The 136698-nt window shown below is 46.5% G+C and overlaps 1 protein-coding gene across 1 annotated transcript; it reads left to right on the top strand.

Moving 5' to 3' along the window:
* Positions 1-16341: 16341 nt before the first annotated feature.
* Positions 16342-92366, top strand: CHSY1 (chondroitin sulfate synthase 1). The gene is made up of 3 exons (XM_014341600.4): positions 16342-16696; positions 32441-32936; positions 89024-92366. Exons 1-3 carry the CDS (start codon positions 16377-16379, stop codon positions 90614-90616), a joined length of 2409 nt encoding a protein of 802 aa, XP_014197086.3. The 5' UTR covers positions 16342-16376; the 3' UTR covers positions 90617-92366.
* The last annotated feature ends 44332 nt before the right edge of the window (positions 92367-136698 follow it).

Below are 136698 nucleotides of genomic sequence, written 5' to 3'. Positions count from 1 at the left end.
ATGCAAGAGAAGTGAGCTTGCCAGGGTGACCTCTGATTTGGAAGATGGTCAGCTCAGTGTTTCCAGCATCTGGACTGCTCTGAACATAATGACTTCAAACAACCATTTATCCCTAAGATTCTGCTGGGCTGGCTCTGCACTCATGCTTGTGGTCAGCTGGCGGCTGGCAGGGCCCAGTGGCCTCCCCCACATCTGCCCGCTGGCTGGCGCTAAGCTGGGCCCAGTGGCCTCCCCCACATCTGCCCGCTGGCTGGCGCTAAGCTGGGTGACAGGCGACTGGCCCATGTGTTTCTGCATCTGCGGCTAACCCGGATTTGTTCATTTCCAAGAACTGTGCGCCCAAGTTTTTCAAGCTGCTGCTTGCTCCACACTTTGCTACCTTCCCACGGGTCAAGGCAATTCATGAGGCCAGTCCCAATGCAAAGGCTGGAGGAAGGCACAGCCTCTCGGTGGGAGGAGCTGTCGAGTCACATTGCAAAGGCGTAGATGCAGGGAGGGGAAGAAACTGGCCATTTGCAGTAGAAGGGAGTCTTCCGGGTCACACAGCCTTAGTATACATCTTTGCGTCTGTGAAACTTCTCCCCATCTGGATCAAGACTGCCCCAACTTGATCTTTGAGGATCATCCCCAAAATTTATAAGCAAGAGAATTACCCGGCAAATGTGAAGACTTCTGCTCTGACCAATACACTCCACCTGAATCCCAGAAGAGCCTAGGACATGGCCTGTATCAGCCGGAAATGGCATCTCAAATTGGCTGGCTGAGGAGCGTTCAGTAAACGAGCTGTTTGCCAGGGTGCAGACAGGGTTAGGCATGATACAATCCGGGCGGCTAGCAACATCGGGGAACCTTTAATGCCCCCAAACCTGAGAGCAGTTACCAGGACCTGGGGGGAGGGCCGCCCGACAGAGACCAGCCTTCAATAGAGACGCCAGCTCTCAGTGACCCAGCGAGAAGGACCACGATAAATGACCTTAGTCTCCTCCCACCCACCAGTCTTTCTGCCTGTGCCTCCCATTGGCTGAGCCCAGCTGAAGGCGTGAGCCTCTGGGGATGGCATTAATATCTCTTTTTGTTTCTTTTTTTGTTTTTTTTTTTTTTTTTTGAGATGGAGTCTCACTCTGTGACCCAGGCTGAGTGCAGTGGCGCGGTCTCGGCTCACTGCAACCTCCGCCTCCTGGGTTCAAGCCACCCTCCTGCCTCAGCCTCTTGAGTACCTGGGATTACAGGCACACACCACCACGCCCGGCTAATTTTTGTATTTTTAGTAGAGACAGGGTTTCACCTTCTTGGCCAGGGCGGTCTCAAACTTCTGACCTCAGTGATCCTCCCGCCTCGGCCTCCCAAAGTGCTGGGATTACAGGCATGAGCCACTGCACCCGGCTTTAATATCTGCTAAGCTCATTAACCGATGCCTGCACTCAAGGTGACTGTTAGGGGTTGAGTTGTGTCCCCCAAAATGTGCTGAGGTCCTGCCCCCAGTACCTGTGAATATGCCCTTATTTGGAAATAGAATCTCAGCAGATGTAACCCAGTTAAGATGAGATCTGCGGAGAGGGTGGGCCCTGAGCCAATGTGATTACTGTATCATTGGCTAGGGCTGCCGTAACAAAATGCCACAGACTGGGTGTCTTCAACCACAGACGTTTATTCCCTCACAGTTCTGGAGGCTGGAAGTTGGAGGAGATGCTGCAGGACTCTCCTCCAAGGCCTCAATTCTTGGCTTGCAGATGGCCACCCTCCTGCTGCCTGGTCACAGGCTCTTTTCTTTGTCACAGTTACCCCTCCTGCCTCTCTGTGTCCTAATCTCTTCTTACAAGTACATCAGTCATACCAGACTAGGGCCCACTCTGATGGCCTCTTCTTAATTACTTCTTTAAAGACTGTCACCAAATATAGTCACATTCTGGAGTACTGAGGGTTAAGGCTCCAACATACGAATTTTAGGGGGGACAATTCAGCTCATAACAATTGGTGTCCTTATAAAAGAAGAGAAGAGGCCGGGCATGGTGGCTCAAGCCTGTCATCCCAGCACTTTGGGAGGCCGATGTGGGCAGATCACTTGAAGTCAGGAGTTCAAGACCAGCCTGGCCAACATGGCGAGACCCCATCTCTACTAAAAATACAAAAATTAGACATGGTGGCGTGCACCTGTAATCCCAGCCTCCCCACTGGGAAGCTGAGGCAGGAGAATCGCTTGAACCCAGGAGGCAGAGGTTGCAGTGAGCCGAGATCCCACCACTGCACTCTGTTCAGCCTGGGTGACAAAACGAGACTCTAAATAAATAAATCAAAGAGACACAGACACTGAAAGAAGGTGACCACGTGAAGCCCACGGCAGAGACTGGAGTGACGCAGCCACAGCCGCAAGCCAAGGAAAGCCTGGAGCCCCCAGAAGCTGAAAGAGGCAAGGAAGGATTCTCCTGTCAAGGCCAGGAGGGAGCATGGCCCTGCTGACACCTTAAGTTTGGCCTCAGAAACTGTAAGAGAAGCAATGCCTGTAGTAATAAGCCACCCAGTTTGTGGTCATTTGTTCTAGCAGCCACAGGAAATGAAAACAGTGGCCTTTGGCAAGCACAGTTCAACTCTCGGAATTTCCCTCGCATGTGACGAGATATGGTCCCAAGGCTCAGGGCACACGCAAGTTGCATGGATGTACCACGCGTAGCTTGCTCAGCACCCCTCCCCAACAATGCTCCCCAGAGATGGTCCAGAGGACATTCCTTCATCAGAGCATAAAGCAAGTGCTGGTGGGAGAACCAGGACTCCTGAGCAGCATGCGAGGAAGGCCGGCTGGAGGGCAGTGGGATTGCGCCGTGCTGGATGAGGTCTGCTTGCCCCTCCACATCTACTCTCCACCCGGTTCCTGCCCCAGGAGGCTGACCTGTATGCATGCAGGGAGCCCTTCTATGCAGTCCGTTCAGGCCCTCTCCTGGGGTGCTGTCCCTAGGCCACCGTGACTGCAGGCACAGGTAACTTTCTCAATGGATACGAACACCACCCCAGGTGCTCCGGCCAGCACAGTAAACCCTGAATTCCTTTTCCTGAAGTTGGACTCCAGCAAGCCTTAGGATCCATTCTCCTCCTCCTGACACCCTTAGGATCCATTCTCCTCCTCCTGACACCCTTGGAGTCCGTGGCCGTGATTCTTCCCAGACTCCTGCCACAGGGATGGATGAAGTCATACTACATTTTCAGTGATAGCTGTGTACAGTGAGCCTTGTACTTTTTGATCTGGGATTTTCTGGAATCAGACTCTTTCCATTGCCTGGAGGTTGTGAGGGGCGATGAGAGTGAAGCCTGCAGGATCAGCAGCAGCTGGAGAGACAACTGTCCCAGTACCTTAAGTGAAAGCTGTTTCTGCAGGAGGAAGCAGGCAGGGGGCTGAGATGAAGGGATTGGGAGGCTCAGCGTTCTCAATTCTCAGCCTCCTCTGTGTCGACCCATATTTCAGGGTCCCGCTCCTTTCCCATCAGTGCCCTTAGCATTAAGGACCTGACAGGGGTCAGCATTTCATTGGCAATGCTGCTCTGCAGACCTTAAAGCCAGGCCTGGGCTGGGCTTCAGCCATTTCTCTCCTACAACTACAGGGGATGGGGGAGTTCCAGCAGGGCTAGAACTCACTGCATTCACTTCCTGTGGCTGCTGGAACAAATGACCACAGACTGGGCGGCTTCTAACTACAGGCATTGCTTCTCCCACAGTTTCTGAGGCCAAACTTAAGGTGTCGGCAGGGCCATGCTCCCTCCTGGCCTCGACGGGAGGATCCTTCATTGCCTCTTTCAACTTCTGGTGGCCCCAGGCTTTCCTTGTCTTGTGGCTGCATCACTCTTCTCTGCCATGGGCTTCACGTGATCACCTTTCAGTGTCTGTGTCTCTTCTCTTATTTTCTATTTATTTATTTACTTATTTGAGACAGAGTTTCGCTCTGTCACCCAGGCCAGAGTGCAGTGGTGGGTTCTCAGCTCACTACAACCTCTGTCTCCTGGGTACAAGCGATTCTCCTGCCTCAGCCTCCCAGTTGGGAGGCTGGGACTATAGGCACAGGCCACCACGTCCGGCTGATTTTTGTATTTTTAGTAGAGACAGGGTCTCACCACGTTGGCTCGGCTGGTCTTGAACTCCCGACCTCAATTTTCATCTGTGTTCTGCATTGGATCCTAAGTAACTTTAACTTGTCCTTTTCCCTGTACACACTCAAGGCCCATCCAAAGCAGCCAGGTGACCCCACCTTCTTCATAGTCATCCTCGTTGCCATTGTGCCTGCTTCACAGCCATTTGGCCTCCACTGCCTCGCTCTGCTCTCGTCCACTTTGCTCGGCCATGGCCATGGGTACTTTGAATGCCCATGATGCTCCTGCCTGCCATTGAGTAAGTATCAGAGTGCTGTTGCTCATTCCTTAAATAGCTGAGCGATCCTCTCCCCAGTCCCATTTTGAGAGTATGTCTCCCAAGACCACATTGTTAGTCATTAGGAAAATGCAAATTAAAAACCACAATGAGATACCACTACACACTTATTGGAAAGGCTAGGCTGGGCGCAGTGGTGGCTCACGCCTGTAATCCCAGCACTTTGGGATGCTGAGGTTGGCGGATCACTTGAGGTCAGGAGTTTGAGACCAGCCTGTTCAACATGGCAAAACCCCATCTCTACTAAAAAGAAAAAAAAAAATTAGCTGGGTGTGGTGGTGCCCACCTGTAATCCACTTGGGAGGCTGAGGCATGAGAATCGCTTGAACCAGAGAGGTGGAGGTTGCAGTGAGCTGAGATCATGCCACTGACTCCAGCCTGAATGACACAGTGACACTCTGCCAAAAAAAAAAGAGCTAAAATTAGAAAGACTATTCCAAATGTTAATGAGGATGTGGATGAACTGGAACACACACACTCCTGGTAGCAACAGAAAATGGAAAACAGTTTGGCAGTACCATAAAAAGTGACATTACACCTACCATATGATCCAGCCATTCCATCCATAAATACCTAAGGGAAATAAAAGCATCTGTCCACACCAAGACTTGCACAGGAATGTTCCCAGCTACTTTACATGTAGTAGCCCAAATTGAAATCAATGCAAATGCTCATCAACAGGTGAATGGATGGCTAAATCGTGGTATGTTCATAGAAAGGAACGCTATTCAGCAACCAAATGGAATGAACTATTGATGCATGCCACGTGGATGGATTTCAAAATAGTTACGCCATGTGAAAGAAGCCAGGCCAAAACAACAACAAAAAACCACTACGTACCATATGATTCCATTTCTACAAAAATCTAGAAAACGCTCATTAATCTATAGTGATGGAGCAGATCAGTGGTTGCCCGAGGTGGAGGTGGGGAACAGGGAGGGAAGGAGGAAAAGGTGGTTCAAGAAAACTTTCCAGGGTAATAGACAAGTCTGCTGTCCTGGTGGTGATGGTGTCTGTGATACTGTGAAACATATATTTGGTTTTCAACTCTGTTTGCTGGGATACAACTCCTAAAATCCTCAGACTCTTCAAGTGATGTCCTCTCCTATGCTAATGAGTTGACTGGTGGCTGGTAGCTCCCTAGGTAGCTTCGGGATGGGGCTGGTACCGGAAAGACCAAGGCAGGATTAGAGGGTTGGGACTTTCAGCCCCATTCCCCAACCTCAGGGAGGGGAGAGGGGCTGAAGGTTGAGTTGATCACCAATGGCCGGTGATGTAGTCAATCATACCTAGGTAATGAAGCTCCCATAAAAACCCAAGAGGACTGGATGTGGGGAGAGTTCAGACAGCTGAACATTTGGAGGCTTACAAGGAACTGAACAACACCTCATCCGTGTGCCAGGAGGGTAGTGCATCCCAACTCCACCAGGACAGAGGCTCCTGTCCTCAGGACCCTTCCAGACCTCTCCCTGTGTCTCTCTTTATCTGGCTGTTTATCTGTGTCCTTCAAAATATCCTTTGTAATGAACTGGTAAACATAAACGTTTCCCTGAGTACTGTGAGCCCCTCTAGCAAATTCACTGAACCAAAGAGGGGTTGTGGGAACCCCAGTTCATAGTCACAAGGTCCAAAGGCCCAGACTTATACGCGCCTGAGTGTGGACAGGAGCCATCTTGGGCACTGAGCCCTCAACCTGTATCCGACGCTGTCTCCAGGTAGATGGTGTCAGAATTGAATTGGAGGACACCTAGCTGATGTTGGCTGCAGAATTGATTGGTTGCTTCCTGGTGGGGAAAACACAACCCCCAACACGTTTGATCACAGAAGCCTTCTGTGTTGATTGTTATGGTGTGAAAGCAGAGGAAAAACACAGATGAGTTGGTTTTTTCACACATGGTGTCACAGGTGTATATGTCAACACTTAAATTGTACATTTTACACATGTGCAGTTTATCGTATATCAATTATACGTCAATAAAACTGTTTTTTTAAAATCCTTGGCCAGGCACAGTGGCTCATGCCTGTAATCCCAAAACTTTGGGAGGCCGAGGTGGGTGGATCACCTGAGGTCAGGAGTTCGAGACCAGCCTGGCCAACATGGCAAAACCCCATTTCTACTAAAGGTACAAAAATTAGCTGGGCATGGTGGCGGGTGCCTGTAGTCCCAGCTACTCAGGAGGCTGAAACAGGAGAATCCCTTGAACCCTGGAGGAGGAGGTTGCAGTGAGCCAAGATCACACCATTGCACTCCAGCCTGGGTGACAGAGGGAGACTCCATCTCAAAAAAACAAACAAACAAAAAAATCCTCTCTGTTCAAATAAGTGGCAAAGTTTCTGTACCCTCGTGACACAGGTAGTTCTGGTTCAGGGTCAGAGCTCCCTGTGGGATCTTGGAGTCTCTGTGAGCTTTGCTTCTTTGACATCATAAAAGTTGACCAAAAGTGAAGCAGAGGTGGTTTGGCCTGGAATATGTTTCAGGCAAGCATCATGGGCAGTTCCAGTGCCCTAGCTGAAGTGACACAGCTTCTCACCCTTGTTTCTGATGTTTGCTGTCTCATAGGTGAAGCAATTGGCCTCACTACTGCTAAATACTTTAAAATTACGTATACTTTTCAGTGGCATAAATGTTCATTTCTGAGTTAACAAATGCTAAGTGGCATACATGTTTTTTTAACCAAGTAAAACATTGACTCAAAAATTTCCCATCTCTACATTTTGCCGAGTGTGGTGGCTTACGCCTGTAATCTCAGCACTTTGGAAGGCTGAGGCGGGTCTATCACGAGGTCAGGAGTTCAAGACCAGCCTGGCCAATATGGTGAAACCCCATCTCTACTAAAAATACAAAAATTAGCTAGGCGTGGTGGCGTGTGCCCGTAGTCCCAGCTGCTCAGGCGGCTGAGGCAGAAGAATCGCTTGAACCCAGGAGGCAGAGGTTGCAGTGAGCTGAGATGGCGTCACTGCACTCAGGCCTGGGTGACAGAGCGAGACTCCATCTCAAAACAAAAACAAAGCCCCAAGTAATCCAATTAAAAAATGGACAAAAGATCTGAATAGACACTTCTCAAAAGAGGACATACAAATGGCCAACAGGTATTTGAAAAAATACTCAACATCACTCATCATCAGAGAATTGCAAAGCAAAAGCACAATGAGATATCACTTCAACTTCACCCCAGTTAACATGGCTTTTATCAAAAAGACAAAAAATAACAGATGCTGGCAAGGAGGCAGAGAAAAGAGAACTCGTACACTGTTGTATAAATCAGTACAGCTATTATGGAGAACAGTACGGAGGTTCCTTTAAAAACTACAAGTAGAACTACCCTATGATCCAGCAGTCCCACTGCTAGGTATATACCCAAAAGAAAGGAAATCAATATATCGAAGATATGTCTTCAATATCCCACACTTATTGAAGCATTATTCACAACAGCTAAGATATGGAATCAAAAGTGTCCATCCATGAAGCTGGGAGCAGTGGCTCACGCCTGTAATCCCAGCAGTTTGGGAGGCCAAGGTGGGCGGATCACTTGAGGTCAGGAGTTTGAAACCAGCCTGGCCAACATGGTGAAACCCAGTCTCTACTAAAAACACAAAAATTAGCCAGGTGTAGTGGTGGGTGCCTGTAATCCCAGCTACTCAGGAGGCTGAGGCACGAGAATCACTTGAACCTGGGAGACAGAGGTTGCAGTGAGCCGAAATTGTGCCACTGCACTCCAGCCTGGGTGACAGAGTGAGACTCTGTCTCTCCCCCAAAAAAAAAGAAAAAGAAAAAAAGTGCCCATCAATGGATGAATGGATTTTAAAATGTGGTACATATTCACAATGGAATATTACACAGCCATAAAAAGAATAAAATCTTGTCATTTGCAATAACATAAATGGAACTACTAAGGACATGTTAAGTGAAATAAGCCAGGCACAGAAAGACAAATATTGCACTCATATGTGAGACCATTTTTCTCATGGAGATAGAGAATAGAACGGTGATTACCAGGGATTATAAAGAGGGAATGATTAATGGGCACAAAAGTAGAGATAGATTAGAAGGAATATGATCTAGTGTTCAGTAGCACAATAGGGTGATTTAGTTAATAATTTATTGTGTATTTCAAAGTAACTAGAAGAGTAGAATTGGAATGTTCCTAACACAAAGAAATGATACGTTTGAAGTGACCAGTTACCCTGATTTGATCATTACACATTGTAGGTTTGTATCAAATTATCACATGTACCCATAAATATATATGACTATTACATATCCACAAAAATTTTCAAAATACAGAAAAAAAAGTTCGCAGTTTTAGGAGAATTGCAAAGAAAACAGAAGTCTCAAAGAGGTCAGCAGCCCCTCATGGGGAGGAAGAGGGGCTGACTCCCTTTGCATTGGTGTTGGGGGGCTAATGAAAGCCCAGTGATGTAAACAACCTCTCTGACCTTTAACCCTGGCCCTTCCTCCCACTGCCCCAGATTCTATGCCCACCAGCCCCCAAGGGACAAGATTTGCCAGGCTGAGGGAAGGCACATGACCTTTTGTGCATTGTGAGCATGTTTGATGCTGTTGGAGGCAGTGTGCCCAAGAGCACCCCGGACAACTCCGGATTTTGTACAGCCACATAGTGCTTATTTGGCTCAGACTTCGGCAGCAAGGGCCTGCGGACAAGCTGTCCTGGGTGACCTCCTCTGCAGCTTGAGATACCCATGCAGATGCAGGAAGACAAAAGCTTCTCAGCTAGCATCTACAGCCATGCGCAATAACTTACACTGGCTGACAGTTTGCATCTGTTGGGAGATAACTGACCCATTTCTCACATGAAAGCAGAGACTGTGGCTCTCAAACCACTCTGGGTATCAGAATCATCTTGGGTGCTTGCTAAACCTACCTACTTCCCTCAGAGTTTAGGGGGAGTTTCCAGCCGGCAGCTTTTAATTCAACTTCTCTCATGTTACAGTGTCACCAGCTGGAGAACCACAAATCCAGAACCAGGGTGTCACCTTGGAAAATGCTGGAATAGGCGATAATTAGAAGTAGGTTATTATTAACCATAAAGTAAAATGTCTGACCATTGTTCTTTAAGTCCAAGATTAAAGAAATCCTCACTTCGCAGGAATTAGCTGTGTACCACAAGAGGGTGCCATTGTCGCAAAGTTGCGGCACTGCCCTTCCAGCCCTTTGTTATATTCAATACGCTATCCAAGGAAATTTTGAAAAATTATTTTTCTATGTTAAAAGGCTAAAAAAAGACATGACACAAGGCTCTAATATTATGGAAGGTCCGAGAATAAAGTACAAGGAGGAACACATAGAAAACAAGGGAAATAAGGCTGGGTGCCGTGGCTCAGGAACCTGTAATCCCAACACTCCAGGAGGCCAAGGCCGGAAGATCACTTGACCAGCCTGGGAAACAGAGCGAGACCCCATCTCGAAAAAAAAAAAAAAAAAAGTTAGGCCTGTAGTCCTAGCTACCTGGGAGGCTGAGGTGAGAGGATGGCTTGAGCCTGGGAGGTCAAGGTTGCCCTGAGCCAGGATGACTCCATTGCACTCCAGCCTGGGTGACAGAGTGAGACCCTGTCTTTAAAAAAAAATCATGGCCGGGCGCAGTGGCTCACACCTGTAATCCCAGCACTTTGGGAGGCCAAGGCAGGTGGATCACCTCAGGTCAGGAGTTCAAGACCAGCCTGGCCAACATGGTGAAAACCCGTCTCTACTAAAAATACAAAATTAGGCGGGCGTGGTGGCAGGCACCTATAATCCCAGCTACTTGGGAGGCTGAAGCAGGAGAATCACTTGAACCCAGGAGGCGGAGGTTACAGTGAGCCAAGATCACGCCTTTGCACTCCAGCCTGGGCAACAAGAACAAAACTTCGTCTAAAAACCACAAAAAGGGCCAGGCACGGTGGCTCCCGCCTGTGATCCCAGCACTTTGGGAGGCCAACATGGGCAGATCATGAGGTCAAGAGATTGAGGCCATTCTGGCCAATATGGTGAAACCCTGTCTCTACTAAAAATACAAAAATTAGCTGGGCGTGGTGGTGCACATCTGTGGTCCCAGCTACTGGGGAGGCTGAGGCAGGAGACTCGCTTGAACTGGGAAGCGGAGGTTGCAGTGAGCTGAGATCGCGCCACTGCACGCCAGTCTGGAGACAGAGCGAGACTCTGTCTCAAAGAAAAAAGAATGTGTGATATATACATAAATATATATATATATCACATATACTATATATATATATAAATTATATATATATATATATACACACATCGGTGATATCAATGATATTTATCAGTGCCCAATTGGGAAATCTTGCGCACACACTTCAACTGCCCTCATTTTCTCCACCCCCGATTAGGCCATCACTTTTATTTCTTGTGCATCCCTCTAGTGTTTTGTTATAAAAACACTAGCAAACTTCTTATTCTTTCTGCTTTCTGTTTTGTGCCATTTCAGTAGAGAGAGCGCCTCCTTGCTGTGGTTTACAGCTGCACAATAGTTCATTCTCTGACGGGTGCGCCCTTGTGTATTTATCCATTCCCCTATACATGAACACTGGGGTCTCATCTTTTACTATCAGAAACAGTGTCGCAGAGAATAACCTCGTTCAAGTGTCATTTTGTACTGGTATGGCTGGAGGACAAATCTCAGAAGCAGGACTGTGGGGTCGAAAGCAAATGCACTCGTAATGTGTAATGTTGACAGTGAGCCACGATCACTCCACCGCACTCCAGCCTGGGTGACAGAATGAGACCCTGTCTTTAAAAAAATGGAAATAAAAATTCACACTTACATTCAGACAAAACCGCCCTCCCAGTGGGTTTGTATGACTTTGCTCTCCCGCAAGCATGTTGGGAAAGCCTCTATTTCCACAGACTCCTCCGAGTGAATATACATACGGTGATTATTTTGAATTCCTAGAGAGGCCTTAATTGCCAAGTTTGGATAACAACATTTATCACCCATGAAGTGTGCATTAAGAGTATTTATGACCCCAGCATGGGCTTGATAGCATAACAGGGTGTGAGAAGGATCAATGACCTGGGGCCATTTAGCCATGAGTATTATGGTGACAGTGTTTTCTCTTGCATTGTACTTTCAGCTGTTTGTAGATCCCTATTTCTGCTGCCTCAATTTGTAGCTTAAACCATCTTCTGCAGCGTGAATGTTTTTCCCAGTTTTACGCTTCATTAGGCCTCCGGTGGGAATCGAATCTGAGCTGCACATCTGGCCCCAGCTGCGCTGAGCCCTCAGGTGGCCATGCTGCTGCCCAGCTGTCCAGTGCCTGGGTTCCTACAGGGAGTTCCCTCCTGTGGATAGGAGCTTTGTCTTTGTGCAAACTTCCCAGCTGTGGAAACTCTGGCACGGCTTTAAGGATCAATGCATTTCTTGGCAAGGGATGGGAAAGGCAAACTCCTCTCCACAAGGATTAAGTCTTACACCAGAAGCCAACTGTCCTCAGCCTCTGCAGTGAGGTTGTCTCCTAAAGAACATTCAGGCTGGTTCCCAGTAGTGCCTGTGCTGGCGGCACCCAACGTTTTCTAGTTAGGAAGATCACATCCCATCTGGCTGGTCCACATGGTTGTACTGAACTTAAATCTCTTTTGTGTCTCTATCATACACATGAAAGCTCACACACACACACACACACATTGTGTGAGAAGCACTCACACTGACTCAGCGTCTGATGGAAACAGTGTACACAGCTGATAAGCACTGAAGGACTTTGCAGAACACCCAGGGCTGGATAGGCCAGTGTGTGAAACCAGAACGGGAGCCCTGCTCACTTGCCCTTTCCTGCATCTGACTGGAAATGCTACAAACAGAAGGAAATATTGAGCGAAATTAACAACCTCATGAGGATCTTGCTTGTAAGTTTAATAGCAGCATTCATAATGAAGCAGCGTTTTATTGGGTTAACAGAGGTTAAGTGGCAATATTAGTAAAGTGGTCATTATAGATTTTCTTCTTTGCAGGCAGTGAACAGAACCTTCTGAAAGGATGGATGATTATAACTCCTCAGCATTCACTGTTTCTTAAAACAGGCCTTTCTGAAAGTTTTTTTTCTTTAATAAAAATTACCACTTTTTCCAAGGACCCCTGTTTGAGGCGTGAGTGGAGAGGCTTCATCTTTAAAGAAGCTCTTACAGGGAACTCTGTCGGTCGTTTGAGGCTTGCTGCCAACAAACAATTGAGGTATTTACCAAGGGTTTCCAAGAAATTGCTGCAAATTATATGAAATGTTATACTGGTAACAGACGTTCAATGTATTAGCAACAGAAAAAAAATGTGAAGTGTGTGGGAACAAAGTTGCCATCTGTGAGAAAATGCTCAGTAAGGTAGGTGGCGAGGAACTTTAATAATGTGTCATAAAGAGTCACACTCATGAACACAGAAGGGAAGTTAAGTGATCTGGGATTTTTGAACACATTTCTGAATACTGGTCTGGAATCACTATGGAGGACCGTTTAACGTGATCCAGCAGAAAGACTCATTTGGAGACAGAGCCAGACTCCCGGAGCCCCTCCAGGTGGAACTCACTCCACACAGAGCTCGGACTCGGTCCCACACTCCTGATCCCTGATCCATCACAGCCCACCTCTTGGGCCACTCCTGTGCCACTGGGACTTTCATGGAATAACTACAGTTAAGGGCTTCCTTACAAGTGTTCCTGGTAACAGTTAATACCTCCCCTTCTTTTATGATGAGAAAAATGGTCAATGATTCCCTCAACAGAGAAGGCCGGTAGCACAGTGAAATCAAGAAGCCCGGAACATGAAAAGTCTTTCCTCAGCTCCCTGCAGTGAAATCCCTATAAATGCGAATCACCCTGCCTTCTCCTTACCTTTAAAAATTACTTAGGGTGAGGGGGCTTTAGGATGAGGACAGCCTTGGCCCCCAGGGGGCTGTGGGGAAGGACGCATGTGTGTGCACTGGGGGCAGATGTTCCAGACCCTCGTTGTCCTCCCTGGCTCCTTGCTGGTATTGACTAGTGGGGCTGGGCGTGGGACAGGCCTTCATACTGGGGGTACCAGTCCTGTCCAGCTGTTTGGGCCTCTGGCTGTCACTGAAGTTCTTGATTCCAGGTATTTGCTACTGGCTGTGAAATCCCCACTTAGGATAGCCTTGTCTCCTGAGCCAGGCCCCTTACTGGGACACTTTTGGATTCTTCCCCAGGAGAACTGCCTCAGCTCAACAATCCAGCTGCTCCTTCCAGATGTGCTAGAGCTTGCCCTCCTGCTCCTAGGCTGCATGCCGGAATTATAGGACCTCAGTTTCTCTCTTCTCCTTCCAACCCTCTCTTGGCCTGGCATATCCCTCTTCTCCCAGAGGGACTTCCCGTATGTCTTACTCTCCTTCTCCAGGGAATTGTAAGCCCTCAGGCTCAGCCTTTACAAAGAAAAGGGTATCCTTTCCACATTACGAAAGACCCCCATTAAGCCTGCAGGTGAGACAGGTGAGACTGTTAACCTAGGAACTGAGGGACAACTAGGAACCAGGATATTGAGGAGGACAAAATATTTGGCATCCTCAGAATATTATTCCCATCACATATTTATATACTTTTTTTTTGTTTTTTTCTTGAGACGGAGTTTCGCTGTTGTCGCCCAGGCTGCAGTGCAATGGCACGATCTCGGCTCACAGCAACCTCCGCCTCCCGGGTTCAAGCGATTCTCCTGCCTCAGCCTCCCGAGTAGCTGGGATTACAGGCATGCACCACCACCCCCGGCTAATTTTGTATTTTTAATAGAGTCGGGGTTTCTCCATGTTGGTCAGGTTGGTCTCGAACTCCTGACCTCAGGCGATCCGCCCGCCTCAGCCTCCCAGAGTGCTGGGTTTACAGGCGTGCGCCACCGCGCCCGGCCAGCTTTTCACTGGACACTAGTTTCCAACAAAACTAGGTAAGTCTAAAGCAGGTTAGAAAATATTGAAATCGTTGAATATGCCACAAAATTGAACATCTGAATCTGGCCAGATTCGTGCTTCACGTAAATCACTGTGAATGATGGGGCTGCTGAATTTGGGGGATCTGGTGACTCCTCGGCATTTGTGGTTTATGGTCTTACTGGAAACCTTTTTCGATGGTTTTCGAGCCTGTAATTCATGGTTGTATGTTCTGTATTTTTCCCAAGAGCACTGCTGGAATCCTGTATTCACTGCATAATGAGTATTTTATTTTTAGATGTGGATCACCCCTTAGGGAGGGACTCTGTGGGAAGGTAGGTAATGAACTATTTTTAATATAAATCACAAGTGTCAAAGAAAGTGGTAATATCCAAAGAATAAACAAGAGTGACCACCATTCAGGTGCCGAGAAGGTATCTGAAGCTCCCACAGGCATTTTAAACTGTGTGATAGTATTTCAACCATTTGGTCAACAATGAAGAAAGATCCAAGGATTGCCCCAGGCATGTGTTTATTTGATTCAATGCAGGTAACTTCTCAGGCCCAGGGAAACACTTTGCCCTTCAAAAGTTTCATTAGAAAACCCCAATATACTGGTGACTAAGTAACAAGACTGAAACTCTACACAAACTTTCGCTGTATGGAGACCTCCGCTTTTGCTGCCTTAGCTGAAGTATTGTAGAGGAAATGTATAAAACTTAAAATCCAGAGTAGAGGATCCGGGACCCAAAATCCGTCTTTAGAAATCCACGGCACTTTCACAGACGGACTATATTAAAATACTGAGAAAGTCCCAGGCTGGGGGTACTAGCCGGCTCTCTGCCCACACAGTATGTAAATGAAAGTAGGGTTTACCATCCAGGGCATTAACATCATTTTCCTTGTCTTCAAGATCCATTAAATGCTAGTACTGTATGAGGAGCGTGGACCTTAAATATTAAAGATGGCTTTTTCTTCTTCTTCTTCTTATTTAGCGTAGAAACTAGCAACAGGGAACAAGGTAACTGAATTCACGGTCCACTCGCAGGCGCGCACGTCCCCAGGGCTCCGGGACGGCTGTTCCCTGCGTGCGGCCGCGGGACTGCGGACAAAGCTGCAGTGTGGTCGGGAGCGCGGGGCCGGGAGCGGGAGGCCGGCCCGGCGGCAGGAAGGGCGTGGCCGTGGGGTGCAGCGAGGACGGCCTGTGCGGGAGGAACGTGCGCAGCGTGGAGTCTGGGGGCCGAGAAGCCCCCACTGCAAGGCTGGCTCCTGAGATTCGCGCCCGGGCGCCGCGGTGCAGGAACCGGCCGCCCTCGCGGGGACGCCCTTGCGCCGGGTGCCAGGTGCGGATAACGGGCAGCTCCGGCCCCGCGGGCGCCGGGCGGGAGCCCACGCCCCCTCCGCCCTCCAGCTCCAGTCGCAGGCCGCGCGGGCGGGGCGGGGCGCCCGAGAGGGCTTTTTTTTTTTTTTTTTGGGTCAAACTTTGGCCACGTGAACCGCCCCTCATTCACTTTTGCGCCAATCGCGCGGCGCGGACGGATCCCGAGAGGGGCCACGGCTCGCCGCCGGCGGGGCCACTTCATAACGCGCTGTGCGTGACGTGAAGGGCTCCTGTTGCAATGGCGAGCTAAGCCGGAGGATGTGCAGCTGCGGCGGCGGCGCCGGCTACGAAGAGGACGGGGACAGGCGCCGTGCGAACCGAGCCCAGCCAGCCGGAGGACGCGGGCAGGGCGGGACGGGAGCCCGGACTCGTCTGCCGCCGCCGTCGCCGTCGTGCCGGCCCCGCGTCCCCGCGCGCGAGCGGGAGGAGCCGCCGCCACCTCGCGCCCGAGCCGCCGCTAGCGCGCGCCGGGCATGGTCCCCTCTTAAAGGCGCAGGCCGCGGCGGCGGGGGCGGGCGTGCGGAACAAAGCGCCGGCGCGGGGCCTGCGGGCGGCTCGGGGGCCGCGATGGGCGCGGCGGGCCCGCGGCGGCGGCGGCGCTGCCCGGGCCGGGCCTCGCGGCGCTAGGGCGGGCTGGCCTCCGCGGGCGGGGGCAGCGGGCTGAGGGCGCGCGGAGCCTGCGGCGGCCCGGCGGGCGGAGCGGCGCGGGCATGGCCGCGCGCGGCCGGCGCGCCTGGCTCAGCGTGCTGCTCGGGCTCGTCCTGGGCTTCGTGCTGGCCTCGCGGCTCGTCCTGCCCCGTGCTTCCGAGCTGAAGCGAGCGGGCCCACGGCGCCGCGCCAGCCCCGAGGGCTGCCGGTCCGGGCAGGCGGCGGCTTCCCAGGCCGGCGGGGCGCGCGGCGATGCGCGCGGGGCGCAGCTCTGGCCGCCCGGCTCGGACCCAGATGGCGGCCCGCGCGACAGGAACTTTCTCTTCGTGGGAGTCATGACCGCCCAGAAATACCTGCAGACCCGCGCCGTGGCCGCCTACAGGTGAGCGCCTGCTCCCCGGGCACCGCCTCCTGCGTCCGGCATCCCGGCGGCTGGCATCCCGGCGGCTGGCATCCCGGGTGCTCTCCTGGCTCTCGCCTCCGCCCGCTTCCTAGGCCCTTCTTGGGCTTCCGGTGGGATCGGGTTGCCTCTCGGGAGACGCCGGGCCGAGGGAGAAAAGATCAGAGGCGGGATGGTGAGCGCAGCGCTCAAGAACATGGCCTTTGGGGTCAAATGGACTAGTGTGGCCTCGCTGGGTGTGCCTCTCACCCTGATGAAGGCATTTTAGCCTTTACAAATCGAAGCTTCTCGTTAAAAGGGCCCGACAGATCGGGTCTCCCTCATAATGTTGGAAAACTCATAGCACAGTACCTGATAGTGGAGGCAGTTGGGGCTGATATTGGATTCCCTAAAATGTGCACCTTTGTCCTTGCAAAGCTAGAGCCCGTGTACATTAATCTAGTTCTAGAACCTTTCCACATCATACTCTCACATTTCGCAGTTGGCGGCACTCCTATAAATGAAAGAGAATGCCCGCAGCACATTGGACCACACCAGTCTGTTGAGTAAAGAGAGAGAGAACCTTGGGGAAAAGCAGTTCTTGGCCCTTGGTAGATTCAGTGGAAAACTGCATTCTGGTGTTAATTAGTTCAGCTTGGTGGTGTATGCATGTTATCCAGTAACTGGGCTCTAGTTGGCCAAATGAGTCATAAAAGCAGCTGGAATTGTGTTCAGGTTTAACAAAGGGATTAGCCAATGTAGTCTTTAGAAGGGAGATGATTTTGGAATGGCTGGCATGGTTAGAATCAGATTTGTATTGGAGTGAATTTGAAGTTGGAGAGGGTTGTAGACTCGATAAAGGGATTTGATGGAAACCCTATAACCCTATATGTGTGAAGTATAGAGACACTTACTGTATGGATAAAGTTTGGGTCTTATCCAGCCACAGAGCAAACCAATGTGGGGAATGGTTTTAGAGCATCAGTGGTCTGGGAATGAAATTTCAGAGCAGCCAGTGCTGAGCCAGGCTAAGCTGGTTGCTGTTTGTTCTTATAACCAATACCTTCACACTTCAGTTTTTAAATGCAGTCTTGGTCAGATTTTTCAGGCACTAGATGTTGTGAGGGGAAAAGCATATATGGTCCTTTAGTGTCCTTTAGTAAAGGACTGAGAAAGAAGGTGAAAGTGGTCTTCAGTGACTGCCCCTTGAATGGCTTGATCCCCGTTCCTGCACATTTCCATTAGGGTCCTGCTTAAGTCCAGAACCCACATTCCGCCAGGAAGGGTCCTGAGTGGCTTGAAAAGCTTAGAATGCAGGTACTGTAAATACAGACTAATGCAGGCCGGGCGCCGTGGCTCACGCCTGTAATCCTAGCACTTTGGGAGGCCGAGGCGGGCGGATCGCCTGAGGTCAGGAGTTCGACACCAGCCTGACCAATATGGTGAAACCCCGTCTCTACTCAAGAGTACAAAAATTAGCCGGGTGTGGTGGCGTGCACCTGTAGTCCCAGCCACTCAGGAGGCTGAGGCAGGAGAATCGCTTGAACCCAGGAGGCGGAGGTTGCAATGAGCCAAGATCATGCCACTGCACTCCAGCCTGGGCTACAGAGTGAGACTCCATCTCAAAAAAAAAAAAAAAAAAAAAAAATCTATCTATCTATCGATCGATAGATAGAGATACATAGACTAATGCAGTGATTTGGGAACCAGCCTATCAGGATCTCTCCCAGATCTACCTTGCATTACCTGAGGTTTTATGGGATTTTTTTTTTTTTGACCAGAGAAACAGCCACATCAGAAATCGAGGATGAGCCATATAGATTATTTACAGCATGGTTTTGAAAGTAAATCCGCATGACTAGTGTGGTGATAGACCATGTGAAATCACAGTTTTGGGGACAGTTACCAAACCAGTTAGTACAAACAGTAAATTAGGTAACTCCCTTATTTCCCCCATGCCCCCTGAACCAAATGCATTTTCATGGTTACGGTATCAATATATTCAAATCAGTGGGGGGCCTAATGCACCAGCAATACTCAGAAAATGTAATGCAGGCCGGGCACGGTGGCTCACGCCTGTAATCTCAGCACTTTGGGAGGCTGAGGCGGGCGGATCATGAGGTCAGGAGATCAAGACCATCCTGGCTAACACGGTGAAACCCCATCTCTACGGAAAATGCAAACAAAAAAAAAAATTAGCCGGGCTTGGTGGCAGGTGCCTGTAGTCCCAGCTACTCGGGAGGCTGAGGCAGGAGAATGGCGTAAACCCAGGAGGCAGAGGTTGCTGTGATCCGAGATTGCGTCACTGCACTCCATCCTGGGGGGCAGAGCAAGACTCCGTCTCAAAAAAAAGAAAATAAGTAAAAGAAAATGTAATGCAAACTAGAACTACTGTTTCACACTTGGAGATGGTTTTCCAAACTCGAGCTTAACGCTCTTACTTTTGGCCTCCTTTCCACATCTCTTCCCTCATCTTTTTCTGGATGTAAGATTTAATCTCATTGTTTATTTATTATTTTTTTTTCAGGTGGTTAGGGGAAAGCAGAAACACAGTTTGCCCCCAGGCCGGGTTCTCCCTTTCTTTTGACACCTCTGCCTTTCTGAGAAAGGAAAACGCCTACCAGGAGATAGTGTCCAGCTAATGTCACTCCAGCTTTCTCACAGAAGTTTCCTTTTATCTCTCAGATCTTAAGAAGTCAGAGTGCGTGGAGCCTGGAGGTGGACCTGCCCTGCCAGTTAGGGTTCTTTACCTCTTGCCTGCCAACCCTGTGTTTAGACTGACTGCAGGAGTTGGCACAAGACGATTTTAGCCTTAAGGCTAAAAGTTAAGGAACTTTTGGGGAGGGCCTCAATTGGGATGGAGGTTATAGGGTATAACATATGATTACAGTTTTACTCTGCTTTGCAGCCCAGACTGAAAGTCCACACTGAGCTCTTAAATTGGAAATTCCATGCACAGTTCAGTATAAAAGTAAGCTTGACTCTTCTAGCACAAGGTAGAACTCTAGTTTGGAAATCGATGTGCTGAGCTTTACATTTCTCCTGAAAGGTAAATTCATTCTTCATCTTATCGAAAACTGTAGTTTTGTTTTTTAAAAAAAACAAAAAAACAACTGTTGTTTGGCTTATAGATGAAGGAGATGCCAGCACTTTCAGTAAGATGATACTTTGGTGTAGAATACTGAAAATGTCAGAATTTAGGTGTAGGGACTAGTACCTAGCAACCTCTTCATTCCAACAACTCTGAGATCCAGAAAGGGGCTAAAAAAGCTTTTGAAAATCCAAGGAGATATGCCTGTCCACACTAAAGGCACAGCACTTTGATGATAGAACATCTCCATCATTATACATTTTTACTTTCTAGACCTGCCATCTGCTTGAGGGGTGGATGGGGGCCACCAAGATATAGCAGGGCAGTGACAGCTGATAGCAGACAAGAAACAGATTTTTCAAAGCAGGTGAGACGAAACTCAAAATGTAGCAGGTGAGAGACCAGCCAGGGCTGAGCTTTGGAGGCCCTGAGTGACACAGTAGCTGTGGAGTTAATAGGAGTGATCCTGATTCGTTACTTAGGATCCATTTCTTTGTAAAGCACATGCATGCATGGCCCCTCTGGCCCCCGACCCTGAGTCCTGGGGGACACTGCAATACACGGCTTGCTGTCATGTTCTTTAGTCAGAGGGACGACACTAAAAAGAGGGTTTCTGCTAGTGATGGATGCTGTAGAGAAAATAGAACAGGGTTGGGGCAGGGCAAGTGTGTCCTCTCTGTGTTAGGTGATTAGGGAAGAGTTTGGAGAGAGTGTCATTTGGGCTGAGATTTGATCATGAAGAGCCAGTTGTGTGAGTATCATTGATGAGCATGAGGGCCAAGGAAGCACCGGGAAGTCCCAAGGCAGGGACTGGCTTGGAAAGGAACACCAAGAAGGCCAGTAAAAGAAAGAAAGCCAAGAAGGCCAGTAAAAGAAGAGCCCCAAGAAGGGGCTCGCTAGTGTCCAGTCTTGTAAAGTTTCATCCTGAGTGAATTAGAAAGCCACTGGAGGGTTTATGCAGGGAAAGGAGGTGGGTAGCTGGGGTTCTGTAAATTAACACATAAAATAATTTATTTTGACTCATCTGCAAGTGTGTGTTCTAGGTAATTTCGCTTTAAAATGGTACTGTGATTCCTCTGAAGTCATTTATTATGCAAATTAAGGACAGCTTGTCAGAACCTCTGGGTTTCTTGTGTCTTGCATTACTAGCTGCAATTCGTATTTTTCCCATATTTAAACATTTTCTTCTTAGTTATGTTCTGTGATATATGGAAGGGAAATGTTCATGTAGTTCAGTCTATGTCTTTCCCTTTCTGATTTTAGTTTCCTCTACCCCAGGTTCACAGTTACTGTCCTGGAGAGATTTTTAAAGGTAACGTTTCCTTCCTAATTCTAGAAAGGGCAGAAATCATCTCAACTTTATTTTTTCCCCAAATAGTATGTGGTCGCAGCACCACGTACCGTTGACTAAGTTCTCATTTCCCTACCAGTTTGAAATGCCATCTTTGTCATGCTCAGAATTCTTGGGTATGTTTCTGGACTTCATGTTTTGTTCCGTTGATCTTTCTGTCTGTTCTTGTGCCAGTACCACCCATTGAAATTATTGGAGGTTGAATAATATTTTCATATCCGGTGGACAAGTTCCCCTTTGTTATTCATCTGCTTCAAACATTTCTTGGCTACACTTACCTTTTCTTGCTGAGAGAGTTTTTATGCTATTTAGATTTTTTTAATCAACGTTTTGATTTAAAAGAAAAAGCCACACATATTTTGCTTATTCGTCCATTTTTATGCCCAGAACCTTGAGCTAATCCAACACCTTTTGTTTGTTTTGGTTCTTACCCTCTCTGGGCTGAAGATGGGGAATAGTTTTGTTCTTTTTTTATGTTGTCAGAAGAAAGAGGTGGATGGTTTCCCTTCTTTGCACCAAGATTGAACAAGGGCACCATTACAGATTAGCATCAGTGTGTAGGGGACTGTGGGAAGAAAGTTTGAGAAGCATTACCTTGAGATGTAGGAATCTTATTTCAAGATACTGTTATCAGTGAATGATCTCTTCCTAATGCTTTAAGTGAAGACGGACTGTTCCTCTACCAACCTTAATGAGATCCTCCTATCTTATACATCTGAATTCATTTCCTTCTTTCTTGAGCTAAGTAAACCATGTTTATCTTGAAACGGTTCAGAGCAGTCCTCACTTTCTTAGATAGAATTCAACTTGGCAAACATTTATACAGAAGGCTTTTCCATGTAAAATCCAAATAATCAACCTGTAAGTGAACTTTTGGAGCACCAAGCCATTTCAGATCGTGAACTTCCTGTAGGAGACTAGGGAACCATGTGGCTCTGAAAATGAGTGTAGTTTTTTATGTCAGGTTCAAGATCTTGATGCGCTCAAACAATATTCCAGGGATTTCCAGGGATGGCTGTGGCTGTCAATAGCGGATTGTGCGTGACTGTTTCCATTGCACCGGCAGCTTCACGTTCCCCTGTCTGTTAACTAAGCTGCTCTTTATTAACAGTAGATTCCAAATACAGGGCCCTAGTCTCTGCAGAGTTCATCGTGTCAGAAGGAAACGAGCGAGGGTATTGGTTGATGAGGGCTGTCAGGGTGCATGAACTAATCACTGTGGGGGAACAGAAGAAAGAGGCTTACACCCAGTGGGTGATGGATCAAGAAATGTCTCACCCACACTCCCACCCTTTTTTTACCCACTAGCTGAGTCTTGGAAGATGAAGAGGCATTTTTGAGGCAGAGACAACTTACAGGTTTCCTACAACATGAAATGGCAGGAGTTAGTGAAGGAGCGATGGGAAAGGCCAGCTCTTTGGGGCTAGGTGTAGGCTGTGGGTGGTAGAGTGGTGGGCAGGGACATGGAGGGAAGGTCTGCGTGCCAGGCTTTGTGTGGTTGCTGTCCAGAGCTATTGGTGACATTTCGGCAGGACAGTAGCCTGATGGGATGTGTGTTTTGGAAGATCAGCCCAGCGGTGTTGCTGCTGCAGAGGGTGGCTAGAGTTGGTCAAGTACCGGTACCTGTTGAGGGACGCTTGGGTAGCATTTATCAAGAAGTCTAAAATGCAGCTCTCTTGAGGTCTAGCAATTCCTCTAGAATTTTTTCCAAAGGAATTTTAAAGGTGTGCTTAAATGTGTACATATGAAGTGGAAATTTCAGGTATTTTAGGTGTCCTGCTTTAGGAGATAAGGACCAAAATTGACTTAACTGATTCATCCATACTGTGGTCTGCATCTCTAACAAGTAAAAATGGTGTGGCTGAAATACTTTTATTGACATGAGGAGAGGTTCAGAATATACTTAAGTGAAAGTAAACTGTAAAACAGTATGGCCAGTACAAAGCCCTCTGTGCTTAAAGTAAAACAGGAGTGTATGTTTGTGTAGCATAGAAAAGGAAACATCAAAGGATGTACTCACTGTGACGCCAAGTGATCTTTTACATTCTTCTTAGCTCTTTTCTATATATTCTGGTTTTTCTACAGTAAGCAGTTATTTTGTAATAAAGCTACAGTAAAACCACAAAAAGATGTCAGCTCTGAGAGAAACTGCGTTCCATTTTGAGCACGTTAGGCTGCTGGCGTGGAGGTCCACTAGGCACGGAGCTGCAGCCCGTTCTCGTTTCAGTCAGTTACCAGTAATTCTGTCCTGAAGTGACAGAACTAGCTTAGCACACATTTACTTGGTTCGTGTCACGACTGTTTTCCTCAGTTACTGTAACTTCACGCTTCCAGGTGACATTGGGGAGGATCTGGTGGCAGCATTTTCAGTGCAGGGGCCTCAGCTTTTGTATCTTAATGTAAATACTCAGTGCTTCCACCTGTTGTTGAGGCCTTTTTGGCTTCTGGTTCCGGATGGCACTGGGTGAACAAGAAAACCTAGCTACAGTTTACAAGCATAAAAGCTGTCCATCTTCTCACCTGAATTCAGTGTCATCTCTGAAGCATTTATAGCTGCAGCATTTATTCTGTAGACAAATACATTTTCTGGATGATTACAAATAAGGTCCAGTCTGCTCTGATATGGTGTCAAGTTGATGCCTCTAAACCAAAAGCCTGAGGATTATTGACTGTAGGTGTTGAGGCCATTGAAATTGTGGTTTTCTAGGTGGACCATAGGCGCAAAGGCTGTTACACGTTGCTCGGCGTGTTTCTGATGGCAGTGTCTGCAGGTAATTGGGCACAATTTAGAGGCGCACACGGATCCAGACACAGAATGTGGCCTCAGAAGCTAACACTGGAATCAAGTTGTCTGGCCTTCAGTTAAATCCAGCCCAAGCACTGCAAAGTTGTCCTTGACCGGCAGGTTTTGTCCAGGTTTTCAAGTCGCCAAGCCATGCACGCTGGGAGTGGGTCTGAAAGTGGTTGAAGTGTGTGTAAGGCTGGTCTCCTTATCCACGATGACTGTTTGTCCAGCCTTAGCAGCGTCCGTGAGACTGGAAAAGTGATGTGGGTGATCACCTGGGAGGCGCGTGTGTGGGATGGAGAGCCAGTGTGGAGGCTGTGGGGCCAGGGTGGCTGGTGACGGTGGTTAGGTGGGCTTTATACAGGACGGTGCCTCAGTTCAGGGAGACGGTGATTTGCAAAGTGGTCGGCCAGAACAAGTTCAGGCTGGTTTAATTGTTGGCATTAAACGATACTGATTTTTGGTTCATGTGGATCATTAAGTATTAGTCACATATTTATACTTCTAAGGGTACAGCAGCGATATGCAAATTATAAAAGGAGCTCTCCAACACTTTCAAGCTTTGGAAATGTCTCGTGAGATCAGAATTCATCTTCTGTCATTTACACTCCAAATTTTAATTCTGATGTTTCAAAAGTGGCCTATTTGTGGTCTCTGTTCCCATTGTTTGCCGTGAACCTGGGCTCAAAGGGCGGGCTCCTCGTAGCTCTTAATACCTTGGAATGCCGTCTGGGCTTGTGCCCAGGCCATTGTTGAAGTGGGAAGCCGTAATCCACCCTGCCAACAGCTTAATTAAGAAAAAAAAGGGCTCTTTACTGCTTGCTTTCCCCTCAAGTCTATTTTTTAGGATGGACAGTAAGGAGTATAATTTGGTTTTTCTTTTAAAATAATTTTCCCACCATTCACAGCCTCTGTTACATTTTCCCACCTCCTTTCAAAAAGGGTTTGAGATTGGACAGGTCATAAGGACGTGCACGATGAGACAGTTAAAGGTTTTGAAAGAGGAAACCACATACCCGGAAACCACATGCACAGAAGTGGGAAACTGCAGCTGAATGCATTTGCTGCAGAGCTTTTGGGACCAAGGCAGAAGATGGAAATGAGGGATTGAACAGTGTTTGCAACATCCTGCCGGAGGGGATTCCTTCCGGCCGAGGAGAGGCCCGTGGCATCACTTGGTGGCCTTGAGAGACCTCTGCCTTTTCTGAAGGCTGTGGCTCTGACTGGCAGCATAGAGTGGTGCCCTCCGTGTACTTTTTTGAAGGATGAACTTGGACTGCTGCTCCATCACCCTGTGCTTCCTGTAAGGATACCTCCATCATTGACCTCGGGAGAAGTTTCCCTCAGGCCTTAGTATCTGAAAGAGTTTTTACACTTAACCCTGAACAGTAGGACACAGTCTCGTGACTTCTCATGGCGCCTGCTGAAAAGTTTGTAGCTGAATTTGGGCCCACCACTAGCACATCCGTAGGTCACGTGATGGCAGGTAGGTCTCAGCACAAGAGCACTTTGCAGTTGAAGTGGTGGCTCCTGAGAGTGCTCTCACTGAGTCAGGGTTTGCCCTGGGCAGGGCAGCCCCCACCAGGATTTGCCTTTCATTCCTTGCGTAAGGGTTTCCTACTCTTCCTTTTCTTTGGTCTCATTTTCTTGCTGATTTTTCTCATCCTGTATGCATTTTGGTTAAGTTGTCTTAAATCCCTTCTGTAACAGGGGAGAATGTAAATACAGCTGGCCCTGCTATCTGCTACATCTGTGGATTCCACCATCCATGGATTGAAAATATTTGGGGGGAAAAACAATAGAAAATAACAATAATAAAAACAATACAAGTAAATACAATATAGTATAACGACTAGTTACATAGCATTTACATTGTATTAGGTATTATAAGTAATCTAGAGACGATTTAAAGTATACAGGAGGGTATGTGAAGGTTTAAGCAAATACTGCACCATTTTATATCAGGGACTAAAGCGTCTGTGGATTTTGGGGTCCTGGGATCATTCCGTCTTGGATGATAAGGAACAGCTGTATATACCCTTAATTCCTATTGTCCATCAGTTCTACAAAGAGAAAAACCCATATCCTCCCTTCTTTAACTTCCAAGATGATTTTATCATGAGTCCTTTCAAACTGACTGCCGTGTAGCCATCAGACAGCACATGTAATAGTGATTTCGGGGAACTCACAGAAAATCTCCCCACCTTTTTAATGGTAACTAGTAGAATAACTATTAAAGCTTAAAAATCACAATCGAAACGACTCAATCTTACTCCATTTTTCTTTCAGTTTTTCTTGTTGGATAAAAAAATTTTATTACAAAAGTAAAAATTCTCTGTTGTTACATGTTTTGATTTCTTTGGTTGCTTGTTAGCCTCAAAGCTTTTGCCCAGTTAAAACTTTTTTTCCAGCTCTAAATATACCTGTTGCAGAAAACTTAGAAAATTTAGAAAACACAAAGAAGACTATTGGCCGGGCGCGATGGCTTCCGCCGGTAATCCCAGCCCTTTGGGAGGCCGAGGTGGGCGGATCACAAGGTCAGGAGTTCGAGACCAGCCTGACCAACATGGTGAAACCCTGTCTCAACTATAAGTACAAAAATTAGCTGGACGTGGTGGCAGGTGCCTGTAATCCCAGCTACTCGGAAGGCTGAGGCAGGAGAATCGTTTGAACCCGGGAGACGGAGGTTGCAGTGAAATCACGCTGTTGCACTCCAGCCTGGGCGATAGGGCCAGACTCCGTCTCAGAAAACAAAAAAAAAAGACTATTAAATCCTTTCTGGTTTTCCCATCCAAAAATAACCACGGTGAATACTTTGGGGGTGGAGTTGTACGTTATTTTATTTTTGTATATGTACTTTTGTTCCCTTGGTAAGCCACATCACAAGTATATACTGTTGCCTGCTTTTTAAGCTTACCCGTATATTATGAATATTTACCGAGGACAAGAGTCATGCTATTGATGCAGTTTTGTACAGAAGTGTATTTTATGTAGTTTTTCTTAACACTGAATGGAAGTGGAGACTATGATATTAACCCATTTATGCCTAGAGTTCCATTATTGGAACGCTAAGCTTGTGGGAGTTATTTATATCCCGCTCAAGGTTATCACCAAAGTCTGATTTTTTTTCCACACAAAAAAATCGCAACCTCTGACATAAATGGGTTAAGTCCTAACCAGCAAAGGCATTCCTTAGCTAAGCTAATACTGGTCCAGCTGAATTACTTAACTGTGATTTAACTCAGTGTAGGAATAGCGTTTGGAAACCTAGAGTGATGGAGGATTCACTTGGCACTCTCAGGTTTCAGCTGTCTTATCTGGGCTTGAGCAAGAGTTGGATATCAGTTCATTGAAAATGAGCTTTTTCTGGCAAGGCCTCTGCAAACGTTTTGTCATTTCAATTAAGTGAGAGTTCTTTGCTCCCGGTAACAAATGTGTTGATGGCAAAGCTGACGTTTGCTTATGAAAATGAAGGAACTGGACTTGTTGATATTGCAGAAGAGGGGACAGCTTGCTTCTTTGGGGGCATTCCCTTCAATTATTTGAAATTATTAATGCATCCCCTCCTCCTTCTCAGGATGGTGGTGAATCACGATTTATGTTCCAGAACTCGTTCACTTTGTGGAGCTCTTCAAGTTAAAGGACCCTAATTGAAAAGATTATAATTTCTTAAGATTGGAGGGTTTACAAAGACTTGACATTGAGAGATTTCCCTCAAACCAACCACCAGTCATTTAGAACAGAAAAGGACAACATGAGGTTTTTCCCTGAGTTACCTAAAAAGGAACGGATAATAATTGGGTGGAGTTACCGTAAAACTGTAGGGTTGAGGTTAGACTGTTTTTAAAATTAATTGGTTTCTCTTCTTGGGCAAATTACACCATTTCAAGTCATAGTTGAGGCATTAATTGCGTACGTGCTGGTTGTACTGCTGGGGCCTCTTTCACTGTATTCTTCCTGGTGGGGCACACGGGAAGCAGGGCCAAACTAAAATGAAGTTTCATCCTCAGTCTAATAGGGAAGTTTCTCGTGTTCTACAGCAAAAATACTTGTGGAATTTAAAGTTAGACCTCTTTCCTGTAACATTGTCTGAAGTTGATAGTAAAAGAGGATTTCAATACATAGCTTGAGGCTCAGGTTTTTAGCCAGAAATGTAAGAAGCATTTTCCACATTTCCTTTGCTCCGTGTGCTCCTGAGACTGACGAGTCCATGTGGAGCCCACACTTTCCTGTCTTCTTTACTTTTTCTTTCACTACCTTATTTGATTTGCAAACTCTTGTCTTCCTTAATAATAATCATACTTACATAGTGCCAGGCAGGCTTCTAAGCTGTTTACAGAGAACTCATTTAACCCTCACAACAACCCCCGTTTACAGATAAGGAAACTGAGGCACAGAGTAACTTGTCCAAAGTGGAGCTGGGGTTCTCGCCCCCATGGCCTGATTCCAGAGCCAGCTCTTGACCGTGATGCTGTAGATTGCCTCCTTAGTTGGTTGTTCTTTGAAGGCAGGAATTGTCTCACCCACCCCATCTCCCAAATAACATTATAGTGTTTTAGTATTTTCATGGCTTCCTAGGTTGAAAATTTCTCAAAGATACAAGATAGAAATGATTTCTGACCTTTTGCAAACACATGCGGCACCATTAAGTCACTTACTGTACACGAGTGGGCAGTATTCAGTGCACACATTTAGTGACCTCTATTATGTGCCAAGCACTGAAATTAGTTACATTTTCAAAGAATTGTTGCGACTGCCAAGTGAAAAACATTTCTCTATAAAGAGAGCATTATCAGGGGCTCCTCGACTTGAATGGGGGGTCATTGCACTATAATTTTGTCCTTACTAACTTCCCAAGGCTGGAGGAGTTCTGAGAAGTTATCTCCCCTCCATATGTCACCGCATCAGAAGACTGTGTATAGCTTGTCACACATTCACACATTGTCGCATTTGCGAAAGGACTTGTCCCTTTGTAGGTGGGATTGGTTTTTCTTTAAATTAATTGCCACATTTCTACGTTTATTCTACATCCTTTTTCTTCAGGACCATATCCTTTGTGAAAATGAAGTGCAGTACCTAGAACAGTATCTGTTAATAACCGTGGAATGAATGTCTGGGCTGAATTTGTTTTTTGTTGTTATTCTTGTTCTTTGTTAATGAGTTATTTAAGTGGCGTAAGAATACGGGTCCATTTTAAATCCATAGGCACTAAGGGAAAACATTAACAACACCATCTTATATCCATTCTGTGATTTTGACATCTCAGAAATTAGGATGCATGTTATAGTTACCTGCGTCATGGGATTGTGATTGGCAGTATTTTTTAAATTTGTTGATAGATAAAACAATGGTGCATCTTCCAGTTAACATCCTAAATTTGATGAAAAAATGTATATATTTAATCCTTGCACTTTTTGAGAGGCGTGTTGGCAGAAAGTTGAATTCCATTGAATTTTGCCCCTATTTGAAAGAGATACATTCAAAGTTGTTTTGTATTCCTCATATTTGGGTTTGGAAGAGAAATAAAAGCCAGTCATTTGTTTTCCAAGTACTTCACTGTAAGTTCTTTTTAAAATTACAAAAGTAAATATTTAGAATCTCAGTTTTGCAAGATGAAAAAAGTTCTGGAAATGGATGGTGCCGATGGTTTCACAACACTGAATGCTGCTGAACTTTACATTTAGAAATGGTTAAGATGATAAGTTTTATGTTATGTATATTTTATCACAATTTTTTATAAAAAAAATGATACTTATGCAGTTGTCCTTCAATATAGAGATGCATAGAATAAAAAGTGAAAGTCACCTTTGTCCACACACATTCCAGCTCCTCCCAATTTTCCTCCTTGTGTACCTTTTCCGCAGAGATTTGGTGTGTATCTTTTCAGATATTTCTCTCCTAAGACTTTCCCTTAAAGATGTGTGGGGGTTTCATTGATCCTTCAAGTAATTTTTCACTATAATAAATACACTTGTAACAGGTAAAATAAAAAATATTTGAAAGAACATCATTTGATAACTGCTTTTCTGATTTTAGGATTAAATTTACTATTTTATTTATTCTGCACAATACATTTTTCTTGGAAGTAGTCTGTATGAATGAATTATTGTAGCCAAACAACTTTAGATCTGAATACAGAACGTGAAGAAAGTAGGAGGGGAAGTGCGATATGATAGCCTTCAATTAGCTGCTCAGCAGAAGCAGCCTTTACGTGGTTTCCTCGCAGTTGACCACCCATCTTCCCTCCGTTGATGGGCAGCTGTTGTCTCTTAAGCCCTTTACGTGGTTTCCCCTCAGTTGACCACTCATCTTCCCTCTGTCGACGGGCAACCGTTGTCTCTTAAACCCTTTACGTGGTTTCCCCGCAGTTGACCACTCATCTTCCCTCTGTCGACGGGCAACCCTTGTCTCTTAAACCCTTTACGTGGTTTCCCCACAGTTGACCACTCATCTTCCCTCTGTTGATGGGCAACCCTTGTCTCTTAAACCCTTTACGTGGTTTCCCCGCAGTTGACCACTCATCTTCCCTCTGTCGACGGGCAACCCTTGTCTCTTAAACCCTTTACGTGGTTTCCTCACAGTTGACCACTCATCTTCCCTCTGTTGATGGGCAACCGTTGTCTCTTAAACCCGGGTCTGGGCTGCTGCAGTAGTTTACTCAGTGGTCTTCCTGTGTGCACTCTGGCTTCCTTCGGCCCTCTTCTCCATTCCTAGGGAGTTCAAAATGTGTGGGCCTTAATCTTGTCTTCTGCCACATTCCCTCTAGAGGCTTCCTGTGGCTCTTGCAACATAGAGGCCTGCATCTCTAGTGTACTCTGCCAGGCCTTGCACATTTGCCTCTGGGTTTTTTTTTTTTTTTTTTTTTTTTTTTTGAGATGGAGTCTTGCTCTTTTGTCCAGGCTGGAGTGCAGTGGTGCGATCTCGGCTCATTGCAACCTCTGCCTCCCGGGTTCAAGCAATTCTTCTGCCTCAGCCTCCTGAGTAGCTGGGATTACAGGCACACGCCACCATGCCTGGCTAAATTTTGTATTTGTTTTTTTAGTAGAGATGGGGTTTCACCATGTTGGCCAGGCTGGTCTTGAACTCCTGACCTTGTGATCTGCCTGCCTCAGCCTCCTAAAGTGCTGGGATTATAGGCATGAGCCACTGCGCCCGGCCACATTTGCCTCTATATTAGTCTGTTCTCACACTGCTGATAAAGACATACCAAAATAGGTAATTTATAAAGAAACAGAGGGGTTTTAAAAATTATTTTATTTATTTATTTATTTTGAGACAGAGTCTTTGCTCTGTCTCCCAGGCTGGAGTGCAGTGGCACGATCTCGGCTCGCTGCAAGCTTCGCTTTCCGGGTTCATGCCATTCTCCCGCCTCAGCCTCGCGAGTAGCTGGGACTACAGGCGCCTGCCAGCACGCCCGGCTAATTTTGTTTTTGTATTTTTAGTAGAGATGGGGTTTCACCGTGTTAGACAGGATGGTCTCGATCTCCTGACCTCATGATCCGCCCGCCTCGGCCTCCCAAAGTGCAGGGATTACAGGCTTGAGCCACCATGCCCGGCCCAGAAACAGAGGTTTAATGGACTTACAGTTCCACATAGCTGGGGAGGCCTCACAATCATGGCGGAAAGTGAAAGGCACGTCTTACTTGGTGGCAGACAAGAGAGAATGAGAGCCAAGCAAAAAGGGAAACCCCTTGTAAAACTATGAGATCTCATGAGACTCACTCCTGACCATGAGAGCAGTGTGGGGGAAGCTGCCCCTGTGATCCACTTAACTTCCCCTGGGTCCCTCCCACAACATGTGGGAACTGTGGGAGCTATCATTCAAGATGAGATTTGGGTGGGGACACAGCCAAACTGTATCAGCCTTCTTCCTCGCCTCATGACAGCGCTCTCGTGCCCTGCATTCCTTGATGTTTACCCTGTTTCAGGGGAAGGCTCCCTGTTCTGTTGGTCCAGCTCATGTCCTGTGCTCTGCCCTTTGGGAGTACTTCTCTTAGTTCATAATAATATATACATTAGTCGCATTATTCTGGTAAGTGTCTGTCTCTCCTGATGTCCTCTCTATGAGTTGGGGATCACGTTTTTGTCCACCACTGCATCCCTTCAGCTTAGCACATACTTGGCACTTGGTTCAAAGAAAATTTTTTGAGTGAACCATTTGATTTTGTTTTTTGTTTTATAGAGCTGAGAAGTTTTTAGGTAGGGAGTTGATAGTATCACAAAATTAATCTGTATACCCAGACCTTGGTTCCCTGGCAGTTTGGTTTTCAGCCAAAACTAAAACTTAGTTATCCCAGAACAGTTTTAACACTTCTTCATTTTTTGTTGGGGTTCTTTTGAAAATTAATTTAGACTTTGCAATATGCGGTAACCTGGGCTTTCATTAAGAGGAACCAAGCAGGCCAAGTAGCTTTTTATCATTCCCTTGAACACGGCGATACAAGATGAGCAGATAACGTGAATTCCTGAAAATCAGCTTGGAATAAACTGTTCTCTAACTGATATTTATTTTAATTCCAGAACATGGTCCAAGACAATTCCTGGGAAAGTTCAGTTCTTCTCAAGTGAGGGTTCTGACACATCTGTACCAATTCCAGTAGTGCCACTACGGGGTGTGGACGACTCCTACCCGCCCCAGAAGAAGTCCTTCATGATGCTCAAGTACATGCACGACCACTACTTGGACAAGTATGAATGGTTTATGAGAGCAGATGATGACGTGTACATCAAAGGAGACCGTCTGGAGAACTTCCTGAGGAGTTTGAACAGCAGCGAGCCCCTCTTTCTTGGGCAGACAGGCCTGGGCACCACGGAAGAAATGGGAAAACTGGCCCTCGAGCCTGGTGAGAACTTCTGCATGGGGGGGCCTGGCGTGATCATGAGCCGGGAGGTGCTTCGGAGAATGGTGCCGCACATTGGCAAGTGTCTCCGGGAGATGTACACCACCCATGAGGACGTGGAGGTGGGAAGATGTGTCCGGAGGTTTGCAGGGGTGCAGTGTGTCTGGTCTTATGAGGTAAGAACAGAATTCTTTACCATGGGAAAAACTTAATTTTGTCAATTTTGTCATTAGTTCTGAGCGTATCATAGGAAACTAGAGATGATATCGTCTTTGAGGGTTAAAGTTGGTATTATTCTACATTTTTAGCCTTAGATTAAAAAAAAAATTCAGTTCCCCTTTATTACCTTTTCTTGGCTTTGAGCGCATATCTTCTGTACTTTTTCTCCCCCCAGAGAGAGTCTTGCTCTGTCTCCCAGGCTGGAGTGCAGTGGCGCGATCTCCGCTCACTTTAACCTCCGCCTCCTGGGTTCAAGCAATTCTCCTGCCTCAGCCTCCCGAGTAGCTAGGATTACAGGCAGGCGCCACCACGCTAGGCTAATTTCTGTATTCTTAGTAGAGACGAGGTTTCACCATGCTGGCCAGGCTGGTCTCGAACTCTTGACCTTGTGATCTGCCTGCCTCAGCCTCCCAAAGTGCTGGGATTACAGGCGTGAGCCACTGTGCCCGGCTCTTCCATACATTTGTCCTAATACTTAGTTAATAAATAATGGCATTTGGGGCCTAAAGAAAAGATAATGGGTTGCTGATGGTCACGGTGATATTTTCTTGATTATCTAGAAAATCATCTTGTCTGACTTCTGCTGATTCCACAGATGTAATTGCAAGAATGTAGGATATCTCCCTATTTGTTTTCGCAAAGGCCTGGCTCTTCTCATCTGGTCATAATGACCTACACAGATTAGAAACTTAACATGTTTTGAATTTATAAAAGGAATCATGGTGTAAAAAAGCCAATAGCATTTGACTTCGCATTTGTTGTGTACCTTGACTGTTCAGATAGTTACTTTAATCTGTGAGTGTATAATATAGTTGTTGCTTTCAGAATAGTTGTCGTGCAACTCCTGAGTTACCGTGACACATAAATGAAATTTGCCGAAGGAAGTCCGCTTGTGAATGTTTTCTCTGTAGCAGTTCTAGAGAAGATGGACTGGCTTTGGACTTTCCTCTGTTGTTGCTGCACCCTTTGCCTGCAGATTGCACAATCTGATACCAGTTAATGGCGAAAAAAATTATTTAGGTTCTATTGTCTTTAGGTTGATAAACTCCTGGCAGTTGTGAGGAGCAGAGGTAATTGCTAGATCTTTTGCCCAAGAAAAAGAATACACTTTCTAATATGAACTGTTAACTTTTTTCTGAACTAATGTTCTAAAGCACGTACTTGAGTGAAAGAGCAGTATTCTTGCCTGTACTTGTCCACCCCTAGACTTGCTTTTAAATGTCTGCTAATCACTCTTACTTTTTTTGTTGTTTGAACTTTAGGGAAGTGGACATTTTCAAGCATACAGGGAGTGGCCATGTAATTTTTAATTACAAAGTCACAAAGATACATTTTAAGTCCTAAATGTGATCTTGAGTGAACTCTTCAATCCCCGTGTGCCTTACACTATCCCCCCAACCCCAGCACATAGGGGACAGCTCACTGGGCCTACGGGATCTCTCTGTTGTCATGGATTTTTGCAGCGAGGAAAGCTGTTTGAGGGTTTCACGGTGTTTTAAGCAGGATACAGCTGGCAATATTTCTGCATTTTTCCTAATTAAGTAGTTATAACCTTGACACATTTCATTATGGTTAAAATATGTAACACATTGTGTATTTTGGAACACTTTCCCCTGACCATCATCTCCGAGAAGCCAACCTTCTTGCTCGAATCATAGAAGACAGACATTCTTTTGGGAGAGAATTTTTTAAAGTATGTCTTAGTTAGGTCGTGCTGTTATATACTGCTGGACAGACACCAACAGAGCCAGTCTCTTGAGTTTGATCAAGAACTTGGGTTTAGCGTTAGTGCCAAGATGTAGTTAGAAAGTGTCATCCTGGGGCTGCAGGGTGGGAGGCCATTTTGGAGATGATTTTCCTCTGACGTGAGGTAATCACAAAAGGTTTCTGATGGCCTGCGAAGGGGTGCATGGAATGATCCTGTCTGGACACTTGGAGCCCCCTCTTAGGCTTGGTGCATCCTGTCAGTGGCCTCATCAGCTGAAGGGACCTGGTTGGTGAGGAGGCCTCCTCTCCGTGTGGTTCCCTGTCTCCCTGCCTTGGGAGGTGGGTCAGGGACAGCAGCAGCAAGGCTCTCCTTGGGAGTGTGGTTATTGGGCCTGCTGCCGCTCTGCATTTCTTTAAATGCCCTGTGGTGTCAGAGCTTTGACTGACTGCTGCAGGCTTCTCCTGGGCTTGTGCCACAGGGCCCTCCCACCTGCAGTGCCCAGAGCTCTCTTTTTCTCTCCTGTGAGCTGCCTTGCCTGTTCATAGTCTTGGCCCATATTTCTGCTGAAATGTTGTCTTACGGTTTTGTTGAAGTGCTTTATTCTGGATAGAGTATCTTTTCTCAGACTGTGACTTAACTTTTCACCTTAATTGTGGGATTTTTATTGTACACAAATTGTGAACCTAAGTGCAGTCTAATGCATCATTCTTTTCCGTTACGGTTTGTGCTTTTGTGTTTAAGAAATTCTTCCCTTCCTTAGGTCACGAGTATTTTTTCTCCTGTATGTTTTCTTACATGTTTGAAGTGTTCCCTTTCACGTGTAGTTCTTCATTATAATGTTAAGAATTCATCTGTTGGAACACTTGCCATCTTATTAGACCTTTGATTTCTGTTTTTTCTTTTTCTTTTTATAAAGCTTTAAGTGCTTCTAACCTAAGTTGTTATTAGGTTTATCATTGTGTTCACCACTCAGGTAAGATTAATCCTTCGTGTGGATGAGGAACTTTTTATTAAACTTCCTGTAAATCTAGTTTCCCTCAATAATTATGGGAAATTATTGAGGTGGAGTCTTATGTTAAAGACAATTACGTTAAGCTTTGGGACTTGGAAGGTACTTATTTTGCCCTATTATAAGCCTAGCCAGAAGGTATAGTGTTTTTTGGGGGGAGTAGAAATAATACCTTGGGATAACACTTAGGTAATTAAAATGACTTGTGAGGAACAACTGTCAAAATCAAAGTCTAGATTCATTTCTAAACTTGTTTTGATAATTACTGGTGGTTATTAATAAATAGCCTTGAGAACTTTGTTTGGAAATGATGTTAAACTCACAGAGAAGTCAGAGGATAGTGAGAGTGTAGGCCTGGAGGCTGGGGAAGAGCTGGGAGGAGCTCAGCTCCTGGTTCCCTTTGCCACATGGTGTCAGCAATATTGATTCAACTCAGGTGAGGTGTTTTTGAGAATTATTATTGAAAATTTTGAAATAGGAATTCATTTTATCAAGGCAAATACATGAAAAGCTATACTACTCTTAGGGAACAAAAAGAAAATTGACTTAAGTAACCTATTCATTTTGTCTTTGACTTTTGCTTCGACGTGTACTGTACGTATGGGAAAGTGCATAGGTCGTAAGCGTCGAGCCCAGTGGATTTTCACAGACTGCACGCAGGCAACCAATAGATCTTTCTTCTATTATTTTCTCATACTTGACTAGGGGTGAAGCTGTAGACAGTAATGATTATTAATGAAATTTGGAGATAGGCAAAGGTGGATTTGACAGCTCTAAAATATTAATTGTTTTTAATAGCCGGTACTGTCGCGTGGCTCAAAATTCAGAAGTGCAAAGGGCTTATAGGAATACGCCTTCCTTCCTCTGCCTCTGGCCCCTGGGCTTCCGCTGTGGATTAGCCATCATGGTTATCAGATCATATACAAACAATTAAGTTTCTACTTCTCTCCCCGTTTACATGAATGGTAGCGTAGTACCTACCAACTATGTCTTGGAAGATTTCCCATTTGGTAAATAAAAGAACTTCGTCTTTTTGATGGACATTTGGGCTATTTCCAGTTCTTTCAGCAGTGTTTCTAGGCGGTCATTTAGCCCAAGGCTCCCCAATCTTTTTCACATCTTGACATTGACTCAGTTCACTCACGCTGAGGAGCCTGCCTCCAAGGGCTGCTGTTACCCCAATCCCTAGCTCCTGTCCCCTCCACCACCCCTACAGCCCCATACCACTCTAGGCCTGGAAGGATTGTTATCTGGGCACACATGGAACTTGTTCATGTTACACCCGCACACCAAAATATACCAGTTATGAAGCTCTGAGTTAGCCAGTAAGTACTTGTTAAGGGTTCATTAATGAGCCCAGAACTGCCCTCTGAATTGGTAGGGAAATTGCAAAAGATTGAAACATGAATGGCCACCTTTTTCTCCCTCAAGGACTTCAGAGTAGTTGAGGAGACAAAGACCATATGTTCATGAACCAGTTGAAAAGAAATTAAAAATATGAAACCTGTGATACTGATTTTAAATATAAAACAGTACAGGGAAGGCTGAAATGGATAATGTTCTTTTTATGGGGAGGGATATATCAAGGGAAATTGGAGTTTGCAGCAAAATGTGTAAAAAGATAAAATCTTCCTTGTTAGTCTGTCTTATAAAGGAATGTTGAACATCCATATACCAGAAGCCTGTGGTATTTTTCCCTTTAATAATAGAAGAAATAATGTTTCTTTTTTAAAAAAAATTCACACATTATAATTGTACATATTTATGGAGTATGGTTTAATGTATTCATGTGTATGTTGTATAAGGATCAAATCAGGAAGGTTGACATGTCCATCACCTCATGAGAGGTTTTTGAATGTTCTCTCCACAAAAAAATAATTTTTCTTGACTTTGGGTTGTCACAGAGATGATTTGTGTTCCAGTAGTTCCTTCCTCACTCATTTAGGCTGCCCATTAAACTCGCAGGCCTGAGAACCAGGCAGACCCGCAGTGGCTAGATGTCCCAAAGAGTGAGCACTAATGCTGCATGTTCTATCCATTATCAAAAGTAGGGTATTAGGGCCGGGCGTGGCGGCTCAGCACTTTGGGAGGCCAGGGTGGGTGGATCACCTGAGGTCAGGAGTTCAAGACCAGCCTGGCCAACATGGTGAAACCTCGTCTCTACTAAAAATACAAAAATTAGCCGGGCATGGTGGCGGGCGCCTGTAGTCCGAGTTACTCTGGAGGCTGAGGCAGGAGAATCACTTGAACCTGGGGAGCAGAGGTTGAAGTGAGCCGAGATCACGCCACTTCACTCCAGCCTGGGCAAAGAGCAAAACTCCGTCTCAAAAAAAAAAAAGGTGGGATATTGAAGTCTCTAATATCATCATTATTATTTTTGAGGCAGAGTCTCGCTCTGTCACCCAGGCTGGAGTGCAGTGGCATGACCTCAGCTCACTGCAACCTCTGCCTCCTCGGTTCAAGCGATTCTCGGGCCTCAGTCTCCTGAGTACCTGGGATTACAGGAGTGTGCCACCATGCCCAGCTAAATTTTGTATTTTTATTAGGGATGGGGTTTCACCATGTTGACCAGGCTGGTCTTGAACTCCTGGCCTCAAGTGTTCTGCCTGCTTCAGCCTCCCAAAATGCTGGGATCACAAATGTGAGCCACTGTACCTAGTCAGAAGTCTCTAATGTTATTGTTGAATTCTCTATTTCTTCCTTCAGTTCTGTCAGGTTTTTCTCCTTTTATTTCAGGGCTGTGTTTTGGGATGTATATATGTTTATATTTGTTATACCTGTTTGATGGATAGACACTTTTATCATTATAAAATTCCTTCTTTGTTTCTAGTAACAATTTTTTTCTGAAGTCTGTTTTGTCTGATATTAGTATAATGACTCCAGCTCTCTTGGTTACCATTTGCATGGTATATCTTTTTTCATCCTTTTACTTTCAACTTGTTTGTGTCTTTGAATGTAAAGTGTGTCTCTCATGAAGACAGCATATAGTTGGATCATTTAAAAAATGCATTCTGCCAATATTGCCTCATAATTGGAGTATTTAATTAATTTGCATTTAATATAATTACTGATAGAGGAGGACTTATGTCTGCCATTTTGCTGTTTTCTGTATGTCATATCTTTGTTTTTCTGTTACTCCAGTACTACCTTTTTTATTACCTAGTGTACCATTGTAATTCCCTTGTCATTTCTTTTACTGTATTTTTTAGTAGTCGCCTTGGGGATGAACATCTTACCTGATAATTTAGTTCCGATTAATACCAACTTAATAACAGTAGTAAACACAAGATTTGCTCATGTGTAGCTGTGTTGTCTCCTCTCTTTGTGCTGTTGTTGTCAAATAAATTATATCTTTATACATTGTATGCCAGTCAACAGAGATTTATAATAATTGCTTTATGTACTTATCTTTTAAATCAGATCAGAGAAAAAAGGAATTACAAATAAAAAATACATTTATACCCTTTTTTACCTATGTAGTTACCCTTATGGGGCTTCTTATTCATGCCTATTTGAGTTACTGTATAATGTTCTTTCATTTCAGCTTGAAAGACTTCCTTTAATATTTTTCATAGAGCAAGTTTGCTAGAGATGAATTCCTTTTGTTTCTCTTGGAATGTCCTAATTTCTCCTTCACTTTTTTCCTAATTTCTCCTTCACTTTTGAAGGACATCTTTCTTGGATATAGAATTCTTAGTTGCCAATCTTTTTTTCTTTTATCACTTTGAATGGATGCTTTCTGGCCTTCATGGTTTCTGATAAGAAATCAGTTGTTAATCTTATTGAGGATCCTTTGTATGTCATGAGTTGCTTTTCTTGCTACTCTTAAGATTCTCTTTGGCTTTCAACAGTTTGATTAGGATGTGTCTAGGTGATCCCTTTGAGTTTATCATACTTGGAGTTTGTTGTGTCTCTTGGTTATGTGGCTTGTTTTTCATCAAATTTGGAGATTTTTCACTTATTATTTCTTGAGTATTTCTGCCCCTTTCTCTCTGTTTCTGTTTTCCTTTGGAATGCCCGTCATGCTGTGTTCTACTCATTTTTACTCCTGTTTTCTTTCTCTTTCTCACACTAGATAATTGCAATGGCCTATTTTCAGTTTCATGGATTCTTTCCTCTGCCTGTTCAAATCTGTTGTGATATTTTCATTTCAGATATTGTACTTTTCAACTCCATAATTTCTGTTTGGCTCATTAAAAATACAAATAATTTCTGTCTCCGTATTGGCTGCTTTTTCCGCCTTTGTATGGGCCATACTTTCTTGTTTCTTTGATACCTCATAATTTTTTTTTTTTTTGGAAACTAGACATTTACTTACTATTATTTAAATGTGACAACTATTGAAATCACATTCTACCCCTTCAGGGATATTATTGCTGGGTTTTGTTGTTTGTTTAGTGTCTTTTCAGAACCAGTTCCGTACAGTGTATTTTTTTTTTATGTGGCCACGGAAGTCTCTACATGATTTGCTTAGTGCTTAGCTAATGACTGGACAGAGATTTCCTTAGATGCCTGGAACTAAAAAGTTTCTGGCTCTTTGCTGAGGGTCTTTGTATACCTGTTGGTGCTTGCCCTGAACACTCAGCAGGCATTTGACAACCCTGCCTTAAACGTTACTTAACTACTTAACTTGCTTGTACAGAGAGCTTAGGGCCTTCTTGGGTCTTTGCTGAACCTGCACACACTCCCACACATGCATGTGGCCTTGTAGATTCCCAGGAGTAATATACTGAAGCTTTTTCAAAACCCCATATCGCATCTTATTCCCTGCTTTTCTTTTTAAGCTTTTTATTTAGCCTGTTTTTTGTTTGTTTGTTCCCCCCATACACTGCGTGTATGGTTAGCCATCCCCTTGGGCAGTGCTGCATTCAACAATTGCCTGTGATTGTTTTTGACCAGCCCCCTTTCCCCTTCCAAGAAGCTGTTTGCAATAGGAAAATTCTGAGTCAGGTCAAATAAAGACAACATTGCAAGGTCTTCCAGGGAACCACCAGATAGGTCAGATAATGACAGTTCTTTGGGAATGGGGCTTTGAAGGAGCTCCAGCCCCTCTTTGACCCCTCTAGTGGCTTCCAAGCTGCTGGTTTTTGCTGTGATTGTAGACTGTTGTTTTTCAAGGCTAGGGTAGAAAACAGACTGGAAATAGGGCAAATTAAAATGCCACCAAGCTTACTGTTACCAAAATTTTTGTCTTTTTCTTGCATAAATACTGTCTGGAGTACTGCAAATCTTTAATATCCAGAGTCCTGGAAAGGTTGCCTCTGCCCATTTTTGTCAGTGTTCGCTTTACTTTCAGGGCAGACAGAATTTTTGGAGGTCTTCACTCTGCCATTTTCACTGATGTCACCTAAAAGCATCTGTTATGGGGACTTAGCTCCACAGCTTAAATTTTGCTTTTTATAATTAGATGAATTATGCTGAGTGTCGCCTTATACTTTGTTTAAGAAGTCAGGGTATTGTGCTCTAAAAATTAGAAAGACTTCCAACCAGTTAGTTACAATCTTCACATACATTCATTTCAAAAATAAATTTTGGACGTCTGTAGCAAGACACTGTGCTAGCTGGGGACACAACAGTGCAGAAAGCCAAGACCATGGTCTCATATGCTGGTGGAGCGAGGTGGGCTGCAGTGAGAGACAGTACAGAGGAGTATGTGTGGTATGTTTAGGACATAGCACAGTGGCCAGCATGAGTGGAGTGACGAGGCAGAGTGGGGCGAAGGGTAAGGCCAGATGGCATCAGAGTTGAGGGGAGGCAGGGAATGCTGAGGACATTGGTTCGGGCACAAATAGGCCTGACTTGAATCATGGCGCTTCATTCAGCTTTGTTCTTCACTAGCTGTGTGGTCTTGGGCAGCGAGTTACCTGACTCCCCTGAACCTTAATTTCCTTAAAGATGGGGTGAGGGTAAAAATTGTCTACGTTATAGGGTGGTTCCAAGGATAAATTGAGTTGATGCATGTTACCTATTACCATAGCTCATGTTTGGGACAGGTGAGTGCTTGCTTGTGAAATGTGAGGGCTACCGGAAACTATCCTCAAGTATCTGAAAAGCAAAGCCCTTCGGAACTCATTCCCTGAGACCACCACATAGATTTTGATCTATGTAAACAAATACTTGAATATGCTTTGTAGTAACGTTGTAGTCTTGGAATCTCATGTTTTTGTTTTTACAATTTAGGGAAGACTATTTTGACAGAACCAATCATAGTTTACCTAAAATGGATGTGTTAGTTGCTTTGGATCTGTGATTATTTTGTTGGCAAAACAAACCTTCTCCAGGTACATGAACATCTCTGAAATGGTTCCACCGTTGGGTATATCAGAGTCCTGTGATTGTGAGAGCCTGTTAGCACGTTCTCAGGAGGTGGGATCGACATATCATTTTCTTTATCTTAAGACATAGCACAGTGGCATTTCCTGTATACATTTGAAGAGATTGAGATCACAGCTGTTATCACCTCAATTCCCATAATAGAACTGGCGTGTTAGTCCGTTCCCACACGGCTATAAGGAAATACCTGAGACTGGGTAATGTATAAAGAAAAGAGGTTTAATTGGCTGGTGGTTCAGTAAGCTGTACAGGAAGCATAGCACAGGCATGTGCTTGGCTTCTGGGAGGCTTCAGGGAGCTTTTACTCATGGTGGAAGGCAAAGGGGGAGTAGACATCTCACATGGCACAAGTGGGAGCAAGGGGAGAGGGGTGGTACACATGTTTAAACAACCAGATCTTGAACTAACTCACTGTTAGGAGGACAGCACCACAGATAAACCATTCATGAGGGATCCACCCCCATGATCCAGTTCCTCCCACCAGGACCCACCTCCAACACTGGAGATTACATTTCAACATGAGATATGGGTGGGGACAAGTATCCAAACTATATCAACGGTAATCTGCCTTTTAAAACGTATATCAATATTCAGAGCATTTTGAAATTAGAATAAAACAAGGCTCGGTAGTGGCTCACGCCTGTAATCGCAGCACCAAGGTGGGAGAATAACTTGAGCCCAGGAGTTCAAGACCAGCCTCGGCAACATAGTAAGACCCTGTATCTGCCAAAAAAAAAAAAATTAGCTAGGTATTTTGTTGCACGCCTGTGGTCCTAGCTACTTCGGAGGTGAGGTGGGAAGATGGCTTGAGCCTGGAAGGTTGAGGCTGCAGGGAGCTGTGACTGTGCCACTGCACACCAAGGCAGAATACTGTAAGCTATATGGGAAAGCACAGGGTGGGTGCCTGGATCAATTAGAGCAGGCAGGATGAGTTGGGGAGGGGTGGGAGGCACTCTCGTTGCCTGGGCCACGCCCTTCTGTAAAGGTGACTGGGTTTCTGGACTGTTCCAACCAATCACTAAGGCATCCTTTCACATTTTTAAGAGGTCTTAAGATGGCATCAGCGAAGCTTTTGAGTCTTTAGTTCTAACATTTAATCATCTTTATTGAACTAATAAGACTCTGGTGTTTGAAAAGGAACAGGGGAGGGAACAGAGGTGCAGCTGGATCTGGTGGTGGCAGTGTTGTCTGGGATAGGAACATCGGAGGTGAAGTGTAAGGTTTAGAAGTGTAAGTCAGCGTGTGTGTGGACGTGAAGGATTAGCATTGCCTGCGGGTCTCAGACCAGGTGGGAGTTTCTTAGAGGCAGACCGTCTGCGAGAGACTCCCTTGAGGCGCTTGCTGATGGGCACATTTCTAGGCCCCAGACTTGGCAGGTGGAGTCCAGTGATCTGCGCTGTTGACAGGCTTCTCCGGTGAATCTTATGCTTGCTAGTGTTTAAGAACCGTCATTGCCATTTATACTCTTAAAACATTTCTTATGATTTAGTGATGTTATGGATGTGTGGGAACTGAAGTTATGTTTTTGTTAATTGACATCATCCCATTTAGCCCTGGGTCTTTCTAGTAAGTAACTTTTATAAAGTCAGGTTAGTGGGAGGCCAGACTTGGCACACAAATGCCCCCAGTCATATGTTTGATAGGTTAATGCTTTATATATATGTATTCTTTTCCTTCCTTCTCTCCTCTGAGCCATGTTACTGGCAATGAGTTGTATAACCAGATGCAGTAATGTGTCACTTAATGACAGGGATGCATTCTGAGAAGTATATCCTCAGGTGATTTTGTTGTATAAACATCATAGAGAGCACTTACACAAGCCTAGATGGTACAGCCTCCAACACACCTAGGCTGTATGGTGTAGCCTGCGGCTCCTAGGCTACAAACCTGTACAGCATGTTACTGTGCTGAATACTGTAGGCAACTGTAAGACAACGGTAAGTGTTTGTATTTCTAAACATATCACAACATATGAAAGGTACAGTGAAAATAAGGTATTACAATCTTACGGGACCACAGTCTAAGGGGTCAGTTGTTGACTGAGACATCGTTACAGGGGCCAGGACTGTAAAAGTGAGCAGATGATAAGCACTAAATCCTGAGTCCCAATGTGGAAGTCCTCTGTGGTAGACGAGGCCTGAGTCCCAGTGTGGAAGTCCTCTGTAGTAGACGAGGCCTGAGTCCCAGTGTGGAAGTCCTCTGTAGTAGACGAGGCCTGAGTCCCCGTGTGGAAGTCCTCTGTGGTAGATGAGGCCTGAGTCCCAGTGTGGAAGTCCTCTGTGGTAGATGAGGCCTGAGTCCCCGTGTGGAAGTCCTCTGTGGTAGACGAGGCCTGAGTCCCCGTGTGGAAGTCCTCTGTGGTAGACGAGGCCTGAGTCCCCGTGTGGAAGTCCTCTGTGGTAGACGAGGCCTGAGTCCCCGTGTGGAAGTCCTCTGTAGTAGATGAGGTGATGAAAACAAAGGACTTTTGGCGGGGGGTTAAACTGACAAACACCTTAAAGCTAACACTGTAAGATATTTTAAAACATATTTTGTTTCTGTAATTGATGATATCACACATGTTCATGTGGTCTGGTTATAAGCCTTCTTAAGCCTCAGCTTTTGTTGGTTGCCATGAACTGTAACTCCGGAGTTATTTATCAAACAAATTATAGTTTAAACAAAGTAGTTGGCCGGGCATGGTGGCTCATGTCATCCTAGCACTTTGGGAGGCCGAGGTGGGTGGATCACCTGAGATCAGGAGTTCGAGACCAGCCTGGCTAACATGGCAAAACCCTGTCTCTACTAAAAATACAAAAAATTAGCCGGGTGTGGTGGTGGGCGCCTGTAATCCCAGCTGCTCGGGAGGCTGAGGCAGGAAAATCACGTGAACCTTGGGGGGCAGAGGTTGAAGTGAGCCCAGATCGCGCCACTGCACTACAGCCTGGGCAAAGAGCAAAACTCTGTCTCAAATAAAGTAGTTAACAAAGTATTTGTTAGTCACTGTGGTGGTTTTAATGCTCATTTTAAAGTCTTTGATAATCTTCCTCCTGGAAGTGGAGCTTAATTTCCCTCCTCTTGACTGTGGAGGGACAGGGTGACTCGAGGCTCCTGAATGGAGTGGAGAATGGGAATCTGGTGGACACCACCTTGACATCGCAGGAGTGGGTCACATTTGTATCAGGTACCCCCCACCATGATGGCATGAGAAAGACACATCACCTCTGCATAGTCTTCCCCAAATCCACAACCCCAGTTTAATCAGGAGGAAACTTCAGACAAAACCAAGGGGTGGGATTTTCCGCAAGATACTTGACCCGTGTTCTTCAAAAGTGTCAGGGTCACGAAAAGCAAGGAAAGACAGGGAAACTGTCACAGGTTAGAGGTGACCAAGGAGGTGGGATTACTAAATGTACTGTGGGGCCCTAGATTGGAAGAGAAAAAGGACATTAGTGGGAAAACTGGTGAAATCTGAATAAAGTCTACACTTTAGGTAATAGTGTATACTTGTATCAGTTTCTTAGTTTTGCTCTGTGTAGCATAGTTAAGTGAGATGTTAACATCAGAAGAAGCGGGGTGAAGCTGTGGGAACTGTCTCTGCCATCTTTACAATTCTTTAAATCTAAAATCGTCTTGAAGTACAAAGTGGCTAGAACCAAGAGATAATTGGACACAAAAGTGATGTCGCTGTCTCTGCCTCTGTATCCTGATGGCTTCTCCATGCCAAGGGGAAACTAGGCAAAGCAATAGAAGACTAGATCCTCTGTGACTCTAAGTGGATATTGTGCAGGATGTGATTTTTAGCTTATTGACTTCTAAGAACTCTCAGACAGAAAGGTCTTTGTGTGTGAGGGCTGTAGACTTCTAACCCTTACAAAGAGCTTATCAGTTGAGCAAGCTTATAATGTGCTGTGTTATTACTGTAAAAAATTTGTAATGGTACCATTACAGCAAAATGTTTCCCTGGCTAAAAAGATCTTTCAGCGTTCACTCAGCAATTTAACGCTCGGGCTTGCTGACATCATCTTGGTTAACCCTGTAGTGCTTGGCTTCTGTGTTTTCTCTCATTGAACTCTGGCAGGGATTTAAAAAAAAAAAAAAGTACAAAGCTATTTTCTTGGATGTCTAGCAATTATTTCCACAGCCTTTTCTTAAGAAACAAACAAAAAAAAAAACCCCTGTGACAGAAAAATACTATAGGTGCTAGTTTTTCTTTCACATAGTTAACATGTCTGTGCCGTCTCCTGGAACAGGTACACTGGTTTTAAAGACAAAACTTTTATTTAAAATGATGTGGTTTATTTAAGGCAGAAAGTTGAGTATGGTTTCATTTATTTTTACCACCTGAGGAATGCCTGTTTGCTTTTTAGGTGCTTATATATTGATTCTGTAATAATTTAGAATTCTGGTTACTTTATTAGGGTAAAGTGAGCATGGATATTGAATATCCCAGATAATACAAACTTAATTTTTAAAACTTTATTTATATATAGAGAGAGAGAGGGAGAGAGAGAGACAGAGAGACACTCTCAACCTGTCACCCAAACTAGTGTGCAGTGGGGCAAGCTTGGCTCCTCCCGGGTTCAAGAGATTCTTGTGCCTCAGCGTCCTGAGTAGCTGGAATTACAGGCGCACCCCAGCACACCTGGCTAATTGTTGTTGTTGTTGTTGTTGTTTTTAGTAGAGAGGATTTTGCCACGTTGGCCAGGCTGTTCTTGAACTCCTGATCTCAAGTGATCCGCCCACCTCGGCCTCCCAGAGTGTTGGGATTACAGGCGTGAGCCACCGCACCTGGCCTGTTAATATATATTTTTAAAAATTTGTCTGCGTACCTGCGTGTGACAGGCCCTACTATAGGCATAGGGGCTGCCACAGTGAACACAGCAAAGCTCCTATTCTCTCAATGCGTTTGTTTCTCTATGGGGATGTCCGAAAATAAGGAGACAAATAAAGAAATAATGGCAGGTGGCACTGAGTCTGAAGCAATACAGGCATGATAAGGCGGCCGACTGATGGAGGGACGGGGCTGCTCGCAGGTGGCACTGAGTCTGAAGCAATACAAGCATGATAAGGCGGTCGACTGATGGAGGGACGGGGCTGCTCGTCCAGCTGAGAGAGTGAGAGGCAAACCATGGTCATATCTGGGAAAGGACCTTTTGAGCAGTTCAAACAGAGGGAATGGGCGTGCGGAGGCCCTGAGGCAGTGAACATGTCCATGACTAAGAAAACACGGAAGCTGAGTTAGAGCACGTGAGTGAGAGGGGCAGCGTCCTGTGAGGCCTGTCCCCTTCTGTGATAAGAACATTGAGGGCTACAGTCAGTGAGCTGAGAGGGCCCTGAGAGTTGGGGCAGACGAGCCTCCATTTCCAGAGGGTCCCTCTGCTCTGCTCATGGAGAGGCAGCTGCAGAGTTGGAGCAGGGAGGTTGGTTGGCAGGGATGCTGATACATCTGCGAAGAGGGGAGGGAAAGTGACTGGGACCAGGTGACTGGTGAGAAGTGGTTGGATGGTGGATAAATGGATAAATTTTGCAGGTAGACTTGATAGGATGTGGGGAGAGAGAGAGGTTGCCTGAGCAGTTGAATTCCCAGGGAACTCACAGGGATAGGGTTCCTGGTAAAGGGGAAGACTGGGGAAGTTCAGGCTTGATATACAAATACCATCTGCAGCATATTGATGGTATTTAAGTACGCGGGCAGTTAGGGAGATAGAGGCAGGTTCTGAGGGCTGAGCCTTGAGGTTGAGGCTCCAGTGGGTTAGAGGTCAGAGGTGAGGGAGCACCAGCTGAGGAGACTGAGCAGGGGAGGCCAATGAAATAGGAGGAAACTTTGATTTACGTTTGCTTAGTTTGCACTTGGAATGCTTGAACACTCACCGTTTGGGTACTTATTACATTAATAGTTGACTTGGATGGCAGGTATTTGGGAGATTCTTATCAAAAGTGAATATTATGTTTAAAAAGAGAATCCTAGGCTGGGCACAGTGGCTCATGCTTATAATCCCAGCACTTTGGGAGGCCGAGGCGGGCGGATCCCCTGAGGTCAGGAGTTGAAGACCAGCCTGGCCAACATGGAGAAACCCCCTCACAAAATTAGCCGGGCGTGGTGGCACATGCCTGTAATCCCAGCTACTTGGGAGGCTGAGGCAGGATAATTGCTTGAACTTGGGAGGTGGAGGTTGCTGTGAGCCAAGATCACGCCATTGCACTCCAGCCTGGGCAAAACAAGAGCGAAACTCCATCTCAAGAAAAGCAAGAATCCTCTGGTATGGGTGGACAAGGATGGGGTATGTGCTGGCATAACAATGGGAAACTTTTTTCTCTGCTGATGACTGGTGTACGAGACAGTACTTGAAAAAAATCAACCTCAGTGGCAGCCTGAGAACCAGTGGACCACAGATGGTTGGTGGTCAGTACCTGGGCAGAGCTGAGTGGTGTTTGTTTGGAGAAGTAAGCTGTGGAGTGTGGGCCCTGTGTTACAGAGGTTTTATTTACCATGAAATTTGACGTTTGCTTGTGTTGATTTAAAAATGTATGATTTGTTTATTTTTAAAAAGATAATCCACCCCTCCCTACGTGGAACTGGATGCATCCTCGTGAAGCTGCTTTATACCTTTACCAGCTGCATAGAAATCTACCAGGGCCTCAGCCTTTGTTGTGTAGTCTGCAGTCCATCAACTTTAAGAGACTGAATGCTGTTGATCACTTGGTGATCTAAGCCTTTCGTAATACTTAAGATTTCTAACTGACACTTAACTTGGCAGAAATCACTATTAATTTCAGGAGGCAGTTATAATTGAACATTGATTCAGTTAAGCCTTTGTAATAAATAGATTTTTTTGGGGGTGGATGAGGTTTAAGGTTATCTTATTCTTTTGGTATAGAGAGAAACCCCATTTAAACTGCACTCTTCTAAGCCTCTGCTTCCGTTCTTCCCTAAAACAGGATTATTTAACCTTGTCCGAGGTTGTACTGCTTGTAGAGAGATAGATTCAGAGTTTTAATCCAGGCAGGCCGACTGCGGAGCCTGCAGTTTGAACTCTAATGATCACATTTTCTTTTTCTGTATGATACTGCACTATACCTTTTTTTTGTAAATACCGCCAGTATTTGTTTGAAAAGAACCAATAAAGTTGAAATGTTGAGAATTTGTGACAAAGGGAAGATTTTCATGGTTCTTAACATTTCTTCATTTGGTGGGATACTTTTAGTATACTCATATGTTTAACAGTCTATTCAAGTGACAGCTGTTGGGCCTCATAGAGGGGTTTGTTTTTGAGGCAGGGTCTTGCTTTGTCACCCTGGCTGGCATGACTGTAGCTCAGTGCAGCCTCAAACTCTTGGGCTCAGACAGTCTCCCACCTCAGCCTTCTGTTGGCATGAGCCACCACGCCCAGCCTGTTTTAACATAAGTTTAACTTGAGGAGAGTTTTATTTATGCACTGCTGGAGTGCAGTGGTGCGATCTCAGCTCACTGCAACCTCCGCCTCCCAGGTTCAAGCGATTCTCCTGCATTCAAGTGATTCCCCACCTCAGCCTCCCTGGTAGCTGGGATACAGGCACACACCACCACAGCAGGTTAATTTTTTGTATTTTTAGTAGAGACGGGGTTTCACCATGTTGACCAGGCTGTTCTCAAACTCCTGACCTCAGGAGATCCACCTGCCTCAGCCTCCCAAAGGGCTGGGATTAACAGGCATGAGCCACTGTGCCCAGCTGGAGAGTTTTAGATTTACAGAAAAATTATAAAGATAAAAATCTATACTTTATTTAAATGTCCTTAGCTTTGACCTGCTGTCTTTTTTCTATTGTCATATCTCCAGGCTTCTCCAGTCTGTGCCAGTGTCTTAGGCATTCCTTGTTTTTGATGATCTTGACAGTTTTGAGGAGTGCTAGTCAGGTATTTTGTAAAATTTTCCTCTATTCGGATTTGTCTGATGTTTTTCTCACAATTAGATTGGCGTTACGGATTTCTGAGGGGAAGACTGTAGAGATAAAATGCTATTTCCATCACGTCATATCAAGGGTACATACTGTCAGCATGATTTATCATTGTTGATGTTGACCTTGATCACCTGGCTGAAGGGAGTGTTTGTCAGGTTTCTTCACTGCAGAGTTACCCTTTCCCCTCCTTTACATACTGTGCTGTTCAGGAGAAGGTCACTAATATGCAGCTCACACTTACGGGTGGGGAGTTATACTCTCCTTCCTTGAGGTTGGAATACCTATGTGATTTCTTCTGTTCAGGAGGGAAATTTGTCTGTTCTTCCTCATTTATTTGTTCAGTTGTATATTTATGTCAATATGGTCCCTTGCGTATTTATATTTTGGATTATATACGCTTTTATTTTGTTGCTAAACTTGTTCCACCTTTGTCCACTGGGTGCTCTTTCAGTTGCTCGGTCCTCCCTCCCTCCATCCCTTCCTTCTGCACTCCTGCACCTCTTTGCTTTCTGGCACTAGAAGTTGCTCCAGGCTCATCTTGTGTATTTCCTGCCGAAGGCCTAGAATCAGCCATTTCTTCAAGGAATCGAGGCTCTTCTCTTGGAGAATGGTATTAGAAAGCAAGATTTGGATGCTAGGTATGCTTGTTGCTATTGGGGTGTCACTTGCTTGGCCCCCTCAGATGACAGAACATGGAAATACCTATGTGTATGCTAACCCATGTGTATACACATATTTATAAATATTTCTGTATGTGACAATCTGTATTTATATTAAGCTAAGCATGAATTGATAGTGATGTCTCCAGCTCTAATTATTACCATGTGGATCGTTCTAGCCTCCTTCTTTGCTAAACTGTAACCTCCCAAACAGTGAGAAACCTGGCTTTTACCACCCACCATCCATTTACTTAATTCTGTAATTTCAGTGTACAAGCATAGTGGTTTCAGAATTAACACATATCTCTTTGGGAAACAACTTTAGCAAATAGAGTACAGTGCTTATGTACATTTTCTTTTGCCTTTAGTCTTACAGTCTTCACTCATTTTCACAGTTACTTAGGTCAGCACCTTCTGCCCTGCCCACTTCAGTGAGATTGTCTCATACATTTGTAATGCAGTTAGATTGTTTTGTCACACTCTGCATTCCATCCTGGGACCCCTGCTCCTGACCTCCTAAATGATTTCGTAAAAATTTATATACATCCAGGTTAGCTCTTTGTGCTGTAAAGTTCATGGGTTTTGACAAATGCAGTGTTATGTGTCCACCATTACAGTATCATGCAGAATGGTTTCACTACCCTAAAAATCCTTGTGTTTCACCTATTCAGTGCTTCTCCTTCCTTCGCAACTGCTAGGTCCTTGGCACCACTGATCTTTTTACTGTCTCCATAGTTTTGCTTTTTCCAGGATGTGATATAATTGGAATCATCCCATACATAGCTTTTTCAGACTGGATTGTTTCACCTAGGAGTCTGCATCTAGGATTCATCCATGCCTCTGTGTGGCTTGATAGCTCACTTCTCTTTTAATCACTGAATATTATTCCATCGTACGGATGTACCATATCTGTTCACCCACTGAAAGACATTTGGTTTTCGGCGATTAGGAATAAAGCTGCTATAAACATTTGTGTGCATGTTTTTGTGGGGACATACATTTTTAAATCAGTTGGGTAAATATCTAGGTGTATGACTGCTGGATTGTATATAAGACTATGTTTAGCTTTGTAAGAAACTGCCAAACTTTCTTCCAGAGTGTCTGTAGCATTTTGCATTCCCAGCTGCAATGAACGAGAGCTCCTTCTGCTTTGCATCCTCTCCAGGACTGGGTGTTATCAGTGTTTTGGATTTTAACCATTCTAATAGTTATATAGCGATGTCTCATTTTTGTTTTAGGAAGAGGTTTTTAATGCCTTCTTGATGGCTTAGTCCAGGCTGAGGTGCTTTTATTTGGTACTGTGTTTCTAGCTGTTTACAATTTGGGCAAGTTGCTCTTTCCATTTTTGTATTTTAATAATATGAAAGTTAGGCATGTTTACGCCTGACTATAATGAGCATATGGAAAATTGTTGAAGTGATCTTCTCTGAGGTTGGGTTTGATTTTTTTAATGTTCTTTTTATGATTGTTCATGTGCCTCAGGCATCTAGAATATTAATAATATGGATTACTTAACCTTAATGGTAATGGCAAAAGTTTTTAAGACAAGTCTGAACAACTTACAGAAGATTATCACATTCCATGTTTCCTACCTAGATGAATATTAACAAGCTGAAAAAGATCTTGAAGAGATGTACATGAATTGTTCATTCATTTGTTGATGAATTCATATCTGATGCTTTGAGACAGAGTCTCGATTTGTTGCCCAGGCTGGAGTGCAGCGGTGCAGTCTCAGCTCACTGCAGCCTCCACCTCCCAGGTTCAAGCGATTCTCCTACCTTGGCCTCCTGGGTAGCCGGGACTACAGGCATGCACTACCACGCCTGGCTAATTTTTGTATTTTCAGTAGAGACGGAGTTTTGCCATGTTGGCCAGGCTGGTCTTGAACTCCTGACCTCAGGTGATCCACCCACATTGGCCTCCTCAGATGCTGGGATTACAGGCGTGAGCCACCACGCGTGGCCTATATTTAAAAATTATAGAAGATTCTATACCATAGCAACTCTGTGAAGGTCTTACTCAGTAGCTGTTAAACTTTGTATCCTACCCCTTCATCTTTTTATGGCCTTGAAAACTTAAGTTTGCTGTATCTGATGATGTAGGCTCATGCTGATAGTATACCCTGGAGAACCTTTTAAGATTTTAAGCTCTGTAACTTACAGTCTTTATCTAGTATTCTCAGATCTTTACACATTGTGTTAGTTCTCACATTGCTATAAAGAAATGCCCGAGACAGGGCAGTTTATAAAGAAAAGGTTTAATTGGCTCATGGTTCTGCAGGCATTACAGGAAGTGTGATCCTGGCATCTGCTTGGCTTCTGGTGAAGACTCAGGAAACTTACAATCATGGTGGAAGGCAAAGTGGGGGCGAGGTGTCTCACATAGTGGGAGCAGAAGCAAGAGAAAGCGAAGGGAGGAGGTGCCGCACACTTTTAAAAAACTAGATCTTGCGAGAACTCACTGTCACGAGAACAGCACCAAGGGGAGGGTGCTAAACCTTATGCATGAGAAATCCACCTCCATGATCCAGCCACCTCCCACCAGGTCCCCCCTCCAACATAGGGACTGCAATTCGACATGAGATTTTATGGAAACACAGATCCAAGCCGTATCACTCAGCATTCATATACCAAAGTATATAAGCATCTGTTACAGTTATTGAGGATATACACAAGTGAAAATTCAGTTACTATTTTAAGATGGCAGATGCAGACACAACTTGTGCGGTGACGTTGATGCAGATCTTACTTTAGTTCATGTCTTCCTAAAAAAAGGACATAAGGTGCTTTTATGATATAAACTGTGGTGAAATGGGTATCCTTGCATCTTACACAGGCCCTGGTAAGTAGGTGTTCAGGGTACGTGAGGGACAGGGTCAGTGGGTGGCGAGATGTGCTGCACCCAGTAATGTGAAGCTGCTGTGTCCACCAAATGCAAGATGAGGCTGGGTTTGGCAAATAGGGGCCGTAAGTTCTGCACACACAGACAGCAGACACACATACACGCCCTGATGTCTGTACACAGCACAGAAACAGTTTGTGCAATGGGGACTCTGCACAAGGCCAGATGCCATTTCACAGGCTTTTGCCCCACCAGCCCCGCAGGTGATGGATCCAGGTCACTTGGGACTGGCCCAGGTTTAACCAATTTTCCATACCTAGGCTATCTGTTTAAGGTTGAAGGAGCAAGTTTTCATTGGAGGGAAAATGAGACAGTGGCTAGTCTGCCACATTCTTGTATTTTTGTTTTAACCGCATTAGGAAAAGTAAAAGCCTCGTGATTTTTCGGGTACGACTGAGTAAGACTTAAACGCCGAGTCTAGGAAGTTACACACAGTAGGAACTATGTAAATATGTAATGTGGGAGTTTACTTTTCTTCGTACCTGTATCTTCTGTTTCATCTTGCTTCAGGTGTGATTAATCACAAAGACATATTTTGTGCTGCTGTGCTGCTGTAGTGTTTTGGAATAGTTTGAGTGACTTCAGCGTAATTTATGCCATCCTACTTGCTTGTTCATTTGGGTCTCTATGTCAGCTATTGTGTGGAATACACTTGATAAACAGGATTTATCTGATTTCAGCAGTATTTTGTCAGGTAGCACATTTCCTTATTTTAAATTTGAGAATAATCATAGAGTATTCAGTCTGTTTACTTTTAGTGTAATAACCGACACTTGGGTTTCATTGTACCGTACTTATTGTTTGTTTTCCACTGGTCAGCCTCTTCTAATTTTTTTTTCCAGTTTCGATGCTTTTTGTTTTTTCCTTCCTCTACCATTTGTCTAATGGTAAGCTCTAGAGATGACCTCACGCAGTTTTGACTTTTTAAAGACTATAAACTAGTATCACTTCCCAGAAAAAAATGCAAGGATTTTACAACACTGTAGCTCAATGAAGTCCTCCCTCCTTTTAGGATATAGTTGTCAAGTGTGTGTGTTTCCTACAAGACATCATTGTTACTGTTCCATACAGTTGATTTTTATTTAGATTTATATTCATGGTTGCCCTTCCTCTTACTCTGTTTTCCTTACTACACCTCTGTTCTTCCATCTGGATTTCTTCCTCTTTTCGGAAGAATTAACTCTTTCAGATTTCCTTTAATATAGATTTTCTATTGATAATTTCTTCATTTTTGTCAAGTATTAATTTCACCTTCCTATTTTTTATTCAATATTTATGAAAAAATTTTAAATTGAAAGTGTTTTCAGTCAGTATTTATATACTTACCACCTGGATTCTACCAGTAATACTTTATTATACTTGCTTTATTACATATCTGTCCAACCATCTTATATTTTGATGCATTTCAGAGTTAATTGGTACACTTTCCTTCAAGTGTTTTCTACATGTTTATTATTACCTAGAGTTGCATATTGACTTACAGTTTGCTATTCTTTTAGATCATGTTTATATTCAACAAAATGCACAAATCTTAAGCTTGCATTCACCTAGCTTTGATAAGTGCATACACATGTAGTAACCCAGACTCCTTGTAAGATGTATATTACATTTACCTCAGAAAGTTCCTCCTGTCCTTCCCAATGAATTTCCCAGCTCAAGGCAACCACTGTTGTGATTTTCTTCTACCAAAGATTGATTCTGTCCTCTAACTTAATTTAAATGGAATCATACTTGTGGGCTCTTTTGTATAAGGCTTCTCTCACTTGAGCATGTTTCTGAGGCTCATCCATACAGTCGTGTGTATCAGTTGCTCATTCCTTTTTATTGCTTAGTAAACTTCACCTGGAGTATTTCTAGTTTTTTTACTATTATGAACAAAGTTGCTTTGACTATTCTTGAACAAGATTTTGTTTGTGGACATTTTTAAATATTTTTTTGAATAAATACCTAGGAGTGGAATTGCTCGGTCAGAGGATAGGTATATACTTAATTTCATAAGAAACTGCCATGTGTTTTTTCCCCAAAGTAGCTGTATCTTATTAACTCCCAACAGCACCGTATGAGAGTTCTGGTTATTTCATGTCCTCATCATTGTTTGGCATTCTCAGTCTTTTATGGTTTTAGACATTCTGATGGGTGTGTAGTGCATTTACCTCATTGTGATTTCAGTTTGCGTTTTCCCTATGACTAGTGATATTGAGTGCCTTTCCATGTGCTTATTGATCATGTGCCTGTCTTTTGTGCAGTGTCTGTTCACACCTTTTGTCCATGACTTTTGCCTACCCCAAGTCTTGAAGTTGTTCTCCTATCTTTAAGCCACCTACTTTTTTTTTTTTTTGGATGATATATTTTCTAGGTATAGAATTCCAGATTGGCAGGGTTTTTTTGTTTGTTTGTTCGTCTTACTATTCTTGAGCGCTTGGAAGATATCATTCCATTGCCTTCTGATTTCAGTTATTTTCTGATGAAATCACCTCTCAAGTCGTATTGTTTTTTCTTTGAAGGTATTTTATCTTTTCTCTGTATTTAGGATTATTTCTCCCTTGATAGTCAAATAATAGAAAATTTTTTTCTCTTTGATTTTGAGTAGTCCTATTATGATGTGCCCAGTTATACTGTCTTTGTATTTATTCAGCTGTGATTCACTGAACTTCTTAAATCTGTGGGTTTACATCTTTCATCAGTATTAGAAATTTCTCAGCCATTATTTTTATAAATATTGCTTCTGTCCCATTTTTGCATCTGTTTCTGGGTCTCTAGTTACATATATATTACACATTTTCACTGAGTCCTATACGTGTTTTATGTTATTTTCAGTATTCTTTTTCACTCTAAAATCTCTGGATTTTTTCCGTCTGACACACCTTTCATTATACTAATATCTCTTCAGTTGTATCTAATCTGCCATCACACCTATTGTGTTTTGTTTGTTTTTTGAGACTGAGTCTCGCTCTTTCGCACAGGCTGGAGTGCAGTGGTGCAATCTCAGCTCACTGCAACCTCCATCTCCCGGGTTCAAGTGATTTTTCTGCCTCAGCCTCCCAGGTAGCTGGGATTACAGGTGCCTGCCACCACGCCCGGCTAATTTTTGTATTTTTAGTAGAGACAGGGCTTTATCATGTTGGCCAGGCTGGTCATGAACTCCTGACCTCAGGTGATCCACCCTCCTCGGCCTCCCCAAGTGCTGGGATTACAGGCCTGAGCCGCTGCGCCCAGCCTAAACCTATTGCATTTTAACTTTTAGCTGTGTATTTTAATTTTAGATATTTCATTTGATATTTTTAATAGTTTAATGTTGTCTGCTAAACTTCTACATCTTATCATCTGTTTCCTGGACATATTAATCACATTATTTCAAAGCCCCTATCTGACAAGTATAGGTTTCTCTTGTCTGTTTTTCTTGGTTTTCAGTCACTTGGTCTTAAACAGCTGGCATGTTTAGTAGCTTTTGACTGAATCACAAACATTGTATTTTAAAAAAACTGGAATGTCTTTGGATATGATTACTGTCCTCCAGTGAGGATATAATTTTGCTTCTGGCAGACAGTTAAGGTTGGACCACGTAACCTTAATCCAATCAGATATTGAGCTGAGTTTTGAATCAGCTGCTTCATTTTTCTAAGACTTGGTCTATTTCTGGCCCACCCCTGCTCTTAAGATGCAGTTCTCCTTTTCTCCCTCCACTTTCCTCCATTTTGCAGTCTTCTTGATTATGATTTCTTTAAAATCACAACTTAGATTCTAGTTTTCTTTGACTAAAAAAAACTATTTGTAATTTTAAAACTCAAGAAAATAGGATTTGAGATTCAAAGCATTACTTTTCCAGTATCCATCTAGGTATCTCTGTATCTCTTCTAGATGTTATTTAAATGGGGATTAGTTTTTCTATTAAATGTAGTGTTTTTGCAATGACAGGAAGATAAAGTCTTAAGAGGTTTATGTTTAAGGTGTGATGGTGCCTTCAGCCTCTTTTTCTGCTAAGCACTTTTGCTTTGCACGTTATGCAAAATTGTGGCTATAATAGGCCTTACTAACTCCCTGTGGCCAAGTATTTTTAAAACCTGACAATAAAAGGTACTGGCTAATCTGTTTAGTGAGTGGTTGTAATCAAATCATATTCCAAGGTTACAGATCTTGTTTTCGAACTTTGTTTTTTTCTTTTCCGTGCTTTTTCCTAGAAACATTCAGAAAGTTTTACCAAGTTTAATCAGTAGGCAGGAAGAGAAATAAATGGACTAAGAGTTGAAGACAAGTGCTTTACGAAACTTACTCAGTATCTTAACGACACTAACTGGTAGTAACCTCAAAGAGTCTTCATTACAAAATTTAAGGCACTTGTATACTTTGTGTGTTGAACTTGCCGTTTCAGTTGTCATTCAGTACAGATCAGTCACGTGCCAGTAGATTTCTTTTTAGCTTATAGTGTTGTCCTCACATCTTCCACACTAAGAAACTGAAGAATGCCACTGTGTATCTTCTAAGAAAATACCTGTCTATTGGAACAGTTTCTGATTCACTATTTATAACCTGCCCTGAGAATTTAACATAGAAAATATAGAAAGATTCATTTTTACTGCCCTTTCTCCTCCTTTGTTGACTTCATGCAAACATTTCTTATTGTTGCATAGCAACTGATCCTGCTATTTGTTATTTTTGTTTAGCAGGTTTTTTTCCCATGGAATATTGAATTCATATCACAATTTCCAGTCTCTTAAGCTCAGTGATAAAGGTTTTTACTTAACCCTTTTTCCTTAAAACAAAAAGCTTCATGGCATACAGGTATATATCGCTTTATTCTTCTTACGTAAGTCTATGTATAAGTTGAAGTTTTATTAAAACGGGTGGCATTTTACAAGCACTGGCATTATGTCCTTAGTCACTTTCAGTCTGAAACAGGTCTCCATTCTTTTCTTGATTTTTATGACCTTGACACTTCTGGAGCTTACAGACCAGTGGAATGTTTATCAGTTTGCATTTATTTTCTCATGATTAGGTTCAAGTATGCAGATACTACAGAAGCGTTGCTGTGTTCTCTTTGTATCCTAACAGTTTGTGATTTTGGTTTGCTCTGTTATTGGTAGTATTAACTTTGATCATTTAACTAAGGTGGAGTGATTAGGAAAACCTGGCCAGGTTTCTCCACTGTAAAGTTACCCTCTGTCTTTTTATATTTAGTGAGTGTCATTGTGGAGAGACTGTAAATATCCTGTTCCTCATCAAACTCCCACCCAATAGTTTTAGCATTAATTGATGTTTCTTGGCAGAATAAATGAATAGTGTGATGGTTGCTAAATGGTGATTTTCTAATCCAGTTATTCCTTCTACTTTTATTAGTTGAAAGTAAGGAAAAGCTTGTTCCTTTTCCCATTTATTTATGTGTGTGCTTGTATGAGTATACACTCTTGTATTCCTATTTTATTTAATGAGTTATAATCTCTTACCATTATTATACATTTCCATGTTTACATCACCTTAGACGTGTCCAGTGGCTGCTGTTTGTTGCAGGCTTCTGTATCTCTTTTTTTTTTTTTTTTTTTTTTTTTTGAGATGGAGCCTTGCTCTGTCACCCAGGCTGGAGTGCAGTGGCACGATCTCGGTTCACTGCAACCTCCGCCTCCTGGGTTCAAGCAATTCTCATGCCTCCACCTCCCGAGTAGCTGGGATTACAGGCGCCCGCCACCATACCTGGCTAATTTTTGTATTTTTAGTAGAGACGGGGTTTCACCATGTTGGCCAGGCTGGTCTCGAACTCCTGACCTCAAATGATCCACCCACCTTGGGTTCCCAAAGTGCTAGGATTCCAGGCATGAGGCACCACGACTGGCCTTCTGTATCTTTTTGATATGCCCCTATAACTGTTTGAGCAATTTCTTTCTGGCATACTAAGATGTTTCAGGCTGTTGTTTTTTCCCTGCCCTAGCCTTGCAGTCTGCCATCTTTCGAAGAGTCTCTGGTTCTTTTTAGTGGAAAACATTTAGAAGCCAAGATCTAGACTGTGGGTGTGCTCGTTGCTGTGGGTGTTGGCTGGCCCACTCCTGAGCAGTGGGCTGACCAAGGGAAAATGTGCATGTGTGTCTGTGTGTCCTTGGGTTCCCCCTGATACTCCAAATCCCATTTCAACACCAAAGGGTTCTTCCTCTTCTCTCCCTTTCTGTATTTGTAATTGCTTTATTTGACAGTTGAGAAATCTAGCTGCCCATTGGCCTCAGCCACATTTACTTACTGCATCAGTTTCCGCTGTAAGTGAGCAATCCTCTGTTGCAATGCCTCCTTCCCAGTGCCTTCCCTATGTGACTCAACTCAAGGCTTGGCAGCCTACCTGACGCCCCAAGGCTGGGCCACTGTGCCAGCCCACCCTCACCCCATCTGGGGACCCTATCTTGCTTGACCCCACTAGTGGCTTTTTACTTCAGGACAACGGGTGGGGCAGGGGCAAGAAACCTAACTCCATCTTGAAATAAGCTTTTCAATTTTAGTTACTAGATTCCAGGTACTACCTGTGTCACATGGCAACGCAGCCCTCATTTTCAGAGGATTTTAAAAACCTGTTGGTAAATTTAGCAAGACTGAATATTTGCTTGGATAGTATATTCTTGTAGATCTATTTTCTTTGAGTGTTTATTTGTGCCAAATATTCAACTTTTTTTTTCTAGTAGATTGGGTCTTATCTTAATTATTTCTGTATTCCATTTAGAGGTTAACATATGAGGCACTTGAGTGTTGGATAAATTAACAGATACAGAGCATATGAGAGAGGCGCCTGGAAATTTAAGAAAAATATCCTGTTAACATTGAAGTGAAATATTATATAACGTACTAGAAGGTATTGTTGTTCACAGATAGCCAGCATCATGAGTTGGTTCTAAAAATTGGAATGAACAGTTTTTAAAATACTGTTGTTAGTTGGCAAAGTGAAGACTTGGTGACGCTGATTCTTCCCATTCTGAAGGGTTATGTGGGCGTAACTCTTTCCTTTGCTTTCAGCCAAAGACTTTTTATTTCCAAAAATGAGGTATAGAAGAAAAGACTTTTATTCCCATTTTGGATAGTGAGTGGCTTATTTTTCTTTTGACTGCAAATGATGTGTTAATATAAAAAACATTTGTCAAGAGCAGACCCTTTCTGAGAAATATATTAGACAATATTTGTTTCAGTTATCTTAGTAGGATTTTTCCCCTTTTAGGTTTTGTTTGTTTCCTTTTGGCTTTGTTTTGTTTGGTCTTGTTTCTTTTAAATTAAACTAATTTTGGAATGTGCTGACACGCGAGAGTGGTACTGGGTAGCCAGTGGAAATGTGTGGCATACGTTCCTAGAACATTAATTTTACCTGAGATCTGGGAGAGAGACTTTTTTTATGAGATAAACATGGGTGTCCTAGAGTGTCATGCAAATTAGTGTGAATTTTTATGATTAAAAATGAGAAAAGAAATTTGGTATTTTTTGGAGGACTATTTTAGGCTGTGCCCCAAAACCCTGGGAATATTTGTTCACTCTCTCTGCCATTATGGCTGCTTCTGTGTAGGGAAAATAAAATGACAAACCTACGTGTTTTCTCACAGATGATAAATGTATTTCTTCTTCTCTGCAGCCTATTAATTAATATCTAACACTGCTGTCTCTTCTAGCTTCCACAGTTTACTTTCTTTTGGTGCATAATTTAATGAGTGTTCGTTTATTTTCTGAAGTGTTATTTGTATAAAGTGAGCCCACATAAAAGCTTCTTTCCAAAGTGTTTTCATGGGAAACGGATCTTGGTGGTGATCTGTCACTTAGCACGCCACCGCCTTCAGAGCCCCAGCTGATGACTAACCCCACGGTGGGAGCTGCTACCCCTGCCTGTGGGTAGTGTGCCATGTCCTCCCTCACTGCGACCTCCACCCCTGCCTCTGACTCAGTGGTTCTCTTCAGTGGATCATATGAGTCTTTAGAAACAAATACCCGGTCGTTGATTCTCCTGCCGACTCGAGACCTGGTGGGTTTTCCCTTGTCTGTCTAGTTTCACTCCGTGGCGCACGAGGCACACCATGCCTGTGCAGCCCTAGTCTTATCTCCTGAATCAAACCTCTCACCTCAGAGGCTCACCCGGGGAGAGAAAGGAGAGCAGACAGAGACTGGAGTTTGAAATTAAACTTCTCATTTAGTATTGCAAACATTATGAAGCATATATCAAAAATCAAATGTCCTGGAATCCTGCTGCCTTAGTGATGGAGCGTATTACTGTCTATAGGAACTTGAAATAGAAAACACTACCATACCAGGATCATGGGGTAGAGCAAATTAATAAACAATCTTCTTTTTTTTTTTTGAGACGGAGTCTCGCTCTTTCGCCCAGGCTGGAGTGTAGTGGTGCTATCTCGGCTCACTGCAAGCTCCGCCTCCTGGGTTCACGCCATTCTCCTGCCTCAGCCCCCCTGAGTAGCTGGGACTACAGGCGCCCACCACCACGCCCAGCTAATTTTTGTATTTTTAGTAGAGACGGGGTTTCACCGTGTTATCCAGGATGGTCTCGATCTCCTGATCTCGTGATCCACCCACCTCAGCCTCCCAAAGTACTGGGATTACAGGTGTGAGCCACTGCGCCTGGCCAACAATCTTCAAAATTAAAATTCTTCACTTAGAGCAGAATAAGCATGTATGGGTTTGTGTGTTTAAATGTCAGGTTGCTAATACTAATAGTCGTTAGTAGAAAAATCAAGCTCAGTTTTGTGATCACAGTACTCTTCAGGTTTGGGTATGTGTCTTTTCACAAGTAGCTATAAACATCTGGTAGACCTGTGTGTTTTCTCTAGTTATCAGGAAACATTGTGGAGTCTATGTCAATTGATTACTAGCTTGTTTATATAAATGGGGAAATATAAAGACCAGGCTTTTTCTTAAACAACTGAAGAGTATGCTGGTTCTAGTTTCTTTCCTCTGAATCATGTGTGTGTGGTGGCAATTTAGTGACTGGGAGGCACTGGAAATTATTGGTTATAATAAATTGATGTCATGCCCACAGCACAGCAGGCAAAAAGGATGAATTAGAGACAGAAATAGTAATAGGGTTTTGTCCAGGAAACCTCAAGCATATGAGGTATTGCCATGTTGATTACTTTAAAAAAAGAAAAAAAAAAAAGGTAAAATATTAGAACTTTAAGCTTAATAAAAATAGATTACAGAGGAAAAACTTCTTGCTTTATGCTTCTGAAAATCTCTCTGAGTAGTTAAAGAGCCGTTTAGAAATCTCTTAGCCATACTTTCATGATTTGCTGGTGGATAGAGTATGTAGTATTGTGAAAAATTAGTTACTATGATTTTCGCCACGTGGCAGTATTCTTAACTCTGCCAGATGGTCTTTTTTGTGTGTGTGGCGGGGGGATGGAGTCTCGTTCTAGCGTCCAGGCTGGAATGCTGTGGTGTGACCTCGGCTCACTGCAACTTTCGGCTCCTGGGTTCAAGCAATTCTTGTGCCTCAGCCTCCTGAACAGCTGGGATTATAGGTGTGTGCCACCACGCCCAGCTAATTTTTTGTAGTTTTAGTAGAAATGGGGTTTCATTATGTCAGTCAGGCTGGTCTTGAACCCCTGTCCTCAAGTGATCTGCCTACCTTGGCCTCCCAAAGTGCTGGGATTACAGGTGTGAGCCACCATGCCCAGCTGGATGGTCATTTTTAACCTCTGTTTTTTGGGGGGCAATTTTTATTTTGAAAAAATTTAACTTAATAGAAAACTCCTATAAGTCTTTCACCCAAATTCCCTGATTATTAATATTTACCACATCAGCTTTATCATTTTCTCTATAAGTGTACATTATTATTATTATTATTATTTGAGATGGAGTTTCGCTCTTACTGCCCAGTCTAGAGTGCAATGGCACGATCTCGACTCACTGCACCCTCCATCTCCCGGGTTCAAGTGATTCTCCTGCCTCACCCTCCCGAGTAGCTGGGATTACAGGTGCACGCCACCACGCCCAGCTAATTTTTGTATTTTTAGTAGAGACGGGGTTTCGCCATATTGGCCAGGCTAGTCTCGAACTCCTGACCTCAGCTGATCCACCCACCTCGGCCTCCTAAAATGCTGGGATTTACAGGTGTGAGCCACTGTGCCCGGCCTACATTAGTTTTTTCTGAACCATTTGGAAGTTGCAGATATAATGCTCTTTTTGCCCTTAAATCAGTATGTATTTCCTAAGAACAAGGACATTCATTGACATAAACACAACGCAGTAATCAAAATCAGGGAAATTAACGTTGATACAGCACAGTTACGTAATCTACAGAGTTTAGTCATATTCTGTCAGTTGTCCCAGTAATGTCCTTCATAGCAAAATAAAGAACTTGAGGTGTTCCAGAGTGTAGTCTAGGGTCACATGCAGCATTTATATGGTATGTCTCTTTAAGTGCCCTTTAACCTTGACCTTGTCTTTGCTGTTCATGACCTTGACGTTGTTGAAAAGTACAGATGAGTTATTTTGTAGTTATTAGTCCTTCAGTCTGGGTTTGTCTGATGTTTCCCCAGGCTACGTGATGTGTCCTCAGTGCCTCACATCAGGAGCACATGATTTCGGTGTATGATCCATACAGGCAGTGTTAACTTTGACCTCTTGCCACGATTCTCCTCTGTAGAATCACTACTTTTGCCTTTGTTATTTAATAAATACCTTATAGGGAAATATTCTGAGGCCATGAGATAAGCTGTTCCTCCTGTAAGCATCGTCCACTAGTTTTTACTTGAGCTAATGATGAGTTAATCATCCACATGATTTTTACTTGAATTAATGATGTTTGTCAAATGATGATATTGTTGAGCAGCCGTATATGGGGGCTTTGGTAATTCTTAGAAGAATTCTGTTTCTCCATTCTTAGAAGTAGTTTGAATGTCTGTAGTTGTGGGAAGCCTTTGTATTGAAATTAGGGTGTGTCTTTTCCTCTATCCTCCTGTACACTTGGATGTATGGCCTTGACCTGTGGAGTGAGCTGCCTAAAGGGAGAAGGTCCATGCCTGTCAGGACTGTGGACAGGGTCTACTGGCTGTGCTGTGGGCGCCCACGCTGCCTTTATACTCCCTCACCCCCCCTATTTCAGGGGTTTGTGGTTTCTGCAACCCAGTGCATTTCTACTTTAAAGCTTGGCTTTGGGTGCAATCAGTTGTTAATAAAATTGATTTGTGGTTGTTTTCTTGTTTGTTTACTTGAAAATAGCCATTACTGAATCCCATTGTCACATTTTTATTTTTATATGCTAACCAGCACTAGTAATGTTTTTCTCTGGAAACAAGTAACCTCTCTATAGCAGTGCAGAGTGGATTTTAAGAAATGTGGAATTTAGGTCTACATCCAGCATAAAACCCAAAGACCATGTTATACTCCCCAAATTATAGCTGGTTCATGATGGTAAAATTTTTTTTTTCTTGTTTGATTACCATTACATAATGGCTTTTAAGTTATTAGTCCTCATTTTATAATCTTTTAGTCTTAACCACCTCTCCCAAAATCCCTAAATTTGCAAACTACTATTTATATGTTAGCCTTTTAAAGTTAAAAAAAATCCTAAATGAGAGTCACCTTATTCCATGTTTACCAGTGAGTGCTGCAAGGGGTCAGAAATGCCCTCCATCCTCCCCTGCAGCCTCTGCTGTGTCTGACATCCCACTGCCCCTCCTGCAGAAATGCCCTCCATCCTCCCCTGCAGCCTCTGCTGTGTCTGACATCCCACTGCCCCTCCTGCAGAAATGCCCTCCATCCTCCCCTGCAGCCTCTGCTGTGTCTGAGATCCCACTGCCCCTCCTGCAGGAATGCCCTCCATCCTTCCCTGCAGCCTCTGCTGTGTCTGAGATCCCACTGCCCCTCCTGCAGAAATGCCCTCCATCCTCCCCTGCAGCCTCTGCTGTGTCTGACATCCCACTGCCCCTCCTGCTGCTTCCACCCTGGCAAGCTTGATAGGACCAGAGCTTGTCATCAGCAGCTTCTGAAATTGCTAAAGCTCATGGAATGCAGTCTGACCCATAATTTAGCCCCTATTGAAAGCTGAAGTGTGTTGAGGGCTGAGGGTTGTCCTCCTTAGCTGCTGTAGTGGGCCCTTCCCTGGCTGGCTTGCTGCTGGCCTGAGATTCCTTCTAACCCCCTCCTGGACACCTACTGGGAGAACATGAAGGCAGCCTCCAGTTCTCTTTGAACACAGTTCAGGAAAGGTGAAAGGTAACAGCCTTCCTTTCCATCTGGTTAGGCTGATCTCTCTAAGAAACACTGGCTGGAATGAAAGAAGGGCAGCCCCTACCAGCCCAGGGCCACCAGAGCTGCCAGGGAACGCCTGTCTGTGTTTCTTCCCTGCTGCTGGTACTTGCAACCTCTGTCATCCTGCCATCCAGTGACTCACAGCTGCAGCCCTAGCTAAGATTTAACTCCTCTTGGTGTCTTCCTGCCTCCTCTCCTCCCACCCCACTGCCCAACCGCCTGCTGGAAAGGCAGCCCTGCCGCTCCACCAATCAGATGGGTCAGACCAGCCCCAGAAGGATGGGAAGGAGTTAGGCTGGGCGGGCTCATTGGCTTCCTCCTTGTTCTTAGGCATCTTTCTCATGTGAGCCTTTCTCTTCTGCTCACTCGTCCCCACCTTGTTCTATAGGACGTTTGGTGGTTCCTCCTGCCAGGATGCCTTAACGTTGATATTCACAGAAGGCTGAGGGTCGGGGGAGTAATAGGCAACTCCTTCTTTAACCACCAGCCTCATTACTCATTATTTTCTTTATGTAGTGGATTTTTGCCAGACATGCATTACAATCTCAGATGATTCTACTCTATACCCATTTGTGGGGAATCACTGTTGTCTAAGAGGAATTAAAGGAGATTTCACATTCTCTCTCTGGCTTGCCCCGCCACCCCTGACCACCTCCCCCCCCACCGCCCCCACCTATAGACACACTCTGGGTTGCCCTGGGAGGGCAGTGGGCAGTGGGATATTGGATATTGTGTTTCAGAAGGTGTACAGGCTCCCACAGACCCTGGCTCAGGCAGGGAAGGGGGACAGGATTTACCCAGGGTGGCTGACTTCGCACACATGGCGAGGGAGAACCTCCTGCCTCATCCACAGAACTGTGGCCTGGCAACATGAGACCTGGCAGAGGGAGGAGGGGTGGCTGGAATGTGAGGAGACATAAGGGGTATGCAGAGCAGTTGGGGTGGATCAAATTATTCCCAGCAAGCAACATGACCAGGGTTCCATATTGAAAGACCACCCTGACAGGTTCAGAGCAAGGTGAGGCTGGGGCAGAGGAGACCTAAGAGATTTCTGCAACAGCCAGGTAAGAAATGAAGAGAATCATAGCTGAGAGGCTTGCTTGCAGGCTGCAGAAGAGTGGGTACATCGGAGAGACTCGGGAGCTGCATCTGGAAGAGTCTGGTCCCTGACCCATCTGGGGGTACAGGGGCTGGCAGGTGTTCTTAGTCAGTGCATCTTTCATGGTACTTAAGAACAGTTCTTGAACAATTCTCCTAACCTTGTTTGTACTGTTAGTTTGCCCTGAATTGTAACCCCAGAAAAGACTTTTGTGACTTTTCTGGTCCAAACCAGGCAGGAGACAAACTGGGACCAAATTAGTCAGGAGACTTGCTCAAGGACACAGCCTGTGAGAAGCAGGCCAGGCTCCAGCCCGTGTCTTCTTCGCGTTGTGTTTACCCGTCATGTGAAATGCAGTAGGACTGCGAACGTGAATAATTTTGTTGATAGATGGCATTTTTGCATAAAGGCGTCTCTTATTTTTTACGTGGATACTCTTTAAAATGAAAATCAAAAAAGTTATTCTGGAAGTAAACTGGCTCATGAAATGACAACATATGGTGACAGCATTTCGTCTTATTCAACCTAGAATGTCATCTTAGTTCCTGGATGATAAGGGATATTTGGAATGAGGTATTTATTTTATGTTGTAGAATATTGGATAACTGTGCCACAGTACCGGGCATATAGTGAGTATTCACAAAACATTGGTTGCGTGAAACGAATTGTGTGAGTCACTTTTTCTCGTACCTTATTCAGAACGATGCTTCGGAGGGCTTTTGTGACTCACTTATCTCCAGTTGCTGATGCAGCTGTAATGCTGTTAGACACAGGGATGAAATGAACCTACGCTGCTGTTCGTGGTTTTGGGGGTTCTATTTTGGGGAGTGCTATGTCTGTTTTTAGTTTCTTGAAACTGCCTTTTATGCACAAAACCGAAGTAGACTGAATCTATAACCGCAGAGCCACGCAGAATCTGGTGCGTCGTGTTTCCTGTCCATCGTTGCCACTTCCAGGTTTTTCATCTAACTTGAATAAAACATGTTTATTTTTTTACAGAATTTCCACAAAATTTTATTTTTGAAGTTGCTTTTCAGAAAATCTATTTTTAACTGGTAAAATACATGTCACATCTAAATACACAGTTCAGTCATTTAAGTATGTAAGTTGTGCAACCAGTCTCCAGAACTGTTTCATCTGAAATGATGTTTTTTGTTTGTTTGTTTGTTTGTTTTTGAGACGGAGTCTCACCCTGCCGCCCAGGCTGGAGTGCAGTAGCACGATCTCGGCTCACTGCAACCTCCGCCTCCTGGGTTCAAGCGATTCTCCTACCTCAGTCTCCTGAGTAGCTGGAACTACAGGCGCGTGCTACCACGCCCGGCTAATTTTTTGTATTTTTAGTAGAGACGGGGTTTCACCGTGTTAGCCAGGATGGTCTCCATCTCCTGACCTCATGATCCACCCACCTCGGCCTCCCAAAGTGCAGGGATTACAGGCATGAGCCACCGCACCCGGCCGCAGTGATGTTTTTTGAAGGAGTTCTGTTAGAATTGAAAAGGTAGGAAGCCGGAGGCGCAGTGTCCACAAATGTAACAGAGTGTCTTGGTGTCAGGAAAACACAGCAGGGCACAGGTCAGGCATGTGGTTTGGGCAGCAGCAGTGGGAACAGGGAGCAGCTCAGTGGTAGATGGGAAGGCAGACTGCTTAGGAGGATGCCACACTTAGGAATGAGTTTCTTTAGGCAAAGTCTGCATGTGCCTGGTTTACCTCCAGTAAGTGGGGCTCCAGCATAAAGGCGAAGGCTCTGGATCAGAGCCAGCAGACTCTTTGTGTTGTGTAAAGGGTTGGCCGGTAAATGTTTTAGGGTTTCTGCAGGCCGTGGGATCTCGCTCCCAGCTACTCAGCTTAGCCACTGTAATGCAGAAACAGCTGTGGACAGTAACAAAAGTGAGTGTAACTGTGTCCCAGTAAAAATTTTAACGGGGGATTTTGGCCAGTGGGCCGTAGTGTGCCGACCCCTGCCCTGAGTTACAGATAGAAGTGTTTTTTGTTTTGGGCCTGGTCCTACTGACTGCTGTTTCCTGTCAGGTTACCCAGTTTTTGAAAGTACGCTTTCTCCGCTGTAAGATGGGAGCAATACCTGTAAAACCTGTGCCTGGCATGCGAGGACATGAAATAATCTGTAAAATGCCACTCTGAAAGTAGAAGTTACTGATGTGTTTTTTGGGAGCTGTGACTCTGAAAAGTGGCTTTTAAATCATAGTTCGTTCATGGGTTCCCGTGTTTAATATAGTAGCCAACTTAAGACTTACGAGAGGGCCAAACCACTGTCACAGACACACGAGAGGATGCAGCAGAGATAGATGTTAATTTCTCTGTCCAGTAACAGGATGGCTTTTCCAGGATTTCGGGGGACTGTGTTCCTTGTGCTCATTGAGGGGTCCAGGGTCTTCCATTTTGCTTTACTGCCGTCTCCTGTGGCATTGTCCTTCACCGGTCAATAGCGTGGCTGCTGCGCTCAGGTGACAGACAGCTGCAGGCGAGGAAAGAGAGCCTGGGGACACAGAGCTCAGAGCCAGGTCTTAAGCACAAGCCGAAAGGGGAGCGGGTCTCTCACTCACACTCTGCTTGGGGGGGGGTCTTGGTTCACACCTAACTGGACAGAAGGCCCGATAGCCGGAGTCAGACCACAGTCTGTCACCACAGGGGAAGGGGGACAGATACATTGGCGACGAGGTCGCAGTCTGTGCGACGTGACGGAAACAAATCCTTACATCCCAAAGTGAGTCCCCAGCAGCCTTTCCTCTCTTTGGTGGACTGGGTTTTTGTTTCTCAGGTTTCAGATATAAGGCGTCCAAATACCACTCGCGGAAATCTTAGCGTATACCAAGGTCAGATGTTTAAGAAATGCAATTGCACAATGTAGTTTAATTGACTTTTAGCTTTAAAAGCTCCTAATTTGAGATTCAAATAGGCTTCTAACAAGTATTTCCATTCTTAAGAATCCTGGCTTCTTAGGAATCGGTCACCTGTATTTGTAGTTTTGGTTTTGCCGTACTGTAATTTAACATTATATACATTTATAGCTTTACATTATATAAGGAATTTATCATTTAACATTATAAATTGTTTATAATTTAACATTATATAAATGCCGTAATTTGGGGTGTCCTTAGATATTTGCCCTGAATTTGTCTCTCCTAGAAAATCATTCTGGCCGTAATCGTAGATACAAGGACTTGGGAATCTTCTCAGAGTATAAACCAGCAGATCAGTCCAGATGGAAACGTTTCCCTTAGGGTTCCTTCCTTTAAATTTGTGTTATATGGCTTTTAGTTCTTCCTCTGCCATAACAGATGAGCTTGGGAGTACATTTGTGATTAAACTACATTTGGGCAGGTATGGAAGTGTCTTGTGATTAGTTACCAAAGCTTAGCGTGACCTTTAAATAAGGAACATAATTAATGGGCTTCCAGTCAAATGTATCAATAATTTGAGGGAAGAATTTTAAATTGCCAGGCATTGCCTCTCCCCACTCCTTCCACCCGTTGGGGCTGGCCTTGAACTCCTGGGCTCAAGTGATCCTCCTGCCTCAGCCTCCTGAGTAGCTTGGACTACAGGCATGTAGCACCGCACCTGGCTGGAAAATCTCGAATTGCATAATGCCACTCTCTTTGGGAAGAAATCAAGCAAAATTTGTGATTCTTGAGTATCTGTATAGATGTATACTTGTGAATTAGGTAAACAAAGAATAAAAGAATTAAGACTAAACATGCTTTGCCCCTTTTTGTTCTAGGAATGTACCAGTAGTTCACTGAATTGCTGGGGTCACATACACCCAATGTGGTTTATTGAAGGGTTTTTTTAAAATTATTTTTTCTTTCAAATACAAATGAGGTCTTGATATATTTCTTAGGCTAGTCTCGAACTCCTGAGCTCTAGCGGTTCCCTTGCCTTGGCCTCCTGAAGTGCTGGGATTACAGGCATGAGCCACCATGCCCAGCCTATATTGAATGTTTGACAAATACATTTGAAGCCAGGGCATTTACATTTAAATTATGGCTTTATTGCTGGTGTTGGCTAATCGTCCTATAGTTCGCATAGTGTATATGGTTCCTAGTGTATATAGTTTACAGTCTAGTCATGGATCTCGGGGTGTAATCCCGCTTGGTGGCATTACAGTGCTGTGGCTTCTCCCAAGTTAGTTTGACATGAGTTATACCCTAAGATAATAACAGTGGTTATCACCAGGTAGACAGAATAGGTTTAATGTTTCTTTTCACCTCTCTGAGTTTTCCTGGTTTCTGCCAGTAAACATGGGTTGTGCAGTACACCTTCCCACTTCTGACACCTGGCCTTCACATCAGCATGGGACACCAGAAAGTGCCTGAATAAGAGCCAGCAAAGAAAAATGTTTTCATTTCTTCTAGTGTAATTTATACTTACGGATCTCATGAGAATTACATTGTTTAGTTAGGGTATGCTTATTTTACATTTTTTTTTTTTGAGACTGCGTCTCGCTCTGTCACCCACGCTGGAGTGCAGTGCTGTGATCTTGGCTCACTCTGTCTCCCAGGTTCAAGTCATTCTTCCGCCTCAGCTGGAATTACAGGCGCCCTCCACTACACCTGGCTAATTTTTGTATTTTTAGTAGAGACAGGGTTTCACCACGTTAGCCAAGCTGATCTCAAACTCCTGACCTCAAGTGATTCACCTGCCTCAGCCTCCCAAAGTGTTGGGACTACAGGCATGAGCCACTGCTCCTGGTCTTGTATGTCCATTTTTAATATTTATATATAATTTATATTAACTAACTGGGGTTAGTTAGTTAATGTAACTGGAATTTGAATCTATTTGATAGTCTCTCCTGCAATTACCTCCTCCCTGGAGACAGGTTGTTTTTTTTTTTGAGACGGAGTCTTGCTGTCACCCAAGCTGGAGTGCAGTGGCACCATCTCGGCTCACTGCAAGCTCCGCCTCCCAGGTTCACGCCATTCTCTCGCCTCAGCCTCCTGAGTAGCTGGGACTACAGGCAGCCGCCACCACGCCCGGTTAATTTTGTTTTTGTATTTTTAGTAGAAACAGGGTTTCACCGTGTTAGCTAGTATGGTTTCGATCTCCTGACCTCATGATCTGCCCGCCTCAGCCTCCCAAGATGCTGGGATTAGAGGCGTGGGCCACCACACCCGGCCAGCTTTTAAATAAAAAATGTAATAAAAAGTTTTTAGCTTTTGGTTGACACATGACTTATACCTTTACCATTAGCCTTTAAACTTTCTCACATCTGTGAGATTTTTGTTGTTCTAATAGCTTATAATTTTCATGTCTCTTTTTCTTTGGTTGAAATCCTGACACAAATAGTAGGATAGCTTGGTTTTATTTAGCAGTTAATGTTGTTAACTATTTCAGGAAAATAAGATGATCCAAAATATGATTATTGCTCAGGTGTGATACACGAGTATGTAAGTACTGTATAGTTTGCAAAGTATAATTAGTTTTGTAATCTTATATGTGAATATGTTGCATTAGAAGGAATATTTTTCAAATGTCAGAGTAGGATTATGAGTGATTCCTCCCATTTCCAGAATTTTATAATAAGTATATATTGTTTTATAATAATAAAGAAGGTTTAGAAATAGTTAATCGTAAGTGATGTAAATGTTTCTGCTTGATGGCATTTTTAGAGTCGCGTGGGTTATGGACGAGCTTCTGAAATGCTGTTTGGAAGACTACTTTTCATTCATGAATCCCTCTATTTCATTGTAGTCAGTCTATTATAAGACATATGTTGTGGAATCTGTTCAAAACCTGGGGAGGAAGTGCATGAGATCTTATCTTCTTGGCATCAGAAGTGTACTCTTGAAAGTAGAACTTTGACTTTTTGAGATGCCACTGTTTATCCTCCCACCCTTCACAGCTCTCCCTGTCTCCCTTCTCCCAACCCAACCCATGCATACAAAAAGTCAGGGTTTGTGATTTAATTTAGAAATAGAGGCAAGATTAGAAAATGGAATTGTGTGGAGACTTGGAGATCATGTAGCATGCAGCAGATCTGTTCTAGGAGGAGTAGGAAGCTCTGGTTGTGAGTGATTGAAGACCACTGCACTGTTCAGAAGCAGCTGTCGCATCCTCTTCCATTCAGCACCTGATTATTATATAGCTTTATTTAATGGTGCAAAATACCAAATAGAGAACAAGGAACATAAGGGCAAAATTAATGGCTGGATAGCTGTTGTGGCTACGTAATTCTGATCTAAAATTAGTTTAGAAATTACAATTGAAAATGCAATTGTGAAATATCATTTTGAAATGCTTTAAAATGCTGCCTAGCCTACTGAAATGTTTCTCAGTTGAGGTACCCATGTAAAATGTGTGCGTACACATGGACACACAAACAGGCTAAGAAAGAAGCAGAGGAGTAGAGACATTTAATTAGTTGAGACAGGTTTACCTCCAATGAAATTTTTCTTTTCTTTCAGTTTGTAGCACGTGGGTGGTCTCTGTGTTAATGTTAATAATAAAGCAAAAGTTACCCATTCTGAGATTACTTACCTCTACTATCACTAGTGATGGCTTTCCTGCCGAAGGCGCTCCGTAGCTACATGAAGAGGGCACAGAGAAAGTTACTCGATGCTTTCGAGTCACTTTCACTTTTAAAAGATGCTGGTGGCCTTTGGATCCCACTTGGCCCTGGTGCTTGGCCAAGGCCAGGGCATCTGACCGCCCCTAAGCACATGGAGGAAGGAGGTGGTAGAGGGAGGTGTGGAAGTCCACGCTGATGGCCCTACCCTTGCTGGGGCCCTCTGTTGCTGGGACTCGGTGCCCCACCTGCTCACCAAGCAGAAGTGATGTCAGAGTGGTCTCCATGGCCAAGAGAGCAGGTTTTGTCAGGCAAGGAAGGAGCGTGAAGATGCACACTCTCCTGGTGTGGAGCATGGTGCTATCCCCAGCGTGTCTTCCTCGGTGCCAGGAGTGTTGGTATTGTGTGCACGTTAAATAGAGGACTTTCCCACTCTTCTCTTTACTCTTATGCATTATCTGACCCAAATTTGGGTCCATGGAGTAAACATACTTGGTCAGAAACTGTGAACAGTCATTTCCATCCAGCATTTAAACCTTTCTTGCTGATGATGCCATTAAAATACGCACATGTGCATGCACACAGCGTGACTGCGGCTGGAGAGGAAGGAGCGTTCACCTGCTCCCGGGCAGCTGGTCAGGCTGGTGGCCCAGCCGTTATGCTTGCTCCTTGCTCCAGGGTGTGGCCCCTTGCCCAGAGGAAGAAATGAATGTTCTGAAAGAGCACAGCGTATTCTTCAGTCTGCTCCGAGGTTGATTCTCTCTGGAAAGCTTCCCTGGCCCCCTCACTGCTGTCTGGTCTCCCTCAGGTTTTCCCTGCTGGAGAGGCCTTCCCTGACCCAAGGATATGATGCTGCAGCCCTGCCCTCGCTGCTGTCTCCCCAGCTTCGTGGTTCTCCAAAGCTCTCATCCCCGTCTGACACACTCCTTGTTTGTTGCCTGCTTGCCGGGCAGGCATTTCTACTTGTCTTGTCAAGAACCAGCCCGAGAGAGAGCTGAGAGCCAACCTGGGCTTTGCTGTGTGCAATGGCTGTGGGGTGTGAGCAAGTTGCTGAACGCACAAACTAGAGTATCCCTGAAAGTAAAATGTGGACAGTAACAGAGCTACCTCATCGGATTACACCAGTGCATACAGGGTAGGTCCTTGGTATAGCTTCCGAGAGATGTTAGTTGTTACTGTTATTATATAAAATCACATAAATTATTTCACTTCAATGGGAGAGGAGTGGTAATAAGCATTTTTTAAAATTGGGTGCCTCTGAAGGGTGAAAGGGCTGGCTGTCAGTTTAAACATGTTGCCTAGAGTTTAGCTAAAAGGATAGTTGAATGATTGTGCAGGGAAGTAGGTTATTTTGGAAATACATGTAGGATGATTACTTTGAGCTATGACATCTTAACCTTTGGATAAATGTTTATTAAGGGAATACATTAATGCCAGGCTCTGCTGTGTGCTGTGAGTGTGGAAAGAATCTGTGAGACCTGCCTTCAAGGCACCTCTGTGGAGCCACGAGGGAGGCGTTTAGAACTCTGAATTCTGAGAATTCTAGTTGATCCTCTTTGAAGGATGCTTTTCCTCTCGTATTTCTGAAGATATTGATCTTCTGCATTTGAAAGTCCCCTTGTCTTAGCTCTTGTTGCCATATTGTTTGGGAGTGGGGGGAGTTGGGGTTAAGGTTGGCTGTCTTGCCTTGGCTGGTCTACCCCAGACCCCTGCCTGGCTGTCTGGGAATCTGAGGGGTAGGAGGTGGGGGTGGGGATGGGGATGTCTTTTCTGAGCAGGCAAAGGCCCTGTGCAGAGTGTGTGTTCTCTTAGCTCTTGTTTATTGGGCATGACACGTCTCTTCTGTTGTAATGTTTACGTGTTGACAGGCAAAGGCCCTGTGCAGAGTGTGTGTTCTCTTAGCTCTTGTTTATTGGGCATGACACGTCTCTTCTGTTGTAATGTTTACGTATTGACAGGCAAAGGCCCTGTGCAGAGTGTGTGTTCTCTTAGCTCTTGTTTATTGGGCATGACACGTCTCTTCTGTTGTAATGTTTACGTGTTGACAGGAGCCACTTACATTGTTGTCTGTGATTAATCTTTTTGTCCTTACCTGTAAACGAGATACAGTATCTACTCATTCATTTATTCAGCAAGTACTTAGAGGGCAGTTACTCAGTGCTTGGCACCTAGAACAAAATGAGTTTTGCTCTCAAGGAGTTTAAAATTGTGAGGATTAAATGAGTGTGTTGAGAGAGAGAGAGAAGTATGGTATCTCATAGCAGATGCTTAAAAATACTTCTCTCTTCTTTTTGTATAGGGCTTTTTAGTTTAGAATACTGTGTTAAAGAACAAACAATCCTACTCATTGTTAATTATTAATTACTTGCATTTTATTTCCACCTACCTCTTTCCACAAAGGATCTGAAGTTTAGTGTATTTTATATATTTCTGTAAATTTTTTTTTTTGCTGAGAGCAGTGAGTAGATGGATGAAGGAAGGAAAATGAATGAATTTATTATAAATGAGAAGCCAGAGAAAAAGTACTACCAGTTTCCCCTACAATCTACTTAACATAGATAATTTGAGGACGTTTTTTCCCTAATAGGTTGCTTTAAAAAAAAATTAAGTTTTTTGGAGGAGCTTTAGGTTCACAGCGAAATTGAGTGGAATGTGCAGAGATTTCCCAAGTGGCGCCTGCCCCTACACGTGCACAGTCTCCCCCAATATGGACACCTTGTACCAGAGTGGTGGTACCTTTGTTACAATCGGTGAACCTACAGTGACATATCATTATCACCCGAAGTCCACAGTTTACAATAGGAGTCACTGTTGGTGTTGAACATTCTGTGGGTTTGAACAAGTTTATGACAGATACCCTCATATATGTATCATACAGAGCAGTTCACTGTCCTGAAAATCCTCTGTGATATGACAGATACCCTCATATATGTATCATACAGAGCAGTTCACTGTCCTAAAAATCCTCTGTGATCTGCCTGGTCATCCTTCCCCCGTAACCCCTGGCAACCACTCATCTTTTTACTGTCTTCATAGTTTTGCCTTGTTTTGTTTTACAGTGCTATATAGTTGGAATCGTACAGTATGTAGCCTTTTCAGTTTGGCTTCTTTTACTTAGTAACGTGCATTTAACTTTCTTCCCTGTCTTTTCATGATTTGATAGTTCATTTTTTTAAAATGCTTAATAGTATTCCATTATCTGAATGTGCCACAGTTTATTCATTCACCAACTGAAGGATATCTTGGTTGCTTCTGAGTTTTGGCAATTATGAACAAAAGTGCTGGAAACGCCCATATGCAGATTTTTGTGTGGACACTAACTTTTCAGCTCTTTTGGGTAAATACCAAGGAGCTCACTTGTTGGATCCTGTAAGAGTATGTTTAGTTTTGCAGGAAACTGCCAAACTGTCTTCCTAAGTGCCTGTAGCATTTTGCATTCTCCCCGGCAGTGAGTGAGAGTCCTCTTGTTCCATGTCCTCACCAGCATTTCGCGTCACTCCTCTCGGCCCTTCTACTAGGTGTGTCGTGGCATCTCGTTGTTTGAATTTGCATCTCCCTGATGACATATGATGACTTTCACATGCTTTTTTCTGCCATCTGTGTAACTTCGGCAAGGTGCTTGTTAAAGCCTTTGGCTACTTTTTAATTGGGTTGTTTTCCTATTTTTGAGTTTAGAAGTTCTTTGTATATTTTAGATAAGTCTTATAAGTCTGTGAATATTTTCTTTCAGTCTGTGACTTGTCTTATTCTCTTGGCAGTGTCTTTTGCAGAGCAGAAGTTTTTAACTTTAATTAAGTCCAGTTTATCAATTCTTACATGGAGTGTGTCTTTGGTGTTGTGTCTAGAAAGTCATCACCAAACCCAAGGTTGTCTAGATTTTCTCCTCTGTTTTCTTTAGGAGTTTTGCAGTTTTGCCTTTTGCATTTAGGCCTGTGATCCTGTGAAGGGTAAGGTCTGTGTCTCGTTTCATCTTCCTGCTTTTGGATGTCCAGTTGTTCCAGCCCCAAGGGTTGAAAAGCCTGTCACTTCTCCGTGGGATTGCTTTTGTTGGTTGCCTATGCTCTGAAAACTGTTCATATTGCTTCCCTGGGAATTTGACACTATGGAATTTAAAGCTTTACTAGCTTCCCTTCCCCACCCACCCTTCCCCAGAAAAACAAACCCACTCCCTCTTCTTCCCTCAGTCCCCTCTCCAGTGTTTTTCTTACCCTTTTTTTTGAAAGAAAACTTTCAGAATGGTACCTTTGTGAGGTAGGTGTGAAGTGAGAGTCCCCCCTCAGACTTCATATGAACTGGAGATGGCAGACATGGAGTCTTCAGCCTCACAGGGGTCATGCTCAAAACCCAGGGTCCAAACCTGTGGCGTTTAACCCCACCCCACTCAACACTATGTAAATGACAGAAACACTGACAGTTCTGAGTGTAACGCGTGACCCAAAGCTGGGTTGGGACCCCAGGGCTTCTAGAGCAGTTGCTCTTCCTCCGAGGACTCGAGTGGTGGAGCTGGGCTGCGGGAACCCTTGCTCCCCGCCCACAGCGCCACCGTGCTGTCCCCACTCACCAGGCCTCCACTGTCCCAGCGCCGCTGGAGTCTTTAGGCGGTGGTGGGGGTGGTTGGGTTTTTTAAGTAAGACATTTCTTCATTAAATGCTGTACGTTAACACGGCGTTGAATGTCTTTATGTCGAATAAGATTCTACAAAAAGTCAGGTGTGGATGAAAAAATATCCTAGAAGGAAGTGAATCTGTAGGTCATATTTGACCCACAGATATACTTTGGCTTGTATTTCTTTTTTCTCTCTTTTCCTTTTCTCTGTCCCTTTCCCTTTCTCTCTCACTTGAACTGGTTGCCAGCACTTCAGTTAGACTTGACACAGAACAGCTGGATTTCTAGCTTCCCTTTAAACCCGGCTGCAATGGGCCTGTGTGGCATGTCCTGGTCCCCCCCAGCTCCATCCCTTCTGGCTTACATCCACCTTGTCCCTGTACGTTTGTTTTTAATTTTATTTTTTATTTAGTTTGTGCTTTGGCAGTCCCCTAGACTAGAGCTCATATCACCTTCTCATAGAGACATGTTGGGTCACGTGTGACGCTGGTGTGTGGTCCGTGTTGACTGGAGTGGAGAGGGTGCTGAGAGAGCACGGGTGTGGAGGCCAGAGGGCCATACCTGGTGCTGGGTGAGCCGGGTTTAGAAACACCTTGGGAGAGAAGCCTGGTGGCCGCTTCGTGGCAGGCCCGGGCTGGGACTCTTAACGCCACGCTCGCCAGCTCTATCTTGTGTTCGCGCTTGTTTCTTCTTTGTACGTGACATTTGGGCTTTCACTGCCTGGTACAGCGCCTTTCACGGGAGCGTTCAGTAAATATTGAGTGCCGCGTGTGCACAGGACGTTATCTGTTTAAAGACGGTTCTGCATGTATTCATCCTGCATCATGCTGCCACGTCTGCCACTTCATTTTTTTTTTGTAAAGGTGATGCCTGGTGCATTCAACTGATTGCCCCAGATCAGATGTTTGTGAAGGGAAGACATGGGAGTTTAGATAGTTTTCGGACTGCAGATAAGGGTCTCCTACCACAGTCTCTGCTGATGATGTAGACATGGAATGTTCAGTTGCAAAATCTATTGTTTCAGTTTTATCACTTTACTTATAGTCTTATGCAGAAGCCTTAAATTACTAGCAACAGCTTTTGTTTTACTTTGCTAAGCTTAATTCTCAATTATTTTGAAATGAGTCAGGCTTCTCTAAAAGGTGTTTAGGTTTCAGAATTAGTCAGTAACCATTCAGGACTCATTCATAATAATTCTCTTTTCTTTTTTTTTTTTACCACTGAAGTCCCAGCTTAATTTCCATGACAATTTCAGTTTTTAAAACACAAAACGTAATCCTTGAACTTAATTAGATGAAAATTGGCAAAGCCTACACAAAACTAATTAGGAAAGACCTAGTAGGGACAGTGGGATAACCATGTGTCCTGAGTCTGGACAGGCCCCGTTTATGCTGGTGGTCTCGGCCTGATTATTAGCAGACACATTCTTTCATCTCAAAAGGTCCTGCTTGGGACAGTAAGTTACCCGTAGAGCCTACCTGGAAGCATATGAGAATGTAATTTAAATGTTTAAAACTCGTGACTGGCTACCAGCAGTTACGGTCTCTTGACATTTAGACAACGCTTACTTTCTTTGAACCACTTTTCAGGACAAAAGGGTGAGAAAACCACTTCTCTGTAATGAACTGAAACACTGCCTAAGTCCGAATGGGAAGTTGTCGCTCTGTAGCAGTGATGGTCTGTAGCTGAGGCTGAACCGTGTACGTGCTGAAGGGCAGTCATGTAAACAGTTAACAGGAAGAACGAGGACTTAATGAGAATGTTGGCTCTCCTTGCAGAGGACAAGAAGGACATTTGCTAATGAAGACTGTGGAAGGTATTCGTTAACCAGAGATTAGATATGGGTAGTTGATGGTTATTCCCAGCTGGGCTAGAAGTTCCTGGGAATAGCGTGACCTTGGTATTAGCCCCTCTCAGATTCACTGGAGAATGACGCAGAGCCCTGAAACATCTCACAGGAAGGGAGATGGCTTTGCTGGAGTTGAAGGATATGGAGGCACTTTTTATAACAAAGATTAAGGGTTGTTTCATGGACAGTGGAAATTAAATGAAGTCATCAGTGCCACTATAAGCATCTTAAGAAGGTTTCTTTGCTGAGTTTTTTTTAAGCAAGGAATACTCTTGTGATTATTAAATTAACCTGTCTATATTGACTTGTGTTTTCTTCTGCAGTACTTCTTTCTGTTTTATAATATTCTTCTAGGTGATGTGCCAAATTATAGATTATTGAAATACCTTATAATAAAATCCTCTTAAACTTTGAATTTGGTACTATCAAAATATTCTGGAGTTTTGTTTGTTTGTTTGTTTTCTTTTTTGAGATGGAGTCCTGCTCTGTTACCCAGGCTGGAGTGCAGTAGTGCCATCTCGGCTCACTGCAGCCTCTGCTTCCCAGGTTCAAGCGATTCTCCCACCTCACCCTCCCGAGTAGCTGGGACTACAGGCACACACCACCACGCCTGGCTAATTTTTGTAATTTTAATAGAAACAGTGTTTCACCACATTGGCCAGGCTTGTCTCAAACTCCTGACCTCAAGTGATCTGCCTGCCTCGGCCTCCCAAAGTGCTGGGATGACAGGCGTGAGCCACTGGCCCGGCCCAGAATATTCTTTATAACAAAAATGTCATTACTTTATTCCTGGAGTTACTAAAATGAACTGTTAAGAATCTCGTATTTTTAACTAATTTTATAGAAGAGTTGGAGATTAAGTTTCACAGGATAGAAACAGTTAATAGGGACATGTTATTACCCTTTAATGCTTCACATATAGTTTCAGTCAATGAAGATATTGCTGCAGCTTCAGCCATAGCAGGAGTAGGTGGGCAGAAGAATGTCAGAGCTGGGCTTCAGAGGATTTGTGACTCGTTCTGACATGGTCACATAAGATCTTTGAATTCTTTACCTTGACGGATCCTCTGTCTAGTACAATGCAGTCACTTTTTTGTGTTTTTTGTCTGTTTGTTTTGGTTTTTGTTTTGTTTTTTTTTTTGACAGGGTCTTGCACTGTCACCTAGGCTGGAGTGCAGTAGTGCGATCGTGGCTCACTGCAGCCTCAACCTCCCAGGCTCGTGATCCTCCCCGCTCAGCCTCCCGAGTAACTGGGACCACAGGCATGTGCCACCACGTCTGGCTAATTTTTTAATTATTTGTAGAGAGAGGATTTCACCATGTTGCCCAAGCTCATCTTGAATCCCTGGGCTCAAGCAGTCCTCCCGCCTCAGCCCCACAACGTGCTGAGGTTCCAGGTGTGAGCCACCTTGTCCAGCCCAGTCATTTTATAAATGAGAAAACTTGAGACTCGATCAATTCAAGTAGCTTGTCCAAGGTCTTACAGCTTTATTCTTGAAATTGTTATATTCTAAACTTTCTTCCAGAGAAATAGTAGCTTTATTTCTGTTACAAGAAAATTGCAATTTAGTCATGTGACTATACGTTTTATTTATTTATTTTTATTTATTTATTTGAGACAGGGTCTCACTTTGTCACCCAGGCTGGAGTGCAGTGGCACAATCTCGGCTCACTGCAACCTCCACCTCCCAGACTCAATTGATTCTCAGCCTCCGAAGTAGCTGGGACCTCAGGCATGTGCCACCACCCCTAGCTATTTTTTTTTTTTTTTTTTTTTTGGTAGAAACAAGGTTTCACCATGTTGCCCAGACTGGTCTGGAACTCCTGGGATTGCAGGCATGAGCCACCATGCCTGGCCTGACTATACTACTTAAGGGTCAGGGACTTCAACAATTTCCTGTTGAATGCAGGAAATTGCCTGGAGCTCAGTAATTAAATGTTACCTGTGTGTTTCCTACTTAATGGCATTCTGGTGGTGAGCAGTGACGTAGCCCATAATATGAGGGAAAGCAGGAAGATGGTTGGAGATGTAGGTGTTAAACGCTTAATGACCAGCATTTCTCCTTGATGTGCCTAGAGCAGAATGGTTCAGTTTCATCTCACCCACAGCATGCCTCTTAAATACGCATCCTCAAAGAAAAATGAAAGGTAGGAAGTAGGGAAAACCCAAATCACAGCAGAGAAACTGGAAACCTGGTGAGGTTAAAAAAAAAAAAAAAATATTTCGAGGAGAACATTGCAGGGGATCCCAAAGTTCAGTACAAATGGCCGCATTGCCACAGAGGCAAAGATTCCATCCAGAAGCACTGAGATCTCTTGATGTGGTCACATGGGAGGGCTACCTGGGAAGGCGGGGAAGGGGGATGGAGGTTGCTCCGTGGAGGGCGTTCACAGGGAAGGGGGATGGAGGGTGCTCCATGGAGGGCGTTCACAGGGAAGGGGGATGGAGGGTGCTCCGTGGACAGTGTTCACAGGGAAGGGGGATGGAGGGTGGTCCGTGGAGGGTGTTCACAGGGAAGGGGGATGGAGGGTGGTCCGTGGAGGGTGTTCACAGGGAAGGGGGATGGAGGGTGCTCCGTGGACAGTGTTCACAGGGAAGGGGGATGGAGGGTGCTCCGTGGAGGGTGTTCACAGGGAAGGGGGATGGAGGGTGCTCCGTGGAGGGCGTTCACAGGGAAGGGGGATGGAGGGTGCTCCGTGGAGGGCGTTCACAGGGAAGGGGGATGGAGGGTGCTCCGTGGACGGTGTTCACACTCAGAGCAAGGGCTGGCCTGGCGGCCCCATGGCCCTGGAGCCTGGTGGGGCCCGTCAGGGCTTCCCTAAGTTTTCCTTCCTGCTCCATTCAGAAATCACAGATGATGTATGAATTTCTTTCCTAACCTGGCTTTAATATCTCATTGACATTTTTGCTTTGCATTATATTTCACATTTCCTGTTCTTAAAGAGCTCTAAAGACAGCATATTTGATTTCTGCCTCTCCATCTCCCATTCCACACGCTGAGGGTAACAAGAAAATGTTTCCCTACCTCTACACCAAAGCCATTTATGACAAGGCTTTGTACAGAAATTGGCTGAAGGGCACCACCTGAAGCCCATTTGGGCAGGTCTTGGTTAAGGTGGAGGTACTCGTCCTTACCTGTGACAGAGTGTCTGCTCACCTGTTGCTTAAACCCGCATCACCCTCTTTTAGAAAGGGAGAGCTATTTCCTTGACATCAGTTTAGATTTTTTTAAAGATCATTACAGGTATGTGTTCCACCCAGTCTGGCAGGTAGGAACTTCTCTGTCTGAATTGTTTATATACTGTAGCAACATTAATAAATAATAAATTAATAAAAGTAACTCCTCTGGGACAGAGCAGGGGCCACCAGCCAGTCTGGGCATAGACTTGGCTTTAAGTTCACTTTCTCTCAGGTGCTCCCCCCCAAGCATATGTGCATGTGCACCACTCACACACACCTTTTTATCTTACAACAGATTTCTTTTTCATTAAAAAAAGAAAATGGCCGGGCTCGGTGGCTCACCTCTGTAATCCCAGGGCTTTGGGAGGCCGAGGCAAGCAGATTGCTTGAACCCAGGAGTTCAAGACCAGCCTGGGCAACCTGGTGAAACCCCATCTCTACAAAAAAATACAAAAATTAGCTGTATGTGGTGGTGTATGCCTGTAGTTCCAGCTCCCTGGGAGGTGGAGGTTGCAGTGAGCTGAGATCACACCACTGCACTCCAGCCTGGATGACAGAAGGAGACCCTGTCTCAAAAAAAAAAAAAAAAATTTATATATATATGTAACACATTTATTTCAAACTTGTAGAGTTTAGCTGGAAGGTACTTACAGCAACTTTCACTGTAGTTTAAAACCCTCAGTCTGTTTTACAGCTTCTACCAACCTGTTTAGTCAATGCTTTTCTCCATGTTCACCCCCTTAGCACACACACTCTGTGAAAGTAACAACCATAGCAGCTTCTAAAACATTTTGTGAAATGGATTCCTGAAAATGTGTGGGGACGTGTTGTCCTAGTGGGTGTGTGAGAAGTAATCAGTCATGTAGAGGCCTCCCATGGGGGCCCGCCCTCCCTGTGTGGGGTATGGACGGCCAGGAATAAAGTGTGCAGTCATATTTGGTCTAGGGAGTAAAAAAAGGTGACCACTATATCATCTCTCCAGAGTAGTATATATTTTCTCTTTCAATATGCTACTGATTTTTGCGTTTTAAAACACATCCTGGCCAGAGGAGCCCAGCCTTATCCTTGGATGCCGTTTACCGTGTGTAAGATATCGTGTCTGTCCTCATCAGCTGTTTCCTTCTGTATGGATGTCATTCAACAATTTCTCCATACTTGCTCTGTTTAAAGGCCTCACTTGTTATGAATTCGATATATAGAGCACTGAGCTGGACTCTGGAGATGGAGGCAGTGAGCACCCACACCCTCCCCCGTTTGCACGTGTTCCCGCAGCTGCTGCAGGGCTGTCCGTGTGGTGCCTCCTTGCATGGTCATTCTGGCCCATGCGTCTTGTTTCCTGGATCCTGTCATCTTCTTTACAGCTTTCTTTCCTTGCGTTAGAGGAACATATATCCTTCAGGAGCTTCCTGGGAAGGAATGGATGCAAGGTGAAATTGAGTCCTGAGTGTCTGACATCTTTCGCTCTTCTCACTTGATGGATAGTTTGGGAAGAGAATTCTACACTGAGAATAATTTTCCACTCCTCCCACTTTTGAAGGCATTGTTCTTCAGCTCCCAGTGGTGTTATCTGTGTCCGGTGCTGTTTCCATTTCTGATTATTTGTATATGCCCTTTTTCCTCCTCTGTGGAAATTTTTAGATTGCTTTTTCCTGTAGTTTTTATACTGGATACTTTTATACTGTACTTTTTATACTGGATACTTAGAGTTTAACCCAGGCACCTGACTCCCTTAATTCTGGATCCATTTTTTTATATTGTTGTTTTCCCTCCTGTGTGCTTTTTGTTCCTAGAATGAATACTTTTCTCTCCTGTTGTCTGGTTTTTTTTTTTTTATCGTTATGATCTTCTAGGGATTTCTTCAGTTTTATCTTCAAACTCTACTCCTTTGTTTTGCTGTCTTGTGTTTGGTTTCAAGGGTTTTTTCCTCTGATTTTCGTGTTTATCATATTCTGTTTTGGTTGCACTGTCTTCCCTTTGACTATATTGTAGCTTTTTGTTTTTGTTGTTGGGTTTTTCTTCTGTTCACTGCGTTGTTTCTGTTCCACCAAGGGTTTTGCTTTTGTTTTGTTTTATTTTCATCATTCCCATTTGGAACCCTTTTTCAGCTGCCCTGATGATCCTTGACTGTTGATTTTCATTAAGAGTGAAGCATTGAGAAGCTGACCAGGAGCTGTGTAGCAGAGGCTTTTAAAACTAGTGTCTGTGCTGTAATGAACCAGCTTTTTGGTTGATGTTTTTGTTGGCAGACTCTATCTATGGTACTGTTCAGTTGATCCAAAAGACTCTTCCGGTTTCCTGCTTGGGGTGGGGAGTGGGATAAGTTTTCTGGGACGCAAGTGGGATATGAGGGCAGGGTCCTACGTGGGGTGGGAAGTGGGATAAGTTTTCTGGGAGGCAAGTGGGATATGAGGGCAGGGTCCTGCTCAAGTCCCCCAATTTCCATTTCCCCGTTATCAGACTTGCACCTCACCACCTTGTGCTTGGGTGTAATTTCTGGAAAAACTAAACTTCAGAGTTATGTATTTATCAAGGAAGTAAAGCCAGAGGACTAAGATGCAGCATTCAGTCATAACTGTATAAAACAACTGTGGTACATACTCTACTCCTGTAGTGACTTCATAGCTTCCTCCTGTTGCCACTGTGGTGAGCTCAGCTGGTGCAAATATAGGCTTGAAATGCTGGGTGACACTAATCATCCCCGCCTGAACAGTTCATCGCTCCAGAAAATTGCATATTGCAGTCAAGAGCGATCTCTTGCAGTTCTTATATTTTTCATCAGATTTAGTGCAATACTGTGAACCTCGAATAACACCGTGGGACCCATATGAAGTACCACTAACCATGCTGAATGGCTCCCAAGAAACGGAAAAGTCATGACATTACAAGAAAAAGATGAATTGCTTGCTAGGTACTGTAGATTGAGGTCTGCAGCTGCAATGGCCCATCCATTTCAGATACAGACGATTGATCTTGTAAACAGACAATGTAAACTCACAGTATTAATACATACAGTGCTGTAAGTGTATTTACTCTTCCTTCCATGCCATTTTCTTAATAACATTTTCTTTTCTCTAGCTACCTTTATTGTAAGAATGCAGTATATAATTCACACAACATGCAAAAGATGTGTTATTGATTGTTATTGGTAAGACTTCCAGTCAACAGTAGGCTATTAGTAGTTAAGTTTTTTAGGAGTCAGAACTCATACATGGGTTTTTGACTGCGTGAGGAGTCGGCACTCCTAACCCCCACGTCGTTCAAGGATCCACTGTATTTGGGAAGAGAGGAGAAAATCATGTGAGTTCCACCACTCCTGTTTAGCCATAAGTCTCCAATGTGTGTTCTAAGAATACCTCTGTGCTACTGTCTTGAAGCACTGTTGAGGGAGGAACAGAATTCTGCAAGCAGACCCATGGGGAACCTGTGGCATGACCCAGTGGGGCTGGAGAGAGAAGGGTCGGAGATACATGTGGAGATGGAATTGGCAGCACGAGCTTCCTGCAGGGCAAAGAAGGAACAGCACATGCTTCAGACTGTTCTCACCTCACTGTAGAAGGCAGCTTGTAAGGCCAAATTAATGTGTGTTTACACTCTTGGAAATGGAGAGACCTTCCACAAACGATATTATGGTTCTTTGTGTTCATTGTTAACAATTTGGAAATTATGAGCAGATGAAATGGAAGCAATTTATACTTGAAACAAATCCATATAGAATCTCTGCTGGAATTGTCATCTAGCTTTTTATCATACAGCAGACAGTCATGACTGTGCTAGCTCTCAGTTAGGCAGCATGTGGGCTTGTGGGTCTCTGCCGTGGAAGAGCCTGCCTTACCATGAGATCGTCAGGTGCAGTCAGCAGTGGGGTCTGGTGGCCTGCGCAGTTACTTAAGTCACGTTGCAAAGGCTGGCCTTGGTGGAACAGGAAGCATGGCTTCCCAGACCCTGGGAGCATCTTCTGAGGCACCATAGCAGGTCCTTGTAACTGCTGTGTCCCCGAGTGCCCCAACAGGATTGGAAAATGACTATATTTGCTTCAGGGTTTTATAGCCTGCAAATAATCGTTCTCAACCTTTCTTCTGAGTCCCCACATTACATTTGCCACCTTGTAGCCCTGCCGTTTGTACCCAAGAATCAGCCCAGCTAGAAAGTGAACAGTAAGGATGCTTTGGGCAGGAAGTGCATCAGGCTTCTTTTGTTGTGACCCACAGAAGGAGCAAAGTAAAAAGAGAGATAAGTTAGCGTGGTTCATCCAAGCCTTGTGGCAGGGCCTTTAGCTTCATGTTGTTTGTATCTGGCCCGCCCATCAGGGCTTGAAGGAGTCCCAGTGCCAGTCGCTTACTGCCTTCTCCCAGCAAGCCCCAGGTTACTTCTTTGCTTCAGTTTATTTAAAACAAGAGTTTGAGATTTGCTTTCCTGTAGTTGATAGTAAAGTTGATAGTAGGTAGCAGAAAGGGCATGTAAAATTCCATATAAAGTGTGCCCTGTGTGCTGCAGGGGGGTCAGAGTCAGAGTTTCTCCTCCTAGCCTAGGGAGGCCCTGCTTCCTACCCCCACAGAAAACCTCACCACCTTTTCTAATTAATTAGAAAAGTGTGCCACAGTGTGGGAGTGATTTCAGTGCTAAGTCCATGCGTGCACCTGCCATGTGGGGAGCAGAAGCGGTGTGGGAAGGAAAGTTGGAAACAGCGGCGGCGCTTTGGAGGAGCTGTAATTCTGCTCTAATTCTTGCTCTAAGACCGGACTCACGGGTGCCCAGGAGGTAGAGGTCAGCCCTCATCAGACCCCAGCTCTGTGCGGGGCCTGGCAGGCATGCCGGCTCCCTGTTTACTTTTTACCTTATGAGAAAAAGAAGTAAGGTATAAAAGTGCCCATTTATATTTCTCTACTATTACGGTAGTTGCAGTGGCTCAGGAAAAAGTCAGCATATGATTGTCCGGAGGCAAATAAACCAGTCAGCCAGAATGCGTATCATCCCTTACCAAGAGTTAGTATTTAACAATATGAACAAAAAACAACCATGAACTTGAAAGAAACAGGACTAATTTACCAGATACCAACCTCAAATGCTTTCACTGAACATTTTTTGCAAACTATTACTCTGCATTCCAACATGCTTTGTAAAAACGTTCATCTCCTTGCCCAGATGTACTGAGGCACTAGGCACATTCCCTTCCTAACTTGAGGGAACCCATTTTGGCTGATGGCCCGTAAGCTTATGCTCTCCCAAAACCTGCGCCACGGGGCGGAGGCAGAGTTGGTGGAATGGTGAGCCCTGTGCGTCCTGCATGTTTCCCATCTGCCAGCATTTTCTGATCCCCCAGGCACCAAGCCCCGTGCTGGTGCCGGAGACCCCGTGCTGAGCAAGCAGGCCCGCTCCTGCCTCCACAGAAGACCTGGGAGAGGGGTACCTTCCTCGTACACAGGAGGCCAGCAGCGTGAAGAGGGTTTTCAGCGTGTGCTTGCTTCCAGAGACTTCACAGAGCCTTGTTTCATCCCTACAGCATCCTCGCAGGGCCAGGCCGCCTCCTGCCTCTGATAGGCTTTCCTTTCCCTTAGCTCCCTGGAAGCAGGGTACTCCTTCGCTCAGGTTGTTTGCCTGGAGTTCTTCTGGCTCTCAGGAGGAAGTTTATTCCCACAGATAGAAGCTGCAGGGTCTGCTCTTCAGGTCTTCAGCCCGGGACGCATGACTCTGTGGGTCCCTTTCACAGGCGTAGTGGGACGGGGGTGGCTTTATCTTTCAGGCATGCTCCTGTGGTGCACTGTGATCTCAATTTTATATGTTTTCATTATGGGACAACTTTTTCATAATTCTGTTTGCCTGTGAAAGTATACTGGCCAACTTTGGTTATTAACCCTTACTTCCTTAAGCAGTTTCTGTCTGTGAATTCTTCTAACCACATTAGACTGCTGTTGATCGGGCCTTATCTAGGGCCTTTTGTGTGCTGTGGTCCATTCAGAAACATTTCTAATATTTGCATTTTCTTTAGCATGTGCTGGCACTCAATCATACAATACTAAATTTGTGATCTCTTTTTTTTCCCGTAACAGATGCAGCAGCTTTTTTATGAGAATTATGAGCAGAACAAAAAGGGGTACATTAGAGATCTCCATAACAGTAAAATTCACCAAGCTATCACATTACACCCCAACAAAAACCCACCCTACCAGTACAGGCTCCACAGCTACATGCTGAGCCGCAAGATAGCCGAGCTCCGCCATCGCACAATACAGCTGCACCGCGAAATTGTCCTGATGAGCAAATACAGCAACACAGAAATTCATAAAGAGGACCTCCAGCTGGGAATCCCTCCCTCCTTCATGAGGTTTCAGCCCCGCCAGCGAGAGGAGATTCTGGAATGGGAGTTTCTGACTGGAAAATACTTGTATTCGGCAGTTGACGGCCAGCCCCCGCGAAGAGGAATGGACTCCGCCCAGAGGGAAGCCCTGGACGACATTGTCATGCAGGTCATGGAGATGATCAACGCCAACGCCAAGACCAGAGGGCGCGTCATCGACTTCAAGGAGATCCAGTACGGCTACCGCCGGGTGAACCCCATGTATGGGGCTGAGTACATCCTGGACCTGCTGCTTCTGTACAAAAAGCACAAAGGGAAGAAAATGACGGTCCCTGTGAGGAGGCACGCGTATTTACAGCAGACTTTCAGCAAAATCCAGTTTGTGGAGCATGAGGAGCTGGATGCACAGGAGTTGGCCAAGAGGATCAATCAGGAATCTGGATCCTTGTCCTTTCTCTCAAACTCCCTGAAGAAGCTCGTCCCCTTTCAGCTCCCTGGGTCGAAGAGTGAGCACAAAGAACCCAAAGATAAAAAGATAAACATACTGATTCCTTTGTCTGGGCGTTTCGACATGTTTGTGAGATTTATGGGAAACTTTGAGAAGACGTGTCTTATCCCCAATCAGAACGTCAAGCTCGTGGTTCTGCTTTTCAATTCTGACTCCAACCCTGACAAGGCCAAACAAGTTGAACTGATGAGAGATTACCGCGTTAAGTACCCTAAAGCCGACATGCAGATTTTGCCTGTGTCTGGAGAGTTTTCAAGAGCCCTGGCCCTGGAAGTAGGATCCTCCCAGTTTAACAATGAATCTTTGCTCTTCTTCTGCGACGTCGACCTCGTGTTTACTACAGAATTCCTTCAGCGATGTCGAGCAAATACAGTTCTGGGCCAACAAATATATTTTCCAATCATCTTCAGCCAGTATGACCCAAAGATTGTTTATAGTGGGAAAGTTCCCAGTGACAACCATTTTGCCTTTACTCAGAAAACTGGCTTCTGGAGAAACTATGGGTTTGGCATCACGTGTATTTATAAGGGAGATCTTGTCCGAGTGGGTGGCTTTGATGTTTCCATCCAAGGCTGGGGGCTGGAGGATGTGGACCTTTTCAACAAGGTTGTCCAGGCAGGTTTGAAGACGTTTAGGAGCCAGGAAGTAGGAGTAGTCCACGTCCACCATCCTGTCTTTTGTGATCCCAATCTTGACCCCAAACAGTACAAAATGTGCTTGGGGTCCAAAGCATCGACCTATGGGTCCACACAGCAGCTGGCTGAGATGTGGCTGGAAAAAAATGATCCAAGTTACAGTAAAAGCAGCAATAATAATGGCTCAGTGAGGACAGCCTAATGCCCAGCTTTGCTGGAAAAGACGTTTTTAATTATCTAATTTATTTTTCAAAAATTTTTTGTATGATCAGTTTTTGAAGTCCGTATACAAGGATATATTTTACAAGTGGTTTTCTTACATAGGACTCCTTTAAGATTGAGCTTTCTGAACAAGAATGTGATCAATGTTTGCCTTTGAACACATCTTCTTGCTGAACATTATGTAGCAGACCTGCTTAACTTTGACTTGAAATGTACCTGATGAACAAAACTTTTTTAAAAAAATGTTTTCTTTTGAGACCCTTTGCTCCAGTCCTATGGCAGAAAACGTGAACATTCCTGCAAAGTATTATTGTAACAAAACACTGTAACTCTGGTAAATGTTCTGTTGTGATTGTTAACATTCCACAGATTCTACCTTTTGTGTTTTGTTTTTTTTTTTTTACAATTGTTTTAAAGCCATTTCATGTTCCAGTTGTAAGATAAGGAAATGTGATAATAGCTGTTTCATCATTGTCTTCAGGAGAGCTTTCCAGAGTTGATCATTTCCCCTCAATGGTACTCTGCTCAGCATGGCCACGTAGGTTTTTTGTTTGTTTTGTTTTGTTCTTTTTTTGAGACGGAGTCTCACTCTGTTACCCAGGCTGGAATGCAGTGGCACAATCTTGGCTCACTTTAACCTCCACTTCCCTGGTTCAAGCAATTCCCCTGCCTTTGCCTCCCGAGTAGCTGGGCTTACAGGCACACACCACCACGCCCAGCTAGTTTTTTTGTATTTTTAGTAGAGACGGGGTTTCACCATGTTGTCCGTACTGGTCACGAACTCCTGACCTCAGGCGGTCCACCCACCTGCGCCTCCCAAAGTGCTAGGGGTGGGCCACCAAGCCCAGCTGGCCACGTAGGTTTTAAAGCAAGGGGCGTGAAGAAGGCACAGTGAGGGATGTGGCTGTTCTCATGGTAGTTCATTCGGCCTAAATAGACCTGGCATTAAATTTCAAGAAGGATTTGGCATTTTCTCTTCCTGACCCTTCTCTTTAAAGGGTAAAATATTAATGTTTAGAATGAGAAAGATGAATTATTACAATAAATCTGATGTACACAGACTGAAACACACACACACACACACACCCTAATCAAAACGTGGGGGAAAAATGTATTTAGTTTTGTTCCTTCCATCCTGTCTGTGTTATGTGGGTGGAGATGGTTTTCATTCTTTCATTACTGTTTTGTTTTATCCTTTGTATCTGAAATACCTTTAATTTATTTAATATCTGTTGTTCAGAGCTCTGCCATTTCTTGAGTACCTGTTAGTATTATTTATGTGTATTGGGAGTGTGTTTAGTCTGTTTTATTTGCAGTAAACCGATCTCCAAAGATTTCCTTTTGGAAACGCTTTTTCCCCTCCTTAATTTTTATATTCCTTACTGTTTTACTAAATATTAAGTGTTCTTTGACAATTTTGGTGCTCATGTGTTTTGGGGACAAAAGTGAAATGAATCTGTCATTATACCAGAAAGTTAGTTTTTTAAATTCTCAGATCAAACGTGCCTTAATAAATTTGTTTTCATTTAGATTTCAAACAGTGATAGACTTGCCATTTTAATACACGTCATTGGAGGGCTGCGTATTTGTAAATAGCCTGATGCTCATTTGGAAAAATAAACCAGTGAACAATATTTTTCTATTGTACTTTTCAGAACCATTTTGTCTCATTATTCCTGTTTTAGCTGAAGAATTGTATTACATTTGGAGAGTAAAAAACTTAAACACGATTCATAAAGTTTTTCAAGTTATTTGAGGGAAATGCTTCTGTGGACCGCAGTTTGGGAGTGAAACGAAACCCGGTTTCAAGTGCTTCCTTCCGTTTTTTCCTCAAATGAGCTCATCCTTGTTCCTCGTCAACTCGCTGACCCCACGTTCTTCAAAACAAAGGTCTTCAAACCGGGCCCGGGCCCCGTCTGGCTCCTGGATAGAAATGTCCCCTCCTAGGCCCCATAGAATCTGCATTTTAACAAGTGCCCGGCGTGGGGCTGTGGCACAACTTGGGGTTCCAGGATCAATCTAGTTAGAGGATAAATCAACACAGTTGCAATATAACCCAAGAGTCAAAAGAAGTGAGATCTTTGATGCCAAGGTAGCAAGCTCATGTGGGCAAGCATTGCCCCTGGGTAGGTATATTTACAGTGTAATGACAGTTAAGTCCCAGCATAATGACATTGCGCTCACAGCAAGAATTGCCGTAATTCAGCCTAATTGCCATTTACTCTGTGGGAGTGTTTAGTTTTTTCTTGGAGAAAAAAGCAGAGACATTTTTATTCTTTGGTAAGGAAGAGCATAATATGCATCTTCATGACAAAGTATTATAAATGCTTTCCTATTTACCATAGTGACAAACTGGGGAATTGGGACGTGGTGTGAGTGACACGTTTGAGTGTGCATCCAGCATTTCAGTGACCCTTGGTGAAACCTGCCATTTCCTTCCCTGCTCCCACTCCTGATCAGGTCTGTGCCTCTTCCTGATAGCAGTGTTGGTGTTCATGGAAGTACTGCCTCCCTTCCAGGCTCCATTTCCAGAAACGCGGCCGGATCCCTCCTCTAGCTCCCCGCCCTGGCAGTGGCGTGTCTGCCCTCCGCGTGCTGGCCTCCAGGTTCCACTCTCCTCCGTCACCTGGTGCTGTTCTTTTGCCCAGAGGGTGGACTCGGCAGTTCCACGGGCACCCGGGCCCTCCTCAGCCTGGCTGCTGTCCCTGCGTCTATCATCCCCCATTCCACAGGGCACCTCCTCCAGCCGCTGCGCCCCAAGTCATGGGGGCATCTGTGTCTGCGGCCCTGCCACACACTTTCCCTCCATCTGGACAACCTGACTGTTTCCCAGGACGCAGCTGAAACACGCCACTGTCCACTTCGCTGCCACCCTGGACCCTTCTGTGGGATGTGACACAGCTGGGCCTCCTCCTGTGACCATGTGGCAGTATCTGTCTCACTAGAGCCCCTCAAGGAGGCCTGGGGCTCTTGTTCCTGCCCGTCCCCTGGCGTGTTGGGAACCACACTGCCCTACTCCCTCCAGCGCCGTCTCCACATGTGCCTCCTGCCAAAGGCGTGCCCTCCCATCCTCCGCACTGAGTACTCCTGCCAGTGCACAGGCTGAGACCTGCAGCCCCTGCTGGGCCTGGAACTAATCCCTTCCCCCTGAATCTCTGGGGGCTTCCTGCTTAGCCCTTCCACTGTGGCTTCCTGCTCTGTGACTCCTGTGGACAGTAGGTTAAAATCGTGGCGTGTGATATGGCCGAAGAAGGGGAGAAGGGCACAACCACAAAAGCATGACGGGGAATCTCCCTCCTTCTTCCCAGCACTAGCTCAGGACTTCCCACAAACAGCCACCAAGTTTGTCCTGGCCAGGAAGGCAGAGCTGTGTGCATAGATGCATAGACAACATTTTTGAACTTTGCACACAAATGAGGGAATTCCTTCTCTCTTGGGCATGAGGACCCTGGCGGGGAGCCTCAGGGCAGAAGATGGATGTGGCTTCATGACCCAGTGAAGTGTGTGGGGAGGGGTTGCCAGTGGGATCCCGGCTTTGTGGTTGGATGCCAGGGGCCCTGCATGGAGTGGAACCAGGAGAGCCTTATGGGGCAGACAGCACTGGCAGACTAGGGGAACCTGCAGCTTGCTTCCAGAAGGTGGGTCAACTTCCCTGCACTGCTGTTCTGGGCTGGGATGAGACCGGAGCGTGGATGTGGGCCTAGCATCCCAAGGCCTTCTGTGGAGACGCCACATGTCACAAGGTCATGAGACGGTCCCTCTTGGCTGCAAAAGCAGGCAGGCCTTGGGAGCGAAGGTGGAACATTCCCTCCACTCCGGGATGTGAGGGCCAGGGAGGGGGCGCTTGTAAACTCGCAGCTTGGGCCCTTTGACAGTTCAGATAATGGAAGGAACTCTGACCCTCGGATGTCTCATCTTATTCCCTCCCCAGCCCCAACACGCCTTCATGGCCCTGCTGATGAGTTATTGATTCCTATAGGCAAAGTGTCTGAGCCCCTCCCTGCTATTTCACAAAGGCATCAAAGCCTAGGCCCTAACTGAGCCCAGAAGTGGACACGGGTTTCTTTCCCCCCAGCCCAGCAGGCTCAGAGCGCTCACTGGCCATCTACATAGCAGTTGACCTGAGCAAAATGATTGTCATATTTGCCTCCTTGCCATGCACTTGAAGGATCACCTAGAGGTCTGGGCGTTCGTGCAGCCACCTCCATTCACTACTCAGTGTGTTCACCGAGTCAAATGTACACACTAGTGTGTTGCCGGCACCACACTCCATCTCGTAAGGACAACACTTAGGTTATGGGAACCAGCGGCTTTCAGAGGCATTCTCCCTGCTGTTAGGGTCTCGTTTCTCAAGACCCATCCTCCAGGAAGGTGACACACCTGCCCACTGCACTGAGGGGCGCCTGCCCAGGCCCCAGGTGGCAAGGTTTCCTCTTGTGCCCTCATCACGGAGGAAGCCAAGGGCCAGCCCTCCCTGTGCCTGCACAGACGCCCGCCCTGGGGAATTAGGCTGCATTACTGCCGTATAACTTGCTGTAATCTCTGCTGCAAAGGAGCTTATGTGCTTCAGCTGGAGGGGGGTGGTCTGTCAGCTCAAGCGGCTGCACAGGGCTGCTACCTGCCGCGGTGGGCCCCGCTGTGCTTGCTAAACCCTTGAAAGATGGCCCCTTCTGTTCTGCTTGAAATGAAAATGCTTGCACCAAATCTTCTTAGTCTAACTTGTTATAAATGCAATGATAATGTAAAGGTTACAATGCAATGGATCAAATTACAGTAACTCATTTCGAATGGCTTCCAGTAGAAAGCAGATGCTTCAGAGTTCGGTTTGGTTTTCTGCAGGGGTGTAGGGGTGAGGGAGGGGGTGTAGATTTTCACCAGAAACGATGGTGTCAAACAGATTAGGGGCCGGCTTGTCATCAGTGCAGTTAAACCACTTAATGTCTTTTGTCAGATATTTCTTCATACGTTGAATTTACCATTCATGATGTTTCAGTGATGAGGGTCTTCATTTCTTACTAATACAGGCAAAAATGAAATGTCCTTTAAAGAACATTCTAGCTACATTTCCTTTAAAACTGTAAGAGTAGTCGGTTATGCCTGACCGCCTTTTAATGAGAAAATATAATAAGAAATTGATCAAATCACTTAATAGCAAAGTGGTTGGGCAAGCTCTGGAAAATGCTTAAATGAAGCTGGCTTATCTGTAATGAATTTCTCTCCATCACAATTAAGTCGGCGATGCTCCCGGGCTGCCGCTGCCCCCTTCCCCTCACCAACTTGCCACTCATCCCCTTGGTTCACGCCACAGCCCTCCGCATGCCTTGCTCGCTGCTCCACGTGTGACCCTACTGGAGAAAAGAAATGCTTCTAGCCAAGCCTTAGGGCTACCTTCAGATTCATTCATGCTGAATTAAGTTTGGGTTGAGTTTTAGGCAAAAGCTCAGAAAGGGGAATTTCATTTATAGCCTCAGAAGCCCTGGGCACACCCCGAGGTCTGAAGCTAGAAATGAATCATTTCTAAAAGTGCACTTTCAAATGATCCCATTAGTGTTGTGAAGGAAGCATTTTGGATATTGTTGGGGGTTTTTTTGGTTTTTTTTGTTTTTGTTTTTTTCTGGAGTCTCCCTCTGTTGCCCAGGCTGGAGTGCAGTGGTGCAATCTCGGCTCACTGCAACCTCCACCTCCCAGGATCAGGCGATTCTCGTGCCTCAGCCTCCCAAGTAGCTGGGACCACAGGCATGTGCCACCACCCCAGGTTAATTTTTCATATTTTTATGAAAATGAGACGAGGTTTCACTATGTTGAAACCCTCTACGGGATAGAGACGGGGTTTCACTATGTTGGCCGGGCTGGTCTTGAACTCCTGGCCTCAAGTGATGGATCTGCCTCAACCTCCGAAAGTGCTGGGATTACAGGCATGAGCCGCTGCACCCGGCCTGCAGTTTGGATTTTTGAACAGATTCTATTTCTTCCATGGTAAATAACAATGTAACTGCAGCAGAGGATACCCATATAGGGAAGTAGAGAAGGGAAAGGAAAGACCAGGCCCTTCCTCTGTACCACCCTGTTCCCACTCTGCCGAGTTCCCGTCAGGGGCTGTGGTAGGTACCGTTTGATGTAGGGTGCACGTACCATACAATTTGACATCTTGCTTTTTTTCCATCCATTTAAAACACATTGGTCCTGTGAGACTGCCCGGGAAGGCTGCCTTCTCTCCTACAAATGGGCGTCTCCCTCCTGCTGGCCATCTCCAGCGTCCCGTGGTTCCATCCTGAGTCACAGGATGCAGGGAGCATCTTTCCACTTCACCCTTTTCGTACTTTGGATCATCCTCTTCCAGGGCTGAGGGACTTTGGGACTTAGCCATTTCTGACATAACACTAAGTCGTCTGGCGTTTTGTTTTATTTGGTCAACGTTGACATTTTGTACCTACTAGCTAGTTCCAATAAAACCTTTTTAAAAATAAGCCCGAAAAGTGAAATGACCTTTAAGAAATACTGTGAGAATATTGCACAGTGTCTTGGATCCCTCATCCTGTGAAAATGGCAACTCCGCAGACCCAACTCTGTGACTGCAAAGCTTGAGTCAGGACAAAGTGAGACAGATTTATTGATGACTCAGGGAGCGAGAAGAGGCGCGTTCCAGACAGAGGGCCTGTTTGGGAATGAGGTACACTCCACTCCCAGGAAGCTGGCGCTCATTCCAAGAGATGGGACAGGCAGGGGCGCGGAGTGGAAGTGGGTAGCCTGAGATAAGAGCAGCTCTTTCCAGACTTGGCGAGGCAGCGGAAGCGCTGGACGAGATGTGGACATGACCAGAGGCACCGGGCCTCCGTTTGGGCAGCCAGGAGTGATTTCCTAGTGGGAAAAGTACACATTTGCAAACAGATGGGAATACATTTGGATATGCATAGATGGAATTACTAACCACCTTTACCTATGTTCTAGGCAAGTTTTGAAGATTGATATTATATTTTATATAATGTCATATAGAAAATATATATTGGTTATGATTTATCATTATATGGTTTCTGTGCTACTTGGAAGGCACGGCACGTTATTAGATCTGAAGATAATGTTTGGCTGTGGGGTGGCCTGGAGTCCAGGGGCCTGGGGACGCTGTGAATGAGCACTTTTGTAGGAGCATCAGGTGATGAAGGGAAGACGCGGCACATCTCGTGGCAGAAAGGGCAGCAGCAGTGAGCTGGGGGTTTCTGAGAGAGGGTCGTGGGCTCGAGGAGAGCAGTTGTTAACAATACATGCCCTCCCGGCTTCCCCAGGGCTAGAGCAGCCCAAAGGTCTGAGGCAGCTCCCCACACAGCCCCTGGGTAATGAGCAGTTAGGATAATGATTCATGGGCCTTCTTTAAAATTAGATTTGGGGATGGGCCTTTCTACCAAGAGGATGTGCCTTCCAGCAGGAACTCAGCAGCCCGGCTTCTCGAAGGCGGGTGTCAGCGCACTCACCATCTGGGCCGCATCCTCAGGAGGAGGTGACATACGTGTTCCATCAGCTCGGCGGGAGAGGATGGCCCTGTGCAGCCCCAGCTGGTTTCCCAGGGTCCACCAGCAGCTGCTGGGCAGCCTTGACTGCTCTGCCTGCCCAGAAGTCGGGTCTCTGCTGCCAGGCCTTCCCTGAAGCATGCTTGGTTTCCACGTCACACCTGATCTGGGGCCCTGGCTTAATGCCCTGTGGTATCATCTCACTGCCTTCTCCCTGAGCTGAGGGCTGGTGCAGTGGCCTTTCCCTCTGAGTCGCTGCTGTTGCAGCCAACCACCCTGAGTGGCTTTGGGAGGTGAGTTTGTCACAGAATGGCTCCGTTTTGCCCCCGTGCCCTGTCCCTTTTCACCCACGCGGCTCCGCTTGCCCGCCTTTCCTGGCCTCGTGGATCTGCCTTTCTTCTGCCTCCACAGCAGTCAGTTTCAAGTTAGAAGGAAAATATCCACAGGCCACAGGATTTGGGAGAAAATGGGATGCATATGGACTTTTGTAGGTTTGGGACTAAAACACTGCACATTGTCTTAAAATGAATTGTCTGAGAGGATGTCGAATTGCCAACTTTGAGGACAGCTGCTGTGCAAATTGAATCCATTTGCAGATTTTGACATCAGAAACACAGTTCCTATTTGGGACAAGACCTCACTGTGTTTGGCTTCTGAATGGTGAGCAGGTAGCTGCTATGGCTAATGTCAGAGTTTTGCCAAGCTGCAGCCACCTCAGTGAGCACTAAAACCAAATCCAACCGTGCTGCAGTGATTCGTGTGAGCCCTCAGCAGAATGTCCCTCTGCAGGAGTCTTGATGCTTGAATATGGCTCCAGAAGAATTAACTAAATTGTACATCCTGAAGTGACAGGGCAGGCCTGGGCTTGGGGGCAGAGTGAGAGAGAGTGATTCTGTTACACTGTCTGATATTTCCCTGTATCCCCCTGTACACACCAACCTATATGTAAAACCCATGAGAGACTAGGGTAAAGGGCAGTGAATACAAATACCAAGACCCAGATTAGTTGTGAGCTGTGTGCTTGGCACTGTGGAAGGAGAAGGGGCCTCAGAACCAGGCTGGCCTGAGTTGGAGTCAGTGGTGGTCTGAAGCCAGCTAGGGACTCATGAAAATGGATCCCCAGCCCCACATTCAGTGACATCATGCTGGCCACTGGAATTGGCTGAGGTGGGAGTATTTACACCACAAGAAATGGCACATGCTTCAAAGCAGGCTTTTTTTTCTTTTAAATTGGACTTACCAGCACAGCATTGGTTTGGATCAACTCCACAGACGGTTGGCCAGGCCCTGTGCCAGTGTGCCTGCAGCTGTGTGACCTTGGACAAGTTCCATGTGCCAGAGCTCAGCTTCCTCCTCTGCAAGATGGGCATAGTTACCAGTAACTCCCAAGACTGATGGGAGAATTGACAGAAGCTGGCCCTCCCCCTGTCACTTCATTTCAGTTTGGTGTCACCTCCCCACTATCTCCCCACCTGGTAGCATCAGCTGCTCAGAACTCCTTCCAGACCCACATCCCGTGAGTCATCAGGTCCCACAAACCCTCCTAGATAAGGTCCTAGGATGCTTCTCCCACCCCCTCATCTCTTGACAAAGCTGCATTTACAGGGCATGCCCTGCCCATTTCCTGCTCCTCTAGTCCAGCCTCTTCCTTAAAAAAAAAAGAAAAACAAATCTTATCTGGACTCTCCCACTTAGACTGAACCGGTTCAGGCCCAGACTTCCTGGCTTAACTGGGCTGAGGCCCTTCTTGACCGGCATTGCCTGTATTTCTGACCTCATCTGTTCTCCACAGCCCCCACCCCATCACCACAGCCCCCCAGTCACTCCCGCCTCCTCCTGAAGAGGAAGCCAGGCAATCACTTCTTGGAAGCCACGCTTTTCCCCCGGGGCTTCCTGTGCCTGGAATGCCCGGCCCTCGCTGCCCTGGGCGCACTTCCTGATTCGGGGGCAATGTGACCTTCTCTCTGGGCATGTTAGGCAGGGTTTTAGCCGTGCCTCCCCCAACCCTCAGCCCGGGCCCCTTTCCACCTGCCATGATTGGATCTCACTCCCAGCTGGGGACTGTGTCTTGATCTACTGGGTGCCTGCTGCCCCACCAGGCTGGCCAAGCCCATGCACACCCAGCTTTGTGGCCCCCCCGGGGGTCTGGTAGGTTATGGTGTGCAGCCACGATTAGTTCCCCTTCACTTCTGTTCTAGCCTCTCAGCTGCGTTTGCCAAAGGAAAATAACAGCTAAAATTAGATATTTCTATAAAGACAGCCTGGGACATTCAGTTTTTAGGTGAAAACAATCAAATAGCTTTCAATGTAAGAACAAGAACCTGACTTCACAGACACGGAATGCTTTCACTCTTGAATCATAAAGTTAACATTTACGGAACCATTACTGAGTGCCAGGGACTTCGTATAAGTTACTTCATTTACTGCTCCCCCGTCTCTGTGAGATCAGAATTCTTGACTTCAGTTTACAGATGAGGACTGGAAGGTCGGGGAGCTCAGGTGACGTGCCCAAGGTCATGGAGCCAATAAATGGCAGATCCAAAATTCATACCAGATCAGCCTTATTCCAAAATCCATGTTGGTGGGAGAGGGGAAATGCAGTGCCAGAGAGATTTAAGATCCTAAATTTAGACTGCCGGTAGGGTACCAAGAAATGGCAGCCCCGTGAATAGGATGTTTTACTGTAAAGCTCGTAAATAGTTTACCTGTTTAATTTTTCTCTGCCTTTTAAAAGTTTGGTTTTTTTAAGATTCCATAAACATACTATTCAATATAGATGCAGTAAAATCGTTTTTCTTCAAAATACACAGTATTCAGAAGATTCTAGTTTCAGGAATTGTGGAGTAGCTCATATCAGACTACTCCTCCCACAGATAGCAATGATAAACTATGGACAAAGTAGCAACCACCAGGACAAAAAGAAACAACTATTTGAAGGCCCTGGAGAATAACGAAGATCAGGTAGAAACTGGAGAGAATTTGATGCTTGATAAAAAGGAACTGCATTGGGTGAGATGCATGTTACTTATACAGCCCCTTCCTGAAGGGCACTTTCTAGGCCATAGCACTTAGGAGTTAGAACTCAAAAAGTTCCATTATTATTGGCTTGAGATCTTGTAGGATGGGGTTTAGAGCTGCCAGGGTAGCTGGAAGTGGAGGAGGGAAATCCCAAAAAGAAGGGAGACTAAAGGGTGGGACTCCCAAGTCTGCATATTAACCCCCTTCTCAGTCTCAATTAACTCCTAACCATGTTTGCGTGGGGGAGACTTCAAGGAACCCAGAAGAAAGTAATTGCTGGGGGGCTGGAAAAAGCCAATCAGAGATTTCCCATTGCAAGAAAGTCAGAGTTTGGAGTTAGAGTCCCACTAAGTTATATGGGGCTTCATAAACACCTTTGGATTTCCACTGAAACCCCAAGAGGGTTATATATTAGGAACAAAGACTAGGTCTTATATTTATCTAAGACCAATGGCAAAAACAAAACAGACCTTCCCTAATAAAGTGTGAAAACCAAGCCTCCACAAAAATCAAGACGATTAGTTAGGAATTTAACAAAAATCAGTACTCTTCAGAGGAAGATAACATAATCCAGAGCTTATACAACAGATCATCTATGATGTTCAGAATTCCTTCTTAGTCAAGCCTTTCTTAGTGCCTTGGGCAGAGTTTTAGTCATAGCTTCCCATCCTCACTCTGGACTCTGCATCAAGCCCTGTAAATTCTAGCACTTCTTGCCAAGATCTGCTGGTTGCCTGGCTGCCATGCAAGACTATTAACTTTTTATTAGCAGGCATGTGAAGAAACAGGGAACTGTAACATATAGTCAAGAGAAAAATCAGGCAATAGAAGTAAACCTTGAGATGAACCAGGAGGTCAAATTAGCAGATAAGAACTTTAAGACAGCTCTTATAAAAATAGTCAAAGACAACCTCTGCTTTCCAGTTTCAAGAGATTCTCCTGCCTCAGCCTCCTGAGTAGTTGGGGTTACAGGCACCTGCCACCACGCCCGGCTAATTTTTGTATTTTTAGGAGGGACAGGGCTTCACCATGTTGGCCAGGCTGGTCTAGGACTCCTGACCTCAGGTGATCCACCTGCCTGGCCTCCCAAAATGATGGGATTACAGGCATGAGCCACTGCACCTGGCCAGACTTTAAAACTGTTTTGTAGAGATGGGGGTCTCACTATGTTGCCCATGCTGGTATCAAACTCTTGACTTCAAGCAATCCTCCTGTCTTAACCTCCCAAAATGCTGGGATTACAGGCATGAGCCACTGTTCCTGGCCTGTTCTGTTTCTTTACCTGGTGTTCATGTTATAATTATTGTTTAAACTGTACATATGTTAATGGCCTCTTTTATATTTATGAGCTACCTCACAAAAGAAATGAGTTAAAACATAAACTGAACTATAGTACAATATTCTGTATTCATTCAAACTTGTCTTCCTGAAGACAATTCTACAATATGGGAAAATGCTCACATAGTAAAAAGAATAAAAAGCAAGTTATAAAACTGTATTCACATTATGATCCCAGCTTAGAAGAGAATATATATATTTACAGAGATCCACAGAGAAAAGACTGAATGGAAAAACCTCAAAAATGCTAAGTGATTATTTTCTTTTGTATACTCTTAAGTAACTCCAAAAGTTTCACAATGAGTAGGTGTCAATTTTATAGTCTTAAATAGGGAACTAACAAATGGTGTTTAAGTTCTCTGCAGAAAGGTCTGAAATAAGACTTACCAAATTATTTCTATCACTCAGGATCTAGGGAGGGAAATGAAAACCACTTCATGGCCGGGCATGGTGGCTCACACCTATAATCCCAGCACTTTGGGAGGCCGAGGCAGGCGGATCGAAGTCAGGAGATCGAGACCATCCTAACATGGTGAAACCCTGTCTCTACTAAAAAAATTAGCTGGGCTTGGTGGTGGGCGCCTGTAGTCCCAGCTACTCTGGAGGCTGAGGCAGGAGAATGGCGTGAACCTGGGAGGCGGAGCTTGCAGTGAGCCAAGATCCTGCCACTGCACTCCAGCCTGGGTGACAGAGTGAGACTCTGTCTCAAAAAAAAAAAAAAAAAAAATACCGCTTCAGGCATTTTCAGCACTAAGGCATTTAATAGAGGGGATTTAGAGCTGCTGAAAACAGTACCAAGGCTGGGTACCTCTGGCTTAAACAACAGAAATACACTGTCTCATAGTTCTGGGGCTGGAAGTCCAAAATCAAGGTGTCAGCAGGGTGGGCTCCTTCTGAGGCTGTGAGGGAAGGTCTGCAAGCCAGCAAGGTCTGTTCCAGGCCTTTCTCCTTGGCTTGCAAAGGGCCATCTTCTGTGTCTTCACATTGTCTTCCTTTGACTCTTGTCTCTGTGTCCAAATTTCCGCTTTGTATAAGTGTAATCTCCCAGTGGGTTCACCTTGTCCACTGCCTAGATGGAGCCAATTCATCAAGACAGGGGATTTGCAATAGAGAAAGAGTAATTCATGCAGAGCCAGCTGTGCAAGAGCCTGGAGTTTTATTATTAAATCGGTCTCCCGAGCATTCGGGGAGCAGAGGTTTTAAGAATAACTTGATGGGTGGAGGGAAGCCGGTGAGCCGGGAGTGCCGACTGGTCAGGGATGAAATCAAATGGAGTCCGAGCTGTCTTCTTGCGCTGAGTCAGTTCCTGGGTGGCGGCCACAAGATCAGATGAGCCAGTTTATCGATCTGAGTGGTGCCAGCTGATCCATCCAGTGCAGGGTCTGAGTCAGTTCCTGGGTGGCGGCCACAAGATCAGATGAGCCAGTTTATCGATCTGGGTGGCGCCAGCTGATCCATCCAGTGCAGGGTCTGAGTCAGTTCCTGGGTGGCGGCCACAAGATCAGATGAGCCAGTTTATCCATCTGGGTGGCGCCAGCTGATCCATCCAGTGCAGGGTCTGAGTCAGTTCCTGGGTGGGGGCCACAAGATCAGATGAGCCAGTTTATCGATCTGGGTGGCGCCAGCTGATCCATCCAGTGCAGGGTCTGAGTCAGTTCCTGGGTCGGGGCCACTAGATCAGATGAGCCAGTTTATCGATCTGGGTGGCGCCAGCTGATCCATCCAGTGCAGGGTCTGAGTCAGTTCCTGGGTCGGGGCCACTAGATCAGATGAGCCAGTTTATCGATCTGGGTGGCGCCAGCTGATCCATCCAGTGCAGGGTCTGAGTCAGTTCCTGGGTCGGGGCCACAAGATCAGATGAGCCAGTTTATCGATCTGGGTGGTGCCAGCTGATCCATCGAGTGCAGGGTCAGCAAAATATCTCAAGCACTGATCTTAGGAGCAGTTTAGGGAGGATGGGAATCTTGTAGCCTCCAGCTGCATGACTCCTAAACCATACTTTCTAATCTTTTGACTAATGTTAGTCCTACAAAGGCAATCTAGTCCCCAGGCAAGAAGGATGTTTGCTTTGGGGAAAGGCTACCATCATCTTTGTTTCAAACTATAAACTATAAACTAAGTTTCTCCCAATGTTAGTTCAGCCTATGCCCAAGAATGAACAAGGACAGCTTGGAGGTTAGAAGCAAGTGGAGTTGATTGAGTTAGATCTTTCACTGTCTCGGTCATAATTTTGCAAAGGCGGTTTCATAAGGACAATTGTCATGTTGTATTAGGGCCCACTCCATTCCAGCATGACCTCATCTTAGCCTAACTAACTACATCTGCAATGACTGTATTTCTAAATAAGGTCACATTCTGAGGTACTGGGGGTTAGGACTCCAACTTATGAATTGGGGAGGGGATTGGACACAATTTAATCCATAACAGTACTGTTTAAGGTTTTTACAAACAGCACGATAATGGGGACAGAAAAGGAAACCTACGATTATCTGGAGATAAATAGTGGAGGCCTGGACAGGTGCCATTCTGGGAGTGGCCTTCTGGAGGCAGGGACCCTCAGGGGTACATCAGAGGCTGAAGACTGCCACTAAGTGCACAGACATCGGCCTTCTGAAATCATTCTTCCAAGTGATCACTTTGTTGGCAGTGGGACCCAAGAGCCAACATAAACTCCCATCTGCCCCTGCCACCATCTGATGTTCTCTATGTGGCAGAGAAGATGCCCTGCCCTGCCCCCTGCCTCTGCTACCATTCTCTGGTTGCATCCAACTGCCACCTGGCTGGACTCACCTTGGAGGGGAGGAGGGTGCCTGTCCTTGGGGCTTGGAGTTCACACACTTCCTTATCATTCTAGATAGAGCCGGTTAGGTGCCTTGGAAAGTGTTTAGACAGCATAGAGAGGCCCCAGGAGAAACTGACCTCTTTATCTCGCCTGGCAAAGGCCTCTTTCTTCTACAGATGCTGCGGTGTCTCCGGATCAGAACAGGGCCTCGCTCCTCCAGTAGCACCAGAAATGGCTCTTGAGAGTCTGGCCTCTGGAGGGCCCCAGCTCTGCTCCTCCCCGTAGGGTCTGTCCCCTTGAATGTTAAGTGGTCCTCAGTGGCCGGAGGGCTGGGAGCAGAGCCGTGCAGTTCCCAGTGAGGGTTTCTTGTTTCCCTCGTGGCAGGTGTTGGCTGAGACAGTGCAGATGGCTTTGTCCCTGCTGGTTGCTCCGAAACTTGGATTCTGTCCCTGGCTGGGCCCCAGTGATGCCGGCTGGTTTCCTCCAGCGGAAGAAGCTGCTCTTTTTGTGTCTGCAGATGGTCCTGCTGCAAGACACCTCTGTCAGGGTGGCTCTGGGAGAGCCAGCTGGAAGGCGCTCGCTCCCCTTTCATTAAGAGGGGGCTGCTGGCCCAGCTGGCCATGACCTTGAGGTCAGCGGGTTTCTGTTCAGTGCTGCTCTGGGGATTTTTCACCCCAGCCCTGCCATAACTTGCTTCCTTCTTTTCCCCACCTTTCCTCTCTTATCCGCGTGGACAGGACAGCTTTAGAACCTCTTCTGCACACCATCATATCACCCTCAACTTGCATCCTGCCACCGCCCTGCCGAAAACCTTCCGTGGCTCTCTGGTGCCTCAAGTGTACTTCTCAAGCTGTATTGTGTCTTGGAGTTGCCTGTAGCTCATAAAAGATCAGCCCCTCCCAAGTTGCAGCTCAGAGCCAGTCATCAGATCCCTATGACGGAACCCAAGGACCTGAATCTTTAACTCACTCCGCAGGTGATTTTTTTTTTTTTTTTTTGACCTGTGTAGTTTTTCTTTAAATTGTGGTAAAATATACATAACATGAAATGTACCATTGTAACCATTTTTAAGTGTGTACTTCAGTGACATTACAGACATTACTGTTACAGACGGTCTCGCCACCAAATTCATGTTCAAGCCCTGACTCTGAATATGATGGTTTTGGAGGTGGGATTTCTGGGAGGTGATTGGGTTTGGTTGACATCTTGGGAGTGGAGCCCTCGTGATGGGGTTAGATCCCTTATAGGAAGAGGAAATCAGATTTCTCCACGTGCTTGCACTGAGGGAAGTCCACGTGAGCACCGGGCAGGAAGGCTGCTGTCTGCTTGCACTGAGGGAAGTCCACGTGAGCACCGGGCAGGAAGGCTGCTGTCTGCAAGCCAGGAAGAGAACCCCCATCAGCCCCTAGCCATGCTGGTACTGTGATCTCGGACTTCCAGGCTCCAGAACTGTGAGAAGATAAGTGTCTTTTGTTTAAGCCATTGGGTCTATGTTATTTGTCACAGCAGCCCAAGCTGACTCAGACAACTGCGTTCACGTTGTTGTGCTACCATCACCACCGAGAACTGTTTCATTTAGCAAAATTGAAACTCCACACCCACCAAATAATAACTCCCCGTTCTCCCTGCTCCCAGCTCCTGACAACGCCATTCTACTTTGTCCCTACAAATTTGACTATTCCAGGTACCTCACACAAGTGGAATCATATAGGATTTGTCCTTTTGTGCCTGGCTTATTTTGCTTAGTGTAATGTCCTCAAGGTTCATCCATGTGATAGCTTATGTCAGAATCTTTTTCTTCTTAAGGCTGAATAATATTATATTATATGCATATATGCTATAGCATTTTGGCTATTGTGAGATCCTGCTTTCATTTCTTTTGGGCATATATCCAGAAGTAAAATTGCTTGATCACATGGTAATTTTTCCTTTTTTCTTTTCTTTTTTTTTTTTTAGAAAAGGTCTTACTCCGTTACCCAGGCTGGAGTGCAGTGGTGAGATCTCATCTCACTGCAACCTCCGCCTTCTGGGTTCAAGCAATTCTCCCACCTCAGCCTCCCGAGTAGCTGGGACTACAGGGGCACACATGCCCAGCTAATTTTTGTATATTTTGGTAGAGACAAGGTTTCACCATGTTGGCCAGGCTGGTCTCGAACTCCTGACCTCAAGTGATCCACCCGCCTCGGCCTCCCAAAGTCCTGGGATTACAGACATAAGCCACGCCTGACCAGGATCACATAGTAATTTTATTTTGATTTTATTGAGGAAATGCCATACTGTTTTCCACAGTGGCTACACCGTTTCACATTTCCACCAGCAGTGCACAGGCGTTCTAATTTCTCTACATCCTCACCAGCACTGGTTATTTCCTTTTTTGTTCTCTTGTAATAGCCATCCTACTGAGTGAAAAGTGGTATCTCAGATGGTTTTAATTTGCATTTCCCTAATGGTTAGTGATTTAAGCATCTTTTCATGTGCTTATTGGCCATTTGTATATCTTCTTTGGAGAAATGTCTATTCAAGTCCTTTGCTCGAGTTGGGATGTTTATTTTATTGTTGTTGTTGAGTTGTATCCAGAGGTGATTTTGACAGAAAGTGAGAGAGTGGTGGATGGAGAGGATGAGCTGTCTGTGGGGTGTCCGGGACCCTCTGTGGGTGGCCTGACCCACCTTCCCTCTCATTTCCTGCTTCTCCCAGCAAGAATGCTTTGCCCTGGCTGGCTGTTCCCATCTCTGGGCTTTTGTTTACTCCATACCATCAGCTTGGATTGCTGTAGCAGACTGACTTTTTCTTGTCTGCACAAAACCACCCTCCTCCATCTCCAGCAATAGTTCTGGTGGGACTGTGGGTCATGGTCCCATTCTCTCCTGGCCACGTCACTGGCACATGACCCTGGCTTGCCCGGAGCTAGTGCTCTCGTCACCCTGGTGTCAGGGGTTGCCTCAAGGGTAGGCCTGTGATCCAAGCCAATCAGGTCTGTATGTGGCTATTAGAAAAATGTCTCTTTCTGCTTGGATTACCGAGCTGGGATGATGTAAGCCTGGGCTACTGGTGGTCTCTTCCTTGATAGCATGACCCATCTGCAGGAAGACATGAAAGGTCAACGCACAAATGAGAGCTAAGTCAAGATAAGGAAAGTGAAGAGAGAATGTGAGTGAGAGAGAGAGAGAGAGAGAGACTGAGATCATTGCTTGAGTCCTGGATCCAGCCATACCTGAAAGCAGCCCACCCCGGGATATTTCAGGTGCACAAGCCGAGAGATTCCACAACATACCCCAACCCTCTTTTTTTCCACCTAAGCTGGTCTGAATTGGGTTTCTGTCACTGGTAACAGAAAACATTCTGACTAATGCAAATCCCTCTTCCCAGTTCCATCTCTCCATGCATCCAACTGTCTGTCCTTCCAATTTTCGTCCTGCCAAGCTCAGATCTGCGCTTTTCTGTTTTATATCTGGCCTGAAGAGCTGCTCCCTCTAGGGAGCCCCAGTAGTCCGGGGGTGAGAAGGGGGCTTTCCAGGTGCTCTGATCTCCAACGTCCTGCCCGCCATGCCCTTTGGGAACCTCTGTACTATACACTTCTGTGTGTAGCTTGTGTGTTAGAGTGTTCTTTTAACACTCTGAGAAAGCTTATCCTGTGGCAGCTGATATGAACTGCCCAGGAAGACATCCAGCATCCCCTTCCCTGCCCAGCCCCTGACCGAGGTCCCTGGGGCAGCCCAAGACAACATCCTCCACCCTCACCTCCCGGGCAGCCTTGGGCACAGGCCCAGCCCCGGCTAAGGAGCACGGTGATCCACAGGGGCTTCCAGAGAGAGGGTGTGAAAAGGTGAGTGGCGATGGAAAAAATGACTTGGTGTTTCCTTGTTGTTGGTTTTGAGTGTGTGGCTTTATTCTTCTGCAGCTGTGATCTCTCTAGAGGGTTTTCCACCCCCAGCCCAGGAAGGGGAAGCCGCCTCCGGGTGTCCATGGGGAGCCACTGGCCCTGGTGGTTCAGTCTCTTGGTGGGGTGGTGAGTGGGGGGTTGGATCACTGGAACAGAGAACAGGATGCATGCTTTGTGGGGGGTGTAGGGGAATGGCTGGCCCTGGAATTGAGACACTTGAGACAGGGGAAGGGGCTGGGCATTGCTCAGGGGTGTTCTTCAGTGTGCAAGCGTGGTGCCTCAGTTTGCGGGCCAAGAGGGGGCGTGCACGATGTACCCAAATGCTGGATCCCTTCGCCTGTGGCACAGCCCTGGAGTGGCAGCTGCAGTGGACAAAGACCCAGACCCTTCCCAAACTGCACAGAAAAAATCAGCCACCAGTTCCCGTGTGACCCTGAACATGACTGAGGCTGAACTGGCTCACAGCTGGCGAGGGGTGTGTGGATGGAAAAGCAGACAGCTGTGAACGGCACCCCTTCTAGGAGGGCGGAGAAGGGGCAGTGTGGGGAGACCCACTCCCTGTACTTGTGTGGCACTGGGCTTACACTGAGGAAATGCGTTCTGGTACTATTTGCTCAGTCCAAGACAGATTTTTTAAAGTTTAGAAATGTTTATTTGCAAAACAAGTGTTTCACACACCCAGGTATCACACAGGAAGTTGCGTGCCCCGCATTACTCTGTCAGTCGTTGCGGTGTTAGTTTTGGGTACATGCATGTCCCGGTTCCCCAGCTGTGCTCTCAGGGCCACTTCCGCAGCTTCGAACTGCCACAGACTCTGGAGCTCAGCCTGGGAGAGATGCTCAGAAGGTGTGAAGCTGATGCCGAATCAACAGCTCACCTTAGAGAGGGCTTGGTAGGAATCAGGCACTACTCTAAGCGCTTTCACAGTATTGCTTCATCTCATCCCAACAACTGTGTCCCCATTTCCTGGGTGAGGGTCAGAGGACTGAGTGAGGCTCAGTGGGTTCCAGCAGTGGGGACGAGGCTGAACAATGGGAGGAATAGTTCCAAGCAGCAGAACGGCCCGGTCCCAGAGGCCTGGTCCCAGGCGGGTGCGGATGCCTGCCAACCGTGAACTTGACTTTGTTCATTTCATGTCCAGTGGCATTTTGCGGAGTGAGGAGGAGCGTGCACTCTAGGCAGACTTGGTCATATGTGGGGAGTCTTGAACAAGCGCTTTTCTCTGAGCCTCAGTTTCCCCAGCTGTGAAATGGAAAGAGCTATACTTTACAGTTGGGAAAAATGAATGGGATTGTTGGGGAGACAGCCTCGCACTCGGGGCTGGATCAATGCTGCATTTTCCAGTCTGGGTCACCTCAGGGCCTTCCTCTCTCCCTGGCTGGTGGAGAGCAGGGTCATAAGGCCTGGGGGCCTCAGCCTGAGCCCTCACAGCGCCAGGCACTGGGCCACACTTGGCGCTGGGGAGTCCCCGTGCCTGAGCCCTTGCTGCACCAGGCTCTGAGCCATACTTGGTGCTGATGCTGAGGAGTCCCCACGCCTCTGGGGACCTGGGGGGCTAGCACCCCTCATTTCACCCCAGTTACCCACATGCCTGGCTCCCTCCAGTGCCGCCCCTCCTGAGCACCTTCCTTGTGCTTGGAGCTGGGGAACAAAGATAGATAAGACCCAGCTGCTGCCCCCAGGACTCCTGGTCTCATGGGAAACCCAGAACTGTATCAGATGCCAGCACAGCATTGGAGGTGATCTCAGGATGCTGGGGGAACCCCGTGGAGAAGCAGAAAATAAAATGCTCCCTTCTCCTTCAAGAAAGGAATAGCTTCAGAGAAAATACTTACGACACCATGCTAAGGTGGTGTTGACATCTATGATTCTCTACACGGTCTGCATTGATCCCGTGGCTGCGGTTGAGTGCCTTTGGGAAAGGAACTGGGCCATGGATGGGAGAGACTGACTTTTTGGTGTAAATCCTTTTATGTGGTTTGCTTTAAAAAACAAACAAACAAACAAAAACAAAACAAAAACCAGACTGGGCATGGTGGCTCACGCCTGTAATCCCAGCACTTTGGGAAACTGAGGCGGATGGATCACGAGGTCAGGAGATCGAGACTATCCTGGCTAACATGGTGAAACCCTGTATCTATTAAAAATACAAAAACTTAGCCGGGTGTGGTGGCGGGCACCTGTAGTCCCAGCTACTCGGGAGGCTGAGGCAGGAGAATCGCTTGAACCTGAGAGGCGGAGGTTGCAGTGAGCCGAGATCACGCCACTGCACTCCAGCCTGGGGGACAGAGCGAGACTCCGTCTCAAAAAAGAAAAACAAACAAACAAAAAACAATGGTAAGATTTAAATTTATCGAAAGTTGTTATTGAGAGCCATCCTCGTTTGGTAACCTATGCAGCTGTGCACAGGCCGTGACAAACACTTCTTCACCAGCTCACCTGCAGAGCACGCCGAGCCACCCCCGACGCTCTGCGGGTTTACTCCTAAGCTTGCTCTTGCCCGTTGCACTTGCTATAATAGTGATGTCATCTAATTAAATTTAGTGTAAACCAATGAGATATGAGGGTAATAAGAATGAATTGGTGTTTCTAAGACATATAAGTGAATGCCTTGGAAACCTTTCTCAAGCTGAGTCATTTTACAAAAATCATTGTCAGATTAGATGGGGGCAAGACAGCTGCGCAAGTCCGGGGAAGCCCAGTCCCAGGGGAGCCTCAGGTTGCTCGCGTCACACGAGTCTTTAAATTCTAGCTCCGCCTTAAAGAGAACCAAGCTGGAAATCGTGAATAGACATTACGGAAATGATTTATGCAAAAATGCTGATGTGGAGTCCCGCGGAGTGGCTCCTTCCCAGCGTTCCTGGGCCTCAAACCTACCTCCACGTGTAGGCACTAAGTGTGTTTCCAGTTAAAAGCTTTACACTATCAGAGGTTTTATTTTACGATGCCCACTTTAACTGTCTTTTCCAGTGAACCCACCTGCTGTTGGCCAGAGGTTTGGACCACAGATATGTGAGTGTCTAACAGTGGCCACATGTCCTTTCTTCTTAGGGAGACTCCCAAGAAATTCCCCGGTTTGTTGGTTCTGGTACCCTCAATTAGGGGCAAGGTCTTGCCTTTACCCCAGCCCCCTCCAGGTGTCCAAGACTGTCGGGCAGTGGGCAGTCTGCAGGCCCAGGTCACTGGAGAATCCACCCGTGGCCCTGCCAGGTCCCCCACCCACCTCCATGCTGCTCCCCTGATGACTGACGCCAGCTCCCACCTCCTCCCTCTGCTGATTTTCACCCTCCCTTCTCCCCTTTGTCTCACCTGGCCCCGCAAACACTATTCACATTATTCTATTTCTTGGTCTTGCACCTTCTTCAAGACTTTATTGTGAGGTAAGAGGAAAACAGTGGTCAGGCACTGGGATGTGTCAGAGGGGAGGAAAGTCCACAGAAACACATTCGAAAAGCCCAGCTTTGTTGTTGTCGTTGGTTTTAGACAACGTCTCGCTCTGTCGCCCAGGCTGGAGTGCAGTGGCAGGATCTGTGTTCACTGCAACCTCCGCCTCCCGGGTTCAAAAGATTCTCCTGCCTCAGCTTCCCAAGTAGCTGGGATTACGGGCATGTGCCACCATGCCAGACTAATTTTTGTATTTTTAGTCGAGACAGGGGTTCGCCATGTTGGCCAGGCCTGGTCTTGAACTCCTGACCTCATGATCCACCCACCTTGGCCTCCCAAAGTGCTGGGATTACAGGCGTGAGCCACTGCGCCCAGCCAAAAAACCCAGCTTTGATGGAAGAACAAGCAAAATGCAGTGATACATATAACGGAATAGTATTCAGCCTTACACAGGAAGGAGATTCTGACGCACGCTACCACGTGAACGGACCTGGAGGACCGTGCTGAGTTGTGCTGAGTGAGAAAAGCCAGGTGTGAAGGACAAATAGTGTGTGACTCCACTGGAGTAGTCAGAGTCCCAGAGACAGATGTAGAGTGGAGGCTGCCCGGGGCTGGGGGAGGCGTGGGGCTTTGGTGTTTGATGGGCACGGGGTTTCAGCTGGGTGAGATGAAAGGTCTCTGTCCGGAATGATGCTGGTGACGGCAGCACAACAGCCTGCGTGGACTTCAAGGCCACGGCTCCGCACAGCTGAAGAAGTAGTTACGGTGATACATTCTGTACTCTATATCTCTCATCACAGAAACAAAAACAAAACACAAACCCCCAAAAAGAACCTCACCAACAGGCCGGGCACAATGGCTCACACCTGTAATCCCAGCACTTCGGCAGGCCGAGGCCGGAGGATCACTTGAGGTCAGGAGTTTGAGACCAGACTGGCCAACACGGTGAAACCCCCTTTCTACTAAAAATACAAAAATTAGCCAGGCATGGTGGTGCGAGCCTGTAATCCCAGCTACTCAGGAGGCTGAGGCAGGAGAATCCTTTGAGCCCAGGAGGCGGAGGCTGCAGTGAGCCGAGATCGCACCACTGCACTCCAGCCTGGGCGACAAAGCGAGACTCTTTCAAAAAAGAAAAAGAACTCTGGCATTGCGATGGCCTGCCCCTCAGTGCTTGGCCTCCCTGGGAAGTGCCCTGGTTGCTTCTGGGGATGGGATGTGGATATCTTCATGCTCTTCCTTGAACCTTAATGTTTCCCAATTCCCTTCAAAAAACATCTATTACTTTCCTAGTGGGGGAGTCGGGGAGCAGGGCCTGTTGAGAGTTTTAAAGAAAATGAGAAGGGCGGGAGCGGGGCAGTTAGCTGTCAGAGTTCATCCTTCTTCCTCCCAAGGCCCAGGTCTCCTCTAGGCGGGCGGAGATGCTGGGGGGCGAAGGGGAAGGGCACTTCCTGCCGGAGGAAGACCTGGCAAGTTCTCTCCCACCCGGCCCAACCCTGATGGGTCTGTGCCAAGGAAACCCGGCACCTGGGTCCTTGCAGCTCCCAGAAAGGCCTGTGAAGATGGGCTGGGCTCCTTCTGCACACCCCCCATCTGCACTCCTCACCAACCCCAGAAGAGATAACTAGCTCCTGTTTGCAAGCAGCTCAAATTAGGGGGGAAACAACTGCTAAACCGGGACTCGTCAGGCTGATCCAATCGGCGCTTCCCACCTGGGGCTCTAGGGATGGCCCAAGTCACCTCCGTAGTCACGGGGCAGGGGGACTTGTGGGTGCGTGTGTGGGTGTGCGTGTGGGTGCAGGTGCACAGGTATGTGTGAGTGCACAGCTGTGTGTGTGTGAGTTCCTGGGAATGTGTGCGTGCAGGGGTGTGTGTGTGCATGGTTGTGTTTGGGTGCACAGGTGTGTGTGTGGGTGCATGGACACGTGTGTGGTAGCACAGGCATGTGTGTGTAGAGTGTGTGTAGGTGCACAGGGTGTGTGTGTGCGTGGGTGCACAGGTGTGCATGTGGGAACAGGAGTGCATGTGGGTGCAGGGGTGTGTGGGGGTGCACAAATGTGTGTGTGCAGAGGCATGTGTGGGTGCAAAATGTGACTTCAAGGGTGTGTGTGGGTGCAGGGGTTTGTGTGTGGGTGCGCAGGTGTATGTGTGCACGGTGTGTGGGGGTGTATAGGTGTGTGTGTGGGTATGCAGGTGCTTGTGGGGGTATACAGGTGTGTGTGGGTGCAGGGGTTTGTGTGTGGGTGTGCAGGTGTATGTGTGCATGGTGTGTGGGGGTGTATAGGTGTGTGTGGGTGCAGGGGTTTGTGTCTGGGCGCACAGGTGCGTGTGTAGGTGAAAGCTCACATGCGGATGCCTCAGGTCCACATGTGCACCAGTGGCATGTGTGTGTGTATTTGCACATACGTGTATATATGAGACCACAGCTCCCTGCAGCTTCTCTGTCCGTTGGCTAGAAAACTCAGTTTCTTCTCGTGAGACGTGGGCACCTCCCTCTTAGTCTCCCAATCCCCCTCTGCAGAGCGTTCCAGCCCCATGGTCTCCTGGGTGAAGAGGGAAAACCCAGGGACCCTAAGCCTGATGAAAGGCAGCTATCCTGGTCCCTGAGGAGCCTGGACGGTGCTCCCACTGTGGCCTTGAGCCTGGTCCTGGCCAGCTCCTGGAAAATATACCCTACAAATTAATACATAAATCCTACAAATTAGTATATTGAAAAGTTTGTACCTTTATTTTGTGTTTTAGTAAGAATATAAAATAAATAAATAAAATAAATATAAAATAAAATAAAATTAGTTGTATTAGTTAGGGTGACTGCTGTAACAAATAGACCCCCCAATGCCTGATGGCTCAAAAACAATTGAAGTTGATTTCTACCCACCCCAAAAATCCTAGACAGTGCAGGTCAGCAGAGGCAGGCAGGGAGGACGGGAGGCCGGGCTCCCACAGTCATTCCGGGACCCGGCTGCCAGGGGCTCTGCCAGCTTCAGCTCAGGGCTTCCGAGGCTGCCCTGGGCCTTGGCGCCCAGACAGCTGGAGGAGGAAGGATCTCACAGGGCAGAGCTCTCCGGTCCAGGTCCGAGAGCCATGGTGCAACTTCCACTGAGACGCCGTTGCCTAGAGCTGGCGCCCATGGCCAGACCCCCTGCAGGGCAGATGGGAAAATGCAGGCTAGCTGTGTGCTAGGGATGGAGGTGAAATGGGTTTTGAGTAGGGTGGCCCATGAAATTTATCCTTCAAACCAGGACCTTGCTAAGAGTGAAAGGTGTGATCAAGTTGTGCCAGAAAGGCAGGCACCAACTGAGACAGGACAAACGGTCACCCTGGGTTTGTGAGCAAAAACAGGCAAAGACAAACAAGACAGTGTTCTTATTTTCCTCATTGCCTGTAGAAGAGGAAAGCATGTGACCCGGAGGTTCTACGCTTGGTTGTATTTCTCACACTTGTCAATATACCCGGGATCTGTTTATGCAGACAGCCTCTACTGAGTGGTTGCTTTTGTTTAACTTTTGCACAATGAACCTTAATGCGTCTTTGTTTATTGAGCCAGTTCCTACAGATGGACACAAGTCATTTCAGCCTTTTCAATCACAAACAATGGTGCGGTGTTTTATACTGCACAGACATCATTTTAGGTCCAGTTTAAATAGTAGTAGTGTAGGCCAGGTGCGGTGGCTCACGCCTGTAATCCCAGCACTTTGGGAGGCCAAGGTGGGTGAATCACCTGAGGTCAGGAGTTCGAGACCAGCCTGGCCAACATGGTGAAACCCCGTCTCTACTGAAAATACAAAAATTAGCTGGGTGTGGTGATGCATGCCTGTAGTCCCAGCTACTCGGGAGGCTGAGGCAGGAGGATTGCTTGAATCTGGGAGGCGGAGGTTGCAGTGAGCTGAGATCACGCCATTCACTCTGCCTGGGCAGCAGAGTGAGACTCCATCTCAAAAAAATTAAATACATAAATAAATAAATAGTAGTAGTCATGAAATGAACACTTATGCCTTTACCATCTGTGAACATATGCATCTTAGATTAATGCGTTATAGAGTTTTTCTTATTTCTGTACTTTATATAAATAAGATCAGATTCAAGGTATTCTTTTTGTTATTTTTCTTTTCTTTCTCTATTTTTTGATTTGGGATCGTTCTCTGTCACCCAGGCTGGAGTGCAGGGGCACAATCTCGGCTCACTGCAACCTGGAACTCCTGGGCTCAAGTGATCCTCCCGTCTCAGCCTCTCGAGTAGCTAGGACTACGGCCATGTGCCACTACACCCTCTAAGTTTTCTTTTTCTTTCTCTTTTTTTCTGTAGAGTTGGAGTCTCAGTATGTTGGCCAGGCTGGTCTCAAATTCCTGGGCTCAAGTGATCCTCCCGCCTCAGCCTCCCGGATTGCTGAGACTGCAGGCCTCTTTCGGGTGGTCATTCTGGCTGGCTGCAGGTATTCTTTTTAAATTCTGTGTTCTCCTCACTGTTGCTCAAAATTATGATTTTTGACATGTATCCATTGAATGAATGTTAGATTCCATTGAATGACTGTACAGTTTAAGAAATAGTTGAGTTTACTTTTGAGGGTTGTTTGGACCATGGCCAGTGTTTTGTGTTTTGGACGGTGCTGTACAGACACTCTCTGTCCTTTCGTGCCCGTGTGCAGCGTTTTCACCGTGGTCACGCCTGACAGCAGATGTACTTCCTCTCAGGACAGCTATGTATTTCCTGTTGCTTCCCATTCTCCTCTTGACTTTCTTTTGCATTTCAGGCTAAGCAGCTTTTCACGTCTTTGCAATTTGAGTTTCCTCATTTGTAAATGCCCCTCTGAGTCTTTTGCTCATTTTCCTATTATATTGTTTATCTTTTCCTTATTAGATTAGAGGGGTTCTTTCTGTATTTTGAATACAAATTCTGTGTTGCTCATAATTGTTGAAATATTGTCAGCTTGTGACTTGTCTTTTCCCTCTTTATGACATCTTTTTTTACTTTTATTTTTTATTTATTCTTATTATTTTTTATTTTTTAGTAGAGATGAGGTTACGCCATGTTGGCCAGGATGATCTTGAACTCCTGGCCTGAAGTGATCCCTTTGCTTTGGTTTCCCAAAGTGCTGGGATTACAGGCATGAGCCGTAGCACCCGGCCTTTATGGTGTCTTTTGATAACAGAAGTTCATAAATGTAACGCGGTCAGGCTGGTCGATCTTGTCCTTAGGGTTGGTGCTTTTTGGTTTTGTGCTTGAGGATCCTCCCCCAGCTGTGGTCCCGAGCACCCCCTCACCCAGAGCAGGCAGTGACTTGGATGTTTGGCTAGCGAGCTCTGGGTCAAGGACTGGCACCCAGTCTCCTCCCTGGGAGATGCCTGTCCCTGCCCACACCTGCCAGGAACACTCAGCTCTGACTTGCCCTGGAGCCCCCCGTGCCTACTTTGCTGTCCACCCTGGGTGGGTGTGCCCCTGATGCACTGCTGTCAGCTTCCCCTTTGGGTCTGGAATTTTATTTTTCTGTCTAACGTGCTTGTCCCTGGTTGGACTGGCCTGTATTCCTTGGGCAACCCAGCAGGTGGCTTGGCCTTTGGACAATTAGCTCCTCTGCTCCCCTGAGGAAGGGAAGGAAAGCCCCAGCGAGTGGTGGAGATGGCTTCCGAGACACTTTCCAGTGACAGGTCTCTCCGGAGCTGGGGTCTCAGGGCAGGGCCTGCAGGAAAACGTGGACTCACTAGGGAGGAAGTTTAGCTTGGCTCTGGGTTTGACGACAGTGACGATGGTGACGACGATGATGATGACGATGCTATTTTGTTGTTGTTTTGGGGTTCACAGGAGCTGAGAGGAAGAGCAAGGGTTTGCAAATGAGGAAGAAAGCTGGGAAGTGGTTTCATGCATTTCCTCCTCTCTCCACGTGCCAGAAGGTGCCACTGGGAGGCTGTCTTCCCAGCCTCTTGAGGACAGGCAGAAGTCCTTGTGGCCTCAGTTAAAGGAAAGAAGAGAGAAAGAAAAGAATGAAAGCAAGAAAGGGGGCCAGGAGGGAGTGTGAGCTGCAATCCCAGCATCCTGACATGTGCCCTCATGCCTGGTCACATGCAGGCACGTTGCACGCCCGCTGGGCACAGGCCGCTTGTGTACCTTGGTCAGTTATATTCTTAACGGCCATCCAGGACACCGTCGAGTGCATAATACAGCCGTGTACTAATATAGCCATCCTTAGCAGCCGTCCGTGCACTAATACAGCCGTGCGGGTGGGCTGCCGTGCGCTAACCTAGCCATCCTTTTGATGTTGGGCATGGGGTCATTTCCAGGGTCAGGTTAGATGTTCTAGACAGACCCAGCAGTGGGTAGCTTTAACTAGTACTTTAGTCCTTCCTTTCCATTATTTCCTTAAGCTACATTCTCATAAATGAAATTTCTGGGTAAATGATGAATATTTTTATGGTTTTAAAAAGACAGCATCAAATTTCTTTTCAAGGACAGGCGCTAATTTGGAAAACCCCAAATACATGTATGTATTAGAGATGGCATCTTGCTATATTGCCCAGGCTGGTCTTCAACTCCTGGCTTCAAGCACTCCTCTTGCTTTGGCCTCCTCAAGTGCTGGAACTACAGGCGTGAGCCACAGTGCCTGACCCCTCGTAATTTTTAAAGATAGAGTGGGGCAGGAAAAGCTCACCAGAATGTCTCTCCAGCCCTTGAAGGGCTCCAGCCTTGGTGTCTGGAAGGCTCTAATCAGCAGCTCTGTTTTTACGGGGCCAGGCTGGAGCAGACAGGAAGGCTTTATGCTATCTGACTGATAAGGTTGTCTGGGGACTGTTTCCATACCACCGGTTTCTGGGGACCTGGCACGGAGCTATGGGGGCTCTGACTGTCTCAGACCCTGCCTCTGCTGTCTTAGAGCTCACACTTTAGGTGGGGGGAATGAAGCAACCGGTGCTCTCTAACCAGAGTCGGGAAGCCTCATGTACCCAGGGCCTTGCTTTGGCCTCTCAGGGGTTGCAGGCAAGACTGGCTTGGTCAGGCCCAGAGGGTGCCCTGGGAAGGTGGGCCTCTCAGTTCAGGCTGGAAGCCCAGCTAGGGTGGTCAGGCCCTGAGGGCTGGAGGTGTAGGTAGAAAGGTGCCCTCAGGGAAACAACAGAAACGCCCAGTCCGGTGGCAATAAAGCCCCAAGGACAGGCAGACAGTGCAGGGCACCCCCAGGCCGCCAGCCCAGAACCTTTCCCACTGGGGTCTGGAACTTTCCGTGGGCAGACAGAGCCCCACGGGCCAGGGCTGAGGGATCCATTGTCCCCACACTAGCAGGGCCCCTGACCCACTCGCATCCAGCAAGCGCGGCTGACCTTTCTCTGGGTGCTTGGCCGGAATCCGAGCCCATTCTTCCGACCACCTCAGAAGGGGGTCAGGGCCTCAGCAGGGGCCTGCTCAGGACCTGAGGGTGGACAGTTGCACTTTCCCTCAGATACAGGGTGGGAGGCTATTTGGGGACAGGAGCCCCAAAGGGCCTGTCTGCTCACTCAGACCAAAAGTGGAATAAAACCAAAACCACTTCCTGGGAGGACAGCGTCTAGGGTGTCAGAGCCCGACACCGCTGCCCTCCACGCCTGCCTCCACTGAAGTGGGTTCTGGGGGCTCCGGAGGTCAGCAGGGTTCCGGACGCTTTCCTGGGACTGCCCCTCCCAGCTGTGCAGGCTCACAGGCTTCTCCACCCACTCCAGCATCCACAACAACAACAAAAATAAAAATAGCTCACATAGGACTTTCCCCATCCCAGCTCTGTGGTAGATGCCACTCTCATTACTCCCATTTTACAGATGAGGAAACTGAAGCACAGAGAGGTCAAGAAACCTGCTCCAGGTCACACAGCCAGTGAGCAGTGGAACCGGGGCTCAGAGGGAGGCAGTCGGACTCCAGAGCCGGAATGTACAGGCTTTTCATGTTGTGAGACGACAAATACATACACACGCGCCCACCAGAAGAAACCTACAGGCTGGGGCTGGGGGCAGAGCGGGGCTCCAAAGCCAGCAGACCTAGGACTGCATCCTAGCACTGCTGATCCCCAGACAGGTGACTTTGGTCGATTATCTTTTATATTTAGAGACAGGATCTCACACTGTGGCCCAGGCTGGAGTGCAGTGGTTGCGGACAGGTGACTTTGGTCGATTATCTTTTATATTTAGAGACAGGATCTCACACTGTGGCTCAGGCTGGAGTGCAGTGGTTGCGGACAGGTGACTTTGGTCGATTATCTTTTATATTTAGAGACAGGATCTCACACTGTTGCCCAGGCTGGAGTGCAGTGGTTGCGGACAGGTGACTTTGGTCGATTATCTTTTATATTTAGAGACAGGATCTCACACTGTGGCCCAGGCTGGAGTGCAGTGGTTGCGGACAGGTGACTTTGGTCGATTATCTTTTATATTTAGAGACAGGATCTCACACTGTGGCCCAGGCTGGAGTGCAGTGGTTGCGGACAGGTGACTTTGGTCGATTATCTTTTATATTTAGAGACAGGATCTCACACTGTGGCCCAGGCTGGAGTGCAGTGGTTGCGGACAGGTGACTTTGGTCGATTATCTTTTATATTTAGAGACAGGATCTCACACTGTGGCCCAGGCTGGAGTGCAGTGGTTGCGGACAGGTGACTTTGGTCGATTATCTTTTATATTTAGAGACAGGATCTCACACTGTGGCCCAGGCTGGAGTGCAGTGGTTGCGGACAGGTGACTTTGGTCGATTATCTTTTATATTTAGAGACAGGATCTCACACTGTGGCCCAGGCTGGAGTGCAGTGGTTGCGATCACAGCTCACTGCAGCCTTGACCCCCTGGGCTCAAGCGACCCTCCCACCTCAGCCCCCCAAGTAGCTAGGACTACAGTTGCATACCACGCCTGGCTAGGTTTTTAAACTTTTTGTAGAGATAGAATCTCACTGTGTTGTTCAGGCTTGTCTTGAACTCCTGGCCTCAAGTGATCCTCCCACTTTAGCCTCCCAAAACACTGGGACTACAGGTGTGAGCATGGCTCCCAGCTCATTACCTCTGTTCACTTGTTACTTCGTCTGTGAAACAGGAGAATAAACCCTGCGGGAGCTGCGAGAATGAAAGGAGATCAGTCACATTCACAAACATGGGTGGCACTGTGGCCTCTCCAGCCATGGTAGACAGGCAGGAAGTGTGAGTTCCCATCCCCAGTCCTCCTCCTTCCCAGATAACCTCAGAAAGTCCCATAATTGTCCTGGGTGCAGGGATAGCATTTGGAAAAACTGATGGTTCTATTCATCCTGCTACGGGAGCCTCTTGGAAGATGCAAATGGATGAAACAACAGAAAACTGTGCTGCAAAAGGCCGGTGCTCTGTGTATGGCCTCTCAAAAGATGTGAAACTAGGGGGAAAACAATACTGTCCTTACCCTTTCCTGGGCACCACAGAGCCCTGCGATTCCGCTCACACCTGCAATCACCACCGCCCGATGTCCCACTCTCAGATGCCCAAGGGACTATCCAGCCTGCAAGCCCAGGGCCCGTGTCCTGAGTCAGTAATCAGCTTCCCCTCTAGATTCACCTCTGAATTCCAAAATGGATTGTCTGGGAACTTCATCAACTTCATGGCTTCCATGTTCAATGGGAAAGTCAGCCTGCCTGGCCAAAGCAACAGCGAAATATGGGTTAACGTTACAGCAATGTAATGCTGATTTAGATGTCAGTTTAATAGGTGACAGGTGGTATTAGAAAGCACCTTCAGCCGGGCACGGCGGCTCGCACCTGTAATCCCAGCACTTTGGGAGGCCGAGGCGGGCGGATTGCCTGAGGTCAGGAGTTCAAGACCATCCTGGCTAACATGGTGAAACTCTGTCTCTACTAAAAATACAAAAATTAGCCGGGCGTGGTGGCTGGTGCCTAGTCCCAGGTACTTGGGAGGCTGAGGCAGGAGAATTACTGGAACCCAGGAGGCAGAGGTTGCAGGGAGCTGAGATCACGCCACTGCACTCCAGCCTGGGCAAGAGGGCAAGACTGTCTCCAAAAAAAGCAAAAGAAAAAGGAAAAAAAAAAAAGAAAAGAAAGCGCCTTCAAGGCCGTCTGTTTCTCTGGGCTGCTACCCTTTTTGGAAAGACAAATCTCCTTGTCCTCCTTGTCCTCCTTCCTTCTACATTCCCCTAGGGCTGTGTGCTTCTCTCTCAGCGTGCCCTGCCTTGGTGCCTCTGTGGCAGGGCCAGGTCTGCCTTCCCAGGTGAGCTTGCTCTCCTAAGCTGCATCATTGCATGACTCTCCTCTCTTTCCTAACCTCCCTCACTCCTCCAGCTCCCTTCTGCTGGTGAATGACATCTCTTCACGCCACACAGTCACAGGACGGCTGCTCCACCACTGGCATCACATCTCCTTTCCAGGCAGGAAGAAGAGGAAGGAGGAAGAGACAGGACAAAGCTGGTCTTTCTTCCAGTAAAGCTTTGACTTTTTATCTAGAAAACATCATCTTTGAGCTTTTCACCTACATTTCCTTGGCCAGACCTGGGTCACATGCTCACCTCTAACTGAGAAGATGAGTATTTTAGAGGGACACATTTTTATTCCCTCTCAAATCAGGGCTGTGTTAGGAAGAAAGCGGGAATGGGTCCTGGGAAGGCAGCTCGCAGTAACTCCACACAGTCTGTCCCTTTGCTATCCAGCACTCACGCAGCCCTTCCCTCAGACACAGAAAACATCAGTGTCTCCCAAGGCAAACAGCCAGAATCCCATCTTGCTACTTCCAGGGCAGGCTTCTTTGTAAGGTGCAGGTGGGGCACCCTGTGGTCCTGTGACCTTGAAACTCAAAGACAAGTTATCTGCCCCGACATACTCAGGATCAGTGGTTGGTTAGAAACAGGAAAAGTGCAGTACAGCTTCCATCCAGCAACACGGAAAGGGATGCACACAGCAGTCACTGGAGCAGGAAGTCCTGCTGAGTGAGGACGCCTGGCTTCCTGGGTACCATCTAGCACCCTGCTCTGCTCTCAGGAAGATGTGCCAGAACCATTGCCTTCTGCAGACTCAGCTCTGCCCTATTCTCCTTATTCATTATTCTCCATGGGGTGGGTCTTGAGGGGACACGCCATTTCTGGGGGCCACACGGCTTCCTGTTGGTATGAGTCTGGAGTCCTGGGGGTGGCTTCAAGTATTGGCTGTTACTCACCAACTTTGCATTCTTTTGGAGAATACATTTACTCAAAAACTTGGTTGGCTTCCAGTCTTCTAATTTTATTTATTTATTTTTGTGGTCAGTTCCGATAGCGGCCTCTATTTGGTGGTTGGAGGTCAACTTGTGACCCCTGCTGCCCTCTGGAGTCTCATTTTCAAATGATGTCTCCTGAGGTTGAATCTGATTGGTGGAGTGAGGTCACATGCCTGTGCCCTGGCTGCAAAGGAGGCTGGGAGGGAAGTTTTCTCTGTTCTACTTCAGGGACATGGGACTCTCAAGATGGGAAATGCCCCCAAACAGAGCCAGTATATTCTACAGATATGAGGCAGCCAGAAAACAGGAGGGGAACCAGGCATGGTGGCTCATGCCTCTAATCCCAGCACTTTGGGAGGCTGAGGTGGGCAGATCACTTGAGCCCAGGAGTTTGGGACCAGCCTGGGCAACATGGTGAAACCCTGTGCCTACAAGAAATACAAAAAATTAGCCAGTCGCGGTAGTCTGCATCTGTATTGGGAGGCTGAGGTGGGAGGATCCATTGAGCACGCCATTTCCACCTCCTCACCTCTCCTTTCTGCAGTCCACCCCATTTGCCCTTTTTCCTCCTACTCCTCCAGCCACTCTTTGTGTCTTCTCAACTTGCTCCTCCTATTCCTCCTCCCTCTCTTAGATCTGAGGGACCCTGCGCCACCTCGGTGATTTCCTCTATAAATTGATGGCCTCATTTCTAGCTCCAGGTCAGAGCTCTGAGTTCCTAAGGCTCTTAGCTCACCTGACATTTGTGTTTGGTTTTTCCACAGCCATCTCAAACTTCATCTGTTCAATGCAGAACCCCTGATTTCCCTTTTTAATCTGCCTAACCGCTCTCAACCAGTGTACCCCATTTTCACAACAGCTACAACTATTTTCGGGCCAACAGTATATGAGTAATTCTTGATTCTCCTTCTTTCCTTCTCAGCCCATGTATTATACAATCCAGCAGCAAGCAACGTTGGGTTCTATCTTCTCATGTACCCCAATTCTCCCCATATCTTCCTGTTTCTGCTATCAGCAGTGTCATCCAAGTGGCCGTCAGTTTTCACCTGGATTGCTCCAGAGGCCTCCTAATGGTCTCGCTGCTTCCACTTTTGTTCCTTCTAGTTCTTTCTCCAAACGGCATCAGAAGAGCGGTTTTCCTGAAGTAGAAACTGAAGCACGCGGTTCCTCTGCTTCACATCTTCCCACGGCTTCTTCCCATTTAACTGAGAAGAAAATCCACACCCTCTGCTTGGCTTACGTGGCCCGTGCCAGCTGCTCCCGGCTACGCACTGTGCTCCAGCTGCCTTCATCTTTCAGGGGTGGAGTGTGGCTACTGCTCCCCCGCCTCAGGCCATTTGCACGCACGACTCCCTGTGTATAATGCTTTTCCTCGTGCTCTTCCTGTGACTGGCTCGTTCTCCATCCTCCCAGTCTGTTTCAATGTCATGCTGTCAAAGAGGCTCTGAGTGCCCCGTGTTACTATCACTTCAGTCCTTTCTTCATTTTCCTCACAGCACGTGAACACTTGTTTGATTTGTAATGAATTATAGAAATGATCCCTGAAAGTATAGTCTTACACTTGTTTAATTTGCAATCATGTTATTTGTCTGTTTCCTTATCTGCTCCCCACCTTCAATACCAGGCCCATGAGGACAGGGACCATCCCTGTGTTAGTCACTGACTAGTAGTGGGAAAAGTAGATACTCTATAAAGAAGTATTTGAAGCCAGGAGTGGTGGCTCATGCCTGTAATCCCAGCAACTTGGGAGGCTGAGGTGAGAGGGTTGCTTGAACCCAGATGTTTGAGGCTGCACTAAGCTATGATTGCACCACTGCACTCCAGCCTGATAACAAAGCAAGACCCTGTCTCTTTTCATAAAAGAGAGGCCGGGTGTGGTGGCTCATGCCTGTAATCCCAGCACTTTGGGAGGCTGAGGCGGACGGATTGCCTGAGCTCAGGAGTTCACGACCAGCCTGGGCAACACGGTGAAACCCCGTCTCTACTAAGATACAAAAAATTAGCCAGGCGTGGCAGTGTGCACCTGTAGTCCCAGCTACTCGGGAAGCTGAGGCACGAGAGTTGCTTGAACCCAGGAGGCGGAGGTTGCAGTGAGCCAAGATCGTGCCAGTGCACTCCAGCCTGGGCGACAGAATGAGACTCCATCTCAAAAAAAAAAAAGAAAAAAAAATGTTTGAATGATTTGACTATCTCTCAAATGTAGCTCAGCATCTGGTACTTCAAAAATTTTTGAGTCTTCTGGCCTGAACACCTGAGGAAACATTGCCTGTAGGGTATGTTTTTGTGGGGCAGAGATCATTTTGCAAACCCCATGGCCCATTCAGCTCTCAAGCTGCGTTTAAAATGAATCAATCTGATCTTAAACCTACTAATAACGAGAAGTGCCGTGCAGCCAACTAGCTCACCTCCAGGGTGGGTCCAGGCCCTGATCACCGCCAGCGATGAACTGATGCTCTTGTGGCCATCCACACACTTGCTCCCCAGAGGCCTCAGGCTTCCTGGCCGCCCGGCCTGTTGACATGTGCCGTGATAATTCTCCAAAGCCTCAGGTGAAGTGTGTGGGGAGCAGATCTCCCAAGCAGGTCAAACGTGGCTTGATTTAGGATGTGTTGTCGTTTCCTTTTTGAGTACAAGCTGGAACCCGTGTGCAAGATGGTTTTGTTCAGGCTTGTCAAGTTATAGGAATGATCCTGTGCACCTCACATCTCTAGTTTATAGCTTCAGAGCCTGTGAGAGAGGAATGGGAACCCTTCACACATCGTAACTATGAGTAGCATATCTTAGGCACCAGCTACATGCCAGCCCCCAGCTAGGTCTTTATTGACATCATCTTCAGGCCTCACGTGGCTCTGCAAGTAACTGGGTCTGTGCAGCTCAAGACTGAGAAAGCCTGCAGCCGAGCCCCCTGCCCCTGCCTGCACCCTTTCCAACTCCTCCAGAGCTGGAGCTGTGAAGGCGGCCTTTGCCAGGTTCCCCTGCAGGTGAGGTTACATCTTGGGGGTTCCTAGGTTTTTTTCTTGTTGCAGGGGTGGAGACTTGGCAGCCTGGGAATGTAGGGCCATGGAGTAGGCAGGTGGGGGCCTGGCCTGGGTCCCACCTTGGCTGAGTGATCTGGCCAGAGCTGGTGTGGGGGGTGTAGCTTGGCCTCCCACAAGCCTCCCTCAGGGGGTCTGGGCCAGGCCCAGCATTTGGATTGACAGACTCAGCCCACCCAGGAAAGCATAGACTCTGAGAGGGAGAGGGATCTGGGAGGGCTTCTCAGCACTTGCCAGCATTTACCACTCACTGTGTCTGCAAGGGACACTCACTCCACTTCTGATAGAAGTATTGCACCACTATACCAATTATTGTTCTTGTAGCTATTATTATTATTATTCTGCTAATTATTTTCATATTGAGGTGGGAGACTATGGCTCATTTATTTTTGTACCCACAATGACACAATGCCTGGAAGGCAGGAGTATGGAGCAGATGGATGAATGAGTGAATGGGTGGATGGATGGGTGGATAGGTGGTTGGATAGTTGGATGGATAAGTGGGTAGATGGGTGGATGATTGGGTGGATGGGTGGATGGTTGAGTGAATAGGTGGTTGGGTGGATGGGAGGGTGAATAGGTGGTTGGGTAGACAGCTGGATGAGTGAGTAGGTGGGTAGAGGGGTGGATAGGTGAGTGGAGGGGTGGATGGTTGGATGGATAGATGGGTGGATGGGTGAATGGATGCATGAGTACATGGATAGATGGGTGGATAGGTGCATGGGTGGATGACATAAGGGTGTATTGATTGGTAGATATGTGGATGGGTGTGTGAGTGGTTAGATGGTTGAGTGGATGGATGGATAGGTGGGTGGATGGGTAGATGGGTGGATAGATGAGTACTTGGGTGTATGGGTGTGTGGGTTGATAGGTGGGTGGATTGGTGAATGGTGGGGTGGATAGGTGGTTGGGTGGGTAGGTAGATAAGTGGATAGTTGGGTAGATGGGTGGATGAGTGTGTGAGTAGATAGATGGCTGGGTGGATGGATAGATGTGTGAGTGGATGGGTAGGTGGGTAGGTGGATGGGTGATTGGGTGTGTGAGTATATGGATGTGGATGGGCGGATGGGTGTGTGGGTAGATAGATGGTTGGGTGGATGGGTAGATAGGTGGATAGGCAGATGAGTGGGTGAAAGGGTAGATGGTGGATAGATAAATGGATGAGTGGATGGGTAAATTAATGTACGTGTACATGGGTAGATGGATAGATGGGTGGGTGGGCGGGCGGATGGGTGAGGAGGCTGAGGGCAGGGGGGATTTGCCTCCACTTGCCCAGTCAGCTATCACAGAGGTACAGCACTCCAGTCCTTCTCACCCTCAGCTCCCCGTCTTTCTCCTTATCTTTGACCATGCCTGTTGGTCTCTCCTCCCACACTGGGGGCATATAATGTGGCTGGGCTTTGGGATCAGGCTGAGTGTCCATTCTGCCCCTCAGCAGTGATGGGGCCATGGGGTGGTGCCAGTCACCAGCAGCAGCAGGGCCTGTGGTAAGAAAGAAGCAGGCGCACTGGCTGGGGCCACTCCTGCAGCTCCCCATACGGAGCCCTAGGCCTCTGGTTCCTTGTGCCTTTGGGGTAGCACTGCCGATACAACTTTCTGTGATGGTGGAAGGTTCTGGGTCTGTGCCATGCAATATGGGAACCATTAGCCCTGGGTGGCCATGGAACACTTGAAGTGTGGCTCATGTGGCAGAGGAGCTGACTTCCAAAATATACTTAATTTTAATTAGTTTAAATATATATTTCGATAGTGGCAGATAAGTAGTGGCTACCATTTTGGGCAGCACAGCTCTGGTGGGCTGGGCTAACTCTTGTTTGTAAAATCGCCTCATCCAAGGGGGGTTCCTGGGAAAGGGAGCCCCCTGACTCCTAAACCTGAGAACCCAAAATAGAGCTATGGAGGGTAGTCTTTCAGCAGGGGTGTTGGAGACACAGCTGTTGGGGGCTCAGGCACCCTGTGCTGTCAGCAGGGGCAGGAGCATCTGGTGGCTGGACACACTGCAGAGAGGTTGCTGGTCCCCTGCCCCATGTCCATTCACTATCTCCCAGACCTCCTGACTCTGAGCTGGGCCTCTTGGAATGAAGACCACAGGTCTCAGCCTCCCTTGCCTCTGGGTGTGGCCAGGTGACCTCTTTCCTGAGACAAGGATGAAAGCAGAAATGCTGGGAGGCAGTGACTGGGAAATATCCGGAAGGAGACCCCTCTGGGCATGGCCTCTGCCTATCTCCCCTTTCCTCCATCCTGCTGCTTGGAGCAGAGGTGAGGCCCAGAGTGCACCTTTAGCCATGAGCACCAGGAGACAGCCTGGGCTATGGGCAAGAAAGCTGGAGGGAGCCTCAGCTTCATGTTCAAGCCCAACCAGCTCATTGCCCTGGAGGGGAGCCCTGGCGAGCTGAGGTTTACCAGGCCTGGCTCTCTTCTGTCCTCTCCTGCGCTCCGCAGGGTCCTGGGCTTTCTTCTCTAGCACGTGGTCCTGGCAGGCGCTGAGGGGCACGGCCCAGCTTCTCAGACAGCATCCGCCCCCCCTGCTTCCTTTCCAGCCTCTCCTCCGGCTGGGACAGACTCTCTCTCTCCAGGTGGGACACTGGCTTGGCGTACAGGTCCTCCTATCCTGTTGTTTATGGTCTAAACTTTATCCTTGGAGCCTTTTGGAACCAAAAACCAAAACATAAAACCAAAAACCCAAAAACGTTGATCTGTTATAAAGCCCGGCTCTTGCAGTTTTAGGCCTCGGCTCTTAATGTAGTTTCACTTCCCAGCGTCTCCGTAGCCATCAGTGGAAGTCGAAAATGTACAAGTGTGTGCCCTGTTCCCGACTGTGCGGCCCCACCCTGGGGACAGCGAGTCTGAAATAACCCCTATCTGAATGGCCTAAGTGATGGGGCAGCATAAAGTACCAAAAATCCCCCAAACCAGAAACAAAGCATTTTGTCAATATGTTAAAGTATTATATTATTCTGACACAAAGAGAAATAGCTCCCTGTGAGCTGACAACAAACGCTGAATTCCGAAATGGGGTCTCTGTTAATGGGGTAGACGCTTCTTGGACTGAAAGGTATTTGGATCCCATGGGGGGCGGGTGGGGAAGCGCAGAGTGGAGGGGTGGGGTAGGGTGAGCTTGTCTGAAAGGGTGTAGCCCCTTTAAAGTCTTTTGGGGCCCACCCCTCAAAACAGATGCCAGCCGGAGTCAAGCCCACCCCTAACCCCCCGCCACACACACACACGCACACACACACACACACACTGCCTACTGCTGCTCTTGGCTGGTTTCGTATTTCCACTCCATACCTCTCAACTCCGGCAAGAATAACATTTCCATTTGTACCTTGTTAGGCCCTGGAGACCACAGGGTTCTAAGGAAAAAGAGAGCACACACGTTTCCTCGCTGACTCACATGAGGGTCGACAGGTTTCAGCCATAAAGGTCCACTGTGCCCCAGCAGAAGCTGGGTGTGCTGCAGCCAGCCCCAGGAGCCCCCCGGGGGTCTGGAGGTTGCAGGGGGTGATGTATTTTTTTTCCTAGAACAGTGGGTGAGCAGGGGGCTGGAGCTGGCAGACTGTGACACATGTGTGTGTGAAGTCTTCAAAGCCTGCTTAGGTCCCCAGGCTCTTCCCCAGTACAGGGTGACCCCTCCCTCCCACCTCAGGGCCAGGGGCCTCAGGGTCATGTCTGCCCTATCAGTGGCGTCTGCTCTTAGAAACACCTGAACACGGACAGTGAAATCCTCAGGGGTGTTGCATTTAGATTGGGATTTGAATCTCCATATTTAGGAATGAGTGGTGGAATGTGAGGCATCGGCCAGGGGGTGGGCAGCTCTGTTTCTGTGACCTTTTCAGTACTCTCGAAATTACTCATCGTCCGTGTTTCAGGCCCTGACCACAGGGCTCAGATCAAGTATATGCAAAGGACCCTGGGTAGGCCTCCCTCCGAGAGCCATGAGCTAGTAGAGACCAACCTAGAAACCTCTCCCCACCCAAAGAGTCAGGGCAGAGTCTTGCAGTTCAGCCCCACTGTGCCCTGCCTGCCTGTGGGACTAGGGGGACCTCCAGCCCCTCTTTGGGGAGTCAGCTCTTTCTTCTGTAAGGTGAAGCAGGTCACCACATAGCCATGAACACAATAGCCAGATCTTTGGTTCAGGCCAGGCCAGTCTCTGGGGCTACTCCCGTGCAGTGGAAGGTCACGGAGGACTGGGGTGTTCACCGGGCACTGAAGCACCACCCCGAGATAACCTGCTGATTGCAAAGTGGAAAAGCCCTTTAGGGAAAAGATCTGGGGCTCCTGGGCTGGGCCCCTCCCTCGCCCCTGCTCCCACTGGGCCAGAGCCTCCCTGGCAGGCAGTGGCTCAACGTCCTTTTTTGGAAGGGGCGAGGGTTCCAGTCCCAGTCTTTTGGGCTCCTTGTGGACGTCCTCAGGAATGCAAGGTAGAGAGTCTGATCACCCCTAAGTCCTGAGAGACAGGAGCAGGCCACATCTTTGGGAGTAGATCCCTGAGAGCCGCCTTCCTCTGAGCATGGCCCTGGGAGTCTAACTCTGTCCTCTGCACAGTGGCTTGGGACAGCCTCTGGACCTCTCAGAACCCTCACCTGGAAAATCTGGCATGCACAGATCAACAGCCCTGCCAACTCTGCAGTTTATGAAAGAACCACACTTCAGAAATGTCACTATTGTTCCTTGCCTTTCTTTGGCTAAGTGAGGTCTGAGATAACGCAAACACCGTGCAGCGGCTGGTGACTCTGCAATTCTGCGCTGCCCACAGAGGATGTCCTGAAGCCAAGGTCCCCAAGTCCTGGTGTTAAAGCAAGTCAGAACAACACTATGCTACGAAACCATTCACACACGCACATACATGCACCTGCATACAAGACACATGCAACACATGCATGCAACACACACAAGTACACACAACACAGACACCCCCCCACACACACACGCAGGGTGTCGAGTGTATGTGTGCTAAACCTGGCGGAACAGGAAGGGCCCTGCCCACACTGTCAGGGTGGTGGGGCAGGAGCAGAGAGTGCGGGGCATGCGCGTGGCTTGGTCTGTCCTCGTAGTTACTTGTGGACTTAGAAGGCAGATCTGTTAGTTGGCTGTGTGTGCGTGTGGAAGGGGAAGCGGCCCCCGGAACACAGGCTTATGAAGAAGGTGCTGCATGTGCCTGGATGTTAGATGTCCCTCCCTGCTCAGTCCCCATCACATCCATGTGGTCTACCTCAGTCCCACCGTGTTGCCTGCCACACCCACCCGTGCAAAAGCACAACCTGTGGTGTCACGTTCCTGGTTTGTGGAGGATGTCCACTCCTCTGAGCTACATGATCCCAGCTCCTCTCAGAGGCAGGCTGGCTTGTTATTGTTAGCCCATTTCACAGAGGAGAAAATCAAGGCTTGGAGAGCCTTGGGGAATTGTCCACGGTTGCACAGCAAGGAGCGACTTCTCCTGAACTCTCGTTCTTTCCACACCCCACCCAGGCTCCGGCTGCCCTTCTCCTGGCCATACCTCTGCTTGGCTTCCTGATCACATTTTCTCATGTCCACAACCTTCAGTGCCTCCCATTGGCCTAGAGTGAAACGTGAGTCCTTGCTTAGCAGTTCTGTGAGCCCTTTCCATTGTCCCAGCTCCTCTCTCTTTCGATGCCTTCCTGAGTGCACTGCCTGGTGCCAGCTCCCCACTCCTCAAATACGTGGGAATTGGTCTCTGCTCATACAATCCTCTCCCACAGTCACCGTTCAGGAGATATTGGTTGTAGAGGTTCAGAGGAATGGGAGTGGCGGAGACCTCGTCCTGGAAGCGGAGGGTGGGGGGATGAGGTGTCCTTGATGGGGGAACAAAAGGCATGAAGGGGCGTGCCTGTGTGCATGTCAGATGCAAGAGTGCCGGGGGCTGCTAGAAAAGAGAGGGCAGGGGACATCTGGTGATGCCAGCAGAAACCCACCGAGCTCTGCCTGGGCAGCAGGTAGGAGCTGAGCTCATCTTCACAGGGATGAAGGGACCTCGGGGGCTTGTGACACCCTGTAGACCCTCTCGAAGCCGTGCCTGGGTCTCCACTGCAGGGGCTGTTTCTGGGTGTGGACATCATGTTCCCAACTGAAGATGATTTTTATCAGCTTGGAAATGATGAGATTGTAATAATGACAGTAGCTAATGTTTAATGAGTGCTTACTGTTTGCTTGGCACTGACTGAGTGCTTGACGTGTATTTTCTGGTTTATCTTAACTGGGTACAACCGTGCACCGCATAATGATGTTTTGGTCAATGATGGACTGCATACACAATTGTGTCCCATAAGATTAAAATACCATATTTTTACCGTGCCCTTCCTATGTTCAGATATGTTTAGATACACACCTGCTTACCATCATGTTATAGTCACCTACGGTACTCAGTACAGTAACATGCTGTGCAGGTTTGTAGCCCAGGAGCAGCAGGCTGTCCCATATGGTCGGCTGTACCACCTAGGCTTGTGTAAGAACGCACGAGGATGTTCACACAATGACAAAATTGCCTAACAACGCCTCCTTTCTCGGAACGTATGCCCATCATTGACAGACATGTGGCTGAACTATTATTTTACCCTCTCAGGGGCCTCTCCGGACTCACACATCTTTTCTGTCTGGACGCCCATGGGAGTTACCCACCGGAAGTGCAGGGGGGCGCCGTGGCTTGTCCGGCCTGCCGCCCAAGGTAGGGCTTCCCCTTGTCTGGTCTGTGGCTTTCACTTTAGTGCAGCCTCTGAAGTGAGTCTAGGGGTCAGGAGGGGGCATGGCTTGTAAACAGTCCCATGTAAGAGCTGAGAGCCACTGCTGAATGAACAGGATCTTCCTCAGTCAGTGGTCAGAGCTATGTTCAAGACACATGTTTCAAAGCAATTTCAAGCCTGTTAAAGAAAGGGATGGAAAGAAATGAATAGACACTTCACCAAAGCAGATATACAGACACATAACCGGCATGTGAAAAGGTGCTTACCATTATTAATCACTAGGGTAATGCAAATCAAATCCATGATAAGGTGCCACCATGCATCTATTGAAATAGCTGAAATTGGCCGGGTGCGGTGGTTCATGCCTGTAATCCCAGCACTTTGGGAGGCCGAGGCAGGTGGATCACATGAGGTCAGGAGTTCGAGACCAGCCTGACCAACATGGTGAAACCCCATCTCTACCAAAAATACAAAATTAGCCGGGCATGTTGGCACATGCCTGTAATCCCAGCTACTTTGGAGGCGGAGGCAGTAGAACTGCTTGAACCCGGGAGATGGAGGTTGCAGTGAGCCAAGATCATGCCATTGCACTCCAGCCTGGGCAATGGCTGGAGTGAATTGCCCACTTCAACTAAAAAAGTGTTGGAGTGAACACTTTTTTAGTGAAAGTGTGAAACTCCAACTAAGAAAAAAAATAATAAAATAAATAAAAGCTAAAATTGAAAAGACCGACAACACTAAGTGCTGGAGAGGAACTACCTTACATTGCGGTGGCACGTAAAATGGTACGAGCATTTAGAAAACAGTCTGGCTGTTTCTTTTCACAAAGTTGAACTATACCTACCATATAACCAGCAATCCCTCTCCTAGGTATTTATCCAAGAGAAATGAGAACTTATGTCTACATAAAACCTTGTACATGAATGTTGATAGCAGCGCTATTCATAACAGTTGAAAAATAAAAACAACCCAACTGTCCATCAACTAGTGAATCGATAAGTAGACTGTGGAACATCCATGCCATGGAATATTACTGAGCAATACAGGGAATGAATGCCTGATTTATTCAACAGCATAGATTAAACTCAAGTCACAGAAGCCAGACCCAAAAGCCTACATATATGATTTCAATTATATGACAATCTGGAAAAAGCAAAACTGTAGGGATGTACAAGAGATCAGTAGTTGCCAGGTCTTGGGGTGAGGGATGGATATTGACCAAAAGGGACATGGGGAAACCTTTTGAGGTGGTGGGAATGTTCTTTAGCTTGATGGTGGTGTTTACATGAAAGTGTACATTTGTCAAAATTCATCACATTGCATACCCAAAAAGGGTGACTTTAACTGCATACAAAATATAGTAATAAATTTGGTTAAAAAATAATTCAGCCCAAAGGGATGCACCTCACCCCTTGATCATACCTTAGGCCATGCCTTCCGGTAGCCATCTTTGGCACAAATATCCTGGACAGCGGGAGGCTGCAGGTGAGAGCCGGGAAGGAAATGATGGCCCCACGGAGAAGCCTTGTTTAAAGGCTGTGACACGGGGCCTAGCTCCACCTCCCTGGTTCTCTGCCCCACGGAGAAGCCTGGTTTAAAGGCTGCGACACGGGGCCTAGCTCCACCTGCCTGGCTCTCCAGGAAATGGCTTTGTCTGCTGGATTTGCTTAAAGGGGCCTTAGGCAGTACCGTCTCTGAGGAGGGATCCTGCTGGGACCTTTCAAGGCCAGGTTCCAGGAGCATCAAGCCTGCAGAAGGGCTTTCAGCCCCAGCCCTGCAGGCCATTCCTGGCTCCTGGCCGGCTCTGGGCCACCTGGCAGGAACTTCCTGGGGCAAGGCCACGCCTGAGCTGCAGCCCCTCATGGTTCCAGCCACGGCCACCTGGGGGGCTGCAGTTGCTCATCACTGGAGCCGTCCCTCCCACATCATGGCTTATATGGAGCTGAGTGTCAGGGAATTAGGAACATACGGCTGAGAGTGGCCCTGACAGATAGGAGGTGTCAGAGGCACCTGGCAGCTGTGCCCCGGCCAGACCCAGCTCCTCAGACCCTGGGGTCCTCTCAAGCATCTGGGGCCTGGCAAAGGAGCGTGGGACTGGGGTGCAGGAGGGTCAGAGGTCAGGAGTGGAAACGTGGGTGACAGGGAGACTTTTTCAAGAGCAGATGGAGACTCTTTCATGTATAGAAGAGTTGCTGCTGGCCAACCAGGGAGGCATGGGCAGAGGCTGACCCGCTGCTTTCTCACACAGCCCCCCATGGCTGGCCTGGCCCTGAAGGGGCCTGTGGGGCTGGCCAGAGCCTTTTCCCAGGTGACAATGACCAAGTTTGGGGTTTCTGGAATTCTGGAATGTGAATGGTCTCTCCCTATGTCAGCTCCAGGTGTGGGGGGTCTGTGGTCCTCATGTCACTTGGACGCATGTCGCTGAGTCTCCGTGTCCTTATTGTTCCCCTCATGAGGGTGGGGGCTAGGCGAGGTGGGAGAGGAGCTGGCAGGCCTGGCGCATGGTGCAGGTGAGGAACCACGGCCCCCTCGCTTCTTGCTGTGGAGGGGGTCGTCCGGTCAGCCAGATCCCGGAAGCTGTGACCTCACCCCCTCACCCCGCCTCAAGGGGAGTTTGAGGAGAAGGTGCTTGGATGAGAGAGGTGGGGTGCCCAGCTCTGCTCTCAGACCCTGCTCCCCGGGACAGTGGACCTCACAAGTCCCTCCACAAGAGGGGCAGTGGTTAGGTGACAGTGACATGCCCAGTGCAGGGGAAAGGCCAGAGTGGACGCATCTCCTCGAACAGGCGACAATGAGGACGTGGCAGTCCCTTTCCTCCTGCTCCACTCCGCAGACAGCTACAGAGGGTGTGAGCAAAGGTGCTCCCCTCGAGTGTGGAGTGGAGGCCTGTGGGGGAAGGGAAGGTTCCTGGTGGGGAAGGATGGGAGGAAGGGAAAAGGGGGCCAGAGAGGGCTGCAGCAGAGCAGGCCTTGCCCCTGGGCCGAGCAGGGACAGCCAAGCACGCATGCTCCGTGGAGACCTTGCCCACGTCTAACTGCGGAGTCAGCTGTTTCTTTGAACCAGCCTTCAGGTAGGAACATTTCCTACCTGGAAATGCGTCTATTCCTGTCGCAGGGTGGCCACAGATGAGGACCCTGAGGGCAGAGGGGAGGCCAGAGGGGTCAGTGACTCACTCAAGGTAAGACCCAGAACTCCAGCCCCCTGCGAGCCCTGAAGTCCGGTGTTAGTCCCTGCAGCGAGACAGAAACCTAAGG

The sequence above is a fragment of the Pan paniscus genome, chromosome 16, assembly GCF_029289425.2.
Source record: "Pan paniscus chromosome 16, NHGRI_mPanPan1-v2.0_pri, whole genome shotgun sequence".
Taxonomy (NCBI): Eukaryota; Metazoa; Chordata; class Mammalia; order Primates; family Hominidae; genus Pan; species Pan paniscus.
This window is presented reverse-complemented; position numbering and strand designations above follow the sequence as displayed.

Coding starts and splice junctions, on each gene's coding strand:
- CHSY1 (XM_014341600.4), top strand. CDS start 16,377: ATGGCCGCGCGCGGCCGGCGCGCCTGGCTCAGCGTGCTGCTCGGGCTC. Junction 16,697..32,440: donor CGCGCCGTGGCCGCCTACAG/GTGAGCGCCTGC, acceptor TTTTAATTCCAG/AACATGGTCCAAGACAATTC. Junction 32,937..89,023: donor AGTGTGTCTGGTCTTATGAG/GTAAGAACAGAA, acceptor TTCCCGTAACAG/ATGCAGCAGCTTTTTTATGA.